The sequence below is a fragment of the Brachyhypopomus gauderio genome, chromosome 8 (genome assembly GCF_052324685.1).
Source record: "Brachyhypopomus gauderio isolate BG-103 chromosome 8, BGAUD_0.2, whole genome shotgun sequence".
Lineage (NCBI taxonomy): Eukaryota > Metazoa > Chordata > Actinopteri > Gymnotiformes > Hypopomidae > Brachyhypopomus > Brachyhypopomus gauderio.
In genome coordinates, this window is record NC_135218.1 from 8,735,948 (window position 1) to 8,880,126 (window position 144,179).

The 144,179-nt window shown below is 41.3% G+C and overlaps 4 protein-coding genes and 1 long non-coding RNA gene across 23 annotated transcripts; 2 read left to right on the forward strand and 3 right to left on the reverse strand.

Annotated features, from left to right (window-relative positions):
- Nucleotides 1-9,775: 9,775 nt before the first annotated feature.
- Nucleotides 9,776-65,855, forward strand: rap1gapb (RAP1 GTPase activating protein b). 10 transcript variants are annotated; one of them, XM_077014227.1, is made up of 25 exons: nucleotides 9,776-10,048; nucleotides 30,999-31,077; nucleotides 38,904-38,939; nucleotides 50,863-50,959; nucleotides 54,964-55,011; nucleotides 55,472-55,510; nucleotides 55,611-55,799; nucleotides 56,446-56,549; nucleotides 57,501-57,579; nucleotides 57,670-57,723; nucleotides 57,815-57,898; nucleotides 57,984-58,084; nucleotides 58,371-58,500; nucleotides 59,746-59,901; nucleotides 60,150-60,221; nucleotides 60,507-60,593; nucleotides 60,783-60,929; nucleotides 61,093-61,224; nucleotides 61,977-62,086; nucleotides 62,167-62,286; nucleotides 62,506-62,647; nucleotides 62,908-63,013; nucleotides 63,198-63,259; nucleotides 63,395-63,442; nucleotides 63,790-65,855. In XM_077014227.1, exons 5-24 carry the CDS (start codon nucleotides 54,973-54,975, stop codon nucleotides 63,401-63,403), a joined length of 1,962 nt encoding a protein of 653 aa, XP_076870342.1. In that variant the 5' UTR covers nucleotides 9,776-10,048; nucleotides 30,999-31,077; nucleotides 38,904-38,939; nucleotides 50,863-50,959; nucleotides 54,964-54,972; the 3' UTR covers nucleotides 63,404-63,442; nucleotides 63,790-65,855. The 10 variants fall into 10 exon arrangements, with proteins under 10 accessions (XP_076870342.1, XP_076870340.1, XP_076870335.1 ...); XM_077014225.1 differs by lacking the exon at nucleotides 30,999-31,077; XM_077014220.1 differs by lacking the exons at nucleotides 9,776-10,048; nucleotides 30,999-31,077 and adding an exon at nucleotides 35,326-35,567.
- Nucleotides 65,856-65,857: 2 nt separating this feature from the next.
- LOC143521405 (protein-arginine deiminase type-2-like) lies at nucleotides 65,858-74,703 on the reverse strand. 2 transcript variants are annotated; one of them, XM_077014232.1, is made up of 16 exons: nucleotides 73,912-74,126; nucleotides 71,592-71,778; nucleotides 71,236-71,305; nucleotides 70,905-70,966; nucleotides 70,200-70,317; nucleotides 69,760-69,909; nucleotides 69,362-69,552; nucleotides 69,097-69,200; nucleotides 68,549-68,660; nucleotides 68,264-68,371; nucleotides 67,998-68,149; nucleotides 67,662-67,809; nucleotides 67,368-67,461; nucleotides 67,210-67,283; nucleotides 66,814-66,948; nucleotides 65,858-66,444 (listed from the first exon to the last, which is right to left on the reverse strand). In XM_077014232.1, the coding sequence occupies exons 1-16, from the start codon at nucleotides 74,001-74,003 to the stop codon at nucleotides 66,211-66,213; spliced, it is 2,031 nt and encodes a 676-aa protein (XP_076870347.1). In that variant the 5' UTR covers nucleotides 74,004-74,126; the 3' UTR covers nucleotides 65,858-66,210. The 2 variants fall into 2 exon arrangements, with proteins under 2 accessions (XP_076870347.1, XP_076870346.1); XM_077014231.1 differs by lacking the exon at nucleotides 73,912-74,126 and adding an exon at nucleotides 74,494-74,703 and having other exon boundaries at nucleotides 65,859-66,444.
- Nucleotides 74,704-80,977: 6,274 nt separating this feature from the next.
- On the reverse strand, nucleotides 80,978-89,359 carry LOC143521406 (uncharacterized). The gene is made up of 5 exons (XM_077014233.1): nucleotides 87,555-89,359; nucleotides 84,385-84,476; nucleotides 82,404-83,762; nucleotides 82,109-82,294; nucleotides 80,978-82,007 (listed from the first exon to the last, which is right to left on the reverse strand). The coding sequence occupies exons 1-3, from the start codon at nucleotides 89,278-89,280 to the stop codon at nucleotides 83,760-83,762; spliced, it is 1,821 nt and encodes a 606-aa protein (XP_076870348.1). The 5' UTR covers nucleotides 89,281-89,359; the 3' UTR covers nucleotides 80,978-82,007; nucleotides 82,109-82,294; nucleotides 82,404-83,759.
- LOC143521407 (uncharacterized) lies at nucleotides 89,216-104,143 on the forward strand. Of its 5 annotated transcripts, XM_077014236.1 has the most exons (8): nucleotides 89,216-89,443; nucleotides 97,915-99,512; nucleotides 99,597-99,742; nucleotides 99,832-101,797; nucleotides 102,229-102,514; nucleotides 102,658-102,814; nucleotides 103,135-103,230; nucleotides 103,496-104,143. In XM_077014236.1, exons 2-4 carry the CDS (start codon nucleotides 99,185-99,187, stop codon nucleotides 100,570-100,572), a joined length of 1,215 nt encoding a protein of 404 aa, XP_076870351.1. In that variant the 5' UTR covers nucleotides 89,216-89,443; nucleotides 97,915-99,184; the 3' UTR covers nucleotides 100,573-101,797; nucleotides 102,229-102,514; nucleotides 102,658-102,814; nucleotides 103,135-103,230; nucleotides 103,496-104,143. The 5 variants fall into 5 exon arrangements, with proteins under 5 accessions (XP_076870351.1, XP_076870353.1, XP_076870349.1 ...); XM_077014238.1 differs by lacking the exon at nucleotides 89,216-89,443 and having other exon boundaries at nucleotides 90,789-99,512; nucleotides 102,207-102,514; XM_077014234.1 differs by lacking the exon at nucleotides 89,216-89,443 and having other exon boundaries at nucleotides 90,789-99,512; nucleotides 102,756-102,814.
- On the reverse strand, nucleotides 90,628-100,471 carry LOC143521408 (uncharacterized). Of its 5 annotated transcripts, none has more exons than XR_013132734.1 (8): nucleotides 100,337-100,471; nucleotides 100,053-100,215; nucleotides 99,576-99,957; nucleotides 99,259-99,356; nucleotides 96,412-96,513; nucleotides 94,985-95,010; nucleotides 92,537-92,591; nucleotides 90,628-90,816 (listed from the first exon to the last, which is right to left on the reverse strand). It is a non-coding gene; the product is annotated as an uncharacterized LOC143521408 (long non-coding RNA). The 5 variants fall into 5 exon arrangements; XR_013132732.1 differs by having other exon boundaries at nucleotides 99,259-99,483; XR_013132731.1 differs by having other exon boundaries at nucleotides 99,259-99,486.
- Nucleotides 104,144-144,179: the final 40,036 nt, after the last annotated feature.

Sequence of the window (144,179 nt, forward strand, 5' to 3'; positions counted from 1 at the left end):
AGGCAGAAGTGATATCTTGCTGTCCGATCACCACTGTGGCTGTCAAGTACGCAATAAAGCCATTGGACAGATCTATGGTTTATTCGTTGCAACAAAATGGGTTATTAGGCATCTTTCAACAGTGTTTTGTTGTCAACTTTCTTAGAAGAACAATATGGTTTTGGTCAAGTAAACAGTATTGTAACAAAAAACCCTGTATCATAGCACTGTGCACTGAAAAGCTAATTTGAACAAACACTGAGCTACAACCAAAGACACAAAGGTTTTCTCTTTTCACAGGACAGAGCGTCTCAAGGTCACACCCATTTCCATGGCCTTAATGAGATGCGTAACAGACACACACACACACACACACACACACACACACACACACACACACACACACACACACACACACAGCTCCACCCACAATCATACATATGGATGTTTTGGTACATGGGGAAGAAGTAGCCTTGGGAATAGTATGAGGTGGAGAGAAGCAAGCACACATACACACAAATAAACACAGCATTCATCTGTTTCTCACAAGGACTCTATGGGTCTATGGGGAACATTCTATGGGAATTGCATTATATCCTATATTATCCATTTGATGTACATTGAATCTTGAACAAAAAACTGAATACTGGGAGATGGAAAATTTCTAATAAATGACCGAATATCGCTAGCTATAAATTGTGTGTGTGTGTGTGTGTGTGTGTGTGTGTGTGTGTGTGTGAGTGAGAGAGAGAGAGAGAGAGATCTGGCTCCTTGGCCTTGAATATTTTTTTCTGTTGAATCATACTCAGAAACATTAGAGAGAATTCCAAGAAGTGGGGCAATACAAACAAAAATCATGTTATTTCTGTGGGTCAGTGACAGACAGCAAGGTTCCTCAGGCCTTGGGGGAGGGGGGGTTGTTGGGTTCTGAGTCATACTGATTCTACAAGAGTGATAAACTGGACTGTGGACTTCCTGCCCAGCTCATTATCAGCCATAGATTTCTTGGTATGCTTCCAATGCCAAGTGTTTGTCAAACTGGCTTGATCAGTTTTTAATGGGTGATTAGAATAGATGGATGAAAAGATCAAAATAACGAGAATATGTCTTCATAGTAGCAGACTGCATAACGTTATTTCTCTCATTGAGGGAGAGACAGATCAAGGCAGTGGGGGGTCGGTTATTATTCGGGAGTGGCTCCATACGACCTCAGTCTTGGTCCCTGTGGAGGACTGTGGTGGAGTGATGTGGTTCACAGCAGTAGAAAGCCTTTCATCCCTTTCTACAGTCAGTGTAAACAGAAAACAGATTTTGTAAAACTTAATTTATGGTTTGAATTGGCTGTGAATGGACCGCACCAACATTAACAGAATAATCTGTATACCTAATATATCCTAAAAATCCAAAATATGTAAGGTAGAATCTATTATTATAGCAAAAGCAGTATTTATTTGAGAAGAAACCCAACAAAATGGAGACTGGAACCTTGCTGCTAATCATCTGATATGGATATATTCAGCTAAGAGTCTGAATGTTCTGAAACTCATACAGGGAGAATTGCAATGTGTCAGCCCTCTCTGTGTGATCACACAGCGTCTAGGCATTGCCATGGTAACTTAGGTGTGATCACAATGTGTGTCCGGTCATCTGATTCAACTGTACGTCTGTTAATCCCAGTTTCATTGCATGCACGCACACACACACACACACACACACACACACACACACACACACACACACACACACACATGCACAATTACATTACAGAGTAAAATGAGTAGCTGATTAGAAATGACCATGTCATTCAATTCAAATGCGGAAAGTTTTATTTTAATTAAAATGAATGCTCAAAATTAAAAATGTTTTGTGTAAGTCATATAGGAATCACAGCACGTGTGAACTGATGTAGTACTCCTATTTCAGGGCAAAAGTAATTAACATAGAAATAAACATAATCTTAATTACTGTAAAGCTCATGCATGCTAGTTTTTGGTTGTCAGTGAATCATAGACCTTTTAACATGATAAGTATCTAGCCACATTGCTGGAACTCACAGGCCCACTCCTGAAGCCTTTTTGCATTTTTGCCTTTAGTTATATCACTGAAATTCATATAAACATATAGACATATAGGCATATATGAGTGAAGACATACATGAATGAAGACATACATGAGTAAAACATTTATGAGTAAAGACGTGTATAGACAACACAAAAGTTAAAACAACATAAATAAAGACAGCATGAGTAATGCCATGTTTTTGTATACCAGCCAATTTTCATCCTGTGTATATGCATGACTTCATGTTTACTTCTTGACTAACTGTGGCCATTTTTTTTTTGCATTTTTAGAAATGACAGTAAAGGAAGAGTGTGAGAGAACTGTCTTGGTCAGCTGAGTGTATTTGTATTTAAAATACACGTAGTGAAAAGACCTCTTCACTACTTCTTATAGGAGCAGACACTGTTCCTCACACAACTACTGTTTAGATTAGAATGGACTGAACCTAAAAGCCCACCGCATAGGAACATAACCTTGATTCCTCCTTAACTGACTTTGTACGTGTGTGTGTATCCGTGTAAGCACGTTTCATTGTGTACGGGTGCGCGTGCATGTGTGTTTCAGCACTCTAAAAATACGGCTATGAGCGTGTGCCCACGTGTGTCTTCTCCACAGTGGTGTGGTGGAATATCTCAGTGGAAAAGCAGCAGGACCCACTCGATCCACTGATGTCTCTTTCAAAAATAGCAGCAATTCAGAACACATGTACATGCTGTCCGAGTGCCCGTGCAATTTACACGCTTCTGGTGCCTTACCAATGGATCACTGTAATCCTGCACTGGCTGTACACTACTAGAAAGGATCAGAAGACCACAGAGTGGGCAGTGGGGTCAAATGATCAGATGTAGAGCACTTATCAGAAGTTTTTTTTTTTCTTTTGCTATATTTCATCTGTAGTCTGTGCAGACATTTCTTCTGTTTTCAAGCTACATTGCTTGGACTTGGATGTGGGGATGCATGTGTTTAAGGCTGCGCATGTTGTGCCACTTTCCTACAGTTCAGCAATGCATTTCTCACACATTTCTGAATTATCTGCATATTTGAAGGTTTAGATGCCTTGGTTTGGTTAACCTTGGAGGTTTTATGTATGGTCAGGGCCACATTTGTTTTGGCTTTTATTTAAAGGAGGCCTCAGAAACAATGTGGCATTGAATCTCGATCAAAGCCTGAGTGCAAGGGTGACTTCAAGCAAACAGCTTTCCAAACCAGTGTGCTTTTTCACCGGAGAATCGATAAACCATCAGTCTTCATCTGTAGGACATAATGTTCCATGAGTCTGCGAAAAGAGGACTTAACTCAGTAAACGTGTGTGACTCATGTAAGCATCATCGCTGTGTTGGTGTGCTCTCCTTCTGTCTCTGTCTGTCTCCCTCACACACCTGCTCTCTCTCTCTCTCTTTTTTTTTCTTTCCACAGGCAGGGTGTGTCGAGTGTTGATCGGCCCCCCACTCCAGAACCTTTGTTATAGCCGGAGGCCATTAACTTGTCTACAGGATTTTAACTGGTCTGTTTAGATCATTATAAAACCCGAGGAGCTCTTATGTCCCCACATTGCATCATGGGTCACCTCAAGAAGGTGCTCCGTGAGACACTTCATCCACGCGTGCCTTCCATCACCAGCTAACAATTTAGCAACTTTAAAGTAAAAGCAGGCAGGGGAGTGCATAAAACAGAGATGATTAGTAGAGCAAGACTGCCCCGCTCTGTCTCACCCCTGTTAAGATGTAAACAGCTACATGAGTTTAAAAATAGAAATTTTTTTTCAAGAAGCATTTTAGGCTGAAGCAAAAAAAAATTGGGTTAATTGTAAACACAGGATTGCATCTTCAGGAGGAAATGCAGAAACAGACCACTATTCTACGTAGTGGTTAGTTCACTCCATATATTATGTGGCAATGGTGTCAGTAGTACGTCTACATTTAACTAAAACAAATGTTTCCACTTCAACTGGCTTCCTGATCATTTTTTGGATTCATGATGTACTAGGAAGACCTGAACCAACACTGCATTGTACAATATATTCTTAAATGCATTACAAAGCAATTCTATTCAATATCTGCATGAGATACAAAGAGAAACATGAGATACAATGCACTGTGATGTGGTCCAGGAATTACAATTATAAGATTACAGGAAACACATGTGATTATTTAATTACACAATGTAATTTAAGGTCATTTGTTAGGACTGTTCTATGTCTATTCTATTCTATGTCTATACTATGTTTGGACATTTCTCTGTCCTGGCTCTGAAATCTTCCTCTAGCTGTTCAGACCGTATAATCTCTTGCCATCTTCAAATGTAGACTGAAGACTCACCTGTTTGTTGAGTATTTAAATGAGCACTAACACCACAGATAGCACTTGTCCTTGTTCTTTAAAATGTATGTTTATCTGTCTGTGGTTGTTTACGCTTACATTTACATTTACGGCATTTAGCAGACGCTCTTATCCAGAGCGACTTACAAAAGTGCTACGTAGTTGCTTGGAATCTCCACGCTTCTAGGTATACGTTATTTTTTTTTCCTTTTGTTTGAGCCTATGTTTATATAGAATACTAGGTAATTTATTTCACAGCATTTATTTCTGTAGTTTAGTAGTAGTCTGACTCAAAGGTATCTTGAATTCTGACCTATCGATGCTATTACCTAGATCGAATTCTGTGAACAGATGCAAAGCACATAAAGTCGCTCTGGATAAGAGCGTTTGCTAAATTCCCTAAATGTAAATGAAAAAGTATGGGAAAAACCTAATAATCTTAAAAATCTAGCCTCATATATTACAGTTTTTGACGACTGCTAACGTGCATTTCCCAATACTTGTGATACATTGTCAAAACTCTAAACACAGCAACACATTGACCTCACACAAATAGCCAAATAGTTAATATAGTGTTCAAAAGCGCATTTTCTTAACTAAATAACAACTCTGCATTTCACAATGCAAACAACTTTGTTAAAACACAGCAAACCTGGTTCAGTATCCAATCATTCTTTCAAACACTAGCACATATTCTCTTTTCGAGATGAACATAGTCAATCACTGCACAACCACTGTAAAAAAAAACTAACATTTGATGGCAATACAGAAACAGTATTACATGTAATATTTTACCCTCTCCCAGCAAACAACAGACATTTTACAGTAACATCTGTTGTTTTCTTAATCAGTTCATTTTTACTGTAATCCGCTCTATTTGGACTTTTTTTTCAAATGTGTGCATTTTTGCCAACATACTGTCTACACAATGAGTGATATTTACTGTTAGGTACTATATGGAATGTAGATTAGACAAAAAAGGAGTCAGTAACAGTTTTGCAGTAAAGGGTATATTTTACTGTATTAGGGACATTACTGTAAATTGTGGCCTAACCCAAAAAATAATTATCGTAATTGTAAACAGTCATGGGCAGTCACTGTTCCAACAGTTGTGGGCAGTCATGGCCTGGTGGTTAGGGAACTGGTCTTGTGACCGGAGGGTTGTGGGTTCGATTCCCAGACCTGAGGCTATGACTGAGGTGCCCTTGAGCAAGGCCCTTAACCCTCAATTGCTCACTTGTTTAAAAAATAGATAAAAAATGTAAGTCGCTCTGGATAAGGGCGTCAGCCAAATGCCATAAATGTAAATGTAAACATAATTAGTCATGGTCCCATATGTGTAAAAATACACATATATACAAAAAGCCACACAAGGGGGAAAAACAGAATACAAAACTGAACAGTCTTGTTAGGTCTAATCTAAACGGTCTTCAGCAGTTGGCCACATGTTTTCATCCACATCACATCTGATGTTGGCCCTTGCCATGCACCTGGGAAAGAAAAGCTTGGTATGCCTTATTCACCCCTGGCAGTCTTCAGCTGAAATGTCTCTGCAGCGGGGATCCATTGCATGCAGCAGGGACATTTGGTCATGGGGCAGATGATCATACACCTTCCACCTCCAGACTGAAAAAAGTTCCTTAGTGGGGTTGAGGAAAGGCGAGTAGGGCGGGAGGAAAAGGGACATCACTCTTGGATGGTCTATAAACCAGTTTGTGATGACATGAGAATGACAGAATGCTACACTGTCACATCACAAATGTCCTCGTGTTTCCTCCCACCTGTTCCCTTTCTGCTTCTGGAACCAGTTGTTGGTGGAGTTCATTCAAAAACAAAAGAAGAAGGTGACTGTTATAGGGACCAATCTGGCATTTGTGAAGGACAAAACCAGCACTTGAGATTGCAGGACAAATACTATACTTCATTTTATTTCATTGATCTATATGTGCAAAAAAATGTGTACAACAGTAATAACTTTTCAGCTGCCTTTGTTTTTGCAGAACTTGGCATTTTATACGATATTTAAGGTTTTGAACCTTAGGTTTTCATTTTTGGCATGTTGTGTACAAGCAATTGTAAATAAGACAAAAACGATTCAGAATTTTGTTATTGGATAACCTTGTGTGTATAGCAAATTTAAGCATGATAAAAACATGTAAAATGACTGCATTTTGTGCCATAACAACATAAATTGAACTAATAGTTTAGCCACTGAAAACTGATGTTGTGTTCACTGTGTTTGGAGTTTTGAAAATGTGACTACAGATTGGACAAATGCACGTTAGCAGTCGTCAAAAACTGTAAATACTGCCCTGATATCAAACTGATAATAATGTTCTATAATGCTTAACAAAAACATCTTTAATCATTATCATTTATTTCTAGACATTAAAAAAGTCCTTGCCCTTATTTAACCTTGCTTAAACTGTGTAGACTTGGCTAATACAGCAAGTATATTCAGTGCAACAATAAGCACATTCCTTTCAGTTCAAAACAACCACAAGCTACCATGTAACTACGTTCTGGCACAACAGAGGAAATTCAGTCAAGCCCCGTAGTTTTGGACTTGACATGGTTTATTAATGTGAGGTTTCAAAGCGAGGGAGCTATCGTACACCGGTCCGCTGAATCTAAGGCATCACCGTTGCTCCTCTGTACTGCATGCTGAGGCTGCAAGTATCATCACACAAACCTATAGATACCTGAACTCTGAACTCTAAAGCTCCAGAGTCTACGTTACATCATGTTCGCTGGGTCAGAAATGCAGTGGGGACGGTGATCTGCCAGTCATGTTAATATGCTGCGAGAGAACGACGTCTGGGAATCCCGCCGCCATGCTTCTCTGCTGCCGGTGGCACTCTCCTGTTTCCTACCCCCATCTCCTACTTACTGGAGCCAAAGCCATAGAGTCGTGTGACTGAGAGGCAGTCAGACTGGCGTCTTGAAGCTGACGTCTCCGTGACATCAGCTCTCATAGCTCAGCAGACATGTGCCAGCTCTTCTGTGGGGCTGCAAAGTCAGAATCACGTGATTAGTTGGGGACGTAAATCAGTCTGTCACATCTGGGGGAAGATTTCATATGATTTGGCAACTTAATTTGTGACGGTGTGGTACTGAGGCATCCTAAGCAGGAGTGGTTTGTTTCTGCCCTGCTCATGAAGGAAACTAAACCAACTCAGCAAACCTATTCAGTCCCCAATAAATAGGAATTGGAATATCAGGAAGGTAAGATTTCTGAATTAAATCCAGCTGTGTTAATCCGAAAGGAAAACACAAGCCTGATGTTTCTGGCTCTGGAGTGAAGGTGCAGGTGAATATTTAGTAGGAATTGATGACTTGGGGAAATACTTTATTGAATCTGAAACTGCTACTCAGAGAAATAATTAGAACTCTGGAAGATAAACTCGTGGTTTGGATTCCTAAAAGGCCTACCAGACTGCACAATTTTTAGTGCAACTCTAGACACAAGCCCCACTTAAACAGATCAATTGGTGTTTAGCTACAAAGTCAAAAATATTGGATTTCTGATACTGATCTTTCTTTCTTTCTTTCTTTCTTTCTTTTTCCCCTATCTGTCTGTCTGTCTCTGCTTAGCAGAAGCATTACTTTGTCTCTCCATAAAATGGTCTCCTATTCCGATTGAAGGTACATATTGATCTTTCTATGATAGGAGATCATAAAGCTGCCCACACACGGCTCCAGAAATGACTCACGTGTGGGAGGCAAGGGAGGCAGCGGACAAGCAGAGTGAACAAAGGTATTCCCAAACCCAACCCCCCCCAGGGAAGGACCGTACTACATGGCACGTCAGACCTGTCTCATAGCAAACGTCATGACATTCAAACAGAGGACATTTATTTGTTTTCGACAATTAAGTGGTCTATTACTAAAGGCTGAGATGTTCGTCTCAGTCTCTGGGTCTGTAAGACCAAGCAAACATTCACAGTTCTAAAGTCAGCAGGAGCTTCTCTAAATATTTTCTTTTGGGGAATCAATAGCTGGAAGAAACAGCCTGATTACCATTTTGAGAAAGAGAATACAATTGAAAGGCTTTAGACAGGGTTGTAGAAGTAGTTAACGTCTTTTTATGCAGAAAGATCCGTGTGCTGTTCATCAGTCTCCCCTTTAGAACAACACAAATAAGTCATTGTCATCTTCGCAATTAACTTCCATTAAGTTGCCTTGGAAACGAATCTATAAAGGCTCTGCTCAGTTTTCTGACTTGGCAATTCAGACCCTTCTTACTGCAGTACACTAGCGGAACACTAGATGACATTTGCTAAATCTTTATCTTTTGAGCACTGACGTAAAAGAAGAGCACTTTAAGTAATGAGCCCTTTATGAATATAGTTGCAAACCTCGCTCTGTAATGGATGCCCTAATATGAGCTAATGTCTTACCATTGGAAGTTCTTGTATGTTTTTTGTTGTATGTTTTTTTTAAATAGCCGAACAACCAACAGTGGCATGACACACATGGTGGGTTTCTATTTATTTACAAAACGTATATGCCCCAGGCGGTGTGTGTGTGTGTGTGTGTGTGTGTGTGTGTTGGGGGGGGGGGGGGGGGGGGGCACAGTTATTATATTAATGATGGGTTTCTGTGTGTAGTAGCTACAAACCTTAGTAGCCTAAGGCCAGAAAAAAACAAGTGAAAACATAATTGCAGGTCACCATGTGTTCTGAATCTCAGAAATACTGTGATACTGCAAATATTTCCAGTTTTCATTCGTTTGGAAGTCCATGAAAAGAACAAGAAAGAAAGAAGAAATAGATATATTATTGTGTTTGGGATGTACGTACTGATTCACCCCTTAGTTATCTGAAGTCTTGCTGCGTTTTTGTTCCTTCAAAGTATAGCTCGTCAGTTAATTGTAGACATCCGTGTGGCAATTGTTGAAAACCCAATGCATTCAGAAAGTTTAATACTAGACTTTGGTCCGTATTAAACACATTGCGAGTATTTTTTTTAGCTAATATGCTGCAATGCGATTGATTCTGGAATATAGTTTCCAGTCACTTTTAGAATAGATTTCTTGCAACACCAACGTGGCGAGCTGTGGTCCTGGGTTCAGATACTCACCACTGATGAACTAGATCGCTCTGCACGATGGGCTGCACCTACATGCATCTAACAAAAGAGACTACAACAAGCACGGCGTTTGTAAATGAAGGGCCAGTTGAGTCTCAAATATATTGAACCTCAGCGTCGTGTGAATAAGGAACAATAACAACAGAAACTTTACAGCTCGTAGTTTACGTATGTATATTTTTTCGTTTTTAGTTATAATTGTGGTACATGAATATGATCACTGTATAATTGGTAGCCGGTTGCAGTGCGCGGTCGAGCGCGTGGACGCGCTTCACGAGAGTACGCACGTGCCCGCGCAGCCTATTACGAAGCTACAATAGAAGGGAGCGCGGCGGTCTCCACAAGAACCTCCTGACCACCCGCCAGGAGATACACCTCAGCATCCTTAAACGAGCGCACTTCCCGTCAGAATAGCATTTTTAAGGTTCACAATTTAGTATTTTTGACTATATTATCTTAAATTTGCTTCACCGTGAGGTAAAGTATCCGTGACTCGGACAGCGCGGAGCAGCCTACACCTGTCCACTACCCCGTCTCCATCCTTCTGGCGGCGGCGAGCAGCGCTGCGTAGTCGCTCTGAGGGGTTTACACGATTAAAGGTAAGAATTAACTTTTTAAAAGACATTTCCGGGCAAGACAATACACGTCTGTTCGCAGCGTAGTTTTCATTGCGGTGTTAAAGCTTGTCATTTTGTATCCAGTGAAAGAATGTAAAGGGAACTTGCTTCACAACCGGACAATAAGTGGGAGTGAGTGAGATATCTCACGCCAGACTCCCGTTCTTCAGGGATCTTAGGACCACAGCTACTGCCGCAGGACTGCTGGACAAAGAGAAATCCGACGTGAAGTGGAACAAAATTATATCACCTGTCCAGTTTGTCACGAGTCCAATTCTGGAGTGGCTTTGCAGTGTGAATGTCTTATTTCTTCACAATACCAGTGACAGCCATTGCTTTCCTTGTTAATATCCACACACCTTCTGTTCCCCTTCCCCATCGATTCTCTGGTGGAAGCCCTCGTACTCTCTCTTCCTCTCTTAACAGACACAACTGCACAAACGCAGCCTGATTCACTCTTGGCTTAATTGCTTGTGTAATGTGTCTGTAGCCAGAAGTGTGTGAAGCTCTGCTGAGCACAGAGAGAGCCGCCCAGATTGTGTTTGCCCAGTGGACTGGTTTATTAAAGCAGGAAGTCTGCAGGAGCAATACGCGTGAGCCCATAAATGCACGACTTGGTGTATCCCCCCATTTCCTTGCCCTTTGCCATGCCGTTTCTCCATGCTTCTTTTCACTCACTGATGTCTTTCCTTCTCTCATTCCTTCTCATTCCCTCTCTTATTACCCCCTTCACCTTCTACCCGTGGCTAGTCGTGCTCCATGGGTTGATTATGAATAGAGAGGGGCAACTGTGGAGGTAACAGAGGGCTGTGGCTCCGACTGCTATTGGCTGATAGTTTGCTCTCTCTGTGACCTCACCTGTGTAATGGGACCTTATTGTCTTTTCTACTGCGAAGAGATGCAATTATGGCAGCCCAGTTCAGCAACCAGCCAAGGATAAAGGTTCACCATGCTCGCAGATATATAGGAGCTGCAGAATAACAGAGTGGATGAATAGATGGGTGAAGGATGGGTTGATGGGTGAATAGATGACTTGATGGATAATTAGATTTATCTGACTAGTTTTATCTGAACAGTTCTGCATGTAAAAATAAGAATGCGATCTTTAATTACATTAAGGTCACCCCAAACCTGAAGGAAAATGTTGCTTTTGGGTGGACGTCATTCACAGGATTCACAGTCATACACAGTCTTGTCTCATTGTCCACTCACACTGTGGACTACCCTGAGATCATTGTGTTTTCATTGACTGCATTGAGTGTGGTTGACAGCAGTATCGGTGTTAATTGCCGGAGATACACACAAATGCACACACATTTCATGTGTGAATGCACACCCAAACGTTCTGCGTGAGGACACGCTTGCACACACCCACACACAGGAATTCATCCCCTGGACTGTCTCCTCCTATGTGGGTTAGCTTAGGAGGCTTTAGATCTGTTAGTCAAAGGAAGCCTTAATGGTTACAGACAAGGGCACACTTCAGTGTGTTTGGGCCTTTAGGCGAGACGTATTTCCAGCAAAGGCAATCGAGGCCAAGGCTGCTGACTGCACTTGGGGGGGTTGTCCGCTCCTCCTTTGGAGAAGAAAAAGCAGCACTCCAGTCTGCACAGGAATCACGTTACGGTAAAAGCAAAGCATCTTCACGTCAACCTCATATTGCCTCTGCTTCATCATTAACAAACGCTAGGCCCCTGAAGACACGGGCCGAAAATCAATCTCCCCTCGAGCTTCACTAGTGGTGTTTTCCGGTTCCACACCAGGCCAGTAGAATCACTTAAGACATGCCATTTAGGTCCCCAGTCCTGGGCAAATCTAATGTTAAACACAAGAAGCATGTTCTTTGTGCCTGACGGAGCCATCTCCCTTCGTATAGAGATCGTTTTGTGATCGCTATTTCAGAGGTGGAAATGCCTCTTTGTTCCTATTCATTTATGTTGTAATGGCACTGAAAATATGTCACATGTAGGATTTAATGGCAGTACCACTAGAAGTTGTACAGTGCTAAGTGTTTTTAATCTTGTAGTCAGAGAGACTAGAATTGGTCCTAATATCTAGATTATGAACAATTCCAGTGATTTCTGCATTGGAACCTTTTAAGGCAAAATAGTGTTAGAATGTATTAGAATAAAGCAAGATTTTGTTAGTTATGCAGTCTTATGTTTCTTCTCTTTCTCTTTCATTGCATTGAAGGATCAATATGTCGTATTAATAAATCCTGAAGGATATAATCCTGAATGCCAGTACTACAGGCCCTATCACTGGGTTTTATAACAGGACTTGGGATCATGTTAAAAAACAGATCTCTGAGCCAGGCAACTCAGGGATGAAAACATGGGAATGATCTAAACGCTATATTGGGTTGCAGTGTTATGTTACATTGATTGTGTAAATCATGCAGCACCTGGTTTAATAGAATAGCTGCATTTTGAAAATGTGATTTTTAAAAACAGGTCTTTTAGAATTGGTGGAATTATAAAATTAATTTGATAAAAACAAAAATAGTTCTGCTAAATTCCTTTATCTTTAATTCCACTGGTAGGTTACACTTTAATTCCACCCGCCTGTTGTTTAGCCTATGTTTTTTTTGTTAATTGGTTATGGAAAAAAAGTGCTATGCAAATAAAATCAAATTGATCCAATTGAAGTAAATTAATTGGTGTATGTAGAATATAGATTTAATAAGCCTGAAGGAGGGTTTTAAAGGAGAATTGTAATTGATCTTCTCACCCCTGAAGGGAGGATGTGGGCTGATATGGCGACGTCATACTCCTTGTAAAAGCTTGGAAATGAAGGCTGAACCTTCCAGAGAAGGCAAGAGAAATGTATTAGAGTAACGTCTGTATGTTTTAGACTGTCTGTGTTGCTTTCTTCCAACGTGCACTCCGCTGTGTAAAGCAGACACATGGGCTATCGCTGCTCCTAATGTCTTTATCTTACTCCTCTACCTTTATTTCTCTTGATTAGTTTAAATGCATGTTGTATATTGTGGTGTAAAGTAGTTTTATCTAGCTGGTTGGCTTGAAGGCCTCCATAGCCTTATTCTGAGATGTGTGAGGCCTGTTTTCTCTTAAGGAGGCCATCTGTTAATATTTGTTTGTGGTTATGTTATTATTTTTTGGTTTTTGTAACTGCTATTATGGTCAGCTAATTGAGGTGGTGAGAGTATGGCAGTTAACAAGAATGAATGGTTAGTAAGTGAACGAAGCATTAGTAAGTGAATGAATTATTAGTAAGTGAATGAATAGTTAGTAAGTGAATTAATTGTTAAGGCAAATGGTTAAGGGAAGAAGGAGCTTTTAATCTGAATGGGGAAACAGTGACTTCAACAGTCCTAATCAAAACCATAAAACCAGAAACCAAATCAAAACCGCAAAATCTGTCAATGTGGAGCGCGAGTGCCTGTATTAAACTTAAACGTGTGATCACTGCAATTTTAGTTGGAGCACTGATGTCTCTCGATACAGAGTCTGTCCTCGCTGTCACTGTGATGATGGGAAAAATAAAACATACTTTTTTACCAACCCTTTGGTGGCACCCATGGAAAATTATATTCCACAAAAAACAAATGGAAAAAAACTTATTAAGATAATACCTGCCTGTTAGTGTGTGTGTGTGTGTGTGTGTGTGCTTGAGACTTTCAAATTGTACATAAATGTGCATCCCTTCATACCAAAACACACTGCCTCTCTGTCTCCCTCTCCCTCTCTCTCCTGATGGAGGGTGATCTTGCACAAAATGAAGTTGTCATTTTGGCCAGGTCGTTGGGGGACAGCTCTGGGGCTCTGTGAGTAATGACCCATCAGTCTAATGGCTCAAATTGCGTCACACATGTGGGAACCTACAGAAGTGTGAGAGGAGCACGAGGATGGACCAGAGCCGAGACTGCGGCCCTCTCTCTGGCTCCCACTGTCTCTCACTCGGCTCGATTCTCTCAGTGACCTTTCCTTGATCTCTGTCTTCGCAGCTCACCTCATCTCTCGTTCGACTGACCAAAGAGGTCAATCGGCCTTTTGCATGGATTGTTTCTTTCTTCACTTGAGATTAAAATGCTCTTTTTTTGCTCTTCTTGTTTCCCCTTATCTAAATCTCAATGTTTGATGACTCGCTTCTTTTTCTTGTCTTTTCGTGTCTCGTCTTTTCTCTCTTATCTCAACCTTCCTCTTGATTTTTTCTCTTTCGTCTCTCCATTTCTCTCTCTGCAGCAGTGCTGTTGTAACAGCGCTATCATGCTTCCTTACACGTTTTGTATCCAGCCCTGCGAGACTTGACTAAGGAATGTGTCCTGTTGTTACTCTCATTTCTACTGCCTTCCACACACATGTACTTTTTCACTGCAGTACAGACACCGCTCACCTGCAACTTGCATTCAGGTGGAAGGCTCTCCTGTAGAGATGCTCATTAAATGAAGACTGCGGTATTTAGCGTCATCATGCAGTATTGCATGTGTATAGGGCCAGGCATTCAGGGTTTTAGTCACTAGCCCTAAGCACCTGTGTGTTTACAGCTGTGGATGTAATGAGTAGTGTAACGCTTTTGGTGATATGATCATTCTTTTTGTTTGTAATATACTGTCCAAAGGGAATTGTTTGGCCTTCATTGAAATGTGCATATAAATGAGAGGCAGATGGGGGCAGGGGGGGGGGGGGGGTGCAACAAAGTGAAACCAAATTGTTTTATGGGGATTCTTGCTTGGCTACCTTGAGTTTCTAATCATGTGAAACCCTGGTTATTTTTGAATGGTGTCTGTGTGTGTGTGTGTGTGTGTGTGTGTGTGTGTGTGTGTGTGTGTGTGTGTGAGAGAGAGAGAGAGAGACAGAGGGAGAGAGAGAGAGACAGAGAAAGAAAGTGTGTGATTACTTCTTTGTCCAGTGGTCCACAGCCAAAACAAACTTTTACAAACATGTAGGATATTCACTGATTGTAACGCATAATTTGATCCCTGCCAAAGCTTTGGTTCAGACTGAAGTTTGACATTTCAGCAATATACTTTACATAAATGTTTGGTTTATCCATGTGTGTGGTATTCATTTCTTGATTAGATACTTGCAGGAGCCAAAGCTGAATTACAAATACAATGAATTTTGTCACCAGATTTTACATAGTAAAATTAGGCCTTAGTACTAAATGAAAGCACGGCTGATGCTGATTTTGGCAGGCGTAACCGGTTATCCACCACACAGTTATACTGGCTGGCAAATACAGAGTGTATTGAGCGATTGGCTTGCAGTGCTGTAGGTTGAATTCCACTGTTTCAGTACCAGATTTATTGATCCATTGCACTGGATAATAGCTTAGCTGCACATTCATTTTCACTGGCAGTTCGATTCTTGTTTGCCAAGTAGATAATAAGCTTCAGTAGGCAGTGCTACGCTGCCTGGGGAGGATGGCAGCCCACAGACTGAGCGCTGTGATGCCATCGCAGGGTAGCAGGCTTCTCAGTGCCAACATGTGCTATTATCTCAACTGTTTTCTTACCATGTCTTTGGCCATTTGAATGCCAACGTTATATAAATTAAGCAACAGTGTTTGTTTTGTCTTTGTGTGTGTGTGTGTGTGTGTGTGTGTGTGTATATATGTGTGTGTGTGTGTGTGTGTGTGTGTGTGTGTGTGTGTGTGTGTGTGTGTGCGCGTGTGTGTGTGATGCTTATGCTCAGTTTGCTGTAGGCATGCTGAAGGCATGAGCTGAAATGCACAACAATACACACACACACACACACACACACACACACACACACACACACACACACACACACACACACACACACACACACATACATACATACATACATACCTACCTTAGGGGTTATGAGTCATTGTCTTGAAAGACTAGTGTGCCCTTTCCACTTCTCTGCCATATGTCAGTCACTCCCTCTCACTCGTCTTTGACTGTGCTCTATTGTGCACATACTGTACAGGTTCAAACTACTGTTATTTACCATCACCCCCACTGCTACATTTACTGCTTTGATGTCCTTCACCAGCACATTGCTATATACACTCCCATTTCTGCTGTTTCAGACTCTCCTTTATACCATGGTGTAGTATAGAGAGAGAGTAAGGTCACAGGAACCAGACTGAATGAATTAGACGTCTGAGTCCAGTCATTATTTGAGCCCTCTAGTGGTATCAGCTCCTAATGACCTGGCAATGGGCCATGTTCTGTTAGGAACAGAATGAGTTCTGTGTATTAGTGTATTAATAATGATTGAGCTGCACTTAACCTCACCATTCTCCACACCTCTCCTCTCCTGACCTCTCCTCTCCACTCCTCTGTTCTCTTCTCTTCTCTCCTCTCCTCCCCTCTTCCCTTCTCTTCTCTTCTGTTCTCTTCTCTTCTCTCCTCCACTCTCCTCTCCTCTTCTCTTCTCTTCTTTTCTCTCCTCTCCTTTACTCTCCTCTTCTCTTCTCTCCTCTCCTCTTCTCTCCTCTCCTCTTCTCTTCTCTTCTTTTCTCTCCTCTCCTTTACTCTCCTCTTCTCTACTCTCCTCTCCTCTTCTCTTCTCTTCTCTTCTCTTCTCTTGTCCCTGTCTGTTTCATTTGTAGATTTTTTAAAGCTTTTAACACTAACAAATCTTCCTTTGCTGGCTCAAAAGCGCACACACTCCTTCCACGTTCACTATTTCACAAATAAGAGAAAGGGAGGAGACAAAAGGAGAGGCATGGAGGACTGGGAGGAAGGAGCTGGAGGCGTTTGGGCGAAGGGCTGGGTGATAGTCTGAGAAGGAGGGCGAGATAGAGAGAGAGAGCAAAGGAATGCTGTTACGGTTATCTTAGGACTGGCCGCTTACGTAAGGCACGGTCCCACGCCTGGCTGCACACAGCAGGCTGCCGAGGTAAATACAGCGAGGTGCTGTCAGTGGTTCAGGCAGAAATAAAGTCTGTTTAGAAGAGGAGGACTGAAGGGACTGAGTGGCTTACACATCTCAGAGATTATTTTCAGAGTAAAGTGTAGGCAGGCCGGGCACACACACACACACACACACACACACACACACACACACACACACACACACACACACACATAAACACAAGGGAAAGCAGACTGAGTGAAATGTCAAGAAGATTAGTAAGATTGTTTGGCTGTTCCCTGGAGTGAGGGGACGGACACAAAGCAATTACCTAAATGACCACATGTTTAACCCCTCCGAGCACCTCTTGTCTCTTCTTGGAGTCTTACTATAGCCCCCCCCCCCCCCCCCACCTCAACACACACACACACACACACACACACCTCCTCTCCTGCCCAACGTTAGTCCAACCTGCTGCTTACATGTCAACTTATAATAAACTCTCAAGATAATGTGACTTACTGTTTCCTCCCTCTGAACACCACCCATTACACCTGTCTTCAGGCCCTCCTGATTGGCTGGGCTGGTACTGTTGTTCCCCTGGTACCGTTTGTGCTCATTCGGGCCATGTACAGGCCTATGCAGCCTGAGCTATGGAGTGGAGAGGTAGCTGTGAAGGCCATGTGTGTGTGGAGCAGATGGCGAAGGATGAGTGTACAGCCTCAGACATTCACACATGACGAGCCGGACCTGGGTTTTCAGCCTCGGTGTTGGAAACAAGCCCTGAAGCCTCTCCCATGCATCTCTAAAAACGGGAACATTTAACATCAACTGCAAACACTGATCCTCCTCGATGTTTAAAATCTGAGAGTTTATGTTTTATCATTCATTGTCTTCTTGCACCTTTATGCAAATAAAAACACTGCATTATTCATTAATTACTGTTATTAGTTTCATGTTGCCACAAAGCTCTTTGAATTATTTATTTACAGCAAGGTCTCTGCTCTGTAATACTGGGTCGGCATAATTGCCTTTCCCTCATAGATACAGTATCTTGTTCTAGTCTGGTTTGGTTTGTAATCTATATAAACCTGTTAGACCATGATATGATTTAAGCTGATTTATGATGTGTTAAGCTCCCATGTATATGGTGTAATTTGCTCTTCGTGTTAGTGTAACAGATGAGAGAGGTTCCATGTGTAGGAAGTCCTTAGCGTGGTACTCCAACAGCAATGCACTCCCTTCCAGCAGTTCACACACACACACACACACACACACACACACACACACACACACACACACACACACACACACACACACACACACACACACACACACAATGGTTTTTTTCTAAACGAAACACTGCTGTGGCAACAGCCTGTTCTGTGAGAATATTTGTGAAAGGTATGATATGGCTTTGCTTGGCCTAAAAGCTGCAACACAAGTACAGTGATGTGGTTTTATTAAGCCACAAGAGAAGCTTCAGAGAGGTGCTTGTGAACAATGGTCCCTGAAGCCTCTCTCATCCCATAAATGTAATACACTGTCTATGGGGCTCATTGGCTGGGCTGTGAGGTCAGTTTTAACATGACGTATGAGTACACTGAGAGTATTGTGGAACGTCATGGAGGAAGATGCACACACACACACACACACACACACACACACACACACACACACACACACACACACACACACACACACACACACACACACACACACAGTCTGACAGCCTGCTGGGTTCTGTTTTATAAACCAGCCCGGACAGAACATGCAATTTATTGTATGTGCCATCTCTCAGCTGAGTCACATTGTAAACTTGTTGTCATTTTACAGGATTAGAACATGCATATGTACACACACACACACACACACACACACACACACACACAGCAGCCTTTACTGTTTGTTGTATTCTATATTTCTTAACATTAAAATATCTATAGCATTTTGGTAAAGGGCATGTAACTTACTCTATATACCATCTGTCTGCTGATACACCATGTGAACTTGTTGACATTTTAATGAATTGGAACACATGGACACACACAGAGAGACACACACACATACACACACACAGACGCACACAGAAGCCTTCAGCCCAGTAACATACTGCTGTGTACTGTTTATTGACACTCAGAGTCTAATCAAAACAGTCTGTTAGTATAGAGCTGACTATATGTGCCATCTGTCTTCTGCCAACTAATATACATTTTGAACTTGTTAACATTCTAATGGATTAAAAATGTAAAAATTCTCTCTCTTATTTACACCTTTAACCTTAAGTCAAGCCAAATCAACCCACTGACCTTTGAAACAGCACACAGCTCATTTTTTAGACACTGATTAGAGATGTGAAGACACACACAGGTGAAACAAAAGACACACACACACACAAACACACCACACACACACACACAAACACACACACAGAGGTGTTTCAGCCACACCCATCGCTAACAGGTGTATAAAGGCGTACAATCTCCATAGACAAGCATTGCAGCTCAATAACTTAACAAGTGGGTCTGTCACAAGACCGACCTTTGCCTTAAGATAGTTTGTGACATTTCTGCCCCGAGAAATCTATTCCAATCAACTGTAAGTGATTGTTGTGAGATGGAAGTGTGTGGGATCAACAACAGCTCAACTGCGAAGTGGTAGACCATGTAAACCCACAGAGCTGCACTGCCAACCGCTGAAGCCTGTCTATGGTATCACTCATTGCAGCTTTCCAAACTGCTTCTGGAAGCAGGGACAGCAGAGGACCTGTTCATCAGGAGCTTCGTGAAATGGGTTTCTATGGTCGAGCAGCTGCACACAAGCCTAAGATCACTGTGTGCAATACCAAGTGTCAGTCAGAGTGGTGTAAAGCACACCACCACTGGACTCTGAAGCAGTGGAAATATGTTCTCTGGAGAAATGAATCATGTTTCAGTATATGGCAGTCCGACTGATGAATTTTGGTTTGGTGGACAGCAGGAGAATGCTACCTACCAGAATGCACAGTTCAAAGAGTAAAGTTTGATATAGGATGGTTAATGGTCTGGGTGGTTTTTCAGGGTGGGGGCCTGGCCCCTTATAGAGAAGTTCAAGTAAGACAATTATATGCTTCCAACTTTGAGGCAACAGTTTTGGGAAGGCCCTTTGCTGTTTTCACATGATTGTGCTCCAAAGTGAAGCCCATAAAGACATGGGTTGACACATTTGGTGGAGGAACACAGGACCCTGACAGAGAGAGCGGGGACAAGAGAAAACCATGCGGCCTTGGTACAGCGGTAAACTGAGCTGTGTCACTCACCAGACTGGTATGCAGTTGCGTTCTTATGGTGGTTGGAGACAGTCCAGTGAACACATGCAGGTGGAGTCATTAGGAGCCACCAGACACGCTCTATTTCCAGGCCCTGCCCACAACCATGTGGCTCCTGCTGTCTAAAACTGGGGTCCTGATGCTTGTTAATCCTCTGGCCAGCACCTTGGACAGCTGCCCGCTGCCCTGGAGAATCGTGCATTTGGCAATGAGGGATCAGCCCACCATCACAATATGGAGGTAAAGAAAACCTATGATAGACATGGAAAGGATCAGTGCAAACAATAAAATAAAATTATAGAAAGCTGTAGAAGGTGAATACTGCTGAAAAAGTATCCAAAGCCATTTTAATTAACATATTATAAAACACGGATTATTTAGAATAGATTCATATTACGACAGGAGACAAAGGTCAAAAAGGCCTGAATTTCACTCTTGCTTCATGCAGAATGTGCCTAATTATGCAGTGCATTTAATATATTGAATCTTTCTTCTTTTGGAATGCCCTAATGACTGCTAAGGTCCTTATTTCCCCCTTTTAACAAGCAGCTATGCAAATATATTTGTAATGGGGTTGCTGTAAAGTAATTATCAAACTATCTGTCAATCTCTGACACATATTAACCTGTTTTAATAAAGGACGTGTTTTTCTACAGCGCAGGTTTAGTTCTGTTCTTGCTTGCATTAACTGGCATTAACATGTTCCTGCTATTGTTGCCATTTGTAGGTAGGGCAGTCATTTTTCCACAGCTCCACTTAATGCATAATTGACATTCACGATACCTGTTTGTGCTGCCTACTGCTCCAGTGCCAGGAGACATTATTCCCTCCTGCCAAGACTAGAAGATTGCTTGGAGACTTTCCTAAGTCTTGACACCTCTTTTTTTGCCACCACTACCCCACCTATTTGGAGGACCAGTAAAACTTTGTTGATGATGATATTTTTAGCTCCTGAATCAATGGGCTCCTGAATCACCCCTTGGAGGGAGGATGATCACTAAATGAGACACGTGTGGTTACCAACAATGATAAAGAAGAAAGGGGAAAACTACAAATAACAACAATAACTATATGTATATATTCATATATACTGTTATTTCATGGAGAGGCCCACAGATGTGACACTGAGAACCTGATATATGGTCTGTAAGTCCGTTTTTTCTGTTGATTGATAGTAATGTTTTTCTGTTGATTTCCATCAACAGCGCACTACAGTATTTCTAACAGAGTGATGGTGGAGCAGAGTGGGTTAATTCAGTAGTGGAATTAACTGACTCTCATCATGTTGCCAGAAGTGTCTGATGGGTATAAAATATTATATTGTGTGTGGTGAGCAGTGCTCATCCCATTTTAGATTTAATTACATTTTAGGCTATAGATCATTTTCAGGCTACTTTGTGTACCAATGTAATCTGTGAACATTATAATATATAAACAACTGCTTAATAACGCAAACTGCTCATTCGACACAAATGTCGAATCAGCCAATCACATGGCAGCAACTCGACATGCGTCATGAGCATCAGAATGGGGAAGAAAGGTGATTTAAGTGACTTTGAACATGGCATGGTTGTTGGTGCCAGACGGGCTGTTCCGAGTATTTCAGAAACTGCTGATCTACTGGGATTTTCACACACAACCATCTCTAGGGTTTACAGAGAATGGTCCAAATAAAAGAAAATACCCAGTGAGAGGCAGTTCTGTGGGCGCCAATGCCTTGTTGATGCCAGAGGTCAGAGGAGAATAACCAGACTGGTTTGAGCTGATAGAATGGCAACAGTAACTCAAAAAAACAGTCGTTACAACTGAGGCATGCAGAAGAGCATCTCTGAATGAATATCTCTGATATTTGATATTTGAATGCACAACACGTCAAACCTTGAGGCAGATGGGCTACAGCAGCAGAAGACCACACCGGGTGCCACTCCTGTCAGCTAAGAACAGGAAACTGAGGCTACAATTTGCACAGGCTCACCAAAATTGGACAATAGAAGATTGGAAAAATGTTGCCTGGTCTGATGAGTCTCGATCCATCCAGCCTTGTATTAACGGTTCAGGTTGGTGGTGGTGGTGTAATGGAGTGGGGGATATTTTCCTGGCACACTTTGAGCCCATTAGTACCAATTGGGCATCATGTCAACACCACAGCCTACCTGAGTATTGTTGTTGACCATGTCCATCCCTGTATGACCACAGTGTACCCGTCTTCCAGCAGGATAATGCGCCATGTCATATAATCTCAGACTGGTTTCTTGAACACGACAATGAGTTCACTGCACTCGATTGGCCTCCAGAGTCACCAGATCTCAATCCAATAGAGCACCTTTGGGATGTGGTGGAACGGGAGATTCACATCATGGAGGTGCAGCCGTAAATCTACAGCAAATGTGTGATGCTGTCATGTCAATATGGACCAGACTCTCTAAGGAATGTTTCCAGTACCTTGTTGAATCTATTCCACAAAGGATTAAGGCAGTTCTGAAGGCAAAAGGGGGTCCAACCCGGCACTAGCAAGGTGTAATAAAGTGGCTGGTGAGTGTATAAGGTCAAGGTTGGTGTTATTAGTCCTTATAAATGTGTTTAAGAATGTGCATCAAAATGACAGCAGTGGGAGTAACTGAGAGATCTGTTTTCTTGGCACAGAAATTGTTGGGTCCATTAAAGCTGTTCATCTCGAAACTTTGGATGAAAGCTTGTTTGAGGAGGGAATGTTGAGAATGTCTGAGATCGATGTGGTGGAGATGTTACACACTGCTGTGTGTGGATGGTGCCATGTGTCTGAGTTAGATGTGAGAAGGATGCGAAGACGGCATATTGAAAACTGTTGTTGAAATACGAAGCATCTTTTTTCTGCGTATTTGTGTGGATTTGATATCTTGTTGCTTGTTGGGGGATCAGCATTGTGCCGTATGGTGGTTGAAAGAATAGAGTTAGCGAGTGTTCGGGATGTTTTCCCCAGGCTGTCAGAGTTGGTGCAATCACTGTGGTTTTCACATAGGGGTTGTATTTGATGATTGGACTCATCAGTGGAAAGTCTCGGATATTGAATCCACTTGAATTCATGCTACTCCCCATCATGGTTCCTGTATTTGTGTAATGGGAGTCGGAGTGATGGCACAGGAACGCAAGTGCAGGGGTGATTTTTATTATAGGAGGTACAAAAAACAAGCAACCAACAAAACAGAACAAGTAAATAAAACAAATACATGAATGAAAACTGGACAGAGTGCAGAAAGTCACAAGAACATAGGACATGGTTACACACACCAACAATGACCACCAACTAACAATAACTGGCAACTAGGAAACTAGGACACAGGGTATATACACTGCTCAAATAAATAAATAAAGGGAACACTTAAACAACACAATGTGACTCCATGTCAACCACACTTCTGTGAAACCAACCTGTTCAGTTAGGAAGCAGCCCAACACCGTGCAGGGCAATTGGCGTTTGCCAGAGAACACCAAGATTAGCAGATTTGCCATCGGCGCCCTGTGCTCTTCACGGATGAGAGCAGGTGCACACTGAGCTCATGACAGAGTCTGGAGACGCTGTGAAGAAGGTTCTGCTGCCTGCAACATCCTCCAGCATGACCGGTTTGGCAGTAGGTCAGTAATGGTGTGGGGAGGCGTTTCTTTGGAGGGCCGCACAGACCTCCATGTGCTAGCCAGAGGTACCCTGACTGCCATTAGGTTCTGGGATGAGATCCTCAGACCCATTGTGAGACCATATGCTGGTGCAGTGGGCCCTGGGTTCCTTCTGATGCATGACAATGCTAGGCCTCATGTGACTGAAGTGTGTCAGCAGTTCCTGCATGATGAAGGCATTGATGCTATGGACTGGCCTGCCCGTTCCCCAGACCTGAATCCAATCGAGCACATCTGGGACATCATCCATCAACATCACGTTGCACCACAGACTGTCCAGGAGTTGACTGACGCTTTAATCCAGGTCTGGGAGGAGATTCCTCAGGAGAACATCCACTGCCTCATCAGGAGCATGCCCAGGTGTTGTAGGGAGGTCATACAGGCACGTGAAGGCCACACACACTACTGAGCCTCATTTTAACTTGTCTTGAGGAATTTCCACTGAAGCTCAATCAGCCTGTCATTTTATTTTCCACTTTGATTTTGAGTATGATTCCAAATCCAGACCTTCATAGAATAATAATATTGATTTACATTGATATTTTTTATGTTATTTTGTTCTTACCGCATTCCACTGTATAATAAATAAAGATTTTCAACTGGAACATTTTATTAATTGGGATCTAGGATGTGTAATTTTAGTGTTCCCTTTTTTTTGAGCAGTATATAAACAAGGACGAGGAACTAAACTAGAGTCAGGTGAAAGCAATGACAAGGGGCAGAGAAAGTAAATGAGGGGTGTGGAAACTGAAACGAAATAAAGCAAACACACGAATCAGGAAACCAGGAAGTGAAAACAAAATGGGTATCCACGGAAACAGCTAGGGAGGGGTAATCGTGACAATATGATTATGCTTTATCCATCTGAGTATTTATTATTACACAGAATGGTGAAAGTTAGAAAGGCAATGACACCTGCCAGAGATTTAAGTGTTTATAATGTGATTAGTTTGTTTGTCTAGTACAATTTGGAGTCTAAAAGCTTAAGACACATGGAAGGAGGTTAATTAGAAATTGCTGAACATAAGCAGTTTACTTTTGCTAATACTATAATTTAATCAGTAGATATTCTATTCAGTGAGGGACTGTGGAAGAGCTATACAGTGACAAAGGTTATCATTTATAGTTGTAATGGGTTGCAGCTCTGACATGTGGGTGATTTTGATGTAAATATGTGATATACTAAGGGGTTAGGGGAATGACTGAAGAGTGGTGTCTGATAAGTTCATGTTGAGTGGGAGTGTGGTTGATTAGTTAATAGAATAATTGGAGATTTTAGTAGACAATAGATTTGACAAGAGAGGATTTTGGAGGAACAGTAATACATCGACTGCACGTAAGCTGATTTTGTGGATCTGAATACATTTGATTTGTGTTTTGTCATAAAGATGTTGCTAATGGTTCTATAAATACTGAGGAAAGAAAGAGAGAAGGGAGCATCTTTGTCTGACACCTCTGTGTAGTGTGAAATCTGAAGATATGAGTCCGTTAGTTTTGAATGTGGCTTTGGGTGTTAAGAGTTTAAATCCATTATAAATGATTTGCCAAGCCCTAATTTATGTAATGTGGCAAACCAACATTTCCAGTGAAAGGGTAATTTCTGCATCTAGTGTATGTACTGTTTCTCATTTGTGTTCTCATAGTTCGCAGTCATTAGTAATTGAGTTGATGAAGTCTTGATTTAAGGTGATTGTTGGGTTCAAGGTTTTCACTTCAGTGGGTAATCACTTGTTTTGTTTTATTTTATCCATCCGTCTTTTGGAGTGGTCAAGTATTGTCCAAAAGTGCTTGTAGAACTCAGTGAGGAAGCTGCCAGGCCGCGTTGTCTTTAGGCGTCTGGTGGAGGGCAGTGTGAAGTTCTCTAGATGTTATTAGTTTCCCTTGTGTGCCTTTTTGTTCTTCAGTTCATTTTTGAAGATTGATATTACCAAGATACATATTGAGTCTGGAAGAATAAAGCCTAATGAATACAGATTTTTGTAAATTTCAGAAGAATGCTTGATTTATCACCTATGGTGCCTGCTTGATCTTTTGTCTGATTGAAGAGATCTTTTTTTTTCTTTGTTTTTCACTAGATTAATTAAGATTTTTTCCAGATTTGTTACTATAGTCTATATTTTATTCTGAGTTGATGTAATTAATAATAATTATAGTATATAATCTTTTATAATGTAATTGTATTTGTATTTTGTATATTGTTTTTTTATATTTGTTAAATTCATTTTGAGTTTTCTCTGTGCAGTTTTTCATATTCTGTAATTTCTTGATTGTCTGTTCTAGACTAGATACATGTTCTGATCTTTTCTTTTCCTTAAATGAAGAAAATGTTATTATTTTGTTTTTACCTATAGCTTTTCTGGCTTCCCAAAACAAAAAAATCATTTATTTCTAGGAAGGATGCTCACTATCTTCTGACTATGAAATTCCCAGTAGGAATGTATTAAGGTGCCATGTGAAGGTTGATGTGTGATGGGTGTTTTATATTCAATGTGAGAGAAACGAGCATTGACACTGATTGTAATGGGGTGATATTGCATGTTTGAGATGCTAGATATAATGGAGTAAACTGATTAGAAAGTTGTCAGTGCAACAGTGAATTACATTCTAACTCCGCTCCTTGGAGTTTGGGTGTTTGAGGCACCAACCTTTGTCGAGCCAAAGATGGTATATAAAATTGTTTTATAATTTCTATAGGTTACCAATCATGACACATATTAAATAACGCTACTGGGTGAGAGATGGCAAAGCTTTATGATTTCATACAGATGCCACTGTACGTTACATCAATACAGATTACATTAATACACACATCATGCTCAACAGTCTGGAATGACACTACACTGATCCTGCCCCCCTCTTTGTCCTCTGCTTTTTGGTTTGTGCACCTTTAATCCTTTCAGCACTATCACAATCTTTCTTGCCTTGTAAGCCCAATGACTTCCTGCTGTGCACTCAAATTTAAACAAAACAGCCTATTAGTGTAGAACAGGCAACTCAGTATAATATATATGTGTTACGCCAGTGCCGAAACTTTAGAGTTCAGAGCTGCAGATGTCTGTGGGATTCTCACTCAAATCTGTCTGCTTGTGCTGTATGTGCTGTAAGGTCTGTCACAACTACACATCATTTTCACATTTCTCTTCACTATAATTGAAGGTTGCCATCTAGCAGTGAGTTTACTCTCACAATAGTGACTATAGTATATTCAGGAGTATCTGTGGAGCAATCAGTGACAGACAGTAAAGTGGTTGGTACATACATCATGCATAGAATATGCCAAGGTTTGAAACATATTTCAACGTGATGATGGTACGTTCTGTGAATTTGGTCATTTCAGTTTTCACATTTTTAAGCTTAGAAAGGTTTGGTCCTATCAGGTTTTCATAAATAATGAAAGTCCATTTAATGTTGTATATGGTGTAATAGACATTGGAGTCTGTTCAGTGTGTTCAGTGTGATTCTAAAACAAGTGTAATTTTTCAGATGGTTTGATTCTTACATCAGCTGTAATGGCACAATCTTTCTTTCATTTATGCGTAATGGCAACTCGGTTTCCTAAGTATCACAGAACCGTGCTAGAATGATGACCTTCGCTCCATTTCGCAATGGTAGCAGAATGTTAATAACTGGAGTAAAGTCAAAGTCACTCTGCTATCTGTCTTTGTGCTGTGATACTTTTGGGAGAACAAGCTGAACCGTGTGTCTAGGGCTGTCAGTTCTGCTTCACTTGAAGCTCATTTCTATGAGTGCAGAATGACCCGTGTATTTTGAGGTAATCCAGCAATGATGAGTGTAGCTTTTGTGGGTATAACAAAGTAAGTGTTTTCATTTTTGCTTGAGCACATGTGAGTAGTGTGACCAACCTGCAGCCCACAGGCTAGTGGTCACCTGGCCCTGCAGGGCCACCGTACGGATTCTCCCTGCTGCCGAGGGTCCTCCTCGATTTGAAAGAAACTGACTGTGTGCGTGTGTGTGTGTGTGTGTGTGTGTGTGTTTGTCATAGAGAAACATAAGAGATGCATCAATTTGTAGTGGTTTTAAACCCAGCTATTGTGGAAAATTACAGTTTACACAAACACAACTCGTACACACACATTTTTCTCTCTGCATGTCTTCCTCTCTATCATAAACACACACACACACACACACACACACACACACACACACACACACACACACACAGCATGCCCTTGCTGTCAAAAAGAAAACAGTCTTCTTCTCCACAAGTGTATACCCAATCACCCATAATAATTTCAAACACTTGTGTCTGCACTCCCTGCACTTGTCATTTCAGATGCCATTCACTTCCTCTCTAGCATTTTTTTTTTGTAACTTCTGCAACTGTTAAGTTGCTTTTGTTCCCATGACAACCATGTTATGCTAATGGAGATGTCGATCAGATTTTAACATGCACGACACGTTAAACATTCCGACGAAATGGGTGGGACTCGAAAGCTTTTCGCCTCCCTCTAGAAAACACTTAAACAACGTGCTAAACCGACGCAGGGTGCTAAGGTCGTGATTCCTGCCTCTCTTCTCCACGTGAAAGCAAGCCTGTATTTTAATACCACTTCTTGATCATTGGTGACAAACAGTGTCACTTGTCTTTGAGCTGCAACAGCCCGACAAGAGCGTGAGCAGCATTGGGCGGTTCTGCTAACACACGTCCCTGTCGCACGTGAGAGGAACTTTAGACTTTTCATCTTCTGGAAGGTCAGGGAACATCGCACTGGACTCCACAGCCATGCTGTTTGGAGTCGGCGGTAAACCGAATTGTTAAATTGTTAATCCAACTGCAGCTGACGAAGACATTTTATGTAAAATACATGTGCAATATTCTTTATACATACCTTATGCAATTTAATATTATTTTAATTTCCCTCAGATATTTTACTATTTTAAATCCTTTGTTTCATTTTATTTCTTTAAATTGTTGTTGTTAATTTCTATTTCCATTCTAATAAATGTAACATCTTTACTATATTTTCTTCAAAGACCTTCCCGAGGTAATAGATCTTGTAATTGTAACGTTGAAAGTGAGGAAGAAGGAGCCAAGAGCAGGCTAGCGTCAGCTTTTATTCTCACTGCTATATATATATATTTTAATGTATATAGACATATACGAAGAAGCGGATCGACGTCAAACAACTCATGAGGAACAAGGACAAGACACACACTTAAATACACATACAAGAACAAGCAACGTGTGTAGCACATAACATTAACAAGACAAGGAACAAGTGATACGAATAACACACACACACACATACATAATGAAACATACGCGGAAGTACAGTACATACAGAGACCCAGACGAACGGATCCACACACACGGACCCGTCTGAAGGGAGAAGTCGGGGGCTGTACCGTAACAGCACGTGGAATTTCCATTGTATATGAAAGGGGCTATATAAATAAACTTGCTTTGCCTTGCCTAGCGCCTGCAACCAGAGCTTCCACTGTGCTTGATGTGCCAGTGAAACTGTGTGCAGATGGTGTCTGGATGAGCAAAGCAGCAGTTATTGTCCATGTGCATTGCAGAGTAAATTCAGCACTAAAGTGGTGCTGTTGCCTTGCTACTTAAATGGAAGAATGCCACCCAGCCAACAGGAGACAGATGCCCCGCCATCTGGACCAAGTTCCCCAACCCAAAGCTTCAGTGTTGTCCTAGTTGGAGAGTATTTCTCGTTGACATATAGGGAAACATACATACGTCTTAGTCTTGGATCAGATTACACCATGTGGAATGCAATGCAATGTTCAGACGTATGTACTGGTGCTACGGCGATGTCAGAAAGGCATTTTATTAGACTGTCAATCTCTCTTTACCTACTATCACACAAGAGGAGAGAGACAGAGAGAGTGACAGAGAAAGACATACAGAGAAAGACAGAGAGAGAAAGAAACTAAGAGAGTGCTAGTCTCAGGCTCTCCCACGTCAGCGTGGCAACAATGGCATCACCGTGGCGGTTTTGTGAGAACTGCCTGGGCAATGCCAGGAGCAAAGCAGCCAGTCACACGGTGCCAGGATACGGTCTCCCCGCGCTGGCCGCCTGATCTCCACGGGCGCTCCACTTCCCGCTTTTGTCCTGCCCTCGTTTGCTTCCTCGTGAAGTCGCTCTCAACGTGAGGCACTCGTGTTCTGTGTGGACGGATCCATTTAGCTGTGTAAAATATCCTAGCTGTTGGTGTCCCGGTTTTGTCTTCCAATGGCATTTAGTCTCCATTTAGCTGAGGGGTGAAAATCGCAAATCACATTGGCTTTTCATTATTGAATTTGTGGCTTTAGACTATACACTCAGAAGCACTGCTAAATTTCTTGCAGATAAATGAAAACGGTTCAAATCAAATCGAGGCAGATTGAAAATATCGCATTAATTAAGGTTGTTATCTTTTCTTCAAGAAAAATTAACGTGGATATATTGGTGTTTTTAAAAATTTAAATCCAATTTTACGATCATTCTATATGAAGCTTAGCTGTCATAGCACTTATATTTGCTATATAGTCATTTTCATAACTCATAAATTCTCATTTCATTTAATAAATTCTAGCTGGCTTTTATGCAGCTGCATATACTGGCTTCCGTTTTTCTCTTCTTTCTCTTGTCCACACTGGTTAGATTACAACAGATTAGATACAAATACACTCACTGTCTTACTCCCTTATGTCTCCTCACCTCTGTCTGGGACAGCTGTGCACGCAATCACATCCACATGTACACACATGAACGCTCACATGCACACACACTGCTTTGATGTGATGTCTAGTGTCTGTGTACCACCAACAGAGTTCTTTCACATCTTCAAGTCTAACCCACAGTGGGGGGGGGAGAGATCGGTCAAACTGAACGCTATGCGAGGGGGGGGGGGGGGTCATGAAAGCAGCCATGAGCTTTAAAGGTGACAGCGCAGAGCAGTAACAGAGCACGTGAAGGGCAGAGGGGCCACAGGCACAAACAGATACGTAGTCAACACTTCTTCAAGGCTCTTGCGGTATATTCTCATTTGACCTTTGGTGAAATTGTACAACTCTGGTGATTACCATGTGACAAAGGGGCACTTGAGGAGATCAGCTTTGTATTAATATGATGCAGCACCTCCACGTCCCTATCCTGGATCCAGAAAGGCCACAATCTTTTTCACTCGGTAACTTGTATTTCTTTATTTTCTTCTTGCCTTCCAGCACCATGGACAGCAGCAGTAAATTGAGGCAAAATACTACAGAAGCCCCATGCTGTTAGGATTCAGTGCAGGAGAAAAAGGTGTGTGTGTGTGTGTGTGTGTGTGTGTGTGTCAGTGTGTGTGATCTCACCATTCTGTAACTGGCCGGGATACTGAAAACCAATGTGACTCCAGAGGGTACTGTCTGTTTGTGTGTGTATTGCCAGTGGAGATCAGGGCCGGTGTCTCACCGAGGGCCGGTGTGTTGCTGGGTAACTACACCTGCCTTTCTGATGAAGGCTCTTTATAGAAAGGCTCTCTCTAATACGGTGGACCTTCTCTTTGTTTCACATCATCCTGTTTGCTCTCTCTTCATTTGAAAAGCAGTTCAATGATCACTGTTTAGCTTCTTCTGCTGAACTCCCATGGAATTTTATTATGGTGCAAAGATATTTTAATGCTTGTGGTCTAATGGTCTAATTACCATTATCGTTGTCTGTAAATAACTGGACAAATACACAGTATTGTTTTTACCTTTCAAATGTGATTAATTGGAAATGAAAAGGGTTCAAAGGCAGAATGTCAGCTTTAATTACAGTGACTACGTCTGAATTGTGTGACCTATATAGGAATCACACAGCATTTTAACATAGAACCACTACCACTACTTCAGTCCAGTAAATGACTGGACATCTGGCCTGTCCGTGGATTCCTGGCTAGTTGTTTATCGCTGTGTCATTGTATCATGGTCTCCTGGGCAACCCCTCTGGTTTTGATTTTATTATTCCTTGGTTTTCCTCTTTGTGTACTTTTATTTTGAAATACCTTTTTGTGTCTGCCTTCACGACCTTGTATCTTGCGTCCCCACCTTGTGTATTGCTTTCACATGTGTCTTGTTAAATCCTCGTTTTGCATGTTTATTTAAACCCTGTGTTTCACCATTCATGTTTTGCCACTCTTACCTCTGTTTCATTGTGTCTCGTAGTTACAGCCAGAATTACAGTATTGTATTGCTTCTGTCTTCTTGTGTATGCTCCCAGTCAGAGGTTCTTTTCTGTTTTGTCTCTTTCCCTGGTTTGTTCTTGCTTGTTGTTTGTCCTGTTGCCTGTTTGTAAGTATGCATGTTTGTGTCTTGTATGTTGCTGTGTATTTAAGATGTCCATGTCTTTGTTCATTATGGTGTTTACTTGGTAGTTACTATCACGTGATTGTCGGTAGTCTTGTTTGGTTTGTCTGTTTTCTTAATAGTTGCCATTCTCGTGTGTTTGTTAATAAATCTGTGTAAACACAAGATCTCCTGCACTTGCGTTCAGCCTGCATCACCGTCATTACACATTGTACAGACACACAAGCACTAACGGATCAAGCGTGGGATTCAGCTGGAGTGGCTTTGCACCAGGAACTTGCCTCAGTTACCTTTTCACCTGAGGATCAGACAACAGCCGATGCCTGTAAACCTGCTCATGAACCAGAAAAACAAAAGAAATCAGCAAACATGGTGAGATCCTGAAGTGTGTCCACCTCAACCTTTCCTTACGTTCCTCGGGGCTTCTGTGGACTTTGCAGTAAAAGCAGCAGAGGATGAACTACGGCGGTGGATGACTGATGAAGACCGTATTAAATCTGTTAGATGCAGGAGCTTGGCCAGGTTACAGCTATTTAAAAATAGATTACAAAGCGAAGTGCAGTGTCTTATGGGTAGATTAAATGAATATTAACTGTGCCTGAGTGATTGAAGAAGAGTGTGGAGGAAAAGTACCTCTCCCCAGCCAGACACACCATCTGTGAACCCCAGTGGTCTGCATCACTACTGATGAGACTGCGGTTCTGACGCCTACTGTAGCATTTTAACATCTCAAAGCAGACTGACTTTAAACTAACTTAAAACATATATACTCATCCACGAAGGATTGTTTAGGGACATAGTGTAAAAATATACCTGACTAAGTCATTTGGCCAACCTGAAGCAGTGCATTTTACTTACTCAGGATAAATAAATAAAAACAAAAAGCTCCTGATGACCACATTACAAACACAGCACCACCAGGGAATTCAAATAGAGTTTTAATTGGAGGGAATACGATGTTTTGTGTTCAGGGGTCTTTTTAGTAACCTACTCCTGCCTGGCTTCTTCTGTCTCTGATTGCTAGAAACATGCTGCTTGGTCTCTGTGAGCATCCCTCATTATGGAGATCTCCTGTGGTTGATGGTGTAGCGTCCTACTGGAGAACACGAAAGGGTTGTCTTTGTGTGTGAGTGTGTGCACTCATGAGTGACACTCTTAAAGAGATTAACTAATTACCCCCACCCCCAATATGTGCATCTTGGGATTCACGTCTCCAAACCAAACTTACACAGAGTAAACAGACTTTCATGTCCCAGCTGCTGCAGGACATGTTGGGGGAGTGGGGGAGTGAAAGAGACAGAGAGAAACCCCAAAGGGCTCTTAACACCTGAAAATGGAAAGACATATCTGTTTAAAAGGCATGTCCATTTATGGATATTTAGTTGCCAATTTGTAATATATTGTTTACAGTTCTGAAGGTACCATTTAAACCTGTTATAGTTCTTCGGAATACGTAATAGTCTTTAGCTGGTGTCAGTGTTATGAAGTTAGCGGTGCTCTGATACTGCATGACTAATGGAATGACCCTGGTACTGCTGTGGCATTTGAACAGCATTACAGAACACCACCCAGTCTAGACACCGTCTGTCTGGGAGAGTGGGAGGTCGAATACCAATGGTTAAAATAAAAGTCCCCCATTAATTCACCTGATGAAACTGACTTTATGTCCTTGAGTGTCTCTCCACTGGACTGCAGTTATATTTTAACCCTGACCATGTCGGAGAATGAGACATTGCTGGGTTAAGGCTCTCCTGCTCACTGTCTGCATTCTAAAAAATGTTCAGAGCTGAGTTGGATAGCTGATCTTGACGTATTTTTACCTTACCAGAAGTTCTCCATGGATAACTAAGGCATCATCATATTAATACAAAGTATTGATCACCTATGGACTTGGAGAACTAGAAATAAGGCTGGGCTGTTTACTCCTATAACAAATGTACTTTACTAGCGTTAGAAATGCACGTTTTTATTTAATTTCATTTTGGTTATACTACCACAGACGTACACATCTACATAGTGCATTATATAGATGACTATTGTACAAAGCCTAACATTCACATGTATTGTAGACTAATACGCAGTGCAAATGAACATTTAGTGTTGGTATCAGATCTCCAATCCTGGAAAGTATTGGAGATTTAGTCAACAATGAAAAATGGTTATATAGTTAAACATACCTGGATGATGTGTTTAAGAAATTAGATTTTGTATACTTATGATAAATCTTAATATAGATATAACTTTCAGAAGGGATCCGGGCGCTGAGGGTGTTTTGAGGAGAAGGACAGAGAAAATGTCTCCTCGAGGCTTGGGAGGACTCAAAGAACTGGTTTATGAGAGGAGACCTCACGTCCCGTCCACCCTGGGACAGTGTCCAATCAGTGAAAGCTGATGGACACGACGTCACGTCCAGGGCAGAGTAAGCACAGAGATAGAACCTCACTGAGGACACAAGTGTACAGACCCCCTGAAACCCCCAACACAACGACTCTCTCCTTTGTGATTGGTGAAATCTGCTTTGCCACAGTATATTTTCTCTAAACTAATTAGTTCATTATATCATACAACCTAATCCAATTGTTATCATTAGTGAGGGGTGCACCTGTGGTGAATGAACTTATGAAAGGATTCAGGTTGTGCCACCCTGGTGCGCCTGATAATTGCATCTGAGAGAGAATTAGTTTAGACACACACACACACACACACACACACACACACACACACACACCGACACACACAGTGACATGCTGGTCAACATCTTACTATAATGTTTTAGAAATGGTACACACAGATTCTCATCTCTGTCAGCTGATTAGATGGGAGATAAGGTGTTATGCAAAGGCCAGCAGTGTTCAGTAAACACAGTGTCATCGCGGGTTACCTGTATGTGCATTCGTGTGTCGGTATCTGTGCCTTCCAGCATGTTTTGAGCGTGAGTGAACATCTCTGGCATCTGTTCCAATCTCTGATAGACTTTTGCCCTTTCATACATTTTAAGTCTCACATCAGGTGTGTGGTTTCCTCCCTTCAATGTTGCTACAGGGTTGGGTTACCATTACAAGTTATGCTGTGAATCCCTGAGAGAAACCAGTATACCGGGGAGAGTCCCTCGGTCCCTAAAAGGCAGTGACTTACAAACCAAACACCTGCCGATAGCCACACATACCAGTGTGACCGGACACACCTCTGCAGCTCAGGTGGAAAGTGAGGGAGGGGTGGAGAGAGAGAGATAGCAGCCAAGGAGAAACACAAGAGTAAGAGCGTTAGGGCATTCAGGGAGAGACGCAGGGAGAGATAGATAGATAGATAGATAGCTCGACAGAGAGAGAGAGAGAGAGAAAGAGAGACGGGAGAAAGAGAGAGTAGTTCACTGGTATACTTGTAGCTGTGCTGGATTGAATAATCTCATCTGTTACACACCATGCCTTACAGGAAGAGAAGCTTTACTTTTGGAGCCTATGGAGGGTAAGAGAGAACTTTATAAGTGTGCGTGTGTGTGTGTGTGTGTGTGTGTGTGTGTGTGTGTCCAGGTTTGTTTTTGCATGCTCTCTTAAAACAGTACTACACCGGGCACACTGAATAAGACCTCTACGTATTATAAGAAGCGGTGTCTTTTTAACATCATTCAGACACATTAGCATTAGTACAGTCACGCATTAGTACAGTCACGGTCAAAACAAACAAGCCCGTGCGTCCTGGTGGTGGTGGAGTATGTACTGTATGTTTAGGCTGTATGGTAAAGAGACGGCATGAAGGAGACAGAAAATGTGTCTGCCACTTTCACTTGCACAGGAAATTGTGCTTTAGCTGGTGTCATGGTGTTACAGACTGCTGAATGTTGGTCAGGGGTCAGGGCTCTGTGTGTCCAGGGGTGGTACTGGGGTTCTGCCTCTGGGAATTAGAAGTCCGCCCTTAACAATCCCCCAATCCTGAACCACACCATCTGTAACGCCACTGAATGAAAGCCCTCCTTCTTTTCAGTTATCAGTTTTCTTTGAAATACTATCAGCCCAAGGCTTCGCTCTGTTTCAAAAATGTCCCCAGACTGCAAATGTACTGGCCTGTGTTATTATGAGTGACAAAAGCAGTGTGTTGTTGTTGTGAGGAGGGCCATTACATGCCTACTGTGACCGAGAATGCAGACCTAGAGTCAGGTTTCCATTACGCACCAAGCCTTATGGCCTAATCATAATCATATTACCAATATAACCCTCACTTCAACTGTCCCCTGTTTCTACGATAAACACGGGCTCTTCGCCACAAACATGACTGTGTTTCTGAAATGTGTAGAACAAAGCGAACATCGCTTGCTGTCAAACAATTCGTCTAATGCAGCTTTTTAAGAGGCATTTCCAAACTTGAACGTCTTCGGCCTGTCTCTTCTCAATAAGGTCTGAGCGATGGATCCGGTTGGCTGTCCCCGCCCTCCCCCGCGCAGGAATGCCATTTTAAAAGCGTAAGAAATTGCCATTAGCAGATAATGACAGTTTTGTGCTCAGCCATTTTGTTTGCGTGAGACTGTACGCGGCATCAGACATCCATTGAATATGTGTAAATGGCTCTGTGCCTTAATGGCACAACCTGTTGCTCTCCAGGGTGTTTCATTCACCTGCACTAACTGTTCTCATACTAACTGCTTCTGTCTGAGCCATTATTTTCCCTTGGTCTTCATTTACCCAGTAATGAGAAAATTGTTGATGTGAAGGCCCTGATATAAAGTTCCTGCTAGGTGTGGTGTATATGTATCTGTCTGCCTGTCTGAGAGTGAAAGACAGGCATACTGGGAGAGTATTTTGCAGAATACTCCATTGATCATATACAGGTGCTCATTCAAGCCCAACTGCTTATATGTGTTGTGTTTCATTTTTAAGTCCGAGTGAACATGTTTTGATATTACACTGAAGTGATGTGTTCAGGGATCTGCTGGAGATATTGGGGTTCAATTGCCACGTGTTCCATACATTCAAGCTTAGATATTTTGAGTCACAAACACAAACCCTTATAGTGACATCTTCGCCCGTATGCGCTCTGTTCTGGAGGTTCACTGCAGACACTGTTTACATGCATGACTCACACAAATGAAACTTTGAAATGAATATTCTGTCACCGTCTAAGCAAATACGTACCAGGAAATGGAAGCTCCCTCGCCACATGTTAGTTATGGTCCGCCGCTCGTCTGTTTATCTGAGCTGTTGACAAAACATCCACTCTTTCCCCATTCGTCAGCGAGATCCATGTGGACAGACCAGTGCTTGATTGATGACCGCCTTCTCCTCAGGGGCTGTGACATTTCAGACGCAGGGCGCCGAGCACCGCAGGGCAGGGCAGACGTGGGCCCACCCTGCTGGGCTCTGGGCTTTCCCACGCAGGGCTCTCCTTGGAGGGAAGGACTCACCTGGGTAGAACGCTACTCGGTCAGCGCTTAGCAGAAGCTTCTACCCCCGGCCTCCAGGGCAGCTCGGTCAGCACACTGTTCCAACGCTTGTTCAAGGGACCGAGTGTAAAAGGGCCCTGTGATTTCTGAGACGCGAACAACATGGACGGAACTGCGGAATTGAGGATAAAAATGCATTTCAGATTTAAAGGCAGACGTGGAGAATTTGAAAATATCTATTTTTTTAATGTGTCCCTTGTGCTATCCACAAACGGTGAATTTGATGTTGTAGCACCTTGCTCCAAATCCCAACATCTTTCTGTCTATGCTTGTACGTCACGCTGTTAGTAAGTTATGTGGGAATAATGCAAGGTATGCGTTTGGGGAGGACTTTGCCGCTATCTGTGTGGAGTCAGACATACCACTTGAAAAAACAAACATCTGTCCCGTCATGATCAAGTGCTGTAGCCACAATGCCAGAAAATAAGAGTGACCTATTTCAAACTCACATGCATTGTATCGTCAAACAGCACACAGTATACCACAACAACATTAAGCTGGGATTTGTCAAGCCAACTCAAAGTTTGTTCACAAATATGACGTTCTTGTTATAGCTGATAATGCATATCTTCTTAAAGGAACTTTTATTAAAAATCTAAAAATTTGAATGGAAAAAAAATTAAAAATGAGAGGAAAAAAAAAGAAAACCTTTGACAGCACAGAGCCACCTGGTGGTACATTCAAAGCACTACCAGATTTGGAAAAACTCCCTACATAGCTGTTCTATGGACCATCTTTATGTGTACTGGACAGAATTCTACCTATAAACACTGGTACCGAGTGAATTTAAAGCTGCACACCACAAGCATGCCAGGCATGTAGTAAATGGAATTGCCATCAAGAATGCATGTTAAGATCCACCTCTCTTGAGTTTCTGCTCCTGCAGATAAAGACTTTGTGTGAGGATTTAAATAACGCTACGACCTCTTCCTTCCTCTAACATCGTTGCTGCCTGTAGCCTCCTCATGATGGCTGGCACTCTCCTCTTGCTTATTAGCATTCTGCTGCAGAGCTCCGGATACTGCTCAATATTTCAGGCCTGTTTTAAGTTCAATGCCGAAACCTGGCAAAATGTATTATTCCATGGTGAATACACGTTAACATTTGGAAGCATAGAAACTCTCAGTAATTGCACATTAAACTGATAATGAAGCTAATATTCAACTTAAATACTTTAGGAAGGACAGTGTGCCGGTGTGGTTACTGATTAGCATGTTGGGGTGTGTAATCTCAGGACGTTACATGCTAGTAGAGGTTTAATTGGTGGGCACTGGGGGACCCTAAAGTGTTGGGACTGGGCGTTCTTGTTTCTGTTCTCTGAGATGTATTTTGTTTTGGATGGTGAAATTTCTTTCTTTGTCTTGCAGGGTGGATAAGACCTTTTCCAGAGCTAGAGGTCCATGGTGAGTTGCCTATTCTCTCCTGTTGTTTCTCTCCTGCCATCTCACTCTGCTGTCAGTGGCGTAAACAGTGGTGGACTCGGGAGAAAAAACGAAACGAGCGCCACCTACAGGACGTACGCCTCCACTGCACAAAAAACTAGGAGACATGACGCATAATGAAGCAGCATTTGCCCTTGATTAAAGTGACGACTCTGTAACTGGACGTTTTGTGTTTTGAATGGATGCGGGCTTTCAGAGATAAATTCAAAATCTTTATCGAAGTATTTGCTGGCACCCCTAGACTGTTGTCATGGCAGCAACTTTGGCAAAAAGCCAGCCTTAGAAAACATGTTGCAGGGGAGATTGTAGGGATTGTAGGGCACTGTGTCTCATTTGCTTCTCTGGGATATTTTCCTTTCCATTTCAAGGGCACTTCATTGTGTTTTCTCACTTGGAAGGGTATCTGAGAGGGCACTTTATGGGTTGTTTTTCATCAGAAAAAGGCACCTGTAGGGAATGTCAGGGTTATCAAATTTTGAGGACATCTGTGCCACATTTTCGTCATTGGTGGGGCGTCCATTATGAAGCGTCCCCTCATTCTCATACATGTATGCCACATTTACAGTTTGGCATCACATTTTGTCCACTGTAAAAGCACCTAACTGGGCTCTCATCATGCAGCTCACCTGTAGGTGTACCCCATACAGCTCTAAATCCCATTTTTTCCTCTGAGAAGTGGACACTTCAGGACACTGGGATGTAGAGGTGGTATAGAACACCCTTCATAACTACACTTTTCTGTTGGGAGAACACACATAGGGAGTCAGGTTTGGATCATTGTTTTATAAGACACCATCAAGTTCTCTCCACTAGAAGGGCATAAACACACATCAACTGGATTTTCTTGCTCTAGACCACAATAGTTTATTGCATGAAGTGGCACCCTAGAGAACACTCTATCATTTTCCCATGTCAAGGGCAGCAGTAGGACTCTTTTTCTGAGTTTCACCGCTCTAAAGATCTAGAGTTTTTTTTTACCTAAACCTATGGTGCACAGCATAAAGCTTGGGGTACTAGAACAGCTGAACTCCATTAGGCCTGGGGTACAGGAAAGTCTCTAATGAACTCCATTAGGCCTGGGATACAGGAACAGCTCTAAAGAACTCCATTAGACCTGGGATACAGGAACAGCTCTAATGAACTCCATTAGACCTGGGGTCCAGGAACAGCTCTAATGAACTCCATCAGGCCTGGGGTCCAGGAACAGCTCTAATGAACTCCATTAGACCTGGGGTCCAGGAACAGCTCTAATGAACTCCATTAGACCTGGGGTCCAGGAACAGCTCTAATGAACTCCATCAGGCCTGGGGTCCAGGAACAGCTCTAATGAACTCCATCAGGCCTGGGATCCAGGAACAGCTCTAATGAACTCCATCAGGCCTGGGGTCCAGGAACAGCTCTAATGAACTCCATCAGGCCTGGGGTCCAGGAACAGCTCTAATGAACTCCATCAGGCCTGGGGTCCAGGAACAGCTCTAATGAACTCCATCAGGCCTGGGGTCCATCACCTCTGGAAGTAGAGTGGATTTCTGCAACACACTCATCAATATCTGCAGTAACATTAGGCTATTTTTCTCTGGTCATGGAGCTAGTTCCTCTGTACCTTTATAACACGTGACAGTTATCAGATAGTAGCTATGCACTCAGCCTTTGTCACCAAACACATGAGTGCTATTTGATCATAGATGTATGAGTGTTTACTTAGCCGTGCTGCACATGGACCTCTCTAGAGTAAATTGAGTGCCCAAGTTGTCTCTGACGTTTTGGAGTATGCAGGAACTGTGTATGTTATAATGGCATGAGAAAAGGAGGATGAGCGTATAGAAGGGCAAGGTGGGTTGTATTATGGCGTTCCTTAGTTTAACCCTACTTCATATTTGAATGTTATATTGCTTTTTGGAGCTCAGATACAAGGGGTAGTGGTTGAAATCCCTTACTAAATGGAACAACCATTCAAGTAACTGGTACATCATTATCAGTCTTGGATGGCTTTTATGCGAACAGACATTTGTAATATGCGTGTCCTCGACTGTGGTCACCTCTCTTGCGTGAGCTATATGGATCCTTTTACAGCTGTCCCTATAAAATATGGAGGGACAAGGCTAGGTAGTGGAGCAAGAGATGAAACTGGATTGGACCTGTGTGTGTGTGTGTGTGTGTGTGTGTGTGTGTGTGTGTGTGTGTGTGTGTGTGTGTGTGTGTGTGTGTGTGTGAGGGAGAGAGAGAGAGAGAGAGAGAGAGAGAGAGAGAGAGAGAGAGAGAGAGAGAGAGAAAGAGAGCGAGTGAGAGAGAGAAAATGTATTATGATAGGAAATATGTTTCTATGTCTAGAGCCCCACATTGTCCTGGTAGCACAGGTAGGTGTGTACAGAAACCTAGACAAAACTTAAATTTTCTTTACATTTATGTCTGTACTACACAATTAAACAGAGAGAGAGAGAGAGAGAGAGAGAGAGAGAGAGAGAGTTGTTGTTACAATGTGTGCTGCTTTAGCATATATTTCAAGCATGATAATATATTTCAAGCATAATAGTTTTCAGTCTGTCCTCTGTTTGGGTAAATAAATACCCAAGAGTCATTAAAAATTACATTAGACTATTTTTGGCAAGTACTGAGTGTGTGAACTATGCTCTGTCTGTCATGCTTCTGGGTGAGTATGTTGTTTGTGCGTATGAGTATGTGTTTATGTCAGTTTTGAACTAACATTTCAAGTCTTCACTTCATGGTTATTTAATTATATTGTGTATAAAGACCTTTCGTTTGGACATGGCGCTGGTTAGAAAAAAGCTCACCATTGTTTTCATCTGTCTTTTTCAAAGGGTTGAATTTGTTAAAGACTAAGAGGGTTGGCTGTCAGCGTCTATTCTTACTTCATTGTTCAAGACAAGTCTAGTATTTCAGGTGTTGATTTCACAGAACGCACAAGTGATCAAACAAACCAGATTTCTCCAGATAATTCAAAATTCATCTCCAGCAACCACTGCTTGTCTTTGGGATTGTAGCACCGTTTCACACCCACAGTGTGTCATAGTGTAGAAGCATGAATGAGCTGCCTTATTAACTTCCCTGGCCTGTCTCAATTGGACATGTATGAAAACTCACTGTCACTTTAAGATGAAACATTTTCCCCTTCATTAAACAGAAGCCAACGCCTGCACTGCTGTCCTAAGCAGCATTGATGGAAGACACGGTGCTTCCTATGATTAGTGCCATTCGCCTCTCTTACTCATCGGCTTGCTGTTCTTCTAAGGCATAATTTGTCCCCACTGTCATTGGAATCAATCACAGGCCTCAATCTGCCCTCAGCTGTCTCAGTCATCAGCAAGTTGAATGCGACTTTGTCCGCTGGCAGGTCTGGGATGAATCACTGGGGCTATTTGTTGAAATCCCTTCAGTCCTGTCCTGTCTCACCCACTGCCAGCTGCCTTAAATGTCAGCTGGGTTTCTTAAGGTGAATGACACTTCTTAACACTTTTTTTGCCCTCATGGCAGCGAAAGCATATCAGTCAACAGCAGTGCAGTTGTATGTCAATCGTATTTTTTGTTCTCTAAAAAACAAGGTTAGGGCTTTTTGTTTGTTTTTTCATCTGTTATTAATGCTTTCAGATGATTCGTTAATAATGGAACAGAATACGAATGGATGTCTTCTACCAAGTGTGCACTTCGGTCTGAATTACGCAAAGCATCAATGTGGAAGCACAAATTGTTTTAAAATCAGCACAAAATGGCCACAGCGCAAACAGGTTAAGCTGTTTTAACGAGCCTGTGTCATACTGAACTTTATGTTTCGCATTGTGCTTGTTTTATAGAGTCGATGTCTTTGGTTTTGTTCGTCCGCTGTGTAGGGTAACCAGAGGTGCACTTTCCCAAGGCCATGTGCTTGAGACCTGTTGTTTCAGAGAACAACGGTGTGGTGTCACTCTGGACTACGGTTTGCTCCCTGAGGGATAGGGATGAGTTTCTCTACAGCGAGCACCACCATGAAGGAGGGGCAGGAGCAGAGGTCTGCACTTCTGGGTATTGAAGCCACAATGCAGCCCTGAATGTCGAAATCACTGGTACTTAATGTATGCCATAATAACAAAACCACAGCCAAAGTCCAGATGCCAGAAAATACATGTTGAGTTTAAGACCACACAAACCTGAGTCTCAGGGTTTTTTATTGATGGGTTGTGCATGCATGTGAGAAACATGTTGAATAAACCTGCATCTCAATAACAAAAACCTAAGAATTAGGAACTGAGTTGAAGACATCTGTGCTAGACATGATCTAGTGAGAACACTGAACTAGTTCTCCAAGGCTTGCTTTTATTGTTGAGTTTTGCTAATATTGTGTAAACCAAGGAGTTAATATTACTGCATATGACACTGTTGATGTATGAAGATGCAGAATGGCGTTACCAACCAGCTACACCGTGGCTCAGATTTGATGCTTATGTCATGTGTTTTAAAGAAGTTGACCACTGGTGATGTCACTACAGTCTGAGCTCGGCATTATGAGTCTGTAAAACTCCTATTGGCCCCTTACACTGAGAATACTGTTGTATCCTTATAGCAGCTGTCTCTGTGTGTGGGGACACTTCACTACAGTGAATATGATGGATGATCCAGTACTCCTGATATCATTGCTGTATGAAATGTTTCACTCTGTACCTGAACGATGAAGATCATTATGACTGAGCTGGAGTCTCTGCGTCCTGCGCCTGGTACAGACAGCAACACGAAGGCTTGAATGAGTTGTGATGCCTGTTTAATGCTGGACGACAGTGGGGCTGGTATTTAGGTGTGATTGGGAATGAACAACTGGTTCCTTTTCTCATCCATAACCGGTTCTTTCAGATGGTTCTCCCCATGCGAATGCATTAGAGGGAGTGCTAGATGCACGGTAGCTGGTTACAGTGAGATGGTTGCTGGTGCTGGAAGCATACGGCCAAGTGACCCGAACGGTCAGCTGTATCAGAACATGCAGCTCATTAAAGAACTTCAGCAGTATGTTGAGAGATGTTATGTAATCAGTATTATTCTTCCACTGAGTTCATTTTACCTGGTGTGTGTGTTTGTGTGTGTGTGTGTGTGTGTGTGTGTATGTCTGTGTGTGTGTGTGTGTGTGTGTGTGTGTGTGTGTGTTTGTGTGTGTAGCAGGCAGAGAGAAATGATGCAGCAGGTGGTGAATACACCATGTCAGTATCTCATCAGAACACAAGAACCACAATACAGCGCAAATTGTCATTATCTTTAGATACAGTTGTGTCAGGTCAGCAATTTCATAGATGGTGAACATTCTTGTTTTTAAAATCTATTAAAGGAAATAATAACTTTGATTAAAATTCTGCTTGCATGGAGTTGCATGTCACTGTTTATGAGATGCTGGCCTTGTGTTTACTCTTAAGCTACTGTGTAATGAAGAGTAGTGGTTTTCATGTGGTTAATACTGTTAATAGATCTAAGCCTATCCAGACAGACCCTGTATTTTAATTATAGTAAAGTCTCACAGCTGAGACATTTTGTTCTGAGAGAAACCAGCCTAGTGTGTGCAGCAGAAGATCATTCATTTATGTTCTTATGGAATTGAATTTCAGACATAAATCCAAAGCTGGTGGGTATCTGAGATGTTCAAGAGGACATCAGTGACTCCGAGGAGAGAGAGCTTACTAGACACTTGTAATCACCTTTAGCTCACCTTAAGTCTTATCAAAACAAAACCCAAGTAGCAGCTTTTAACCCAAGAAAGGGTGTAAATAGATCCAAATTTACAAGAAGAAAAGCAGACTGGACCCATCTTCCATCAGCTGGAGTTCATACCTCATTACCTTGTTCAATTACTGCTAAAAGAGGGGGCTGGGTGAAAATACCCCAGGGGTGGGGGGTGGCTTGTGTGTGTGCCTGTGTCTCTGCCTGAGGCTGAGTGTATTTTTGTGGGAGAGAGAAAGTGAGAATTATTTTTAAAACTCTTTTTCATTTTGTCACCATCACCAATAATTATTTGTGTGTTAGAATAATTATTTGCATTACTACATGAAATTATTGCTTAGCGTGTTTGATGAAGTGGCATTCACACAATTGACCTGCCAAAAAGGTTAACAAGGTTGTTTCAAGGTTGTTTCAGCCTTCCAACTAGCATGATTTGGGCTTTATTAGACCCGATTTTAGAGCACTTATAATAAATGATCTGGCAGTGGAAAATGCCTTAGCTATTTGATTTATCCGAACTATACAGCCATAATTGAACTTGACATTTTTAAAAGAGCATTAGCATAATTTACTTTTAATAACTTTAAATGTTTTTCTTAGTCTGGGATTAATTCAGATTAGTTTCCATTGCCAATGGTTGTTAAGGGGAAGATTTCATTAACTTTTTTTGTCATGGGGCCTTCAGGGCAGGGTTGTGTTTGTCCACCTGAGACCAGTTCCTGACGCGCTCGCCCTAGGTGACGTTTACAGCCGTTAAGGGACAAAACCTGAAAACAGGTTTGGCCTCTCTGTCCCTCACTGCCAAGGGAAACCGGCAACAAACAAAGAGCCCAGCGATCAGCTGAGCCGGCGTGGCTGAGGTTCGGGGAGGAGAGAGCGAGAGGAACCGCATTGCCCCATCTGGCGAGGAGCACCTCGGCCCAGGGACACACCGGAGGAGATGCTGCGTCCCAGCAGGAAGACCAGCAGGAGACTGGGCCTGCCTGGACTTCTGCTGCTTCAAGCACATCACCTGTGGTGAGAGTGGAGGAGGTGCACACACAGGAGTCGGGTTACGGAGCTCGCAGAGGAAGCGTTGGCTTGGGCGTAAGCAAATCTCTCAGTGGAGCAGTGATGTGTTAGGTGTGGACGGCCACCTTTTAGCAGTGCTTGTAGCTTTGGTTAATGTTTTAGAATTGAAGGAGAGAAGATTGTTAATTGTACGTATTTCTGTTGCCTCTGAAATATCTTGATATATAGAACTTGAATGCTGTGATTTCTGTGGGAAAAACAAAGGCTGTTGGAAATGGCATGTTGTCCTGTGACTGTAGATCTCTTCAGATGCTATTTTAATGTGGCAGTTCAGAGCCCTGGGAACAAGATGGGCTCTACGGCCAGTAAGCCTAAAGTAGATTAGAGCACTGAGTAGTCCTTGGTTTGTAGTGCTTTTAAAAGTACTCATACTTGTTTGAATAGCAAGCGCGCACACACACACACACACACACACACACACACACACTCACCCCCCTACACATACAAAGACACACTAACAGAGACACAAGTACACACATGTACATGCTCACGTACACACAAATGCATGCATTCACACACACACACACACACACACACACACACACACACATGCACACACACACACACTACAAACTACAAAACAGACACACACTAGCACAGCACAAGGAAGACAGGCGTAAATAGTACTCACTTGACAGGGTTAATATTGCCAGATGCAACATGAAACAGGATAGTGAAATCCTTTAAGAAAGAAATATGAGCACTTACTAGATAATATTAATTCATAATGAGACTGTCTCAAAGGGAGACAGCAGACAAGGAAGAAGTAGGAGGAGACTGAGTGCCTGGGAGAGAGAGAGAGAGAGAGAGAGAGAGAGAGAGTAGGGGAGAAAAAGACCATTCTGCAGTCACCTGTTCTTTAGGTGCTCTGGCAGCAAGCAGCATAACAGATTGCTCAACACTGATTTGTGTGCTCTGCTCAGCTACGGAGTAAGTGATCCTCTCTCTCTCTCTCTCTTCCTACACCCTCCCTGTCTGTGATAAGATCAGCTGTTAGGACTCAGGACTGCAGTGTTTTATACTGTTAGAGGAGGCTCAGATCAATCAGACAGCAGAATTGCAGTAGTGAAGAGTAAGATGAGTAATGGTGCTGTGTGGTCTTTTGACAGGCATGCTTTATAAATGAAATGGAAGTTTGTTGTAATTTTTCTGGATATCTTAGTGGAAGTGTGTGTGTGCGCGTGTGTGTGTGTGTGTGTGTGTGTGTGTGTGTGTGTGTGTGTGTGTGTGTGTGTGTGTGTGTGTGCGTGCGTGCGTGTGTGTGTGTGTGTGCATGTTTGTATGAGAAACCTATACATACACCAATACATAAACCAAACAAGGAATTCATTCATGTGCACTTCTTAACTTTTCTAAGAGGTCCCAGTATAGTTTCATTTGGCCTCTGGTGCAGTGATTGTGTGCTTCTCTTTCTCTCTCTCTCTCACACACACACACACACACACACACACACACACACACACACACACAGCTCAATCTCTGAGCCTGCTCAGGTAGCTCATTGCTAATTCATTCAAACACAGGGCGATTCATTTGTATGAGCAGGTGCCTGTGCTTTGCATGCTGTGTGTAGTGTAAAAGGCTCTGTGAACCTTCTGTGCTCTTTTCTTCCTCTTTCTTTATGTCCATCATATGATTGTATCTGTAACATTAGAATAGAGGAATACATTGAGAAGTGCATTAGTGCATTAAAACACAAAGAAACATTATGTTGATTGATGTATGTTAATCTTATGGGTTAGAAAATATACATACACACACACACACACACACACACACACACACACACACACACACACACACACACACACACACACACATGCACACATATCGGTCTTTGTGTGTGTGTGTGTGTCTAGCCCCAGCTGTCTTCAAGAAGTTGTTCCACTCTCTTGTCTGTCTGCCTCTGCTGGCAGCATCTGGTGGCCAGGGGAGAGCAAGTACCCACAACTGAAGTGCATTTAGCTTTACATACATACAGAGAGAGAGAGAGAGAGAGAGAGAGAGAGAGAGATAGTGGTAAAATACATCTTACACTGAGAGAGAGCAGTAGAAGGCACCCAACATTGAATAAGAGAAAGCAGCTGAGTTTTAGAGATTTGTGATGATTTGACGTGACGGAAGAAAATTTGAACCTGAGCTTCCTAACTTATCTTCACTTATATTGTCACTATAGTGTGGCCTTTTTGTCCATATGATAGAATTTCCTGCCAATCCAGGCTTGACATATTCCAAACATACGTTCACTCTCTTTTGTCAAATCTGCTTGATTTTACATTCTCTGTAAACTGATTATTTGTGACACTTGAAATGTCTTCCCTTTGAACAGTGTCACAGTGTCACAGTGTCACAGTTCCTTCTTACAGTGTATACTCTACACTGATACAATATCTTGTAGTAATTATATTATGCCTTGGCAGGATTGTTGTTTTTGTAGACTGGCAAAGGTCTGTTGACCTCACTTGTATGGTGTAACTGATGTGTCAAACATCAAGGAAGTACTAGCTAAATCAGTCTGTTTTTTCCCCACGTTTGCACATCCTGAGGTGAAGAATGTTTGATTTGCAGCTGGAATGCAACTAAAAAGGGTTTTACTGAGTCATTTGGTTTCATTTGTTTCATGTTAATTGATCTGACCCATCATTTATTTACACTGAGCTTTTGATTTCTGCTTCGAATCATTTTGCCTGCGTGCTTAATAAACAGTGAGGTGGGGTTATGAAAACCGACCACATTTACTAGCCATGCTGAACCACACATTTTGTGGACTTGAATATAAGGGGAGATGTCATTGGTTCAGTATTGGCTGGTAACAGCACAGTGCACTGCACCAGTGCAGTGATGGGTGAAATAATGCGTCTGGAATGAACCCCTGAGTCCAGGCCCTGGCTAATAATAGAGCGGCCTGACAGCACAAGTCAGGCAAAAGAGATTCTGGGCTAATTCTGCCACCCAGCTGCTTGTTCTAAACCCCCCCCCCCCCCACCCATTGTAAGCCTGAAGTTTCTATTCACATGTATATTATACTGTACTATATGTTCAGAAGTATAGACTGGGTTGTAAACACCAACTTCTGTATCTTGCCTGAGTTTGTTTCAGCTGAAAATATGATGAGTTTGCAACATTTTTAGGGACAAGATAACCAGTGTAAAGCAGAACATAGAAATAAGCAGTATTGCACTGTGAACCCATATCAGTTAATCAACTTAACTGTAATATGTCTTGTTTTCAAAAAATTGACAGTACTTTTTGATGATGTTCTAATGAAATATTCTCAATAATTATCGACCTATATCTAACCTTCCTTATCTTGGCAAAATCCTTGAAAAGGTTGTGTCATCTGGGGTTGAATGACTGTTAAAGCAAACTGAATAAATTATACTTTTCTGTCTGGTTTCTGAGCACTCCACTGAAACACTGAAACAGCACTAATTTATGTCAGAATGATCTGAGATTTTATAAAGATGTGAGCAAACTCTCAGTCCTTTTTCTGCTGGATTTATGCGCTGCTTTTGTCACTCATGAAATTCTTCTTGATCGACTCCAGAACTGGGTAGGCCTTAGTCTTAGACTGGTTTAGTTCTTATGTAAATGCACGCAATTACTATGTGGCATTCATTACTCCACACATCAAAAAATAACTTGCGGGGTCCCCCAAGCATCAATTCTCAGACCTTTATTTTTCAACCTCTATATGCTTCCGTTAACTCATAACATGATATTGGTTATCATCAATATGCAGATGGCACTTATCTTTACAGTTCTTTAGAACCTGAAGCCCTAAAAATCAGTTACCTCACTGTTTGAATGCATAGGTGATATACAAACATGGATGTCCAACAATTTCTTGCAGCTAAATAAAGAGATGACATAGATTCTTGTTCTTGGAAGTGATTTACAAATAAAATGATGTTCAGATGTGTTTAAATCAAAGACATCTGAAGGACAAACAATATGTTAAGAACTTGGGTGTCATGTTTGATAATGAGCTTAGCTTTAAATCACACATGACTACATGCAGGACAGCTTACATTCGTCTTCGGGATATCGCTAAGGTCCGAGACATGCACTCTCCACTGATGCTGAGAATCTTGCCCATGCATTTATCACATCAAGGCTAGATTACTGTAACACTATCAGCTCTCCGAAAGAGGTAGATTTCATACCTGCAGTGCAGCAGGTTCAGAATGCTGTTGCAAGTGTCCTGACCCACAGGAAAAAGAGGGATCATATTATATCCACACTCCATTCACTGCACTGGTTACCTGTCAGTTTTAGAATAGAGTTTAAGGTTCTAGTGATGGTTTTTAAATGTATTCATGGTCTCTTTACCTTAGTGAAATGATTGTTAGGTATGTTCCAGTCAGGTCCTTGGGATATCTTCTTGTAATTCCTAAAACCTGGTTAAAGATGGAGCTCAGAGACATTTAATCCATGTGCAGCTTCAAGAAGAGGCTCAAAACCCTCCTGTTTAGATCTGCGTTTCTTTACAGAATTTCTATGACTTTAACATTTTATTAATGTTTCTCATTTTATTTTAATCATAATTACATACAATTGCATTTTTGTTTGTTTTCTTCTGTAACGCGTGGATGAGGATACAAGCACCACGACGGTTACGTTGTACATAGAACGTTTAATGGACAATTGACGTGTAAGCTCCGTGCGGAGAGTAAGCGCGAATAGACAGACACGAAACTTTAGACAAAGACGAGCACAAGACATTGCACGAATGCACATTAAGTAGGTGTTGAACACATACCCTCGTGATCTCGAGACAAGGCACTGGTGTGACTACGAACACGCTCACAGACAACCCACACCCATGGAACTACAAATATGGACATAACGGCACGCAGACGACATAACGACACGCTCACAGGGAAGGGTCCGGAGCTGTGACCATGACATCTTCTATTTATTTTAATACTTTAAAATACATGAACATCTTTAAATTAAAAAAAAATTATTTAAATTTGATCCTGATTTTTAAAAAATGTCTATAAATTGTATGTAAAGCACTTTGAGTTGCATGTATCTGTGAAAGGTGCTACATAAATAAAGATTATTATTATTATTATTATTGTTAAATTACACATGATGTTTGTTTGCTTGTCCCCAGGAATAAAGATGGCAGATTCCTCCGACTACCTGACACGTTAGAGCCTTCTCTGCTGGCCCCCTCGCTGCTCCTGTCCCCTGGTCCAGTGCTTCTGAAGGTAGAACATGGCCCCTCGGTCCTCTGTCCCCCTCGGTCCTCTGTCCCCCCCCCAGTCCTCTGTCCCCTCAGCCTCTGGGCCTCTTTCCTCCGCTCTATGCTGTGGCTTGGCTGCTTGTTTCGTGTGCATGTTCTTCAACTGGTCCATTTGTGCAGCAGCAGTGTCACCACTGATATGATGGAATAGTATTCTCCCCTGCCCCTCCCCCTTCCTCTGCCTATCCCCTCCCCCTGCCCCTTCCTCTGCCTATCCCCTCCCCCTGCCCCTCCCCCTTCCTCTGCCTATCCCCTCCCCCTGCCCCTTCCTCTGCCTACTCCCCTCCCCCTGCCCCTCCCCCTTCCTCTGCCTACCCCCCTCCCCCTGCCCCTCCCCCTTCCTCTGCCTATCCCCTCCCCCTACTACTACCCACATCTTCTTTTCCTTTTATGAATGGAAATATAGTCAGATCCCTTCCTTCTTGTTTTCTTTTTCTCTGAAAACTGTTCTGTCATTGTCACTATGTCCACTTCCTCTCTTCCTCTCTCTTTAATCTTTGACGTGTGCTTCTTGCTGACGGAGTTGTGTTGCCATCCAGGTCTGTGCTAGCCCCAAGCAAGTAACTGCCACCATAACATCACAGTGACGTCTAGAACCCAAAACGACAGGCAGTGCACACAGCAAATACAGTATATGTATCTGTTGCTGCGACTTTTTTTTTTAAACATACACTTTTCTCACAGAGAAAGTATGACTCCTCTATAGGTAGCTGTGGATATAAGGCTTGCAGTGTCCATCAGAGAGCTCTTTCTGCCCTTCAGATGGTCAATAATTGAACCTTCACAGACTGTTGGCCCACATGGTTATTTCCGTTTCCTCATTTGTCCCAGTGAAAAAAAGCCAGGTTGGTTTTCTAAGGCTCTCGACGGGGTGGTGTTGAGCACGCCATCTTTGTAAGCTGCAGGCAGATCTTTTGTTCCTGTGCTCTCCTCTGCGAGACCTCCTCTCCTCCATTAACTCCTGAGTGCTCCTTTATCCCACCATCAATGCCTCCCCCATCCACCAGCTCCATTAACATTCGCGCGGCTGGACACTCCAAGGACACGTTTAGGGCTGTGGCGTAACCATTACTTGGTCCTTGTGGACGTTTAAACAGCAGTGACTCTTGGTTTATTACCGATGGAGTTAATTATAAGGCAAAATCATAAAGATTTGTACAGTTGCAGTTACAATATGCTTTTCATTTCGTGTGATTGTTGTGGATCCTCTAAAGCAGTGCTAACCAAGCCGATAGCTCAGATTTCCAGTGAGTGGTTCTTATGTTCATAATTTAGATATGGTCAGTGAAATAAGATATTATGAAAAACGTGTCACATAATACACTATACTAGTCTGCTCATTGTAATTATGGAATATGATTTGCTCTGAACAGCAGGTATTAGTCAGTGCCCATTGGTAAGCCTCCATGGGGTCTATATGTTTTTTTTTTCTTTTTGACTGTGCTATTACTTTAAAAGCTCCTTAAACTAATCCTAGAAGCAGTTGTACCTAGCTTGAAGCACATTGATTTCTAGCAATTGTAAATTACTGAGGGGGAGTTTCTATAACACACTTCAATATGCTTTGTTATAATGTATTAATGTGCTGATCTTAAAGCTGACATCAGTAATGTTATGGTATGGAACCTGAAATCATGGGTATTTGCTTTGCACCTCATATATGATCATATTTGCTCTGGTGCTAATGGTGCATGTATTCATGACCTGTGAAGGAACAGGATGTTGCATTGTCATTCTAAACTTGTGTAAGTTTCTATCCACTGGCACTACAGTGTTCCTGATATCACATATATAGTGCAATGATTAATGTTGGTTTTGGCTTTTTGGTAGAGGGGGAGTTTGTCTTCTCTAGAAGAGACAGTGCTTAAAAGCATACGTTTTTCCAACTCATTTGTCAAAAGCAACAACACTTCCTGGAGAGAAGTATTCACTTCCTTGAGAGAAATCTGTATTATAAAGTATATAAAATAAAGGATAAAATATATTAAATAAAGCAAGCAATTCAACCATCCGAGTTGCCCAAACACATGTAAAACAAGCACAAGGATGCAAGGGTTGCAGAATTACAGTAATTAATTGTGAAATATTACAATTGTAATATTGCAATATTTTGCAATTTGCAATGATGGTGTGAAGCATCGAAAAATGACATTTGGGGAAGTAGGAGCAGTTTGAGGAAGTAATAGTCGTCACCCTCGAGGTACGCACTGGAGACACTGTTCTCAAACGGCTCAGTGGACACACATGCCCGTGAGGTTCAGCCTGCCAGGTCCAGCCCGCCAGGTCCAGCCCGCCAGGTCCAGCCCGCCAGGTCCAGCCCGTCAGGTCCAGCCCGTCAGGTTCAGTGTTCGTTGGGCACTCTCCCTTAGTGTGGATGCCAGCCAGACTCCATCATGGCCAGGAGGTCTTTCATGTACCACAGTCCCACTCATGCTGCTGTATGTCAACACAGGCGGCACAGCGATGTGAGTAAAAATACATTTATTCACACTGGGAATATGTGTGACGAGCCAGTGTGTGTGTGTGTGTGTGTGTGTGTGTGTGTGTGTGTGTGTGTGTGTGTGTGTGTGTGTGAGTGTGTGTGTGAGTGACCATTTAACAAAAGCTTGGGGCAGTATTATTCAGTTGCCTAATGGCTTATATAATATTGGTCAAAGACTAGAGACTCTGAGTGATGCTGCTTTTGCAAGATGCTGAACAGGTTGGTGGACAAGCAGGTCACCTGCGAGTGTGAGTGTGTGTGTGAGTGTGTGTGTGAGTGTGTGTGTAACGTGTTGAGTCATAGCTTTCACTTCATGTTGAGGCTATTTCAGTCATTTATAATGGTCATTAAATTGTTTCACAAAATGTGATTTTGTGATTCTGCATAATAGCACACAACACCAGTGTGTGTGTGTGTGTGTGTGTGTGTGTGTGTGTGTGTGTGTGTGTGTGTGTGTGGTTGCAGCTGAATCAGCTCACATTAAGGAGAAGCAGAGCTTCACAGTTTCACAATTTGTCATACCATAAGCTAAGATCATTAGCATTTCGGGAATTTGCAAGAAGAGTGTTGGGGGATTTCCACCCGAACACATCATATCCAGTTCTGAGAGTTTCTCTCAGCTTGCCAGGAGTGGGCAGCGTGGGCAGCGTGGGCAGCTCTGGTCATCTCCTGACCTGCTTCTACTCTACATGTGTGGGCTGCAGCTGTAGTTTCACTGCCAGTCCTCTGCATGCCCAGCTGCTTAGTGGCACGTGAAACGGTGCTGTTTCACACCATTCATCTCCTATATGGACCAATAGAGGCGAAGTGAGACAGAATGTCTGGTTTGACTGAGAGACTCTGGGATGGTGCTTTGTTGATTAAAATGCAATGCAATATCCCCAGAGTTGCATGGAGAATTATTCGGAGCAGCCCACTGCTCCCGATAAGATATGGAAAATACAACTCCTACCTTATTTTTCTGTTCCTCTCTCTCTCACTCTCTCTCTCTCCCTCTCTCCATGTTTCTCTCTTAGACTTCAGATTTATTTGCGATGATCGAGCGGATGCAGGTGAGCTGATTGCAATCGCTCCTCCTCACACCCCCGGATGAAGGAGGTGGAAACACCCATTCGTTCCTTCACTGACTCTTACACTTGTACTAGCCTGGCTGGCGACCCCCTGCGTAGCTGCTCTGAGCGTGCTCTCCCCTTCCCCTCTCTCTCTTTCCGCATGTCTACATGTAGTGCTTCTCTCTAGGCGCTTGCCAATTGAGGCTGTGTGGTCTGTGCTAATGCCTACATAATGTCTCAGCAGTAGCCTTTGTTAATTCCTTTATCTTCCATGAAGATGAAATCTGCTAAGCGGATATTTCCACAGCCCTGTTTAGCGAATCATGTTGATTTCAGAAGAAAATGTTTTGATTGCCCTATTTCAAATTCCTTGGGGGGGGAGTTTGGTGTCGTGTGTGGTGTGAGGAGTGTGTGATGATGTTTTCATCTCTACAGAACAGCAGAATGGATGAACAAAGGTGCACGCTTCCTCCTCCTCTCAAAGTACGCGCACTCACACACACGTGCATGTGTCCACACACACACACACACACACACACACACACACACACACACACACACACACACACGCACACACACACACACACACACACACGCACACACCTGCAGATTATGCACACGTCACTTTTTTCCTGAACGTGTCTTCAGTGTCTTCAGACAGTGGCATCTAACCTCAGGCAGCAGCTGTGTAGCACATGGGTTTACAGCCATTATAGTCCGCCATCTGCTTGTGACTGCACCCCTTGTGCTGCTCTGTTCTGTGCTTTGAGGATCACACATCAAACACTTCAGTGCCCAAAGGGTATGATAGGGAGAACTCATCATGTTCACTGGACCCACTGTAATCAGAGTCTCGCGCTGGGTCATTGGCTTCTATTTTAAATTAAATTGTGCTTGTTTTAATCACGTTTTATTAACTCTAACTGTATTTTTCGGTCTGTAGACAGAAGAGGACTATATTCCTTATCCAAGTGTTCATGAGGTGAACAAGACACATTAATAATGTCACACAGTGGACAGCCTGAAAAGAGGTTTTTCTAAAAAACTCACCCAAAGCTCTTTCACCGCATTTCACCCGACAGGTGCTGGGGCGGACGGCCCCATTTCCGCTCATTCTGCTGCCCCAGTTTGGGGGTTACTGGATCGAGGGCACCAATCATGACCTTGGTACTGCCCCTGCTCCGGAAGAGCCACCCCCATGTCCCGCCTCCCAGATTAAATTGGAAAGTAACAGTACAGCTAAGATCTACAGGAAACACTTCCTGGGCAAGGTGAGATCAGGATCTCATGATCTTCTGATGCGTTGAGGTGTGCATGATTAAAGAACCTACATTAGTATTCATGAAATTTAGAGGCTTTAAAGCTTAATTTCCAGATGTCTGAATTAATTGTAAGAATTGTAACTAGACAAATTTTAGAATGACATCTCTGACTTATCACTTAAAAACCATATGTTATAGAATTTTGAACTTATATGCAAATCAAGAGATTGAAGGGATGTGGAGAATGTTGTAAAGTGCATGCATGTCTTTAGACAAGAAATGGAACCCAACGGTGGTTTCATTGGACTTATTTGGGAAGTGAGTATTTTCTGTAGCTGAAATGATGTAAGAGGTCAAGATATATTTCTCCAGACAATAAAAATAGGATCAAAAACAAAGATCTGATTTTGGGGGAAATTTCTTTTAACATTATAAAGTAAAAATACAGACGTGTTGCATTTGATGGGGCAGGAGCTACAATAAATCCTGTATATATCTGGAGGCAGCAGTCATGTGTGGAGGCTTCCCACCGAGGTAGAAAGAAAGAAAGAGCGCCAGAGTAATTTTCTGTAGGAGTGTACCGGTGTTAATCTGAGTGTGTGTGTGTGTGTGTGTGTGTGTGTGTGTGCACATGTGGCGCTATCTCTTCCTGCAGGAGCACTTTAATTATTACTCTATGGACAGCACACTGAGCCACCTTGTGTTCTCCATCAAGTATGATGTGATCGGGGACCAAGAGCACCTCCGTTTACTACTTAGGTAAGGTACACACACACACACACACACACACACACACACACACACACACACACACACACACACACACACACACAGACAGACAAACAATCACATCCCTGTTTCTTAACATCTCTTTTCTCCACTCATCCCTCTTTCATTCGCACTTTCTCTGATCTGTTCATCATTCCACTCCTCTCTGACTCATCCTCCTCTCTCTCACATTTCTGAACCCTTTGTCCTGGACTCTTTCATGTAAATAGTTCTCCCTCCTCACACCTTTTCCTCTTATTTCCCTTATTTCTTTTGTTATTCTGGATTTAGTCAGTTATGTAAAAATAGTTGAGGTAAAAACTGTATTGATAGCAAGTAAGATAAAGACTGGTACTTTCTAGAGATCTTTGTGGCAATATTGAACAAAGCTTCAGTTTTTACCTGGAGCATAAGGAGCTGCAATTCTAATTACAGTAGTGATAGAGGCAGGCTACCTACCTGAACCTGCTCAGAAATGCCTACACATTCCACTTGGTCCTTTAATGTCTCGCGAGAACAAGGTAGAGCTCATGTGGAAAATGCCTGCATAGTCTCTGCACAGTGCACAGTAGGTTAATTGACAATAGTACTTTCTCTCTGTCCAGTCATCACTCTGCCAGGTTCAAATCACCATAATTAACACATTGAAGCCATCTGCCTGTCTGTCTCTCCCAGCACCCCCCCACCCTCCATCTTCTTCATCTTGCTTTCTATTTCAGCCCCATTTTTTCACTTAACCCCCCTCAACACCATAATCTCTTTGCAGAAGCTCTTTATTCTGTGAATGTAAGGTTTAGTTTAACATGCTGGTTTCAAGATACCGGCACCTCTCAAAATATGTGTCTGTTTCTGCCATTCGTACCTTAAGAGTCCTATTTTATGCTGTAAACAAATAAGAACATGCTAATTCCTGTTAAATAGGAATGACTCTAACTCTTTTAGGTCAAAGTTCAAAACCCACCATGATGTGATACCCATTTCCTGTCTGACTGAGTTTCCCAACGTGGTGCAGATGGCAAAGGTAGGACTTCACCCCAAGAGCTCATTGTAAGACCTCTCGTGACTGCTGAAGTGGTCAATCATCCGATGTGACGGTGTTTATTTCTTTAAGCTGGTGTGTGAAGAGGTGAACGTGGACAGGTTTTACCCAGTGCTCTACCCAAAGGTAAACCAAATCCACACTGCTTATTTCTAACGTACCTCACCGCTGCTAAATCAGCTCCAACCTGATAATCATCATCAATGGGCTACCACAGGCATCCAGACTCATCGTAACCTTTGATGAACATGTCATAAGCAACAACTTCAAGTTTGGAGTCGTCTACCAGAAGTTTGGGCAGGTAAATGCTGACTAGTTCTTTCCTTGCAGTATGAGAAGCCAGAACTGGTTTGTTCAGACTGTGAATAAGTCCATCTCTCCTACAGACAACAGAAGAGGAGCTCTTTGGGAACAGTGAGGAGAGCCCAGCCTTCACTGAATTCCTCGACTTTTTGGGGCAGAAGATTGTACTGCATGATTTTAAAGGGTAAACACTTTTAAGGACAAAGTATCCATAGAGCTTGTGACTTTTTTTCAAAAAGTAAATTATTTCAATTTTAGAGTAATATAGCATTTTAATAGCATTGTGTTTTATAGCTTTCTAAATATGTAATCAATTTATTTTGCCACACTTTCAGACTACTAGTCTGTTATTGAATGTCTGTTTTATTAACACAGTCTGTGTTAATGAACAGCAAGGACAAAACAGCAAGCTCTCCTCTTGGTCAGCAGAGGTTAAAGTTCATATATGAAAGGTCCTTTCTCCCCCACAGATTCCGAGGTGGTCTAGACGTCACCCACGGCCAGACTGGGACTGAGTCGGTCTACCACAATTTCCACAACAAGGAGATCATGTTCCACGTGTCCACCAAGCTGCCCTACACAGAAGGGGACCTACAGCAGGTAAAGTCATATTGTACCTGTCATATTGTCTGTCAAGCATGTGTGTCTTTTCCCCACTGGGAAAATAGTTATCAGCAAGATTTAGGGCAGGTGCCACACACAACATATCTGATTTGTACAGCCAGACTTTGAATCAGTCACAGGTGACCACTCAAGAAACACTAAGAACAACATTAGTTTGAGCTATTGTCTAGAGGTATTGCTGTTGTTGTTATTATTGTTGATTTATCATCATCATCGTTATTATTTGTCTTGCAACAGTTTGCACCACATTCTTGGGATGAGAGTTCCCCAGTACCTGCGGGGTTAGAGAATCTTCGGCTTTGTGTCGTGGCAGAGAACCCTCCATATGCTTGGTTAATTAGCAAGCATACCACGTCCCACAGTGTCAAGCAACAGGGTGTTGCAGGCCATCTGTTTGGGCACCTTCTATCTGATTACTCAGAGCAAACATCGCCGGCCACTTTGTCACAGTGGCTATGCTAGCCTCCCAGCAAATGCACTGGTCACTGTAGATCTTCAGTTTTAAGTTAAGCAGAAGTATAGTCACCTCACCCGTTGCTATGGAGCACACAGCACTGCTAATCACATAACGCCCGGTGTTGCGTGGTAGATTGCGTGTGCAGTGCAGGAAGGATACTAGTGTCTGGGCTCCACGTGGTTCTTTGGACTGCTGTCATTTACTAGAGCACTGCTTACATAACCTAGTCTATGGGGCACTGGCATCATCCTCATAGACTTCATTTAGTTTGTTGATGAAGTGCTGGCTCAGGCAACAGTAACTCTGACTGCCGTTATTGCTGAAAGGATAAGGCTGTGGTTGTATTAGGGCTTGTCCCTAAGACATAAACACAGGCATTAAAGTGGAGAACACAGGGTTTAGGCTTCCCAACAGCCACACGTAACCTCAGTTTGAGTAGTTTGACCTCAGAGGTGCAAAAAAGGGTCAATATTGGCATTATGTCTTGCAATCACATATAGAAAACTCAGGGCAGAGCAGGACAGAGCTAGCATTTAAACTTGTGTGGCTTTCAGAGTATGTAGTCAAGCCAGATATTTTCACTGTCTGCTGTTTCAGAAAGAAGTACCCAGGTTTACCGAATCATTAGTCAACACAAGCAATCTATCTTGGCTCCTGATATGATCATCTGATACTGAAACTGATCCTCAAAGTTGACTTCCACTTTTTAGCACTATGAAACACAGTACTGGAAATGTGAGAGTCCCACTGTGTTCTGGTTTCAGCTGCAGAAGAAGAGACACATAGGGAATGACATTGTGGCCATCGTGTTTCAAGAAGAAAACACGCCGTTTGTGCCAGATATGATCGCGTCCAATTTTCTGCACGCTTACGTGGTGGTGCAGGTGGAGAACGCTTGCAGTGACAACGTCCTTTACAAGGTGACGACCCATCTGTGTCTCACTTCACTGCGTATCTGGAGATGGTGTTTATATGCCGGGGGTTATTACTGCCCCGGAGTTGTATTCATTCATCAATTTTTATCCCATTTTCCGGTGTAACATGATATACTGCAGTCATATTGGTGAATTAATGGTGTAACGTGACATACTGCAGTCATATTGGTGAATTAATGGTGTAACGTGACATACTGCAGTCATATTGGTGAATTAATGGTGTTTTATTGCAGGTGTCAGTAACAGCGAGAGATGATGTGCCCTTCTTTGGACCCCCGCTACCAGATCCAGCCATATTCAGAAAGGTGAGAACCACATCAAACACACACACACACACACACACACACACACACACACACACACACACACACACACACACACACGCTCACACACACACGCTCACACACACACACACGCTCACACACACACACACGCTCACACGCACACACACGCTCACACACACACACACGCTTACACACACACACACACACACACACACACACACACACACACACACACACACACACACACACACTCCCACAGGGAGAAGCTGACTGAATGCTACACATTTCACTCTCTTCTTTGCCTAGAGTCCAGAGTTCCACGAGTTTCTTCTCACAAAGCTCATCAATGCTGAGTATTCCTGCTATAAGGCAGACAAATTTGCCAAGCTGGAGGTGAGGTCACAAGCCTGTGTGCTTGACAGAGAGTTTACTGTGTTTTGTGGTGCTATTTTCTTGTTTATAGACAACAATTTTATGTTTATGAGTGTGTATGAGGGAGTAAACTACTGCACTGTGTGTGTGTGTGTGTGTGTGTGTGTGTGTGTGTGTGTTTGTGTGTGTGTGTGTGTGTTTTGGATGCAGGAAAGAACACGCTCAGCACTGCTGGAGACTCTGTATGAAGAGCTGCATGTGAACAGCCAGTGCATGATGGGATTGGGTGGAGACGAGGATAAACTAGAGAACGGTGGGGGAGGGGGAGGGGGAGGCGGCTTCTTTGAGTCCTTCAAGGTAAGTTTAGCCTGTATGTGAGGAAGTGACAGGACGTTTCACTTGTTCCTCATCTCCTGCTCTTCACTTGCAGATTCATCTGCCCTGCACTTTCTGTTGTGGTAGAGTCTTGTGGTAATCTCACCGTGTGTGTGTGTGTGTGTGTGTGTTTCCCTCTGTGCAGAGGGTCATTCGGAGTAGAAGCCAGTCTATGGATGCTATGGGCCTGAGCAATAAGAAGCCACACACGGTCTCCACCAGCCACAGTGGCAGCTTCACTCACAATCCCCCAGACGTCCCCAAAACACCAGGCATCGTGAGTATTCCTTCTACAGTGATTTACATGCAGTTGGACAGTACAATGTGCCTAAAAACATGATCTGCATAACCCTGGGAGCAATCTGGAAAACAGACTACCTCTGCACGTCCTAACTGATTTTTTTCAGTTTACACACACCTTCAGTTCACTAACAAACCAGAACAAAATGCCAGGCTGGTTCTACTGACACAGCTCCACGTGGCTGGGTCATATTCTCACCCACAAGCTGTGCCCTCTCCCAATCTGACGCCCGCTCTGAAATAGCCAGAGTTCTGTGGGAATCTTCCCAAAAAGAACCACTTTGATGTCCAGCGAGCACACGGCGAGCCAGCCGGACCTCGTGCCCTCTGCGGTCTGCCGTGCGCGGTCCAGGTGGTGGGGTCCGCGCCCCTGACGCCCGGCCTGGCGCGCTGACCGTCACTGAGCCTGGACGCAAAGCAGCGCAGCACACAGCTGATCCGGAACCGGGTGGAGGCCAGCGTGGCAGATGGAGTTCCCCATGGAGCCTTTCCCTCTCCTAGCTCTCCTGCCCACTACAGGCCCCGGGGCAGCATGGCATCAAACGCCACGGCAAGGCTTAGGCAATCTGATTGAAGTCAGATCTGAGTTTCCATATCTTTAATATTAGGATTATGGATTAGCCGTTAGGATTATTGCACTAATATCACATATGAAAATGGATCTGTGCTCCGTGAGTTTTAATCTCCAGCACAAAAATATGTGAGTAATTGCTGATTTCTCAACCGCAGTCTTTGATCATTCCTGGAAAGAGTCCCACCAGGAAGAAATCTGGACCGTTCAGCTCCCGCCGGAGCAGTGCCATCGGCATTGAGAACATCCAGGAGGTGCAGGAGCGGAGGTAGGATCCCCCCCCCCCCCCCCGTGAAAAACCACTTACCCCAATAGACAGGACCTAACGCTGCAATCTTATTGGTCCAGCAGTCGGGAGGTGTCGCCCAGCACGCAGAGGACACCTGACAGTGGCCACGCCTCCCAGGAACCCAGGTCTGACAACTCATCCAGCCACAGCTCACCTGAGATGCCCACGACCAGGACAAGGTGAACAAGAGCATACACAAGAAAAGGGGGTATTGCTTGGTGACGTTTATATATCTGTTGTTTATCGCCATTAGATGTTTGCTTATTGTTGGTACGGTCTATTGTAATAATTCAGTATTGGCTGCATTTATTGCATGAAGCTTTTTAGTGGCCATTAATGTGTGTGTGTGTGTGTGTGTGTGTGTGTGTGTGTGTGTGTGTGCGTGTGTGCGTGTGCAGTTCGGCACTCTGCTGTAGAGCGGCCTCCATCCCGGAGTCTAACGACCTGTCCCGCTCCTCGTCCAACGCCAGCAGCTTCACCAGTGTGGTGGAGGAGAATGAGAATGAGCAGCAGGTCACAGAGGAGCACGACCCAGGCCCGGTATCCACCCCCACCCGCTCCATCACCCCCACACCACACCCGTGCAGCTGCAACCTCACCCTCGTTACACCGAGCAGATCAGCTCCGTTCATCACAGCCACCTGATAGATAGATAGATAGATAGATAGATAGATAGATAGATAGATAGATAGATAGATAGATAGATAGATGGATGGATGGATGGATGGATGGATGGATGGATGCTGTCTAATGTACCAGTGTAGCGTGGTGTGAAGAGTGACCCGTGTGCTTGGCTTCAGGAGAACCTGCCGTCTGCCAGAGCCTCTCACAAACGAGACTCCTTCACGTACAGCAGCAGCTGGATGGAGGAGAACGTGGGGAGTGCCAGACATGGACGTACGCCAGGTCTCTACAACACACACACACACACACACACACACACACACACACACACACACACACACACACACACACACACATACACACGCGCAGATTATGCCTGATGAAGTGATGTACTATGTTGATTGCACTTGCTGTGGAATACACAGGACTGTCGTCTGGTTGATCTGACCACTGTGTGATTTCACAGCCCCCTCTCGACAGCTGTCTGACCCCATTCGGCCAAAAACAGAGAGACAACATTCTGCTTCGGTGAGATTTTTTTCACAGTCACTTTGTGAGTTGATTGATAGCGAATTTGTTCTGGACAATTAACTGTAACTGTGTCCTACACGTACGCTACAGTAATTTAATTCAAAACATGATTCATTTTGTCTGTGTGTACAGAATTGCTAGATTCACTCCTCACATTACTTACTGGATGTCCATCAGCAGGTTTGACTGTTTTTTATACATATGTGTGTGTTTGTATGTGTGTGTGTGTGTGTGTGTGTGTGTGTGTGTGTTAGTACTAAATGTGTACTTATTGTTGCACTACATTCATTTTTTAATTATGTTTAACTATCATGTTTAACTATCGTTATAGACTTTGCATATTCTATATAGCATCTTAATATCACTGATTTATCTATCGGCGATATTTTGATGGCAATTTATACTTATAATCCATGTATATAAATGTAAATATATATTTATAAGCCATTTGCTGACCAGTGAAACCTAAATCAGTACATGTATTGCCAAACATAACTAATGTTTTTCTTTCCACACCGTGTTGGCAGCTCCCCCTAGTGGAGACTCAGTGTGTGCTCATCTTGGGTCATCCCGAGGCGAAGTGAAGAGGGAGAGCTGATCGTCATAGCACCCCACACCTGGGCACGTGTGACCTGGAGACCCCACACCATTTTAAAGACACGCCCACTTTCGTCTGCATCACGCGACTGAAAATGCAATCAAGCCTTATGGCGGCAGCAGGTCACAGAACCCACCCTTTGTGCAGGCGCCATGGTAACAACGTGAGGTTTATTATACAGCGTCTCTCTGTTATAGCATCTCACAGTTACGCCTGCTGGTTCTCCAGCAAAGGGTGGTGTGGCCTTGACCAGGGGGTTAAGATTTTGCACTCTTTCTTTTTTCCTTCAGTCTATCTCTGTCTCTCTCTCTCTCTCTCACACACACACACACACACTGCATTAGACATCCTTTTTTGGTAGCTCGGATTTTGTTTTTTGTTTGTGGGTTATTTATTTATTTATTGGTGAGAGTGAAAGGCAGATATAACCCTGTCCGTTAGAGCTCTCTGTAGTCTTACACACACAACGAAGCTCCACACGAGAACCCAGAACTTCTCACGTGTTCTTGGTGCCCCAGCTCACGTGAGCACACGTGAGCACACGCAGCACCGGAACACTTGACTTGGGTGTAGAGTTTTAATTTTTATCAGCTGTAAGTTTTGTGTTTGTCAGTTACGAGTAAACATGTTGGTAACTGAATATTGATGTTATGTGTTGTTACTGACTGTCGAACTATTCTGCTGCTGGTGTTGCTTGCTCGAGCAATTTCAGATCTTCTCAAATGAACCGACTTGTGGCAGAATTCATAAATCTGTCAGGTGAAGTCTAGGTGTAAAACATTATACACCATATGCTTTTATTTATTGTTTTCCAAGTATTGGTATGTGTTCATTTGAAGTGCACTTCAGTCTGCATAGCTCAACGTTTGTAGTAAATATTTTTGTGTTGAAGTGTTCAGGCTTTGAGATTTTTGATGGATTTGATGGATGGTTCAAGAGAGCACAACTAGCTGCTCTAATTTCATTGCATTTTGTCGTTTTTTTTTTTTTAGCATTTTTGCATCCCACTCAAGGTTGGACTTATTCACTGTGCTGTCTACTCTGAGCACTGACGCTGCCTATTTCAGCTTTACCTGTGCAATGTCTGAACAAGACTGCCTCCTGTCAGAGGAACCAGAGAACCAGGAAGCTGTTTGAATGTAAATAATGGAGGAGTCTGGTTACCTGTTAAATATCCCATAATAGAAACATAAAACAGAAGGGTTTAAAAATACTTAACTAGACAAAAAACTGTTATTTATATGAAATTATTTAATCTAAACTGCTGTTTTGATTCCACTTTTGTTATTTGCCTGACTTTTTTTTGCAATTTTTCATGACTTTTTCGACTATTGAGCAGTTGTATTTATCTTCAGTAACATTTCTCTTTCTTTCATATTATATAATTTATAATTTTAATCTATGAAATAAAACATAAATGCCCCTTTTTATTAATGGTACTTGGTGAATGGTTACAGAACATTTTTCCCAGAAAGTGTTTGGTTCCAATTCATTTGGAAGTAATATTTACTACTTGTACATTTTGCTAAAATGTACTACAGAATTTGTTTTTTAAATGTGAGTGCAGTTTGAGAGAAAAGGAATGTGTGTCATAGGATTTTACACATTACAAGACTTGCATGTCTGTTTTGCCAACTCCATTTAAGTGGTAAAATAAGAGAAAGGTGTGACCTCCGGTGGTAGGGACTTGTTACTACATGTTATATTCATCCTTGGTCAAACGTATTGTATGGCTGAACATACAACAATAACATTTGAGAACAAATGCATTCTAAGCAGAGAAATATTAATTTTTCAGCACATGTCAACACTCAAGTGCTTAGAGTGGTTACTGTATATATGGCATTTCTGCTTTTGTAAGGAAAAAGTCATGCATCATAAAGGTGAAAGATTTGTGCAATGTTCTTATTAATTTATTGAGTTCTTCAGTGTAAACTGAAGGATCTGTGTGTTATACTGTATGTTTTGGTTAATTAAAACAACAACAAACAAGCATTTGATTATTGATTATTTATAAGACAATAAGGCAGTATTGGAGTTACAAATACATTTTTTTGTCTTTAGTGTAAGAAAAAATTTAAAAAATATCTCACCATGACTAGGTAGAAATGAAAAATGTATGTAAAATGATAATCTGGTGCCAAGCTGTCAGTGTTTTATAGACCACACCTCTTATTTAACCTGACCTTTGGGGCCCTTAGATACAATGCATCAAATTTAAAGTGAAGTGTAAAGCATTTCAGTATTTTAAGATTATAAATCAAGGGTAAATGTTAGTTGCCTATTTTCTTTATCAGCAGGTAGGATTTGGAGATCAGTGGAGATCACTGGTGTCCAGGCTGCTATGACCTCACAGCTCCAGGTTCCACCACCGGAGCTCAAAATGTTTTCGCCGCACATTTGACCCACAGTGCACTTCACCCATGAGCTTGTGATAAGAGGCAAAGTCATCGATGAAGGTGCATTTAAGCCCGAGTGGCTCCATCAGCGAGCGCATCTCTGTCTCCAGTGCACAGGTGCCGTTCACCTGCGGCCCAAATGGTTTGGGGATGCCCAGGTTCTGACCCAGAACCAGCATGTTGACCTGCAGACACACAAGCAACGTTCACCTTCCCACAGTACAGTACAACACAGATCAACTAGGTCAAATCATCACTGCAAGGCAAAGCACTTTGTTAATGGAGCAGCTCATTTAGATCTAAATGTGTGACCTTAAACTCTCAGCTGAATTAACTGAAAGACATCACTACTCTGGGGAGATGCAATAAAGAAATCTTTAAAAGTAAACATTAGAAATGCAATGTTCACAGTGGTTTTTCCTGAGAGAAATAAGTGAACTACAAAAATTCTATTTAGAAAATCTATATGTAAACACAGCTTTGCAAAACAGACAAATAAGACTGTATAATAACCGTATACAGCATTAACTGTTCACTGAAGGACCAAGCTGTACCATGTCAGGGTAATAGGCTGCAGCCCTGTTGCCCTCTTCAGGATCCACTTTAAACAGGATTGGAAGGTCAATGATATCTTCATCATCCAAGCCAAGTTCTTTCTTCAATACATCCCTGTTCCAATCAATACAGTTCTGAAAGAGTGAGTAAAAAAAAAATATTCTGTCAAAAAAGTGATTTCTATCAAAGAGACCTCCAGTACTTTGAACATTTTCATGATTAGATTATTCAGTGTGGACTAAACGAGGATCATTCATACAATGGTTCCCATTTAGTTATATCCAGATATAGAGAGTCAGAGAAGCTACTGTTCTGTAAGGCATCTTCTGAGACCAGAGAAGCTACTGTATGTCTTGTTCTTTCACATGAGTGCTGGTCCAAACCACATCCCTCACCTGCACATAGACGTTCTCCGCTCGTAACCCCTCGTCACTCATGAGTTGGTCAACACTGATCTCCTCTTCTTTACCTGGTAAAATACACATAGTGTTTACCAATGGCAGCTCAAGAGAAACAGCCTGAACATTCACATTGGCAACCTGCCAATATTCACCTTCAAAGAGTTTGGCATTCCCATGTCCTTTGTCCTGCAAGCTTTTGAATAGTTTATATCCTGAATCGGGGCTGGCCAGCAGCAGTCTGAATCCCTGGGTAATAAAACAGAACCAGTCAGACTAAAAGGTTACTAACACTATCCTGGTGAGAGGAATATATCTGTAGAGGCTGCTTTCTAAATGAGCTATTAGTGATGTCGACATAATACAGTAAACTCTCAGCCCTCAAAGAGATCTTTAAATAAGAGATGTTGACAAGACTTGAAGTAATATTAGAGGGCTTTGCTATTTACCTTTCTGTCAGGAGCTGGGACAAAGGTCATGAACTCATCCACATGACCCACAATGAGCCAATCAGAGTAAAGGGCGATGGGCTCTTGAACCTTCTGAGCCCAAAGGAAGTTCTGGACCACTTTAGCCATATTTCGGCCTTTTGTTGTGCTGGTGATGAAACATTTCAGTACTTTACTGCTATAAATCAAGGTTAAGTGATAGTTGCCTAGTTTCTTTATCAGCTACAGGTAGAACTTTGGAGAACATAAATGACCTCACAGCTCCAACATCAGTCACTCCTCTAGCAGCACACTATATAAACCCAAACATCACAGACTGCGGCTTGGAAGACTCACGTAGGGAAGGCCACGCCAATGAGGATGCGGCCCAGTGGGTATGTCTTCCCATTCACAGTGACTGGTGGACTGACCTCCAGATTACCAAAGGAGTCCAGGCTGTTTACCCGCTCATCCACAGGGTAACGGGTCACATAGCCAAAGTCTGGACCCTGAAACAATGTCCAAGTATGAGAGATCTCATACACTGCATTAGCATCCATGTGCAAGGGTACGTTACTGGGATATTAGTACAACATGGCCAAAAATGAGTTTTGTACTCATACCAGCAAGGAATTATATGGGAAATCATCAAGGTCTCCATTTCTTGGAGAGTCCAGCACGACAGGGAAATTATGGTGTGGTGAGTCAATGTAGCCAAACTCAATCTCATCCTATGGATACACAGTAATAGAAAAATCACTATCAGAACTTCTATTGTAGCAGTACTCCAAATGCATCAAGACCAAGAATTGGCCAAAGACGTAGAGTCAGACTAATACACTTTAGTAAGTTGTGCACACTAGTTGATTAACAATGTACTCATGGTGGTGAGTGTTAGCCAGTCAGACCTGCATCCAGCGATCTCCTCGGTTCATGTACTCATGGCATATCGTCAGCTTGTACCCACTGCTCTTCACCAGACTTTTTATGGCCTTCAGAAACTCCTTATTGTCTTGTGTGCTGCCAGTATGTGGGAGAAAACAGGTTTGTCCAGTTGTTAATGATGGTCATCACACCTTTCCTTGCTTTGCCGAGCTTTAGTGTTCATTTCAGCTGTGGGTTTCAAACTGACAAAACTGTTAATTAATTAATATTTGACTCGCATGGAATAAGCTGGCAATATTCTACCAAACAATGGAGATGTGTTTGAGTTGTTCTCAGGCAGGGAAAGTCATTTGTGTTTGTTCACATCACTTTATTTATTGGTAAATAAATGTTCTTTCCCACCCCCAGAAAGCTAAATTGAAATTCAGTGATGGATGTGTGCCAGCTGGCTAGCAGAGAATCAACAGAAACTCAACAGAAGTGATGTTAGGTACAGATTACATATTTATAAATGGTCCACCTCACCTGTGGTTATGGTAGGAATGATGGTAGTTAAAGACTCAGCACTTACCTGCACACAAAGACTTCCTCAGGTTTGAGGGTGTTGGGAGTCATAATCCAAGGGGCAACACGAAACAGGACCTTGTCGGTGTATATAGGAGTTTCTGGGAAACCCTGTAAAACCACAGTGAAAAATGTTCTGAGAGACTAATCAATAAGGCTTAGCCTTCTCTTTACATATTAGCCTATCAGAGTATGTGACAGAGGAATATTTACTCTGGTAGAGAAAATATAATAAATGAAACAGCTCAGAGTTTTGAAGAGTTTGAACTAACCTGGCCATTAGGCTCTAAAAGGCTGAGGTTTATGTTGACGAGCCCATCAAAGTCCTTATCAGGGAAACGAATGCCCTCCACGAAGAGCTCCTGCTGGGAGTCTCCACCCAGATAGGGAACCTCGCCTGCCAGATGCTCCTTATTCAGCACTAGAGGATAGTCTTTCATGAAGAGCTTGAGGAGCAGATATTCTGAAAAAGACAAGCTTATTTCACTTTAACTGTAGGGTTTTTGGTCAATCAGCTTATGAAGACCATGCTGTTGTCCCTGGACATCCAGCTATATTCTGCTGTAAGGTCATGTTTGATCACTCGTTCATTTGCATTTGTAAAACAAAATGAGACATTATCCTTAAGGATTTCTAAGAAACCTACAAAGGTGTGTTGGTTTAAACGTACTCAGAGTGGAGCTCTGTGGATTCCCACTGGTCCTGAAGACCCTCACACTCTCAGCGTGACTCTTGGAGATGTGGAGGCTTAGCTTATAGCCCTCTGGGAGTGCAGCTGGACCTCTGGTGCGTAAGATCATCTTGGACATATCCTTTAAATCTGCCATTACAACACCATCTCAGTACCTCTGTGTCTTACTGTACAAACTGTTTTTCACCTGCATGTAAAACTACAATTTAGAAAATATTTTCTTTGTGGACTTGTATGAACACTTAATGACTATACTTTTAGGTTTTTACCAAACCATTCATTTTTGAAGCACTGTGAGTTCAAGAATGCCAATGTTTACACAAGGGTCTCCACCCATATTCTGTACATCTGCCCTTAAGTTCCTTGCTGCACAGGAATACCCAAGTTCCTCCTCTGAGACTTATGAAAGGCTTGAATACCTGAGACTCTAGTGACTTCCTCATTCTCACAGTCCACTTCTTTTCCTACAATGGACTCAGAATCACAGTTGACCAGCAGAATGGCACCATGGCCTTTTGGACCCCACTTCCAAGAAGCCTTAGAGAGGGAGAGATGAAGCTTCTTCAGGGAGAATCCACACGTAAAACAGTTCATATCAGACATTCCCCTCTATCCCAAAAAGGAGAACAGTTCCATCCATCACTGTGATGATTATTCCAATTCACAAGTATTCAAAAAGCATGAAGTCTGTCTGCATTCTCCAAGGCAATAGTAGACAAATATGATATGGATATAGCAATCACTTCCTGGAAACAGAAAATGGCGGTAAATTTCTACCTCGGACTACATGAAGAGATTATAAGTGATATGCAGAAATTTAGATAATTTATAAGTGATATGCAGAAATGTCTTTAAGCATGACAGTGTTAGCAAGTTGGCAGTAGACACACACAAACACACACACACACCATGCCTTACCCCTTTCACCTCAATATTTCTAAGTTATAAATAGTATTATAATTAGATTTTATTATATTCATTTTGTAGGAGATAGCATAGGTTTGTGGGAAAGTCAAATAGGCAGTTAATTAACACCGTATAGTCCTGAAGAAACTGAGCTAAAATGCCTGAGGCACAAGCCTGTAGGAACCTGCTGAACCTTGTACAGGTATATCATTACACACCTTGTTTGGGTTGTTCTTCTCAACGATGCCATCTCGATCTGCATCTACATCCAGAGAGATTTCTGCAAGAGAACATTAGCAGGTTGAAGAGAATATGGTCTTTACCAGTATTCATCAAGTAAAAGACCAGTAACTGATTTGAAGGTTATTAGGAGATTATTATGAAAGAATGGCATGTTGAAGAACAGCTATCTTGTGACATTTTGAGTGACAGTCAAACCTACACAGAGCACTAGGCCTAAGGTGAAAACTGATGGCATGTTCACACAGGCTGCCCTTGTAGAACCATGTATGCTTCATTTACATTCATGTTCAGTTCAAGGACACATACCAACAGCTGTAAGATGTAGCACTGCATTCCCAATGAGTTCTGACTTGTCTCCATAGAACTTCACAGATAACTGTAATACATAAGCAACATAGTAGACCTTACAGTGGGATTGCATTGACTGCAAAAACACATTGCAAAAAAACATGTATTAGTTAAAATATCTGATGCAGCTGATAGCATGGGCTCTAAGACAATTCACAAAATGAACATGATTATGCCTTTTATTGATGATATACTTTTATATATGATTATTTATGTTCCATGGGGTCAGTGTGAGCGGGGTAGAGCGGGTTCAGGTCAACCCAAGAGAGGCTGCATGAACTGAGGTGGAGGGTGTGGGTGCAGGACCAGGTTACCTTGCTCTCATTCACCAGATCACTTGCAGCTTTCATGGAGATGAACAGCACAGTGTTTTTAGTGAGGACTTGTGGAGAGAGAAAGGAACCCCCATCCGGGTCATTAACCGGGACACCTGCTTCCACTCTGAACTGCACGGTGGGGGTGCATTTTATTGAGAAGAACTTGCTTTGTGAAGGGGCACATCTGCACACACACACACACACACACACACACACACACACACACACACACACACACACACACACACACACACATGCACACATACACACATACACACATGCATCACTTTCTTTATAAAGACACAACAGGTGGCAATGTAACCTCTGGCATTATATAATCTCAGTGCGTTTTTGACCAGGAACATATAATTTTGCAAAACTGTATACAACATGAACATTATATAGACCATTAAAACACAATATAGATCATTAAGTTACAACACAATATAGATCATGAAGTTACAACGCAATATAGATCATTAAGTAAACTGCTATCATGTGCGTGACAGTACGGTGATAGTGTCTGGAGAGCAGAAAAATAAACTAAATAGAATGAACATTCTGGAGTGAACACACACATCTGCATCACTTTGTACATAAAAAGCAACCGGTTGAACTGCAGCCTCTAGCTTTATACAGTCTTAGGACTGACAGCAAGCATTTCAAAAGAAGGCTAGGAATTTGCAAGATAATATACAACATAACTATACACCACAGACCACTACAACACATTACTGTAAGGGAACTGCAATCATGTGCGTGACACCATGGTGACTGTCTGAAGACGAGAAAAGGGAACTAAATGTATTTATCATTCTACAAAGTTGGCATTTTTCAGCATTTCTGTGCCACCACACCACAGTTTCGTGCGGACGTTGAAAACCCTCTAGCCACAGCTGTACAGCCAAAGTCCCTGGACGCTGCTCACCTCCACACAGACCAGCTGCTCACCACCACACACACCAGTCCCCTGTCCTCAGCAGACGTCCCCCTGACTACACAGTTTTCTACCCTGTGTGTAGACCATCTCACAGCCCCAGTCTGGTTCTTGTCCTGGTCACCTGTCACACTTTCTATCCCTGTCTCGGGCTCTGGGTTTCACCCAGTGTGTGTTATTGTCTCATTTTCTGTCCCCACTGATGTCTCCAGCCCACTGTTCAACCTCACCAGTGGCTCTGAGCACTATTTGGGTTTGATTTGCAAGACCCTCCCAGGTTTTCCATTGTCATTATGTTCATTATGTGTTTTTGCGTGCTGTCCTTCAGTCTTGGTTACCCTCCTAGTTTGATAGTATGTTACTTTGTTCTCATTTCCTCCTTGTGGTCTGTTTGTATTTATGTTATCCAGTTTTGTTTCTAAGTGCAATGCAAGTTACTGCAGTTAAACTGCTGTAGGTTGAATAGGCAGAGATGTTTACATTAGTTTTCTTCTCGTGAAGAAAAAAGAGTAAATGTATTTTCAAGTGGGTCATCTTTGTATCTTAGATACCATATATGGACGTGAAGAGTGAATGTTATGTTTTGAAACTCAACTTTTCCATATTACTTTATAATCTTTATTTCAGCAAAGCAGGGGATATTATGGTTTCCTTAAGCATTTAAAAAGTTTGAAGTTAAATGCGAATCTGGCAGTTTAAACATTGCATTTACAAACAAAACACAAAATGAAAAAGACTAATTTACACATTTACTAATAATGTGAGCTGATGAAAAAAATTATATGAGGAAAGAAAGATTTATCTTGAAAATAACGATCATAAACCTCTTTCTGGGCAATTATATGTTTAGGTAGCCTACATGAACATGTTGTCCTGCATTTGTTTATGCAATATAATTCATCTAGACCGAAATTTATTAGAATGTGCCCTGCAGTATGCAAGAGATGCCGACCCAGTGTTTAGCCAACAGAATCCTTTTGTGTATAGGCGAAGACATCAATGACACTCTGTTAGTGTTTGCATTATAAACGAGGCTACAGAGTCTGGCCCACATCAGACCGGAATGCTGTCAGAATACAAAAAGACCTTTCAGTCCTCACCAGAAACAACAGGAAATGCGTTTCTACTGATCTAAATGCAAGTAAGTATGTTAAGATGCAAACAGATAATACCGAAGTTAATTCACAAGCGTTCACAACATGATAACAGTTCATTCTCACGCTCATTTTGCTGTTCAACCATAAGCTCCAAGACTTTAGCTGAACATCAGAAACTATAAGAGAGATATCATACACTAGAAATAGTTGCGGTAACTGACAGAAAATGTAAACGTTGCCAGTTTAATGAACCCGGTGGAAGCGAACTCTACATAAATACTACCTGTATACATTCACTCTCAGTTCCGTTCCGACCACATATATCGTCCTTGTAGTCAGTCCACTCTCAAGTCGAAGTGTGCGAGACGGATTCATGGTGCTGCGAGTTGTCTGCCAATACAGCTGAACACAGCCACTGCCAAACCAACTTATTTATTTCTTTATTTTACTGTAGATCACGTTGGTACAGTAAGAGGTCCGATTGGTGAGGAAACTGTCATATGTGGACCTCACAATATCCGCTAGACGGTGCTAGATATGGAAAATGTTACTGCTTCCTAAAATAAAAATGAGAAATAAGATATCGTTCTCTTATTATTGTAATATTCCGGTTTGATTCTTTGCGCGAATATCGCAATGACTAAGCTAAACAAATTAGACTTTTTATCCCTATCAATTAGGCAAATACTAGTAAAATCAGTAATAATGTTCCTCAGAGACTGTTAAATCATTTTCGCCTGCGCTTTATGTATTTTTATCTCCTGTACCCGTCCAAACTTTCCCAAACTTGCGTTTGTATTTTGCAGGTTGTTGTGGTTTGGAAGACGCGTTAGAGAAGTGAGGATGTGGGTGACACTAGACCTACCTGTGCAGGTGAACCTTCAGCTCCGTACCGACAACATAAACAATGCTCAACACCTTGTTGACTTCAAGACGGTATGTTCGCTGATACATATTTGTCGGAAATGTCCTGTGCTGTGAGCCAGACGTTTTCTGTTGCTCCATAGTGAACTTTTGAGATCTCAGATATCCTGCTCGGTAATTTGAGTCTGGTTGAGCTGCAAAGCGCAGACGTGTCAGTACTTGTTCTGTACAAACAGATAAGCCCACTAAGGCTTGAGAGTTTGCCTTTATATTAAGGCTATATTGCCTTTATCTACGGGCTTGGTTATTATTAGGGTTCACACACATAGTGTGGGAAACCTATTGTAATTGCTATTATTAGGGGTCCAAGCACTGAAGGTGCTGGAACCCTATTGTAATTGTTCCGATTATTAGGGGTCCAAGCACCAGCGGTGCTGGAACCCTATTGGTTTTGTTCCGATTATTATTATTATTATTATTCTTCTTTTTCTGCCTTAAAACGCGTCGTGCAGCCTAAACCGTAAGTCCTACAGACTTCTCCTTTGGCCAACTTGTAGTACTCCTCTCCGCTACTCAGGCGCAACACGCCAGCCCGATCCGACCATAGGTGGCGCTATAGCGCACAAAATCGCATGAAAAAGTTTACACAGGTGTTTCTCCTACACCGTATGTCCTAGAGATAAAATTCAAACTGCATCTGATCAGGCATGAGCTCATCTAAAAAAAGTTCCATTGAAGCTATATGCTCCGCCCCTTACATGTCGAGCTAATTTGCATAATATGCAAATACGCACACATTTTTGAGCGCGTACTAGTCCCTGGATTTTTCACATACATGCACATATGTGGTATCCATGCGTTCAGAAGAGTCTGAACTTTAATTGTTATGGAGCCAAAGTGCACATTTCTGCACATGGGCGTGGCCACATGCATCAGAAGTCAAGCGTAGAAAATTCCTTCGCCAAAAATCCACATATTCTGCTGTATCTCAGGCATACTTTCATGTATTCACTCCAAATTTCACACACATGTACCTATTGGGTGTCTAGACCGGTACATACATTTTGGCAGACATGCACACCTAGGTGGCGCTATAACGGCCAAAAAACTCTCCTGCCCACACCGATTGGCCAAATAACTCCAAACTTGGTACGCATCATCTATATGCACCTATGACACAGGTCCTTGACCTGCACCATCATATGTCCAATATGGCCGCCGCTATCGACCAATCAGCTTTCAGTACACCTTTCACAAGCTTATCATATGCCAATCAACATGAAACTCACATATTATGTTCATCTACACACCCTCTAAGACATACTCAAGTATGACAGGAATTGCACCACTAGGTGGCGCTATACTAGAATTTCCTGAATTACCCCTACATCTTTCTTACACATGCACATACATGCAATGGCCTACCTATAGGTTTCATATAAACATTGCTTCACCCATACCTACCCAGTGATTACACACACATGCTTACGCATCTCAGGCGTGCCAGATGGTGCCCATACCCTGTGCTTGGACCCCGTAATTGCCGCTTGCGGCTATATTTATTATTATTCTTCTTTTTCTGCCCTAAAACGCGTTGTGCAGACCAAACCGTAACACCTACAGACTTCTCCTTTGGCCAACTTGTAGTACTCCTCTCCGCTACTCAGGCGCAACACGCCAGCCCGATCCGACCATAGGTGGCGCTATAGAGCGCAAAAAATTGTCACGCCTACACCGTATGTCATAAACAAAAAATTCCAATTGCATCTGATCAGTCATCTTCCATTCTACAAAAAATACATTTGAACCCATAAGCTCCGCCCCTTACATGTCGAGCTAATTTGCATAATATGCAAATTTGCACACATTTTTGAGCGCGTACTAGTCCCTGGATTTTTCACATACATGCACATATGTGGTATCAAAACGTTCAGAAGAGTCTGAACTTTAAAAGTTATGGAGCCAAAGTGCACATTTCTGCACATGGGCGTGGCCACATGCATCACAAGTCAAGCGTCGAAAATTCCTTCGCCAAAAATCCACATATTCTGCTGTATCTCAGGCATACTTTCATGTATTCACTCCAAATTTCACACACATGTACCTATTGGGTGTCTAGACCTGCACATGCATTTTGGCAGACATGCACACCTAGGTGGCGCTATAACGGCCAAAAAACTCTCCTGCCCACACCGATTGGCCAAATAACTCCAAACTTGGTACGCATCATCTATATGCACCTATGACACAGGTCCTTGATCTGCACTATCATATGTCCAATATGGCCGCCGCTATCGACCAATCAGCTTTCAGTACACCTTTCACAAGCTTTTCATATGCCAATTTTTTTTCTGCCTTAAAACGCGTTGTGCAGCCTAAACCGTAAGACCTACAGACTTCTCCTTTGGCCAACTTGTAGTACTCCTCTCCGCTACTCAGGCGCAACACGCCAGCCCGATCTGACCATAGGTGGCGCTATAGCGCACAAAAACGCATGAAAAAGTTTAAACTGGTGTTTCTCCTAAACCGTATGTCCTAGAGACAAAATGTAAACTTCACCTGATCAGGCATGTGCTCATCTAAAAAAAGTTCCATTGAAGCCATATGCTCCGCCCCTTACATGTCGAGCTAATTTGCATAATATGCAAATTTGCACAAATTTTTGAGCGCGTACTAGTCCCTGGATTTTTCACATACATGCACATATGTGGTATCCAGGCGCTCACAAGAGTCTGAACTTTAATTGTTATGGAGCCAAAGTGCACATTTCTGCACATGGGTGTGGCCACATGCATCACAAGTCAAGCGTAGAAAATTCCTTCGCCAACAATCCACATATTCTGCTGTATCTCAGGCATACTTTCATGTATTCACTCCAAATTTCACACACATGTACCTATTGGGTGTCTAGACCGGCACATACATTTTGGCAGACATGCACACCTAGGTGGCGCTATAACGGCCAAAAAACTCTCCTGCCCACACCGATTGGCCAAATAACTCCAAACTTGGTACGCATCATCTATATGCACCTATGACACAGGTCCTTGACCTGCACCATCATATGTCCAAAATGGCCGCCGCTATCGACCAATCAGCTTTCAGTTCACATTTCACAAGCTTATCATAAGCCAATCAACATGAAACTCACATATTATGTTCATCTACACACCCTCTAAGACATACTCAAGTATGACGGGAATTGCACCACTAGGTGGCGCTATACTAGAATTTCCTGAATTACCCCTACATCTTTCTTACACATGCACACACATGCAATGGCCTACCTATAGGTTTCATATACACATTGCTTCACCCATACCTACCCAGTGATTACACACACATGCTTACGCATCTCAGGCGTGCCAGATGGTGCCCATACCCTGTGCTTGGACCCCGTAATTGCCGCTTGCGGCTATATTTCTTATTATTATTATTTTTCTCCGCATAAAACGCATACTGCAGCCTAGACCGTAAGGCCCAGGGACACCAAACTTGGCAGTATGGTGTAGTCTGTTTGCAGGACCGTGGTTAAGTACAGACACCCATATTGGCCTGATGGTGGCGCTATAGCGCAGCATTTTGCGTTTTTGTCCATATCTCCCACACCCTAGGGCCTAGAAACAAAATTCCACTTCTGATGGATTCCTTGGGTCAAGGCAAATAAAAAATAAATTTGAACCATTAAGCTCCGCCCACTTAGATTTTTTGCTAATTTGCATAATAAGCAAAACCTACTTTTTTATACTAGTCCCTGGTTTTTCATAGGATCACCACAATCTTGGTGTCAGTCTTTTCAGGAGAATCTCTTTATCAAAGTTGCTTTAAAACATTTTGAGATTTGCATACAGTCTGGTTGTCACATGTCAATCAATAGCTCCAAGGCGTGGCCAAATTTACTTAAACAGCCATATCTCAGCAACGCTTAGACCGATCTTCATAAAATTTTAACAGTTGTTAGGGCACATGACTCCGAGGGCATAGGTCAAAGCTGGCCACGATTGTCCAATAGGGGGCGCTATAACATGGGAAAAACTGTTTCTCAGAAACCATTAGTCACATCAAGCCAAAACTTTACATGCATCATCAGGGGCCCAAATGGTATCAATACACACAATGATGACATCATCACTCAAAAAACATGGCTGCCATGAGCCAATTAATTTTATTTTGAATGAATTGGCCATTTGGCAGACTTAACATTGGCCAATCAACATGAAACCTCACCACTGTGCATTTCTCAGGACTATGTGTCATGCTGTGCAGTTTTGAAACATTTGGCCACTAGGTGGCGCTATTTGTGAAAATCATGCATAACTCCTCCAAATTTTCACTTAGGAACATGCAACTTGATTCTTTTTATTCATTGCAGTAGACCTGACAACTTTGCCATTACAAGTCCTATTCAAAAATGCATAGTTTTGTCACATTCATCAATTGTTTGAAAATAGCTCTTTACAAACAAGTCCTAGGAATTTGATCCAATTATGGCAATATTGGTATGAGCATAAGCTGTAGTCCCTGGAGGTAAAAAGTAATTAAAAAAATTTTGGATTTTCAAATTTTCAGGTGGGACCAATTTTCCATTATATCCTTCTGGCCATGCCATAAATTACCTTTATTGCTATAACTCATAAACCATGTAAGCGATCAACTCCCAATTTGAAAGGCTTTTACAGCCTGAGGGCCTTGTGAGGTCTGCCAAGTTTGGTTCAAATTGGCCTGTCGGGGGTGCAACAGTACCCAAAAACCTAAGAAATCATAAGAATTCATGCTGCAGTCTTGTTATGCAGAATACAGACAAGTAATTGGTCTTGTATGATTCAGATCAATGAGTTCTATAACATTGTAATTACATCTCATAACAAAAAGTGCACTGCCTGACCAGAAATGAACCTTTTAATTCACCAAAATGTCCTATTTCATTTCTGAGATTAATGAGATATCAGTATGGTAGTGCTTGGGCTCCATCTAGTGGCCAAACACCGGAACTGACTGAAAACTATTGCTCACATGAAATACCACAGAAAGACACACAAAGCTGATCTCAGCATGTGATTTAGTTCTGTGATCTAAATCATTTTGTCAATACAATTTATTTTGAACCTTTTGGGCCTTTAGTGCCTCAAATTGGCCTGTCGAGGGTGCTACATTACCCAAAAAGCTAAGAAATCATAAAAACTCGTGATGCAATCCTGTTTTGCAGAATGCAGACAATTAATGGGTCTTGTATAATTCAGAACAGTGAAATAATTAACTTTGAAATGACAACTCATAACAAAAGTGCACTGCCTGACCATAAATAAACCTTTTAATTCACTAAAATGTCTTATTTGTCACTATAATATCAGTATGGTAGTACTAAATTCCGGAACTGACTGAAAACTATTGCTCACATGAAACACCACACAAACACAGTCATACACACACAAAGCTATGCGATTTAGTTCTATGATCTGAATAATTTTTTTCCAATAAAATGAAAATTTTTGTCTTTAGTGCCTAAATGGCCTGTTATTTGTTGATTGGGTCCATCTGTACATGCAGTAGTGTCCATGTCTACTGCCTGTTGGATGATCTGCTGATCTGTGGATTAGTCCTGAACTTTTATGATGTCCTAATTCTTCTGTGGAGAGAATAACATGAGTACTTGTGTTGGTTTTGCCTGTATTGTAAATGAATGCTTTTCTGATCATATAAAATAAAATGCACCACTGGCCAAAAGGTCAAAATGTACAAATCTGTCCTAACAGCTTTGTTAAAGATTTCTATTCATCATTGATGACATGTGACACTAACTACACTGCACTGTATATATTTACCAAAGGCATACAAACCTCTTTCATGCAATAAGTGTCAAAAGTTGCAAATTATTTGGCCAGTAGATGGAGCTGTGAGACAAAATTTGAAATGCGCATATAGTTTTTAGACTTCTCCCTTCCAAAATACATTGCATTGTTTAAAGGTCAAAAGATCAATGTTTTTAAACTCTTTCATAAAGTTTTCTCATGATCTGTGGAGATCTCTTTATACTGGCTATGTGCACTAAGAATAAGCATTCAAGAGGCCTATTTCCAGAGGTGGGCATTGCAGGTTCAGGAAGTAAAAGTCACCACCAGTATTTTGCTCAGGCTTCCTGGATTGTGTTGATTCCACATTTTACCTGGATTGCACTAATTAGAAAATCTAGCAAGCTTCAGTAAAATCCTGGTGAAGACTTTTACTTTCTGAACCTGTAATGTCCACCTCTGATTATTTCACCTCACATGCTCAAAGTTATTAAGGCCTTTGGTCTATGGCCTTTGTATCTAACCCTAATCCCAATTTCCTAAAAACAACAAGTGTGTGTATGTGATTTTCATTTGCATAAAATTGTCAGAACATTATATATTGACAAACATTTTCATATTTGGGCTCTATTTGAGACCAGTGCAAATTGTCAATATAATAACACAAGAAAACCTCTTTATAAACATAATGTATTTTATTTATAACTGACAATCAACACAATGCAAATCTTTTCATGTTCAGTGTAACAACTAGGAGAGAAGGCTGAACGCAATTGCAGACTGACCAATGAATTAATACCAAAACGAATACACAGTACATACACCAAGAAATCAAACACCTAACATGAACCAAACACTAACAGAAATAACTGGGTGGGCAAGGCTAAACAAAAGGAAAGACAACAAGCAAAATCACACAAAGTACATCTAACAGAGAATGCAAAATACAAGGAGTACACACAGACTAGTATTATAGACACAAAAGACCAAGATACCAAATAACATACAAGCAAGTGGTACTTACAATAACAGACCACATAACAGACTAAACGCAAGACTTAAATACACTGAAAAAAACAAGAGATTTAACAAGACACACCAGAAAGCAATAACGAGGGGCAGAAAACAAGGCAGGGGAGTGAAGTCAGACAACTAGGAATTTCAAAATAAAAGACACAAACACAGAAGACATGACTGACAGGAGGGAGGCAGGACTGTGACATTCAGTCTGTTTATTTGAGACCATGTCTTTAAAAATATTGATCTAGATAAATATAATAAAAAAAAATTAATAATAATGTATAGTATAACTATTGTAATAATCCCTCACTAAGGAGCTGAGGTGCCCTGTACTGGTTCACAGCAAATAAAAGAAACATCAGATAATAATACAGTCCACAGTAAATTAAAATTTTGTCATTATTGAGTTCAAAGCAGACCTGTAGTTAGTAATCACAATATGTATAGACATCTATATATCTCTATGTGCAGTATGCAAGCAGCTTTACAAGCGCATGGGTCCATATCCCTAATGAGCAAGCCAGGGGCGACAGTGGCAAGGAAAAACTCCCTTGGCAGGATTAGGAAGAAACCTTGGGAGGACCAAGACTCAAAAGGGAACCCATCCTCCATTGGGCGGCCCAGCTAGTAGTCACAGTCCCTCCAATATGGAAGTTGAGCCTCAGGTAGGAAGGACTTGTGTGACTGAATTCTCCTGAAGAATCATCTGAACACATCAAATAGAGAGATAGTTAAGGTGCAGCTGTGACAGTTAGAGTGAAGGTGTTTGTCTGACCTGTAAAGGAATATGAAATATGTTTAGCATACCTGCAGCAACACTTGTATCACAGACCTGTCCACCTTTTAATTCTGTGAGAGAGTGTATGCCAATCCACATGTGCTAGATGTGACATCATTGGTAGATGACTGTAACATGGTCCTACAGTGCACACTGATGAACCATTGATGCCATCAAGACCACATGCCTTGTGTAAGGGAACCCTCCATAAAGATCTGAGCACATCAGACACAGACATGGTTAATGTGCACCTGTCACAGTACAATGGTAGTTTAACTTTACATAAAGATATGTTTGTCTCCAAATTACAATAGAACATCTTACCTGGTGAACGCAGCAGATACCAAATCTGTCCATCTCTGTAATCTGTGATAGCATGCAAGTCATTCCATATGTGCTTGATGTCACATCCTTGATAGTTGACTGCAACTTGTCCCTGGCCTTTAGAAGGACATTACTGGCTTTCCTGTATGACACCAGGTTCCCAGGGATGTAGGCAGCACTGATCACTCTTTGACCAATAGCTCCAGCCTTTAATCAGGAATTTTGGTTTGTGCAGGATTAGATGTGAAGTTAAATGTCCATGTTTATTGCTTGTTGGAAACTGTATTACCTGTGGATTCAGTCCTGAAGTATGATATTTGTCAACAGTCCTTTAACAGATGATTTAAGAACTGTTTTGCTTTGTTAAACATTTGGCCTGTATTTTATATGAATACCTTTATATTTCATAATAAAATAAAAAATAAAATAAATAATACATACAATAAAATAAAATGCTGTGAACCAGTTAATAGGGCACTCTCAGCTCCTTAGTCTGTTCCCACAAGAGGCCGTCCAGATAGTTTACCCCCTGTATCCCCCACCCCCCACATCGTGGACGCTTCAAGTTGTGCCTGACTTAATCAAAAGTTTTAGTTCAAAGTGTCATCAAATTGTCAGTAAAGTGTCAGCAAACCGTCAGCAAACGTTAAGTACCTGAAATTGAAGATTAATGAAAACAGTTCAGTACAACACATTCATGAAAACTGAAATATGTTGGCATAACAGAAACACTGACATCTTCTGTAGAAATATCTTTGATATATACATGATCAATCAAAGTGCCATATTCAGTTGTTGCTTCTCTTATAACCTGAGTAAAGCCATGGAGTTGCATAGTATTACTGACTGTACTTGTTACAAAAAGATTTTCATTGAAATCTCCCATGATCACTTTTCTTCCTGGGAATCTGTCAATATGAGAAATCAAGTGTATCAGGTTATTTTGAAACATTACTAGATTGTAGGTAGGAGGTCTGTACAGAACTGCCACTGTTGTATTCAGCTGAGGTAGGATGAACTGCAGGCATTCAATGTTAATGCATGGTAAATCAACAATACTACAACCAGTATGTCGTTTATAATACACACCAACACCACCATGTTGTCGATCCTTCAAGTCAGCAAACATCACCTGACTAGTGTCATATGAAAAACATCTGGGTTTACTATAGAATGTAAATTCAGATAATTCAATATCAATGTTGCAATCATTTGGTTGTAACCAAGTTTCTGTCACACAAATAATGTCAGCTTCCATGTACCTCGTATCATATCTCAGGTCTTCCACATGGCATGTTAGTCCTTCAACATTGTGCAGAAGAATCTTGTATGACCCAGAGGGAGATGGCAGCTCTGTCACTGGTTCAATAAATAAAGGCATGTTATGTAATGACTGTTCAATGTCTTCTTTTGCATAAATAGCACTCTCTTTGAAATCTTTTATCTTAAGCCCTTCCAAAGATGTTACACGACTCAAGGCAACATATGCTTGTCCTGCTGCAAATATCTTTTTTAGTGACACAACAGCTTTTTCCACAGTAAGACCTTGTACTTTGTGAACAGTGCAAGCCCAGGCTAATTTCAGGGGAAACTGACGTCGCATCCCACCACTTTTTGTCACTCTTTCTTCTTCAGGGAAAATAGGAGTGGCTTTTTCAAATCCTGGTTTTAAACAAGGATGTTTTGCTCTTAATTTATGTCCTATTCTTTCATTTTCAAATGTGACATATATTTTGGCTGGAAAGTCATCTTCAGAATCAAAACACACTTCAGAAACTGTACCAAATGCACCGTTTACAAGTCCGTCTGCCACATCAATGTTTTTAAGAAGCATAACATGAGCATTTACAGCGATGTGAAGAGATTCTGGTAAAGACGTGTGGGTAGTATGAACATGATGTCCATGCATTTTTTCCAGCCGACCTGTTTTTGCAACCTTTTCAAAGTCCTGTGCATGAATGATAGTAATGTCTGCACATACCTTCTTCAACATGTTTGCATTGTGATCATCCACTTCAGCATTTGTTGCATAAATATACAGAGCAGTACTGTCCAGTTCATCACCTTCACCACCTGTTTCACATAATTTCAACATATTCACATCATGTTCTGACAAATTATCTTGTCTTTTGTGTTTTCTTAAACGACTCAGTAACTGAGCAAACTCCATGTTTTTTTGTCTCATGATTCGCGAGAGCTCAACCAATGTAAAGTGGTTCTGCCATAGATTTACACCTTTAGGCTCAGTGTATAGAGACTTTCCTTTCACAGGAGAAAGTTGATAAAAATCACCAACTGCAATTATAGACACATTTCCAAAAGCAGAATAATCTCCTTGTTGTTTAATTTGTCTCAATCTGCCATGAATATACGATAAGAGTTTGTGATCAACCATTGAGATTTCATCAATAATGACAATTTGTAGATTTCCCAATTTAGCTCTCAGTGAATTTATCTTTTCATCTCCGAGCGGTTGATAAGGCAGCGTTACCTCTGGTGATATAGAGAAACAGTTGTGTATTGTTGCAGCGTCGATGTTAAATGCACTTACACCAGTTGGAGCTGTTATTAACACATGCGTCTCATCTGGATTATCTGACAATCGGGACAGTATGCGACATGATTCGTAGTATATTGCTTTGATTAACATGGATTTTCCAACACCACCTGGACCAGATATAAACACATGAAATGGCTGCGGGTTTTTAGCAAGTGTCTTTTCTAAACACCAATGTCGAATTTTGTAAAATATTTCAGACTGTTGTTCATTTAGTGAACGAAGCACATACATTGCTTCCTCTTTTCGCATATCTTTCTCTTTTCCTATAGCACAGCGTGGTTCAGTTGGTAATAAATCAGGTATGTCAGCAGCAGAAATATTTTGCTCTGTTTCATCAGTAGGATTTTCTTTTCTGTGAAGACATTCTAAACGTTCACGTTCATTCTCTGGACAGATTTCCGCCCAAGCATCTTCCACTGCACCGTTTCTTTTTAACTGTTCCTCGGCTTCATCTATTGTGTCAGCGTCTTTCTCGAAATATGACATATTTAAGTCTACTATTGTTTTGACTGATTGGACTTCTTCATCAGAATATTTGATAAACCCAGTCTTATAAAAATCCTCATAAGTGTTGAAAGTTGGTGGCTTGAGTTGACAATCCAAATAATGAGGCAAAAACAATTGCAAAATGCTTTGATAATGCTTCTCTGGATGTTTTGTGGGTGAAAAGCGAGCGTATCGCACAACAGCAGAATCTGTTCGTGTCCGTTTCCTTATGAATCCTAAGCTTTTCTCCAACTTTATGGCATCACGAGCTGAACTTTCAGATTTTGACAATATTCTGTACTCCGATGCAAAACTGGCTAAACACATCTGGGAAAATTCGTCCGTTTTTGGTCTATATCTGTATCTGTCTGTGATGCTGTTCATCCATATGTTTTGATTATCATCATTGTCATATTCAGCTCGTGTTTGTATTACGTGAAGTGGAAGACTCATTCTCACTACGTTATCACCAGTAGGAATAAATTGCACTTTGCGAGAGGCTTCTTTCAGTTTCATGTTAGTAAGTCGGTACACACTTTCCTGAGCTGAAACTTCACGATTGTGTAAAAATACACTTCCGAGTTTCCGTAAAGCATGTTTAGCGTCAAGGTTACCTTGTTCTGTGGCTTCTTTTTGAGTACGTGACAAAAGCAATCCCATCTCTCTCTCAGCTTTGGAAATGTAAGAGATTATATACACAATGCAGGAATATGCATCAACTACAAACTGAATGTCCATATTTGCATTCCAACAACGTATAAGATCTCTGTTGTATTGGTTTACCCATATGTCACCTGGTTTTCTCTTTAGGACAAAAGTAGTTTTTCGAGACACTCTGATGTAAGCAGCTTCAAATATCTCTTGACTTATACCAAGCGAAGCAAATAACTCCTCAGTAGAATCAAAGATAACATCTGTATTCAATAACGCATCTTTTACTTTTTTCATGATAGCCTCTGCTACATCTTTTTCCATTGAAGGCATGTTATTACCTTTGGCTGATTCCACATAATTCTCATCTTTCTCTTTAGCATCTTTTTCAGGATTGTCAGTTTTACGCCTTGTTATAAATGTTCTGCTACTCGGTGGGCGTGGAAAATTAAAACGACAAGTTGTTTTATTTTTTCTGCATGATTTTGAATGTCTTTTGCTGTGTTGTTGTACACTGGAAACAATGTCATGCATTTCTTTGTCATCCTCCGATGGCATTTCACATGTCACATAGTGATCTACAAATGACACAACTTCATCATCATCATTTTTGTCCACTTGAGGTGCATCTTTGACCCAAAACAAGCAGTGAGTGTGAGGTGAGCCACGCTGTTGAAATTCAACTCTGTAAAAGTAATCAACAATTTCGCCAATCGGTTGGGCTTCAGACATAATCACATCTTTAAGGAAACAGTGGAATCGATGTTCAAACATCCTGGCTGCTGTGACAGGGTTAGTTTTTAATAGAGCACATCTTTCTGACCAGTCTAGATCATCAGTAGAAGTTTCTCTCCCCTCTTGTTTGAGAATGGTTTGTAATAATTCTGGCCAACGCAGATCAGCAGATGAAAATGAGCAAAACCATGTGGGAATACCCAGTTGTCGTACCATTGCAAACAGGTCTTTTTGAACACTTTGCCAGAAAGGGGGTGTACCACGAATAGGTCTTAAGAATTTATACCCTTCATCAAAATTGAAAATGTTCTGCAAGGCTTCTCTGTTAGTCAACATTTCTGATGTAATCACAGGTTTGTTGCGTGTATCATGTCCTTTTCTCAATGCAATAGACACATTTGACACAATCTGATTTAACTCTGACAAATATTGACCATAAAAAATGTAATCCAAGTTCTTTGCAAAACGTCTGTCTGCGTTGAGTATTCTGGTGTTCAAGTATCTGCTCAGTGTAAGTTTCTCTTTTCTGTGGTCATGAAAAGTACCCGTACCATTTGGAAATAGAACTGGAAAACACTTTGCCTCATTTGAATGATCGTTCAAGAGCCTTACAGGATTATTACCTTCTGCAGGTGCCACAGACATTATGCCATCAAAGTGCTGATCCAAAACCTCTTGTGCAATATCAACAGGTTGTAAACAGGTGTCCATGAACATACCGTGCTGTTGTCTGTCGTGCAAGGTTTCATCTATATCCACATCTTCAGATTCATTATTCTCATCATTGTTCTCCTCATCAACATGCTGTGTACATGTGTCATCAGGCTCTTGTGTTTCATGTTCAGTTTTATTTAGTGGATTGACCCAGTCATTATTAAATGTCACATCTCTGTAAAAGTTATTATGTTGTTTGAGGTACAATAATGCATCCTTTATTTTTTCTGTATTAACAAATTTGTACTCATAGTGTCCCTTGTAAGTCAATTTCCTCTTTAGTTTTATGCGAATCATCAAATCAACATTTTCTGTTCTTGGTAGCACTTCAGTTACATCTGTAATGTTAGATGGAACACACACAACAGGTCCATGAACACCATTCTGTCCACCTTTTGGTAAAGACACAAGCCTCATGAATGGAATATTCATCCCAATCAGATGTTGTTCAAGTGAGTTTAGATTGTGCAGTTCAGGTGGAATTGGTTCTAGTGCAAGATTGTTCATAACACTTTCTTCTGGCATTTTCCCATTAAGAATCTTTCTTTGACATGTGTAGCAAATCCACAGTGATCCAGCAGGGCCAGTTTTAATATTGCACTCATGATCACAGACATGACTGCATTGATGTAAGTATGTGTCAGTAATACATCTCTCTGCTATGGACACAACCACTTGTGCTCGTTTAAGATATGTATCTTTTCTGCATTTCAATACTTGATGTTTAAACAGTGTCCGGTGGCATACTGAACACACATACTCAGGACCTGTGTTTATTTTCTTTCTGAACTCATCAGTCACATAGTTAATATCTTTGTGTTTACTCTTTTCTGTATTCTTTGTGTGATAAGCTTCAAAACTCCTCTGCTTCTTAGCTGCTTTATGTTGAGGATCAGTATGATAAGCTTCAAAACTCTGTCTTTTTATAGTCTCTCTGTGATGTTCATTTGTAGAATATTTATTAATACTTAATTGTTTCACATTTTCCCTGTGTTCCATGTCAGTGGAATATTTGTTAATACTTGCTTGTTTAACTTTTCCTCTGTGTTCCATATCCGTCGCATATTTGTTTATGCTTAACTGTTTATTCCGTTCTTTATGTTGCAAATTCGTTGCATATTCAACATTGCTACGTGTTTTGACACTATCTCTGTATATTTCATTTTCACGGTATCGTTTCAGTGTTCTCTGAATCTTTTCCTCCTTTTTCTCTTGACTTGTTCCATATTTGATTCTCCGTTTATCAAGTTCAGAGCGACTGGACTTTGTTTCTGATTTTCTGCTGTCACATCTCTGTAAACATAATGCGGCACAGGTCTGTCCATCAGGCACTTTAACACACGTCACTACTTCATAATGAGACTCGCTACAATGTTTGAGGTATATTCCCACATCTTGGTCGCAACTGTTGCATGATGAATATTTTAGCCACGTATTTCTAGTGAATGTAAAAATATTGGTAATAAAAAGATCGGCTGCAGCTTGTATTTCAACTTCAGTAGCCCAGGTTCCCACGTATTTCATTCGGGAAGTGGCAAGATAATTTGCAACAGATGAAAACCCTTGTCGAAGACAGTTAATGTATTTAGATTCGTTTCTCTCCATTTGTGTAGTTACAGCACGTCGTATTTTTCTGTGTTCTTTCTCACTTCCGCTAATCGCAAATGCCAGTGATCTGAATAAACAGTTACCGTCACCAATGATAGTTTTCGTTTCACAAGGAACACCCATCGGTACTGGTACGATCAGGTCGCTACGAGCATGTTCGATGTACACAACGTTTTGCCTTAAACATAATGTCTTCTGCTGTTTCACCGTCAATGGACGAAACTGAAAGCATTCACGGTGTGTGTCGCCAATCAGCACGTCACTGTCATTTCTCACAGATACATCGGTAAGGTTGTTTGCATGCTTTATTCGTTTACCAACATGCAATTCGGGTACTGTTTTCACCTGGGACTCATTTTCAGCTGCTTTGCGTTTACCTTGCACGTTTCCTTTGCTACAGGGTTGTGAACGGTCAAATGCGTCACCTTTCTTAGTTTCATTTTCATTTGTGTTACGATTTCGTTTTAGTACACTGCTGTAGAGCTCTCGGTGTGTAGTGACAGACAAACCACCTTGTGTTTTCTCTTCCGCTGTGCTTCTGCCAGTTATGTTCACAACAACGCCAGTAACTTCAAATTGTGCTCCTTCAGCTTTCAGTGACCGACCAAGTATCATAACGTGGTTAAGTAATGATTCCATGTCAGCATAAAAAGCAGCCAAACTCTTGCCCGAATCAATACGTGCACCATTTTCGCTTCGTGAATGAGAGTCAATCAGCACATACCAGGAGTCTTGTTTAATGATAGCACATGTATTCTCTTTAACAGTAAACAAACATGCTTCACATTGCTTAAACACTCTTCGGATTGCCTCATCATGTGACATGAGAACGTTTTGTAACGGTCCATATTCAGTGACGCCAAACTTCCCAGTCAACATTTCATCATGAAAATTTATTGAAAAGTCATATCCACACACAGTGTATTCTGTAGGTACATCTGTAACATATAAATAGCCCAACGGATCATGAATTTTGCCGGCATCTCTTATATTGCTGTAGAATCTGTCACCATTCAGCAGAACATCATCAAGGTCTCCGATTGTCCAAGAAAGCACATTTTTCACTTTGTTAGTCATGATGGCAGTAATACTATTTGCAACACATTGTTTGTTACCGTTTATGCCAAACTTTGGATGAGCTTGATGAAAAGAACCTCTGAGCATATCCACATGTACACGTTCAACAGAATCAGTTTTGCAGCTTGTATCTGGTAAGGTATTTGGCAAGTATTTGGCAATTGTATTTGGTAAGGTATTTGGCAAGGTATTTGGCAAGGTATTTGGCAAGATATTTGGCAAGATATTTGGCAAGATATTTGGCAAGATATTTGGCAAGGTATTTGGCAAGGTATTTGGCAAGGTATTTGGCAAGGTATTTGGCAAGTATTTGGCAGCTTGAGTTTGTAAATGGCTTTGAGGAGTGCTCTTCAGGAGCACCCCCGTGTCAGTCAGACCTTTTTTGTCAAGGGATGAAGGCATAACCCCGTCAGTCAGAGACGAGATCTGGTCTGCAGGACAGCTGTGGCTCACAGGAACAGTCTCAGTCAGGACCTTTTTGTCAGGGGAAAAAGCCAGAACCCCGTCAGTCTGAGCCACAAGCCGCTCCGTAATCCTCCTCCTGGCTGCAGCCGACCTCAGCGAAGCTTTCGTGCGAGGCATCTGAAAATACAAACACACAACCAGTCAAAACCTATGATGTCTATCCCAACATGACATACTAATCTATCAATATTACTATACACACAATCAATATTACTTAATACAAACAGCACACATCATAAAAAAAAGGGGTAAAACAAAATCAGAACAGACATTGTATTCGTGACAGGTGTATTCATGACTAATTTCTTGCTTGCATACATTGTTACAGTATTGCATATAGAAATTACTGTGAAGTAAATGCCTTCCTAACACCATGTTATACAAACTAAGCATTACTTTATAATCAAGGGACTTGACCCATTTCCACTAATGTACATTTTTCAGAATACAATGAGCAAAACCACGCTTTACTGCTCATTTAAATGCTGTATAGCTTTAAAACAAATAACCACATCAGAATACTTGATCAGACAAGCTTAAGTTGCAAATATGTACATCACCAAAGACTTTCAGCTCAACAGTTTAAAAATGTATTGTGTGTGTGATGAGTTCAGCAGGCTTTGCTTCAACAGGACATTCTTGCTTCTTCCTTGGAACACCAACATTCATTCATCATCTGATTCAGGAGCTTGATGTCAGCAGCACCTGTGTAACAGCTGTTTCATATACTCTATTTGTGCTAAGCACTGATCACTTAGTGTATATATAAATAAACAATTTAACACATTAAATGTCTTTGTTCCAATAGCGTAGTTAGTCTAACAGACAAGTTAAACAAAAACATTCCATTTGGTTCCACTTTAGCAATTAAAACATATTACCACATAAATGCATTGTGAAACAGAATTTGTATTATGAAAATGTTGCTGGGTGTTCAGAATGTTATCGTGCCCATGCTAACTTCTAAGCATTAATTTCAATAGTAGTTAAATTAATAATACATTGTTCAGCTCATCATTTGTGCACTTACTCAACTGGACACTAAACTCAACCATGTTTACTCACTATATAATAATTTTGTATATCACCACTCAACACTAAATCAACTTCACAGCTAAAATGCATGTGTGTGTGTCATCTTCATACAGCAGGCATTGCTCCAAGATTAATCTTGTGTGTGTGGCACATCATCTAGCAGGCGTTGAGTGGCATCCTCAACCAGCAGGCGTTGAGTGGCATCCTCAACCAGCAGGCGTTGAGTGGCATCCTCAACCAGCAGGCGTTGAGTGGCATCCTCAACCAGCAGGCGTTGAGTGGCATCCTCAACCAGCAGGCGTTGAGTGGCATCCTCAACCAGCAGGCGTTGTGTGTGTGTGTGTGATTATTCTTGTGTCTTAATTGTCACACCAACAGCACATTTCACATCTTTCAAAGTTGATCAGTATCATGTAATCAGCAGCACATGTGATACCTGTTGCACATACTCACAACTGTATTACCATTTGATGGGCTATTTTATAGCATGCATTAAATATATCTAGCACAAAAACTACACATTCACTGCATTAATGTGATCAAAAGTTTCAAACCTCAAAGCACAATTAAGACAGGGTACACATTGAACAGGACTTTGAGAAGTTGGAGCTGCGGTTTCTGAGTTCTCTTCTATACATTTTACATTATTGCTTCCAAGTGTTTACATATCACTACAGATACTCATCATAAATGAACAATTATTCTGCAGCACATCAACTACTCTCACCATTCATTGTGTGCACTGTTTTATAAAAGTATACCAGTTCAACCACTGTTCATACACGATACACTTCAAACGTACCTTTAAAGTGTTCCAGCACAATTCTCCTTCACCACAATTCTCCTTCACCAACAAGCTATTCATACAAAATAGACAAAACACATTTGTAACAGTTAGTAAACATTAAGGGGTTAAAAAATTCATATGTATAATTTTAAAAAGCTGCTATAACGACATGAATCATCAATTGGACAAACACTTAGAATTTTTCTATTCTACTTAAGGCTACAGTTATACAGCATTACTAAAGCCCCATACTTATCAAGTTATTTGGCTAGTGTATATAAGTTTATTTATGTTAATTTTAAAATGAAAATGTGAAAATAATTAAAATATTAGTCCATTCTAACTTCTAAGCATCAATTTCAACACAGGTTGTTAAATTAATAATACTATATAATAATTTTGTATACACCACTCAACACAAAATCAACTCCACAGCTAAAATGCATGTGTGTGTGTGTGGCATCTTCATCCAGCAGGCGTTGTGTGTGGCATCTTCATCCAGCAGGCGTTGCTCCAAGATTATTGTGTGTGTGTGGCATCTTCAACCAGCAGGCGTTGTGTGTGTGTGTGTGTTATTATTCTTGTGCCTTAATTGTCACACCAACAGCACATTTCACATCTTTCAAAGTTGATCAGTATCATGTAATCAGCAGCACATGTGATACCTGTTGCACATACTCACAAGTGTATTACCATTTGATGGGCTATTTTATAGCATGCATTAAATATTTCTAGCACAAATACTACACATTCACTGCATTAATGTGATTACTGCTGCATAATCTTTAAACTATTGGACAGAATATTCATGAGCCAATTAAACTGTGAGAATGCATCAAATTGTCCTCAACACAGAATTAGGGTTGCAGCGGTAACCGGTTTCACGGTATACCACGGTATTAAAATGCACGGTTATCATACCGTGTGCGTTTGCTTATTACCGGTAAAAAGCAAGCCAGCGGAGAAACTGACCCGCGCATGCGCAACTCCGCTCCGGTTCAGCTACTCAGCACACAGCAGTGAGAATGGCAGAAAGTGTATCAGACTTAACACATTTTTTAACAAAAAAAAAAGCTAAACTAAAATCAGTGGCGAAAATGACGTAATCGCGGTGGCTCCGCCCGTGCGCGAGGGTCTCGCGCGCTGTCGATTCGCGAGGTCGTGCACCTCTCGAATTTTGTAACTTTGCGCGCGCTGCGCCTCAGCGCAATGAACAAAGTCATGTTTGCAGGATTCATACACGTTTAAAAGGTGGAATTAAAACACTTGTACGTCACTTTAAAGGTCCGTTTCAATATTTCCCAGCACCTTAAACTTAATTAAGTTAAATATTTATACATATACTCGAAATAATTCGCTTTTTCATCACATTATTTAATGGTTGTTTATTTCCAAAACGCCCAATCTTAACGTCTTCACGTTCTCTCATGTTTCGTCCTGGAATTAAAAGAGGCTCGTATTTGTTAACGTAAGACAAAAGAACTGTGCGGAGTCGCGTGCTACGGTCACTAGTGAAAGTATAAACCTAGCTTTTTATGGTCCTTGCTTTCACTGGATGTGAAAGACGCTATTAATTTACATGCGTTCAAATTCTAACGTACCTGTTTTTGATATGTTAAAACCAGACTCGGTGTGAAAGCCTTAAAATAGAAATCTCTATTGTGAGGGTCATGTCAGAAATAAATCCTCTCTTTCTGCAGTATCTGGTTATATTCTAACTTGGCAGTACAACGGACGTTTACAACAGTTGTTGATCAGACACTGACCCAGGCTGAGTTTATCAGATATTAAATAATTTAAACTTAAATAATTGTACTGAAATCCATGATTTAGGTTTCTCTAATTTTGCAGTATTTATATAAACATGTGTACAGCTTATTTTTTTAAAGGACACATTTTGTATACAATAGTTCCAGGTTTCTACAATAAATAGTTAATTGAACAAAAATAACTTGTTGTAATTTCTTTAAGGGTCAGTGTATCTTTTAATAATATACAAACTAACTGTGATACCGTGATAACCGTGATACCGCGGTATTTTCTGAGACGGTTATCATACCGTGAAAATCTCATACCGTTGCAACCCTACACAGAATACAATGAAGACTACTTCAAGACATCCGTTACACTGCAGTTTACTCTGTTCCAAATAGGAGTATAAATTTAGTCTAGGCAATATGCAGGTTAACTTACTGTACCTAATCAAGTTTCAAACCTCAAAGCACAATTAAGACAGGGTACACATTGAACAGGACTTTGAGAAGTTGGAGCTGCGGTTTCTGAGTTCTCTTCTATACATTTTACATTATTGCTTCCAAGTGTTTACATATCACTACAGATACTCATCATAAATGAAGAATTATTCTGCAGCACATCAACTACTTTCATCATTCATTGTGTGCACTGTTTTATAAAAGTATACCAGTTCAACCACTGCTCATACACGATACACTTCAAACATACCTTTAATGTGTTCCAGCAGAATTCTCCTTCACCAACAAGCAATTCATAGAAAATAGACAGAACACATTTGTAACAGTTAGTAAACATTAATGGGTTAAAAGAATTCATATGTATAATTTTAAAAAGCTGCTATAACGACATGAATCATTAATTGGACACTTAGAATCTTTCTATTCTACTTAAGGCTACAGTTATACAGCGTCACTAAAGCACCATACTTATCAAGTTTTTGGGCTAGTGTATACAAGTATGGTGTCAATATTAAAATGTGTCAATATTAAAATGAAAATGTAGCCTAACACGCATGTTCCACACATTTTTCCACAAAATTCAAATGCAATAACTCCATTTACATTTGCAATGTGATAGACGTCTATTCATATTTCACATACATTTTGGTGCTGACAAACCACCGACACAAAAAAACATTCACATTCAGACTAGTATAAAAAAGCACAAATTGCCTCTGCAAGCGCGTACATTTTTATACACAACGTAAAAAATTATATACATAACATACTCATAGTCCATTATTTTGACTAAAAAATTAAAACCTGTGCGTGACTTCAAGTTTTCCAACGAACACAAAACATGCATAGCAACACTCGACCCAGCAGACGCTTCATTTACCCAAATACACCATTATCTGGGCTACATTAAACCATATACCCGCATAAGAATAAACGTTTAAACGAATCGCCCGATTGTACAGTTATAAATCAGTACACGCGAGTGCTACTACTTCACTACATCTACAACCACGCCTACTCAGCCAGCGCCCTCGTGGTCAGCAGCACTGGACGCCGCCATTACAGGCACAAGACCCACACGCCATCTTAGAGCAACTACAAAACCGCTCTTACTCATACATGTACAAATCATGTATACTTGCTCATACATGTACACTGCAAATATATGTAACATCAAATAACTCGTTTTCATGAAAGAACTAGGCAATATACATGAAAACTGATGGCACTCTGGACAACTACAACAGCACAAAAACGCCACGCTATCATACGCACGGAACATGCTAGCGTTGTACTAGCGAACGCGCTAACAACGTTATAACATACTTTAATCCTTTATTTAGCTCATTTGCCATCTCATACACTAAAACGTCCATCTAAACACAATTAACCAAACAATCTAGAGCAAAAATCCGACGTCAAAACAACACATTTCTGACATTTGTCTAATCGGACTAGCATGCTAACCGCAAAGAGCATGATAGCATTGAACTAGCACACGCGCTAATTACATTATAACATACTTTTATTCTTAATTTATCTCATTATCTCCCTCACTAAACTTTACGTACACACAGGTAACTTTATCACAAACAAGAACATTAACCCAGCATATTAAAAAACAGCACATTTTAGACAATTGTCTTACACTACTTAAGAGAGCAAAGCACATCTTACCTCAACAAGAGCAGAATGAACGAAAGAACCTGATCGCACGTGCTAGGGAACATTCTGGGGCGGGGCCATCGACCAGAACAGGATACACGGGCAGCAGACACCCTTCAACAACCACAACGACTTTAAGTCCACATTAGTCAGTCTTTTAACGCAATCACATTTGTTGTGATCCTAATATTTATGATTCTAAAAATCAAATATTTAGAAGTAAATGTCTTGTGTGGTTTTCATGTCCCATGGCCTCAAAAACGCACACACACAGCCCTGTAACTTAAGTAAACATGCACTCACTTTCTTTATTATACTTGGCTACCACAAGAACACCATGACAAACCAAAATAAGTATTTCTCAGCATGTTGATCAATTCTGTTTTTTTATTTTTTATTTAGCCATTTCTTTTGGTCTCATTGGCCTATTGTCAATCAAAACATATCACATATAGCATCAACACACATAAATCTGCATACAGTATTCACATACTACACATGGTCCTTTCTCCCTCTTACCTCTCTCTGTATCACACACACACACACACACACATGGCTACCAATACATTTCAGATGCTTACTGCCTTAGCCATGTCTACCCATAACTCGGTGACTAACACACACACACACACACACACACACACACACACACACAAATTGATATTTAGCTTATTTTTCCATGCACACTAACACAGAACTACCTCTATGGTTTATATCTATAACCATTTCCAACACTGATATTTAACTTCTTTTCTACAGCCATACACACAAACCTAATCTCAGCATGTGATTTAGTTATATGATCTGAATCATTTTGCCAGTAGAATTTATTTGGATCATTTCAACCTTTAGTGTCTCAAATACCTGTTGTTTGTTGACAGAGTTAATCTATGCAGCATTGGCTGCCACTTCTCACTGGTGTGTGTGTGATTGGTTGTCTGCGACTTGTACCTGTGTTAACAATTGTAAAGCGCCTTGGGTATCCTAAAAGGTGCTATATAAATTGAACAGTAATTCATTAATTCATTCAATGTCCAAGCCTGCTACCTGTTGGTTAATCTGATCTGTGGATTTGTCCTGAACTGAGATCATATCATTCTGTTGACAGATTAACCAGAGTACTTGTTTGTGTTGTTACAGAATTTGCCTATATTGTATATGAATGCTGCTAGATGGTCCTGTGAGTTATTTCAGACAACAAACAAGCAATCTTTTACTTTATCTTTATTTACAATATAAACCACCACCACAACAGTTTTTACAACAAACAATATTTCCTGAACAAGTGGCTCAAACACACCCTACATCACCATGATCTTCAGTCTGTGTAAGACAAAAGCATTAATGCAAACAGCAAAAAAGAGCACAGCAGTCAGCTTAAAAAATATTAAAATGTTTCACATACTGCAGTGAAACAGTGAACATAAGCATTTGATCAAATTGAACCAATGCATTCATAAAACTATATAGACATATAAACACAATCTTCTTCATCTTTCGGCAATTCCTGTTTAGGGGTCACCACAGCGGATCAAAATCCTCCATCTGGCCCTGTCCTGAGTGTCCTCCACTGACACACCAGCCACTCTCAAATCCTCTACCACTGCATCCATAAACCTCCTCTTAGGTCTACCTCTCCTCCTCTTGCCTGGAAGTTCCATCCTCAAGACCCTCCTACCAATATACCTCTCCTCCCTCCTCTGTACATGTCCAAACCATCTCAATCTTGCTTCTCTAACTTTATCTCCAAAACATGCTACATGTGCTGATCCTCTAATAAACTCATTTCTGATGCTTTCCTTCCTCTTTCCTTCTTTTCCAACATCTTCATCTCAGACACCTCCATCTCCCTCACCTGTCTCTTTGTCAGTGCCACTGTCTCCAGTCCATACAACATAGCAGGTCTCACTACTGTCCATTTGTCATTCCTACCACACATCTCACTGCTGTCACACTGTTCTCATACATATTCTGCACTACCCTCACATACTTTTCTGCTACTCCTGACTTCCTCATACAATACCACAGCTCCTGTCTCGGTGCTCTATCATAAGCTTTCTCTAAGTCAACAAACACACAATGTAACTCCTTCTGTCCTTCCCTATACTTCTCCATTAACACTCTCAAAGCAAACATAGCATCTGTGGTGCACTTAGCTGGCATGAAACCATACTGCTGCTCACAGATCTCTACCTCTCCTCTAAGCCTAGCTTCCACTACTCTTTCCCAGATTTTCAAGCTGTGACTGATCAACTTTATTCTCCTGTAATTACTACAGCTTTGAACATCACCCTTATTCTTGAAAATCGGCACCATTATGCTTCGTCTCCACTCCTTAAATATATAAACACAATAATAGCAATAAAACTTTATAACAACTAAACACTATTTTAATGTCCTTAAATAGTTAATAAAAAGCAAACTAGCATAATTTGAACAAAAACATTTTGTTGCTCAGAAGTGGTACAACCAAATCACCATACTGATATTTTCCCTAATTGCTGAACAACTATCCACCTACAATATATTTGTCATCAAAAGAAACAGTCCCAGACACATCAAGCTGAACTCCCCAGACAATTTGCTGCCCCCATGTGGGTTGACCGAAGGTCAAATTCCTTTGGCACTGCATCTCACATTGAACATGACACAATGTTGCTAACGTGTCCCCTCAACAATCAATTAACCTACAGGTGTACAGCTGTTCTGTAAAACGCACAGGTGTTCACCTCGTCGGCTAATGTAACAACTTTGCTTCAGACCCAGACAGTATTAATTAGCTCAAATGAAACAATGTTGCACTTCACTGCTAGAAAACATATATACGCAAGACCGTAAGATCAGATGCCCTGCACGTACCTTACTCTTTACCACGATGGCATCTCCGTCAAAACGGGTACCGGAAGATACCGAGACTCTCTCGGGATATATACATTCTGTATCGCCCGTCCGATTGTCTGCGAACAACAGCGAGCTCTTCAATGCAGTGCTACAAACGGGACGTGAAGACTTCCACGACACTGTGGTTTTCAGCGCTCGGAAGAGGAATGACTTCCTCCAAGCAGCCGAAAACGGCACTGCGATCTGCTTAAAAAACGTCAAAAAAGCTTTAAGTAAGTTTTCTTTACAGGAACTCTTATAATACGAAAATCTAGTCACCATTTGCTTATGTTTACCTGTTCGCCTTTGTTTTTCAGGTTTCCGGAGCACTTCGGAATTTGACGTTATCGTCAGTCATCGCACCGAGCTGACGGTCACCGCTGTCTCTTTCGCCAGGAGGACACCCCCGCCTCCGCCTAAGACAACACTGCGAGACGTGCTCAGCATGGCAGCAGGCAAAAAAGTACGTAATTTATACAACCCCCTTGCAACATTTACTTTATCTCACCTACACAATTTGAACTAAAACGTTCCCTACTTACACTTTTGCAGGTCAGCCTTATAGAAGCAAAAGTCCTGGCCTGTGACAGAATGACCGACAGGGTGAACATCCGCGGCACGGAGCGCGAGCTGAGGACGTGCACCATCTCTGACGGCACTGCGAACATCACCCTCCAGCTATGGGAGAAACACATCGACGCTGTACGCGCTCAATCGTCATACGGATTTACTTATCTTTCAACGCGCTTTTACGAGGGGAAATGTCAACTTACCACAACACTCAACACCGCTGTGGACAAAATACCGGACTTGAATGTGTCAGACACACAAAGCGCCTCCGCTGAACCAGCTCTGACAACCCTAGTCGCCGCAATTTTGGCACTGGACATTAAAGCATCGACGTTGTGCTTAATCTGCAACACCAACCAGCAAACCCTGGATGAACGTAAAAAATTTCACCGTTGTGAAAAATGCAACTTCTTGCAGACAACGTCACGTTATTCCAAATGGATGCGCGGCACCGTCAAAATTAAAGCGGATAACGAAGAATACTCACTAACGGTGACCAATTCACCTCTCGCCGCTTACATAGCTCAGTATAATCTACAATCATTCACACTTGTCGAGGAGCTGGAGGAACATTTCCTTGACCACAAAATCCTGTCGTTCACCTTTGACAAGCAGCTCCGCATATGTGAACTCAGTCAAATTTCACCGCCTAAACCGCCACAAGAACTGTTTACCGCTGCGTGCTCCGTTGATAGCTCCCCTTCCACAAACGCTACGGTTTAGGTTCCGGGTAGCCGTAAGCCCTAAGCTCAGTTTGGTAAGTTCTTGTTATTTAAATGCTTTTTGTAAGTTTTATCGTTACGTATTGTTCCTACATTAACATTGTTCAGTTTTGCATTTTCAAAAATATTGTATGGATGTTGGTGTTTTTTCAATAAAAGCTTTGCCTTATAACTAGACATCATCTTCAGTTGTGTCTTTCGAAACGCGGCAATTTTACACACAACAAAACGACGTTTGGGTTTTACTAAAAACTCTGGTTTTAAACAACCTTTATTGGTACAACTTATTTTCGTGCATATCCTTGTCTAATCAAACGGTCAACTGTTTATTTACGATCCCAAACTACTTGCAAGTCTAATTCAGCACTGCACCAAATCTTGAACCGCATGTTTACCACTCAAATACTTTTAACATGTTATCTTATCTTAACCTTTTAGTTTGAACGTCAAAAATCCGAAGATATTTTACAAATTACTTCTCTTATGGTTGTAGCGACACTGAACGAGTTATCCTGCTGTTCGCCTATTGAATTAAAATACTTCAATGTAGTCGCTATAAACAAATGATTGCTTTTCCTGTAGCATACCTACCATCACGTTAAACTATCCCCTACTGTTGACCACTTTTCGATTTATTGCTTTCTCAAGTACATTACCTGCCTTTACAAAAACCTTGTTATTTACAATATTCACATTCGTCAACGCTTCACATTTTAAATGAATACTACACCACGTTATCTCTTTGCAGTCTATCTAATTCAAATTTAAGGTAAACTAGATTATCGGTAGCAAGCCGTTTTAAATTCCATATCAGTGCTGCTCTTTGTGGTCTCATGTGGTTTAAGTAATCCTGAGGCACGAAGACCCGACTCCACTCATAAATGTGTTATCATAAAGGCAGGGTTTAAATACAACCATGAGCTTATTTGCTCACCTGACTTTTCTGGCTCGTTTGCCCAAACTTTCCCTGCAAGTAAAGCTTCTGTGAATGCCATTTGAATTTCACAAAATTGATCGTTAAAAGCATCAACTTGAAGGTTTTTGTGAATGAATTTTTTTTTCATAATCCCAAGTAAGTTCTGATTACATTTTGGCAATGCATAATGTTTTAGCAGCAACATATATTGTACATTGATAAAATAGCTATGCTCTACTGAAGAGATTGCATTGTGTCCCGGATGTACATTTCGAAATGGTGAAGATGGTGGCATGTCTAGAAAATGCGGGTAAGTTTACTGGTTATTATATAAACATTGAGAACGCACACATTATTTTTTAATCTATCCCAATGTATATGATGTGACTATCAGTTTGTGCCAGTGTACTAAAAGTAATTAGATTTAAGGTAGTTAAACTTGGCTAGCGCTATTTGCGTTACTCGAATAGTTCACCAGTCAGTCGTCAGTAGGTTTGCTTCACAAGAACGAAAAAAGTTTAAAATGGCAACTTTTAATTAGAAAGTAGTGGTTTTCTTTTTCTATCGGTAATAGTTCGGTGTACAACTGGACAGTTGGTAAGCTAATTAGTTAGATAGCTAGCTAATTATCTGCTGAAAACCACGGTACTGCTATCTAGTTAGGTTAGAAACCGATGCACATCCTGTGTTTGTCCTTGTTTATTCACTTTAACATTTAGAGATGTCTGTCAATGTGGGCAGGAGGAGCAAAAACAATACTGAGAGCGATCACCCCCATTCCAATATTAAACGAGCTCGACGTTCTGAAGTTAACTTCCTTCCCAACCTTCCCAAAGGAGAGATCCAGCATACTATGGAAGAGATTAGACTTCAAATCATACAAGAAGTTCAAAAAGCAGAGGAAAACCAGTTAGTGATTGGAAAACTCATGCAGACAATCTTTGGCCTTCATCGGCAAGATATCGTTAAGGGGATCTACTGGTGAGGGACATTTTGAAGAACTGGCCAGCTCTATGAATAGAGTAAGGTAATGACTATACCTCAATCACTTGGTACAAAATTTAGCTAAAACTCACGTCATCTTTGCAGCACACAAGAATGCCATTATAGCTAATAGTCAGCCAGCCTGAAACAAGCATTATGTAGACATATATGTTTATGTCTATGCAGGTGTTTACAGAGTTCCATCACATAACTAATGTGAACTTGTGCAATCAGTTCTACTCTGAGTTGGACTAATACACACTACGACTGATCACCTTGTTCAGGCAGAAGGCATTGCAGACAGGCAAGACAGCAGTGACACTTAGAGACATATGATTGGCAGGTATGTTTGGGATGTACCTTACTATCAGCAATTCAACCTTATTTCTGTTTAAAGGACACACATAGCACCATTATACTAAGTGTGTCCTTTAAACAGAAATAAGGTTGAAGTGCTTATTTTCTGAATTGTCGATTAATGTTGGCTTTGAAATGCTTTGGATCATTTCAAAATGTAAATAATGTAATCTTAAAACATGTAAAGTTAATAATGAACATCTATGCTATCATATTGAATTAGTGGGATAAATTATTTGATGTATAGATATGATGTTGGTAAAAAGAGTTTTTATATTAACTATTTCTTTTGATTTGTCAATCTAGGAGGAAAATCATATAAACAGCAGACGCACTTTGTTTCTTCATGCACTTCCTCTCTACCTTGGCAAGGATGCCTCCAAGTTCTTCAAGACCTACAATGTAAGCAATCTCACACACAAATATCAATTAAGATGGTTCATTATGTGAGATCCTTGAAGACGTGTTGCACACAAGTGAGTCTTTATTTTTACACATTTGTTCTTTTTCTTCTATTGTTTTATGGGTGACAAACGAACTGTACCATGGTTCAATTGATCAACCTCTTTTGTTAGGACCAAATTTTGGTCCTTTGCTCCAGAATGTTTTATGACTCTGTAACCTTACTTCTGCAGCTCTCCATATAAGACTGTATATTTTTTTGCAGCATGAAGAAGCATAGACATCACTGACACTCCTGTTGCCCTTTTCACTACTAGTGGAGACTTCTTTAGCTGCATCAGCATCTTCCTTGTAGTCTTCACACCTTGGCTGGTGCATTCCTTTTGTTGTTTGGCTTGATCTATGCTTTCCATTTGCAATATCCAAAGAAACTCATCCACACATTCTCATTTGTCCAGAAAGAACTTGTGTGTCTAGATGATGGTAAACCACTAAAACCATGTTTGCTCAGACTGAAAAATTATTTGTTGAAAGAACCAAACAACTAAATGCACACATGCACCTTCTTCAATTCAACACACCACCACCATGTTGGAGTCTCTGTGGTGGGTGTGGTGTGGGTGGGGTTTCTCATGTTAAAATAGTTATACAAGTTGCTTTATGTGAGGTTATTTGATTGCACACATCTTTACAATAGACCAAATAATATTCTATTTGCAAATTCACATTGCAGATCATTGCAGATTGTTTACACACTGTCTTTAAAATGGCTGTTTTTTATTGCCATTATAATGGCTGCATATTTTTTGCCATTACAATGGCAGCCTGTTAATGTTGGTATGTCTGTAATGACAACTTGTTATTGCTATTGCCTTAGAAATTGCAGTGTTTTATGGATTAATAAATATTTTTTATTGTTAAAAAACAAACCACTGGCCTGTTTATTGTAAAAACAGTCATATGCAAATTTCCTGGATGCAGGACACCAAGTGTGGAGTGTTTCTATATTTCACAACTGACAAAAACTGCTTTATAGCCTTTCATACACACTAAAGTGCTACAATAAACATTTAATTGAAACCACCTGATGAAATAGGCTTTCACTTTATGTGGTTCATAAGCTGTTTAAAATGTTATCAATTGCAGATTTGTTTTACAGTGTTCAAGCATTTAGGATTTACACTATGAATTATATTGCAAAATGTATATAATGTTTTACATATAAGCCTAACCATATGAGCTTCATGTGCTCTATGCCAAGTTTAGTGCAAATTGAAAACTATTGCTCACATGAAACACCACACACAAAGCTGATCTCAGCATGTGATTTAGTTCTGTGATCTGAATCATTTTGCCAATACACATTATTTTGATCCTTTTGGCCCTTAAGTGCCTCAACTGAATCTTTTTTTTTACATAAAGTACACTGCCTGACCAGAAATGAACCTTTTAAGTCACCAAAATGTCCTATTTCATTACTGAGATTAATGAGATATCAGTATGGTAGTACTTGGCCTCCATCTAGTGGCCATATTCTGACTGAAAACTATTGCTCACATGAAACACCACACAAACACACACAAAGCTGATCTCAGCATGTGATTTAGTTCTGTGATCTGACTCAATTTCCCAATACACATTATTTTGATCCTTTTGGGCCTTTAGTGCTCCAATTGAACCTTTTTTTGCACATTGATTTATTTGTGCATTTTTTCCACTCAAACAGCTTCTTTTCACATTTAGGGTCTAAAGGACCTTTTGGGCCTCTGCCTATTGAGGCCAAGAGGCCTATTCGTGTGTGAACCCGCCAATTGCCGCTTGCGGCTATATTTAGGGTTCACACACACATAGTGTGGGAACCCTATTGTAATTGTTAGCGTTTTTCTTATTATTATTATTATTCTTTTGCCCATTTTGCTGTCTATAAATGATACTGCAGCCTAAACCGTAAGGCCTAGACACACCAAACTTGCCAAACTTGTTCTCTAGGTCAAAAGGACCACACTCACTTATAGGGACCCACATCGGCCTGATGGTGGCGCTATAGCACACTATGTGACATTTTGGCCCATATCTGCCATACCATAAGTCATAGAAACAAAATTCCACTTCCTATGCATTCCTTGGCTCAATTCAATAGGACATTTCATATACAACTATGAAGCTCCGCCTACTTAGATTTTTTGCTAATTTGCATAATATGCAAAACCTACTTTTGCCTACTACTCCTTGGTTTTTCATCTGATCACCACAATCTTGGTATCAAACTACTCAGAAGAATCTCATTATCAAAACCTATCGCCAACATTGTGACATTTCCATACAGCCTGGCTGTCACATGTCAATCAATAGCTCTGAGGTGTGGCCAAATTTACTTCAGCAGCTATATCTCAACAATGCTTTGACCAATCTTCATGAAAATTTATCAGTTGTTAGGACACATGACTCGGAGGTCACAGGTCAAAGCAGGCCACGATTGTCCAATAGGGGGCGCTATAACATGGGAAAAACTGTTTCTCAGAAACCATTAGTCACATCAAGCCAAAACTTTACAGGCATCATCATGGGGTCAAGTGGTATCAAGACACACAATGATGACCTCATCACTCAAAAAACATGGCCGCCATAAGCCAATTAATTTTAATTTTAATTAATTGGCCATTTGACCTACTTACCATAGGTACATACACATGAAACTGACATGGTATGTTCATGTACACACCCTCTAAGACATACCCATGTTGGAAGGGAATTGCACCACTAGGTGGCGCTATACTAGAAAATCCAGAATTTCTCCTACATATTTTCACTTATCAAGTAATGCTTGCACTCATATGATTGTATGCAGAATTCCTAGCAACTTTGTAATTACATGTGCTTTGCAAAAATGTACCACTTTTTCACTATTATCAAATATATATAACTTGCCATTTTCATACTAGTCCTAGCATTTTAACTCCATCACCTTAAATCACACCTTGTAATACTCAGCAGACTCTGAAATGCTAAGATTAGCGAAAAAATCCTAAGTTTTTGACAAATTAATATTTTTCATATGCATCACAATGCTACCATCATAACACATCAAATTCCCAGTTCAATAACTACGCCATAGTATGTCTGATTGTTATGGAAATTGAAATCCACATTCACATGACCATTGTGGTGCGATGTGCCAATTTTGAGCCAAATCCGTCCACAAACAGCTCTACAGTGAATATTTTCATTTTCCATACAAAGCAGTGGAGGGAGGCATACACAGCTGCTAAGCCACACACGCACGTGCCTTTCTCACACACTCTGCCCCCCCCTCCTCCACTCCCCTCACACTCCCCCATGCTTCCAACACTTTACAACCCATGGGCTCTACCTCCCCCCCTCTCTTTCACATGCACTTACAAAAACACAGGCCTCTGTAGCTTTCACACTGCCCTTGCCATACCTACCCATTTCTCTATGAGTAACCCAGATACAAACACACAAACTGACGTTTAGCTTCTGTTTTTGAAAACACACTCTCTCTCTCTCTCTCACACACACACACACACACACACACACACACACACACACACACACACACACCTACTTATAGGTTTAACATACACACTGCCCTAGCCATGTATACCCATTACTCTTTGACTAAAACACACACACACACACACACACACACACACACACACACACACACACACACACACACACACACACACACACACACACACTTCTACCTAAATGTATGTATAGTTTGTATGCATATTTATAGTATATGTATAGTATATGTCAGTCATGCCAGCAATGTCAGTCGTATCAGTCATATCAGGCATGCCATGCCAGTCATTTCAGTCCAGTCATATCAGTCATGTCAGTCATATAAGTCAAATAATCAAATCATTACAGTCATGCCAGTTATGTCAGTCAAATCAGTCATGTTAGTCCACATTCATACTTCGAATACACGGACAGTCATGTTAGGCATGCAAGGTGTGCAAGGAGTGAATTAACAAAGCATAGTCTCTGGCTCCCTCAATCTCTCTCTGTCGGTAATATACAGGCCCAATTATGTATAGACACATGCAGGCCTTCCTATACTGTTCACATAGATGCAGCCCTAGCCAGATGTGCTATTTCTGTGTCTCATTTTCTGACACAAGCAGATGTCAGTCATGTCAGTCCAGTCATGTCAGACATAAGTCGTGTCAGTCATATCAGTCATGTCATGCCAGTCATGTCACTCATATCAGTCATGCTAGTCATGTCACTCATTCCAGTCATGCCAGTTGTCAGTCATATCAGTCATGTTATTTTTGTTCATCATGCCAGTGAAGTCATTCCAGTCATATCAGTTATGTCAGTCATGCCAGTCATGTCAGTCATGTTATGGCAGGCTTTGCAGACTACGTTCATACTTTGAATACACGGACAGTCATGTTAGGCGTGCAAGGAGTGAATTAACAAAGCATAGTCTCTGGCTCCCTGAATCTCTGTCGGTAATATACAGGCCCAATCATGTATAGACACCTGCAGGCCTTCCTATATTGTTCACATAGATGCAGCCCTAGCCAGATGTGCTATTTCTGTGTCTCCCTTTCTGACACACGCAGATGTCATCACAAACTATCTGTAGAGTACACACTGGCCAAACCCAAACAGCTTCTTTTCACTTTTATTTTCCAATATCTTTCACACTGTAGGGCCTAGAAACAAAATTCTACTTCTATTGTATTCCTTGGCTCAAGCCAAGATGTACTGCTTACATCAAAAAACATACAAACACACATACACACAATGCTAATCACAGCATGTGATTTACTTCTGATCTGAATCATTTTGCCAATTTTTTGGGCTTTTTTGAATTTTCGTGTGTGAACCCGCAATTGCCGCTTGTTATTAGGGTTCACACACATAGTGTGGGAACCCTATTGTAATTGTTAGAATTTTTCTTATTATTATTATTAGGGTTCACACACACATAGTGTGGGAACCCTATTGTAATTGTTAGCGTTTTTTAGGGTTCACACACACATAGTGTGGGAACCCTATTGTAATTGTTAGCGTTTTTCTTATTATTATTATTAGGGGTCCAAGCACCACCGGTGCTGGAACCCTATTGTAATTGTTCCGATTTTTATTATTATTATTATTATTAGGGTTCACACACATAGTGTGGGAAACCTATTGTTATTGTTAGGATTTTTCTTCTTTCTTATTATTATTATTATTATTATTTTTCTCCGGATAAAACGCATACTGCAGCCTAAACCGTAAGGCCCAGGGAGACCAAACTTGGCAGACTGGTGTAGTCTGTTTGCGGGACCGTGCTTAAGTACAGACACCCAAATTGGCCTGATGGTGGCGCTATAGCGCAGCATTTTGCGTTTGGGTTCATATCTCCCACCCCGTAGGTCGTAGAAACAAAATTCCACTTCAGGTGCATTCCTTGGCTCCAGACAAACAAAAAAGCCTCAAGAACCATTAAGCTCCGCCTACTTAGATGTTTGCTAATTTGCATAATATGCAAAACCTACTTTTTCATACTAGTCCCTGGTTTTTCATCTGATCACCACAATCTTGGTGTCAAAATATTCACAAGAATCTCATTATCAAGGAACATCAACAAAACTGTGACATTGGTATACAGTCTGGTTGTCACATGTCAATCAATAGCTCTGAGGCGTGGCCAAATTGACTTCAGCAGCTATATCTCAGCAATGCTTTGACCTATCTTTATGAAAATTTATCAGTTGTTAGGGCACATGACTCAGAGGTCACAGGTCAAAGCTGGCCACGATTGTCCAATAGGGGGCGCTATAACATGGGGAAATTTGTTTCTCAGAAACCATTAGTCACATCAAGCCCAAACTTTACAGGCATCATCAGGGGCCCAAGTGGTATCAAGGCACACAATGATGACCTCATCACTCAAAAAACATGGCCGCCATGAGCCAATTAATTTTTATTTGAATTAATTGGCCATTTGACAGACTTACCATTGGCCAATCAACATGAAACCTCATCACTGTGCATATCCCAGGACTATGTGTCATACTGTGCAGTGTTGAAACATTTGGCCACTAGGTGGCGCTATTTGTGAAAATCATGCATAACTCCTCCAAATTTTCACTTAGGAACATGCAACTTGTTTCTTTTTATACCTTGCAGTAGACCTGACAACTTTGCTATTACAAGTCCTATTAAAAAATGCATACTTTTGTCACATTCATCAATTGTTTGAAAATAGCTCTTTAAGAACTAGTCCTAGGAATTTGATCCAATGATGGCAAAAATGGCATAGGCATAATCTGTAGACACTGTAGTTAACTAAATATGGAAAAAATGTTGCATTTTTATTTGTCTGATTGGTCAATTTTTCCATTATATCCTTCTGGCCATGCCATAAATGACCTTTATTGCTATAACTCATAAACCATGTAAGTGATCAACTCCCAATTTGAAAGGCTTTTATACACTGAGGTCCTTGTGAGCTAGGCCAAGTTTGGTTCAAATTGGCCTGTCGGAGGCGCTACAGTACCCAAAAACCTGAGAAATCATAAAAACTCACGCAGCAATCTTGTTATGCAGAATGCAGACAAGTAATGGGGCTTGTATGATTCAGATCAATGAGGTCTATAACATTGCAATTACATCTCATAACAAAAAGTGCACTGCCTGACCAGAAATGAACCTTTTAATTCACCAAAATGCCATTGCATTACTGAGATTAATGAGATATCAGTATGATAGTACTTGGGCTCCATCTAGTGGCCAAACACCGAAACTGACTGAAAACAATTGCTCACATGAAACACCACACAAACGCACACAAAGCTGATCTCAGCATGTGATTTAGTTCTGTGATCTGAATCATTTTGCCAATACACATTATTTTGATCCTTTTGGGCCTTTAGTGCCTCAGTTGAATTGAATGTTTTGTTACATTGATTTACTTATGCATTTTTCCACTCAAACAGCTTCTATTCACTTTTGGGTCTAAAGGACCTATTGGGCTTCTTTTTGCCTATTGAGGCCAAGAGGCCAATTTGTTGGTCTAAAAGACCCTTTGGGCTTTTTTGCCTTTTTTTGTGTGAACCCGCCAATCGCCGCTTGCGGCTATATTTATTATTATTATTAGGGGTCCAAGCACTGAAGGTGCTGGAACCCTATTGTAATTGTTCCGATTATTATTATTATTCTTCTTTTTCTGCCCTAAAACGCGTTGTGCAGACCAAACCGTAACACCTACAGACTTCTCCTTTGGCCAACTTGTAGTACTCCTCTCCGCTACTCAGGCGCAACACGCCAGCCCGATCCGACCATAGGTGGCGCTATAGAGCGCAAAAAATTGTCACGCCTACACCGTATGTCATAAACAAAAAATTCCAATTGCATCTGATCAGTCATCTTCCATTCTACAAAAAATACATTTGAACCCATAAGCTCCGCCCCTTACATGTCGAGCTAATTTGCATAATATGCAAATTTGCACACATTTTTGAGCGCGTACTAGTCCCTGGATTTTTCACATACATGCACATATGTGGTATCAAAACGTTCAGAAGAGTCTGAACTTTAAAAGTTATGGAGCCAAAGTGCACATTTCTGCACATGGGCGTGGCCACATGCATCACAAGTCAAGCGTCGAAAATTCCTTCGCCAAAAATCCACATATTCTGCTGTATCTCAGGCATACTTTCATGTATTCACTCCAAATTTCACACACATGTACCTATTGGGTGTCTAGACCTGCACATGCATTTTGGCAGACATGCACACCTAGGTGGCGCTATAACGGCCAAAAAACTCTCCTGCCCACACCGATTGGCCAAATAACTCCAAACTTGGTACGCATCATCTATATGCACCTATGACACAGGTCCTTGATCTGCACCATCATATGTCCAATATGGCCGCCGCTATCGACCAATCAGCTTTCAGTACACCTTTCACAAGCTTTTCATATGCCAATTTTTTTTCTGCCTTAAAACGCGTTGTGCAGCCTAAACCGTAAGACCTACAGACTTCTCCTTTGGCCAACTTGTAGTACTCCTCTCCGCTACTCAGGCGCAACACGCCAGCCCGATCCGACCATAGGTGGCGCTATAGCGCACAAAAACGCATGAAAAAGTTTAAACTGGTGTTTCTCCTAAACCGTATGTCCTAGAGACAAAATGTAAACTTCACCTGATCAGGCATGTGCTCATCTAAAAAAAGTTCCATTGAAGCCATATGCTCCGCCCCTTACATGTCGAGCTAATTTGCATAATATGCAAATTTGCACAAATTTTTGAGCGCGTACTAGTCCCTGGATTTTTCACATACATGCACATATGTGGTATCCAGGCGCTCACAAGAGTCTGAACTTTAATTTTTATGGAGCCAAAGTGCACATTTCTGCACATGGGTGTGGCCACATGCATCACAAGTCAAGCGTAGAAAATTCCTTCGCCAAAAATCCACATATTCTGCTGTATCTCAGGCATACTTTCATGTATTCACTCCAAATTTCACACACATGTACCTATTGGGTGTCTAGACCGGTACATACATTTTGGCAGACATGCACACCTAGGTGGCGCTATAACGGCCAAAAAACTCTCCTGCCCACACCGATTGGCCAAATAACTCCAAACTTGGTACGCATCATCTATATGCACCTATGACACAGGTCCTTGACCTGCACCATCATATGTCCAATATGGCCGCCGCTATCAACCAATCAGCTTTCAGTTCACATTTCACAAGCTTATCATAAGCCAATCAACATGAAACTCACATATTATGTTCATCTACACACCCTCTAAGACATACTCAAGTATGACGGGAATTGCACCACTAGGTGGCGCTATACTAGAATTTCCTGAATTACCCCTACATCTTTCTTACACATGCACACACATGCAATGGCCTACCTATAGGTTTCATATACACATTGCTTCACCCATACCTACCCAGTGATTACACACACATGCTTACGCATCTCAGGCGTGCCAGATGGTGCCCATACCCTGTGCTTGGACCCCGTAATTGCCGCTTGCGGCTATATTTATTATTATTATTATTTTTTTTCTGCCTTAAAACGCATCGTGCAGCCTAAACCGTAAGCCCTACAGACTTCTCCTTTGGCCAACTTGTAGTACTCCTCTCCGCTACTCAGGCGCAACACGCCAGCCCGATCCGACCCTAGGTGGCGCTATAGCGCACACAAACGCATGAAAAAGTTTACACAGGTGTTTCTCCTACACCGTATGTCCTAGAGACAAAATGTAAACTGCATATGATCAGGCATGAGCTCATCTAAATAAAGTTCCATTGAAGCCATATGCTCCGCCCCTTACATGTCGAGCTAATTTGCATAATATGCAAATTTGCACAAATTTTTGAGCGCGTACTAGTCCCTGGATTTTTCACATACATGCACATATGTGGTATCCAGGCGCTCACAAGAGTCTGAACTTTAATAGTTATGGAGCCAAAGTGCACATTTCTGCACATGGGCGTGGCCACATGCATCACAAGTCAAGCGTAGAAAATTCCTTCGCCAAAAATCCACATATTCTGCTGTATCTCAGGCATACTTTCATGTATTCACTCCAAATTTCACACACATGTACCTATTGGGTGTCTAGACCGGCACATACATTTTGGAAGACATGCACACCTAGGTGGCGCTATAACGGCCAAAAAACTCTCCTGCCCACACCGATTGGCCAAATAACTCCAAACTTGGTACGCATCATCTATATGCACCTATGACACAGGTCCTTGACCTGCACCATCATATGTCCAATATGGCCGCCGCTATCGACCAATCAGCTTTCAGTACACCTTTCACAAGCTTTTCATATGCCAATTTTTTTTCTGCCTTAAAACGCGTTGTGCAGCCCAAACCGTAAGACCTACAGACTTCTCCTTTGGCCAACTTGTAGTACTCCTCTCCGCTACTCAGGTGCAACACGTCAGCACGATCCGCCCATAGGTGGCGCTACAGCGCACACAAACGCATGAAAAAGTTTACACAGGTGTTTCTCCTACACCGTATGTCCTAGAGATAAAATTCAAACTGCATCTGATCAGGCATGAGCTCATCTAAAAAAAGTTCCATTGAAGCCATATGCTCCGCCCCTTACATGTCGAGCTAATTTGCATAATATGCAAATTTGCACACATTTTTGAGCGCGTACTAGTCCCTGGATTTTTCACATATATGCACATATGTGGTATCCAGGCGCTCACAAGAGTCTGAACTTTAATTGTTATGGAGCCAAAGTGCACATTTCTGCACATGGGCGTGGCCACATGCATCACAAGTCAAGCGTAGAAAATTCCTTCGCCAAAAATCCACATCTTCTGCTGTATCTCAGGGATACTTTCATGTATTCACTCCAAATTTCACATACATGTACCTATTGGGTGTCTAGACCGGTACATACATTTTGGCAGACATGCACACCTAGGTGGCGCTATAACGGCCAAAAAACTCTCCTGCCCACACTGATTGGCCAAATAACTCCAAACTTGGTACGCATCATCTATATGCACCTATGACACAGGTCCTTGACCTGCACCATCATATGTCCAATATGGCCGCCGCTATCGACCAATCAGCTTTCAGTTCACATTTCACAAGCTTATCATATGCCAATCAACATGAAACTCACATATTATGTTCATCTACACACCCTCTAAGACATACTCAAGTATGACGGGAATTGCACCACTAGGTGGCGCTATACTAGAATTTCCTGAATTACCCCTACATCTTTCTTATACATGCACACACATGCAATGGCCTACCTATAGGTTTCATATACAATTGCTTCACCCATACCTACCCAGTGATTACACACACATGCTTACGCATCTCACGCGTGCCAGATGGTGCCCATACCCTGCGCTTGGACCCCGTAATTGCCGCTTGCGGCTATATTTAGGGGTCCAAGCACTGAAGGTGCTGGAACCCTATTGTAATTGTTCCGATTATTATTATTATTCTTCTTTTTCTGCCCTAAAACGCGTTGTGCAGACCAAACCGTAACACCTACAGACTTCTCCTTTGGCCAACTTGTAGTACTCCTCTCCGCTACTCAGGCGCAACACGCCAGCCTGATCCGACCATAGGTGGCGCTATAGAGCGCAAAAAATTGTCACGCCTACACCGTATGTCATAAACAAAAAATTCCAATTGCATCTGATCAGTCATCTTCCATTCTACAAAAAATACATTTGAACCCATAAGCTCCGCCCCTTACATGTCGAGCTAATTTGCATAATATGCAAATTTGCACACATTTTTGAGCGCGTACTAGTCCCTGGATTTTTCACATACATGCACATATGTGGTATCAAAACGTTCAGAAGAGTCTGAACTTTAAAAGTTATGGAGCCAAAGTGCACATTTCTGCACATGGGCGTGGCCACATGCATCACAAGTCAAGCGTCGAAAATTCCTTCGCCAAAAATCCACATATTCTGCTGTATCTCAGGCATACTTTCATGTATTCACTCCAAATTTCACACACATGTACCTATTGGGTGTCTAGACCTGCACATGCATTTTGGCAGACATGCACACCTAGGTGGCGCTATAACGGCCAAAAAACTCTCCTGCCCACACCGATTGGCCAAATAACTCCAAACTTGGTACGCATCATCTATATGCACCTATGACACAGGTCCTTGATCTGCACCATCATATGTCCAATATGGCCGCCGCTATCGACCAATCAGCTTTCAGTACACCTTTCACAAGCTTTTCATATGCCAATTTTTTTTCTGCCTTAAAACGCGTTGTGCAGCCTAAACCGTAAGACCTACAGACTTCTCCTTTGGCCAACTTGTAGTACTCCTCTCCGCTACTCAGGCGCAACGCGCCAGCCCGATCCGACCATAGGTGGCGCTATAGCGCACAAAAACGCATGAAAAAGTTTAAACTGGTGTTTCTCCTAAACCGTATGTCCTAGAGACAAAATGTAAACTTCACCTGATCAGGCATGTGCTCATCTAAAAAAAGTTCCATTGAAGCCATATGCTCCGCCCCTTACATGTCGATCTAATTTGCATAATATGCAAATTTGCACAAATTTTTGAGCACGTACTAGTCCCTGGATTTTTCACATACATGCACATATGTGGTATCCAGGCGCTCACAAGAGTCTGAACTTTAATTGTTATGGAGCCAAAGTGCACATTTCTGCACATGGGCGTGGCCACATGCATCACAAGTCAAGCGTAGAAAATTCCTTCGCCAAAAATCCACATATTCTGCTGTATCTCAGGCATACTTTCATGTATTCACTCCAAATTTCACACACATGTACCTATTGGGTGTCTAGACCGGTACATACATTTTGGCAGACATGCACACCTAGGTGGCGCTATAACGGCCAAAAAACTCTCCTGCCCACACCGATTGGCCAAATAACTCCAAACTTGGTACGCATCATCTATATGCACCTATGACACAGGTCCTTGACCTGCACCATCATATGTCCAATATGGCCGCCGCTATCGACCAATCAGCTTTCAGTTCACATTTCACAAGCTTATCATAAGCCAATCAACATGAAACTCACATATTATGTTCATCTACACACCCTCTAAGACATACTCAAGTATGACGGGAATTGCACCACTAGGTGGCGCTATACTAGAATTTCCTGAATTACCCCTACATCTTTCTTACACATGCACACACATGCAATGGCCTACCTATAGGTTTCATATACACATTGCTTCACCCATACCTACCCAGTGATTACACACACATGCTTACGCATCTCAGGCGTGCCAGATGGTGCCCATACCCTGTGCTTGGACCCCGTAATTGCCGCTTGCGGCTATATTTATTATTATTTTTTTTTTTTTTCTGCCTTAAAACGCATCGTGCAGCCTAAACCGTAAGACCTACAGACTTCTCCTTTGGCCAACTTGTAGTACTCCTCTCCGCTACTCAGGCGCAACACGCCAGCCCGATACGACCCTAGGTGGCGCTATAGCGCACAAAAACGCATGAAAAAGTTTAAACTGGTGTTTCTCCTAAACCGTATGTCCTAGAGACAAAATGTAAACTTCATCTGATCAGGCATGTGCTCATCTAAAAAAAGTTCCATTGAAGCCATATGCTCCGCCCCTTACATGTCGAGCTAATTTGCATAATATGCAAATTTGCACACATTTTTGAGCGCGTACTAGTCCCTGGATTTTTCACATACATGCACATATGTGATATCCAGGCGCTCAGAAGAGTCTGAACTTTAATTGTTATGGAGCCAAAGTGCACATTTCTGCACATGGGCGTGGCCACATGCATCACAAGTCAAGCGTAGAAAATTCCTTCGCCAAAAATCCACATATTCTGCTATATCTCAGGCATTCTTTCACGTATTCATACCAAATTTCACACACATGTACCTACTGGGTGTCTAGACCTGCACATGCATTTTGGCAGACATGCACATCTAGGTGGCGCTATAACGGCCAAAAAACTCTCCTGCCCACACCGATTGGCCAAATAACTCCAAACTTGGTACGCATCATCTATATGCACCTATGACACAGGTCCTTGACCTGCACCATCATATGTCCAATATGGCCGCCGCTATCGACCAATAAGCTTTCAGTACACCTTTCACAAGCTTTTCATATGCCAATTTTTTTTCTGCCTTAAAACTCGTTGTGCAGCCTAAACCGTAAGACCTACAGACTTCTCCTTTGGCCAACTTGTAGTACTCCTCTCCGCTACTCAGGCGCAACACGCCAGCCCGATACGACCATAGGTGGCGCTATAGCGCACACAAACGCATGAAAAAGTTTACACAGGTGTTTCTCCTACACCGTATGTCCTAGAGATAAAATTCAAACTGCATCTGATCAGGCATGAGCTCATCTAAAAAAAGTTCCATTGAAGCCATATGCTCCGCCCCTTACATGTCGAGCTAATTTGCATAATATGCAAATTTGCACACATTTTTGAGCGCGTACTAGTCCCTGGATTTTTCACATACATGGACATATGTGGTATCCAGGCGCTCACAAGAGTCTGAACTTTAATTGTTATGGAGCCAAAGTGCACATTTCTGCACATGGGCGTGGCCACATGCATCACAAGTCAAGCGTAGAAAACTCCTTCGCCAAAAATGCACATATTCTGCTATATCTCAGGCATTCTTTCATGTATTCACTCCAAATTTCACACACATGTACCTATTGGGTGTCTAGACCGGTACATACATTTTGGCAGACATGCACACCTAGGTGGCGCTATAACGGCCAAAAAACTCTCCTGCCCACACCGATTGGCCAAATAACTCCAAACTTGGTACGCATCATCTATATGCACCTATGACACAGGTCCTTGACCTGCACCATCATATGTCCAATATGGCCGCCGCTATCGACCAATCAGCTTTCAGTTCACATTTCACAAGCTTATCATAAGCCAATCAACATGAAACTCACATATTATGTTCATCTACACACCCTCTAAGACATACTCAAGTATGATGGGAATTGCACCACTAGGTGGCGCTATACTAGAATTTCCTGAATTACCCCTACATCCTTCTTACACATGCACACACATGCAATGGCCTACCTATAGGTTTCATATACACATTGCTTCACCCATACCTACCCAGTGATTACAAACACATGCTTACGCATCTCAGGCGTGCCAGATGGTGCCCATACCCTGTGCTTGGACCCCGTAATTGCCGCTTGCGGCTATATTTTTATTATTATTATTATTCTTTTTCCCATTTTGCTGTCTATAAATCATTCTGCAGCCTAAACCGTAAGGCCTAGACACACCAAACTTGCCAAACTTGTTCTCTAGGTCAAAAGGACCACACTCACTTATAGGGACCCACATCGGCCTGATGGTGGCGCTATAGCACACTATGTGACTTTTTGGCCCATATCTCCCATACCATAAGTCATAGAAGCAAAATTCCACTTCCTATGCATTCCTTGGCTCAATTCAATAGGACATTTCATATACAACTATGAAGCTCCGCCTACTTAGATTTTTTGCTAATTTGCATAATATGCAAAACCTACTTTTGCCTACTACTCCTTGGTTTTTCGTCTGATCACCACAGTCTTGGTATCAAACTACTCAGAAGAATCTCATTATCAAAACCCATCGCCAACATTGTGACATTGCCATACAGCCTGGCTGTCACATGTCAATCAATAGCTCTGAGGCGTGGCCAAATTTACTTCAGCAGCTATATCTCAACAATGCTTTGACCAATCTTCATGAAAATTTATCAGTTGTTAGGACACATGACACAGAGGTCACAGGTCAAAGCTGGCCACGATTGTCCAATAGGGGGCGCTATAACATGGGAAAAACTGTTTCTCAGAAACGATTAGTCACATCAAGCCAAAACTTTACAGGCATCATCATGGGGTCAAGTGGTATCAAGACACACAATGATGACCTCATCACTCAAAAAACATGGCCGCCATAAGCCAATTAATTTTAATTTTAATTAATTGGCCATTTGACAGACTTACCATAGGTATATACACATGAAACTGACATGGTATGTTCATGTACACACCCTCTAAGACATACTCATGTTAGAAGGGAATTGCACCACTAGGTGGCGCTATACTAGAAAATCCAGAATTTCTCCTACATATTTTCACTTATCAAGTAATGCTTGCACTCATATGATTGTATGCAGAATTCCTAGCAACTTTGTAATTACATGTGCTTTGCAAAAATGTACCACTTTTTCACTATTATCAAATATATATAACTTGCCATTTTCATACTAGTCCTAGCATTTTAACTCCATCACCTTAAATCACACCTTGTAATACTCAGCAGACTCTGAAATGCTAAGATTAGCGAAAAAATCCTAAGTTTTTGACAAATTAATATTTTTCATATGCATCACAATGCTACCATCATAACACATCAAATTCCCAGTTCAATAACTACGCCATAGTATGTCTGATTGTTATGGAAATTGAAATCCACATTCACATGACCATTGTGGTGCGATGTGCCAATTTTGAGCCAAATCCGTCCACAAACAGCTCTACAGTGAATATTTTCATTTTCCATACAAAGCAGTGGAGGGAGGCATACACAGCTGCTAAGCCACACACGCACGTGCCTTTCTCACACACTCTGCCCCCCCCTCCTCCACTCCCCTCACACTCCCCCTTGCTTCCAACACTTTACAACCCATGGGCTCTACCTCCCCCCCCTCTCTTTCACATGCACTTACAAAAACACAGGCCTCTGTAGCTTTCACACTGCCCTTGCCATACCTACCCATTTCGCTATGAGTAACCCAGATACAAACACACAAACTGACGTTTAGCTTCTGTTTTTGAAAACACTCTCTCTCTCTCACACACACACACACACACACACACACACACCTACTTATAGGTTTAACATACACACTGCCCTAGCCATGTATACCCATTACTCTTTGACTAAAACACACACACACACACACACACACACACACACACACACACACACTTCTACCTAAATGTATGTATAGTTTGTATGCATATTTATAGTATATGTATAGTATATGTCAGTCATGCCAGCAATGTCAGTCGTATCAGTCATATCAGGCATGCCATGCCAGTCATTTCAGTCCAGTCATATCAGTCATATCAGTCATGTCAGTCATATAAGTCAAATAATCAAATCATTACAGTCATGCCAGTTATGTCAGTCATATCAGTCATGTTAGTCCACATTCATACTTTGAATACACGGACAGTCATGTTAGGCATGCAAGGTGTGCAAGGAGTGAATTAACAAAGCATAGTCTCTGGCTCCCTCAATCTCTCTCTGTCGGTAATATACAGGCCCAATCATGTATAGACACATGCAGGCCTTCCTATATTGTTCACATAGATGCAGCCCTAGCCAGATGTGCTATTTCTGTGTCTCCTTTTCTGACACAAGCAGATGTGTCAGACATGTCAGACATAAGTCGTGTCAGTCATATCAGTCATGTCATGCCAGTCATGTCACTCATATCAGTCATGTCATTACAGTCATGCTAGTCATGTCACTCATTCCAGTCATGCCAGTTGTCAGTCATATCAGTCATGTTATTTTTGTTCATCATGCCAGTGAAGTCATTCCAGTCATATCAGTTATGTCAGTCATGCCAGTCATGTCAGTCATGTTATGGCAGGCTTTGCAGACTACGTTCATACTTTGAATACACGGACAGTCATGTTAGGCGTGCAAGGTGTGCAAGGAGTGAATTAACAAAGCATAGTCTCTGGCTCCCTGAATCTCTCTCTGTCGGTAATATACAGGCCCAATCATGTATAGACACATGCAGGCCTTCCTATATTTAGGGTTCACACACGTAGTGTGGGAAACCTATTGTAATTGCTCGAATTTTTCTTCTTTTTTTTTTTTTTTCTTCTTATTATTAGGGCTCCGAGCACCAAAGGTGCTGGAGGCCTATTGTAATTGTTAGGATTTTTCTCCTTATTATTATTATTATTATTATTCTTTTTCTGCCTTAAAACGGATCGCACAGCCCAAACCGTAAGGCCTACAGACTTGAAACTTGGTCAATAGGTAGTAGTCCCTCCCGCTACTCAGGCGCAAGACGCCAGCCAAATCCGCCCATAGGTGGCGCTACAGCGCACGCAAACGCATTCAAGTAAATTGCCAGTACCACGTATGTCCTAAATTTAAAATTCTTTCATATACATGTTCCTTGTCTCCAAACCTACCAAAAAGCCTCAAGAACCCATAAGCTCCGCCTACTTCGTTTTCGAGCTAATTTGCATAATATGCAAAATCGCACACATTTTTGAGAGCTAACTAGTCCCTGGATTTTTCACATACATGCACATATGTGGTATCAAAACGTTCAGAAGAGTCTGAACTTTAATAATCTTTAACAAAAAATGCACATTTCTGCACATGGGCGTGGCCACATGCCACACAAGTCAAGGGGCAAAAATTTCACAGCCAAAAATGCACATTTTCTGCTGTATCTCATGCATACTTTTACATATTCACACCAAATTTCATATACATGTACCTGTTGGGCGTCTACACCTGCCCATACATTTTGGCACACATTCACACCTAGGGGGCGCTATAACTGCCAAAAAACTCTCCTGCACACACCGATTGGCCAAATAACACGAAACTTGGTATGCATCATCTACATGCACCTCTGAGACAGGTCCTAGATCTGCACCATCATATGTCCAATATGGCCGCCACCATCGACCAATTAGCTGTCAGTATACAATTTCACAAGCTTTACAAGCTTTACATATGTCAATTGACCTGAAACTCACATGGCATGTTCAGGTGCACACCCTCTAAGACATACTGGGGTATGATGGCAATTGCACCACTAGGTGGCGCTATACTAGAAACTCCTGAATTACGCCCACATAGTATGACATAAAACAACAAACTTGGACTCATATGATTCTACGTAGAATCCTTAACAACTTTGTAATTGCAAGTGCTTTACAAAAATGTACGGATTTTGACATATTATCAAATATGTATAATTTCCATTTTCCACACTACTCCTAGGATTTTCACTCCATCACCTCAAATCACACCTTGATATACTCAGCAGACTATGCAATGCAAATGTTGTGCAAAAAATCCTAAGATTTCCACAAATTTATATTTTTCATATGCATCACAATGGTACCATCATAACACATCAAATTCATATTTTAATAACTCCGCCATAGTATGTCCGATCTTTATGAAAATTGACATGCACATTCACATGACCATTGTGGTGATACGTGCCAAGTTTGAGCTAAATCCGTGCACAAATGACTCTACAGTGAATATTTTCATTTTCCATACTCAGCAGTGCAAGGAGCGGTAGAGAGCCTTTGAAGGCACGCACGCTCTCATTCTCGCAGACGCAGAGTGCCCCTCTCATCCACTCCCCACCCCCCACTCCCCCAACCTTCTAACACTTAACAACCCATGTCTCTGTCTCCCCCTCCCTCTCTCTATTTCACATGCACTCACTTCTCACACACACAGAGTGCCCCTCTCATCCACTCCCCCCACACTCCCCCAACCTTCTAACACTTAACAACCCATGGTCTCTGTCTCCCCCTCCCTCTCTCTATTTTACATGCACTCACAAAAAAACAGGCCTCCCTATAAGCTTCACATACACACTGCCTTAGCCATGCCTACCCATACATTAGAGAGTAACACATAAAAACACCTAATTCACACACACACACATACACCTACTTATGTGTATGCATCACAGATTGAGCACATACATATCTGACATGACAGTGTGAGTTCACTGTGACAACTAAGACTGCCCATTATATGCAATCACTCACACACATACACAGCTCTAACTGATGAAAACAAACATTATCACACCAAACCTCTCTCTCTCTATTACACATGCACACACATGCACTGGCCTACCAATAGGTTTCACATACACACTGGCCTAGCCATATCTACTATGCCTTCGCCCCAGGCATGCAAGTCGGTACCTATGCCACTTGCGAGGAGCCCGCTCATTGCCGCTTGCGGCTATATTTATTATTATTTTTCTCCGGATAAAACGCATACTGCAGCCTAAACCGTAAGGCCCAGGGAGACCAAACTTGGCAGACTGGTGTAGTCTGTTTGCGGGACCGTGCTTAAGTACAGACACCCAAATTGGCCTGATGGTGGCGCTATAGCGCAGCATTTTGCGTTTGGGTTCATATCTCCCACACCGTAGGTCGTAGAAACAAAATTCCACTTCAGGTGCATTCCTTGGCTCCAGACAAACAAGAAAGCCTCAAGAACCATTAAGCTCCGCCTACTTAGATTTTTTGCTAATTTGCATAATATGCAAAACCTATTTTTTCATACTAGTCCCTGGTTTTTCATCTGATCACCACAATCTTGGTGTCAAAATATTCACAAGAATCTCATTATCAAGGAACATCAACAAAACTGTGACATTGGTACACAGTCTGGTTGTCACATGTCAATCAATAGCTCTGAGGCGTGGCCAAATTGACTTCAGCAGCTATATCTCAGCAATGCTTTGACCTATCTTTATGAAAATTTATCAGTTGTTAGGGCACATGACTCAGAGGTCACAGGTCAAAGCTGGCCACGATTGTCCAATAGGGGGCGCTATAACATGGGAAAATTTGTTTCTCAGAAACCATTAGTCACATCAAGCCCAAACTTTACAGGCATCATCAGGGGCCCAAGTGGTATCAAGGCACACAATGATGACCTCATCACTCAAAAAACATGGCCGCCATGAGCCAATTAATTTTTATTTGAATTAATTGGCCATTTGACAGACTTACCATTGGCCAATCAACATGAAACCTCATCACTGTGCATATCCCAGGACTATGTGTCATACTGTGCAGTGTTGAAACATTTGGCCACTAGGTGGCGCTATTTGTGAAAATCATGCATAACTCCTCCAAATTTTCACTTAGGAACATGCAACTTGTTTCTTTTTATACCTTGCAGTAGACCTGACAACTTTGCAATTACAAGTCCTATTAAAAAATGCATACTTTTGTCACATTCATCAATTGTTTGAAAATAGCTCTTTAAGAACTAGTCCTAGGAATTTGATCCAATGATGGCAAAAATGGCATAGGCATAATCTGTAGACACTGTAGTTAACTAAATATGGAAAAATGTTGCATTTTTATTTGTCTGATTGGTCAATTTTTCCATTATATCCTTCTGGCCATGCCATAAATGACCTTTATTGCTATAACTCATAAACCATGTAAGTGATCAACTCCCAATTTGAAAGGCTTTTATAGACTGAGGTCCTTGTGAGGTAGGCCAAGTTTGGTTCAAATTGGCCTGTCGGGGGCGCTACAGTACCCAAAAACCTAAGAAATCATAAAAACTCATGCAGCAATGCTGTTATGCAGAATACAGACAAGTAATGGGGCTTGTATGATTCAGATCAATGAGGTCTATAACTTTGCAATTACATCTCATAACAAAAAGTGCACTGCCTGACCAGAAATGAACCTTTTATTTCACCAAAATGTCCTATTTCATTTCTGAGATTAATGAGATATCAGTATGGTAGTACTTGGGCTCCATCTAGTGGCCAAACACCAGAACTGACTGAAAACTATTGCTCACATGAAACACCACACAAACACACACAAAGCTGATCTCAGCATGTGATTTAGTTCTGTGATCTGAATCATTTTGCCAATACACATTATTTTGATCCTTTTGGGCCTTTAGTGCCTCAGTTGAATTGAATGTTTTGTCACATTGATTTACTTATGCATTTTTTCCACTCAAACAGCTTCTATTCACTTTTGGGTCTAAAGAACCTATTGGGCTTCTTTTTGCCTATTGAGGCCAAGAGGCCAATTTGTTGGTCTAAAAGACCCTTTGGGCTTTTTTGCCTTTTTTGTGTGAACCCGCCAATCGCCGCTTGCGGCTATATTTATTATTATTTTTCTCCGCATAAAACGCATACTGCAGCCTAGACCGTAAGGCCCAGGAAGACCAATCTTGGCAGAAAGGTGTAGTCTGTTTGCGGGACCGTGCTAAAGTACAGACACCCACATTGGCCTGATGGTGGCGCTATAGCGCAGCATTTTGCGTTTGGGTTCATATCTCCCACCCCGTAGGGCCTAGAAACAAAATTCCACTTCAGGTGCATTCCTTGGCTCCAGACAAACAAAAAAGCCTCAAGAACCATTAAGCTCCGCCTACTTCGATTTTTTGCTAATTTGCATAATATGCAAAACCTACTTTTTTATACTAGTCCCTGGTTTTTCATCTGATCACCACAATCTTGGTGTCAAAATATTCACAAGAATCTCATTATCAAGGAACATCAACAAAACTGTGACATTGGTATACAGTCTGGTTGTCACATGTCAATCAATAGCTCTGAGGCGTGGCCAAATTGACTTCAGCAGCTATATCTCAGCAATGCTTTGACCTATCTTTATGAAAATTTATCAGTTGTTAGGGCACATGACTCAGAGGTCACAGGTCAAAGCTGGCCACGATTGTCCAATAGGGGGCGCTATAACATGGGGAAATTTGTTTCTCAGAAACCATTAGTCACATCAAGCCCAAACTTTACAGGCATCATCAGGGGCCCAAGTGGTATCAAGGCACACAATGATGACCTCATCACTCAAAAAACATGGCCGCCATGAGCCAATTAATTTTTATTTGAATTAATTGGCTATTTGACAGACTTACCATAGGTACATACACATGAAACTGACATGGTATGTTCATGTACACACCCTCTAAGACATACTCATGTTAGAAGGGAATTGCACCACTAGGTGGCGCTATACTAGAAAATCCAGAATTTCTCCTACATATTTTCACTTATCAAGAAATGCTTGCACTCATATGATTGTATGCAGAATTCCTAGCAACTTTCTAATTACATGTGCTTTGCAAAAATGTACCACTTTTTCACTATTATCAAATATATATAACTTGTCATTTTCATACTAGTCCTAGCATTTTAACTCCATCACCTTTAAATCACACCTTGTAATACTCAGCAGACTCTGAAATGCTAAGATTAGGGAGAAAATCCTAAGGTTTTCACAAATTAATATTTTTCATATGCATCACAATGCTACCATCGTAACATCAAATTCACAGTTCAATAACTACGCCATAGTATGTCTGATTGTTATGAAAATTGACATCCACATTCACATGACCATTGTGGTGTGATGTGCCAATTTTGAGCTAAATCCGTCCACAAACAGCTCTACAGTAAATATTTTCATTTTCCATACTGAGCTGTGCAGGGAGAAGACGAGAGCTGCTCAGCCCACACGCACGTGCCATTCTCGCACACGCTGCCCCCCTCCTCCACTCCCCCACCCTTTTAACATTTTACAACCCATGGGCTCTCCCTCCTCCCTCTCTCTCTTTCACATGCACTCACAAAAACAAAGGCCTCTCTGACCTATAGGTTTTACATACACACTAATTCTAGCCATTACTACCAATTACCCAGTGACTAATATACAGATATTTAGCTTCTTTTTTCCACACACCCTCACATAGGACTTCCTATATGCTTCATATATACATTTCTCTAGCCATTTCCAACACACTAACTGATATTTAGCTTCATTTTTCCATCCACACTTTCAACACATGCCCTCTATACATCCTGAAATGACATAAGAGAGGACAGAGACATGTAATTTACATTTCACACACAACCTCTAAATAACTGCATGCTTTACTTATCATCAAAGTCTTGTTAGATACACATTCCTAGTGGCCTCCCTACTATGGGCACAACAGTGAGAACATGTCAGAGTAGGGATGAGAACATCATGAACAGGCAAAGATAAGAATATTTGTGTTATTTTATTGTATAGTAAGCCATCACTCTTTGGTTTGTTTGAGATTCACATGTGACAGATTTTGTCAGCTAAATGAAAAGGGTTAAAGAGTGGGGTTTACATGTGGGGCATTAACAAGAGCTCTCCTGCTGCTATGTTCACAACTTCTGACAAATTCAGCCAAAGGTATATTTATTTGACTAGGCCCCTGGGTCAGTGTGTCAGTGCTTTTAACCTAATCTCAGCATTTGATTTAGTTGTATGGTCTAAATCATTTTGCTAATATCTTCCACACTGTATGGCCTAGAAACAAAATTCTACTTCAGCTGTATTCCTTTGCTCAAGCTAACCAAAAAAGCCTCAAGAAGCCCTTACTGCATACATGAAAAAACACACAAACACACACATACAAAGCTAATCACAGCATTTGATTAACTTCTATGATCTGAATCATTTTGCCAATACATTTTATTTTGATCTTTTGGGCCTTTATTGCCTCAGTTGAATAAGACACGCACGTTTGCCATTCTCACACACGCTGCCCCCCTCCTCCACTCCCCCACGCTTCTAACACTTTACAACCCTTGGGCTCTCCCTCCTCCCTCTCTCTCTTTCACATGCACTCACAAAAACAAAGGCCTCTCTGGCCTATAGGTTTCACATACACACTAATTCTAGCCATTACTACCAATTACCCAGTGACTAATATACAGATATTTAACTTCTTTTTTCCACACACCCTCACACAGGACTTCCTATATGCTACATATATACATTTCTCTAGCCATTTCCAACACACTATCTGATATTTAGCTTCATTTTTCCATCCACACTCTCAACACATGCCCTCTATACATCCTGAAATGACATAAGAGAGGACAGAGATATGTAATTCACATTTCACACACAACCTCTAAATAACTGCATGCTTTACTTATCATCAAAGTCTTGTTAGATACACATTCCTAGTGGCCTCCCTACTATGGGCACAACAGTGAGAACATGTCAGAGTAGGGATGAGAACATCATGAACAGGCAAAGATAAGAATATTTGTGTTATTTTATTGTATACTAAGCCACCACTCTTTGGTTTGTTTGAGATTCACATGTGACAGATTTTGTCAGCTAAATGAAAAGGGTTAAAGAATGGGGTTTACATGTGGGGCATTAACAAGAGCTCCCCTGCTGCTATGATCACAACTTCAGTCAAATTCAGCCAAAGGTATATTTATTTGACTAGGCCCCTGGGTCAGTGCTTTTAACCTAATCTCAGCATTTGATTTAGTTGTATGGTCTGAATGATTTTGCATATATCTTCCACACTGTATGGCCTAGAAACAAAATTCTACTTCAGCTGTATTTATTGGCTCAAGCCAACCAACAAAGCCCTTAATGCATACATGAAAAAACACACAAACACACACATACAAAGCTAATCACAGCATTTGATTAACTTCTATGATCTGAATCATTTTGCCAATACATTTTGTTTTGATCTTTTGGGCCTTTCTTGCCCCAGTTGAATAATTTTTTGCAAATTACATTATCTGTCCATTTTTTGGACTGAAGTAGCTTCATATCACTTGTTGGTCTAAAAGACCCTTTGGGCTTTTTTGCCTTTTTTTGTGTGAACCCGCCAATCGCCGCTTGCGGCTATATTTAGGGTTCACACACACATAGTGTGGGAACCCTATTGTAATTGTTAGCGTTTTTCTTATTATTATTATTCTTTTGCCCATTTTGCTGTCTATAAATGATACTGCAGCCTAAACCGTAAGGCCTAGACACACCAAACTTGCCAAACTTGTTCTCTAGGTCAAAAGGACCACACTCACTTATAGGGACCCACATCGGCCTGATGGTGGCGCTATAGCACACTATGTGACATTTTGGCCCATATCTCCCATACCATAAGTCATAGAAACAAAATTCCACTTCCTATGCATTCCTTGGCTCAATTCAATAGGACATTTCATATACAACTATGAAGCTCCGCCTACTTAGATTTTTTGCTAATTTGCATAATATGCAAAACCTACTTTTGCCTACTACTCCTTGGTTTTTCATCTGATCACCACAATCTTGGTATCAAACTACTCAGAAGAATCTCATTATCAAAACCTATCGCCAACATTGTGACATTTCCATACAGCCTGGCTGTCACATGTCAATCAATAGCTCTGAGGCGTGGCCAAATTTACTTCAGCAGCTATATCTCAACAATGCTTTGACCAATCTTCATGAAAATTTATCAGTTGTTAGGACACATGACTCGGAGGTCACAGGTCAAAGCAGGCCACGATTGTCCAATAGGGGGCGCTATAACATGGGAAAAACTGTTTCTCAGAAACCATTAGTCACATCAAGCCAAAACTTTACAGGCATCATCATGGGGTCAAGTGGTATCAAGACACACAATGATGACCTCATCACTCAAAAAACATGGCCGCCATAAGCCAATTAATTTTAATTTTAATTAATTGGCCATTTGACCTACTTACCATAGGTACATACACATGAAACTGACATGGTATGTTCATGTACACACCCTCTAAGACATACCCATGTTGGAAGGGAATTGCACCACTAGGTGGCGCTATACTAGAAAATCCAGAATTTCTCCTACATATTTTCACTTATCAAGTAATGCTTGCACTTATATGATTGTATGCAGAATTCCTAGCAACTTTGTAATTACATGTGCTTTGCAAAAATGTACCACTTTTTCACTATTATCAAATATATATAACTTGCCATTTTCATACTAGTCCTAGCATTTTAACTCCATCACCTTAAATCACACCTTGTAATACTCAGCAGACTCTGAAATGCTAAGATTAGCGAAAAAATCCTAAGTTTTTGACAAATTAATATTTTTCATATGCATCACAATGCTACCATCATAACACATCAAATTCCCAGTTCAATAACTACGCCATAGTATGTCTGATTGTTATGGAAATTGAAATCCACATTCACATGACCATTGTGGTGCGATGTGCCAATTTTGAGCCAAATCCGTCCACAAACAGCTCTACAGTGAATATTTTCATTTTCCATACAAAGCAGTGGAGGGAGGCATACACAGCTGCTAAGCCACACACGCAGGTGCCTTTCTCACACACTCTGCCCCCCCCTCCTCCACTCCCCTCACACTCCCCCATGCTTCCAACACTTTACAACCCATGGGCTCTACCTCCCCCCCTCTCTTTCACATGCACTTACAAAAACACAGGCCTCTGTAGCTTTCACACTGCCCTTGCCATACCTACCCATTTCTCTATGAGTAACCCAGATACAAACACACAAACTGACGTTTAGCTTCTGTTTTTGAAAACACACTCTCTCTCTCTCTCTCTCTCACACACACACACACACACACACACACACACACACACCTACTTATAGGTTTAACATACACACTGCCCTAGCCATGTATACCCATTACTCTTTGACTAAAACACACACACACACACACACACACACACACACACTTCTACCTAAATGTATGTATAGTTTGTATGCATATTTATAGTATATGTATAGTATATGTCAGTCATGCCAGCAATGTCAGTCGTATCAGTCATATCAGGCATGCCATGCCAGTCATTTCAGTCCAGTCATATCAGTCATGTCAGTCATATAAGTCAAATAATCAAATCATTACAGTCATGCCAGTTATGTCAGTCAAATCAGTCATGTTAGTCCACATTCATACTTTGAATACACGGACAGTCATGTTAGGCATGCAAGGTGTGCAAGGAGTGAATTAACAAAGCATAGTCTCTGGCTCCCTCAATCTCTCTCTGTCAGTAATATACAGGCCCAATTATGTATAGACACATGCAGGCCTTCCTATACTGTTCACATAGATGCAGCCCTAGCCAGATGTGCTATTTCTGTGTCTCATTTTCTGACACAAGCAGATGTCAGTCATGTCAGTCCAGTCATGTCAGACATAAGTCGTGTCAGTCATATCAGTCATGTCATGCCAGTCATGTCACTCATATCAGTCATGCTAGTCATGTCACTCATTCCAGTCATGCCAGTTGTCAGTCATATCAGTCATGTTATTTTTGTTCATCATGCCAGTGAAGTCATTCCAGTCATATCAGTTATGTCAGTCATGCCAGTCATGTCAGTCATGTTATGGCAGGCTTTGCAGACTACGTTCATACTTTGAATACACGGACAGTCATGTTAGGCGTGCAAGGAGTGAATTAACAAAGCATAGTCTCTGGCTCCCTGAATCTCTGTCGGTAATATACAGGCCCAAACATGTATAGACACCTGCAGGCCTTCCTATATTGTTCACATAGATGCAGCCCTAGCCAGATGTGCTATTTCTGTGTCTCCCTTTCTGACACACGCAGATGTCATCACAAACTATCTGTAGAGTACACACTGGCCAAACCCAAACAGCTTCTTTTCACTTTTATTTTCCAATATCTTTCACACTGTAGGGCCTAGAAACAAAATTCTACTTCTATTGTATTCCTTGGCTCAAGCCAAGATGTACTGCTTACATCAAAAAACATACAAACACACATACACACAATGCTAATCACAGCATGTGATTTACTTCTGATCTGAATCATTTTGCCAATTTTTTGGGCTTTTTTGAATTTTCGTGTGTGAACCCGCAATTGCCGCTTGCGGCTATATTCTTATTATTATTATTCTTTTGCCCATTTTGCTGTCTATAAATGATACTGCAGCCTAAACCGTAAGGCCTAGACACACCAAACTTGCCAAACTTGTTCTCTAGGTCAAAAGGACCACACACACTTATAGGGACCCACATTGGCCTGATGGTGGCGCTATAGCACACTATGTGACTTTTTGGCCCATATCTCCCATACCATAAGTCATAGAAACAAAATTCCACTTCCTATGCATTCCTTGGCTCAATTCAATAGGACATTTCATATACAACTATGAAGCTCCGCCTACTTAGATTTTTTGCTAATTTGCATAATATGCAAAACCTACTTTTGCCTACTACTCCTTGGTTTTTCATCTGATCACCACAATCTTGGTATCAAACTACTCAGAAGAATCTCATTATCAAAACTTATCGCCAACATTGTGACATTTCCATACAGCCTGGCTGTCACATGTCAATCAATAGCTCTGAGGCGTGGCCAATTTTACTTCAGCAGCTATATCTCAACAATGCTTTGACCAATCTTCATGCAAATTTATCAGTTGTTAGGGCACATGACTCGGAGGTCACAGGTCAAAGCTGGCCACGATTGTCCAATAGGGGGCGCTATAACATGGGAAAAACTGTTTCTCAGAAACCATTAGTCACATCAAGCCAAAACTTTACAGGCATCATCATGGGGTCAAGTGGTATCAAGACACACAATGATGACCTCATCACTCAAAAAACATGGCCGCCATAAGCCAATTAATTTTAATTTGAATTTATTGGCCATTTGACAGACTTACCATAGGTACATACACATGAAACTGACATGGTATGTTCATGTACACACCCTCTAAGACATACTCATGTTAGAAGGGAATTGCACCACTAGGTGGCGCTATACTAGAAAATCCAGAATTTCTCCTACATATTTTCACTTATCAAGAAATGCTTGGACTCATATGATTGTATGCAGAATTCCTAGCAACTTTGTAATTACATGTGCTTTGCAAAAATGTACCACTTTTTCACTATCATCAAATATATATAACTTGTCATTTTCATACTAGTCCTAGCATTTTAACTCCATCACCTTAAATCACACCTTGTAATACTCAGCAGACTTTGAAATGCTAAGATTAGCGAGAAAATCCTAAGTTTTTGACAAATTAATATTTTTCATATGCATCACAATGCTACCATCATAACAAATCAAATTCCCAGTTCAATAACTACGCCATAGTATGTCTGATTGTTATGGAAATTGAAATCCACATTCACATGACCATTGTGGTGCGATGTGCCAATTTTGAGCCAAATCCGTCCACAAACAGCTCTACAGTGAATATTTTCATTTTCCATACAAAGCAGTGGAGGGAGGCATACACAGCTGCTAAGCCACACACGCACGTGCCTTTCTCACACACTCTGCCCCCCCCTCCTCCACTCCCCTCACACTCCCCCTTGCTTCCAACACTTTACAACCCATGGGCTCTACCTCCCCCCCTCTCTCTCTTTCACATGCACTTACAAAAACACAGGCCTCTGTAGCTTTCACACTGCCCTTGCCATACCTACCCATTTCGCTATGAGTAACCCAGATACAAACACACAAACTGACGTTTAGCTTCTGTTTTTGAAAACACACTCTCTCTCTCTCTCTCTCACACACACACACACACACACACACACACACACACACACACACACCTACTTATAGGTTTAACATACACACTGCCCTAGCCATGTATACCCATTACTCTTTGACTAAAACACACACACACACACACACACACACACACACTTCTACCTAAATGTATGTATAGTTTGTATGCATATTATTATAGTATATGTATAGTATATGTCATTCATGCCAGCAATGTCAGTCGTATCAGTCATATCAGGCATGCCATGCCAGTCATTTCAGTCCAGTCATATCAGTCATATCAGTCATGTCAGTCATATAAGTCAAATAATCAAATCATTACAGTCATGCCAGTTATGTCAGTCATATCAGTCATGTTAGTCCACATTCATACTTTGAATACACGGACAGTCATGTTAGGCATGCAAGGTGTGCAAGGAGTGAATTTACAAAGCATAGTCTCTGGCTCCCTCAATCTCTCTCTGTCGGTAATATACAGGCCCAATTATGTATAGACACATGCAGGCCTTCCTATATTGTTCACATAGATGCAGCCCTAGCCAGATGTGCTATTTCTATGTCTCCTTTTCTGACACAAGCAGATGTCAGTCATGTCAGTCCAGTCATGTCAGACATAAGTCGTGTCAGTCATATCAGTCATGTCATGCCAGTCATGTCACTCATATCAGTCATGTCATTACAGTCATGCTAGTCATGTCACTCATTCCAGTCATGCCAGTTGTCAGTCATATCAGTCATGTTATTTTTGTTCATCATGCCAGTGAAGTCATTCCAGTCATATCAGTTATGTCAGTCATGCCAGTCATGTCAGTCATGTTATGGCAGGCTTTGCAGACTACGTTCATACTTTGAATACACGGACAGTCATGTTAGGCGTGCAAGGTGTGCAAGGAGTGAATTAACAAAGCATAGTCTCTGGCTCCCTGAATCTCTCTCTGTCGGTAATATACAGGCCCAATCATGTATAGACACATGCAGGCCTTCCTATATTGTTCACATAAATGCAGCCCTAGCCAGATGTGCTATTTCTGTGTCTCCCTTTCTGACACACGCAGATGTCATCACAAACTATCTGTAGAGTACACACTGGCCAAACCCAAACAGCTTCTTTTCACTTTTATTTTCCAATATCTTTCACACTGTAGGGCCTAGAAACAAAATACTACTTCTATTGTATTCCTTGGCTCAAGCCAAGATGTACTGCTTAAATCAAAAAACATACAAACACACATACACACAAAGCTACTCACAGCATGTGATTTACTTCTGATCTGAATCATTTTGCCAATTTTTTGGGCTTTTTTGCCTTTTTCGTGTGTGAACCCGCAATTGCCGCTTGCGGCTATATTTAGGGTTCACACACATAGTGTGGGAACCCTATTGTAATTGCTCGAGTTTTTCTTCTTATTATTATTATTTTTCAGGCTGTAAAACGCATACTGCAGCCTAGACCGTAAGGCCCAGAAACACCAAACTTGTCAGACAGGTGCACCAGAGGTGCAATGAGGGAAACCCAGACAATGACCCACATTGGCCTGATGGTGGCGCTATAGCGCAGCATTTTGCGTTTTGGTCCATATCTCCTACACCGTAGGTCATAGAAACGAAATTCCACTTCTGATGGATTCCTTGGCTCAAACCAAACAAAAAAGCCTCAAGGACCCTTTAGCTCCGCCCACTTAGATTTCGAGTTAATTTGCATAATGTGCAAAATCACACACATCTTTGAGCGCGAACTAGTCCCTGGATTTTTCACATACATGCACATATGTGGTATCAAAACGTTCAGAAGAGTCTGAACTTTAAAATGTATCCAACAAAAATGCTAATTTCTTCACTACCTAGTCAGTATAAGCCAATCAAATGAGGGGGCGTAAATTCAATAGTAAATTTTGCACATATGAAGCTCTAACTTAAGAAAACTTGCATGTAATGAGATGGCACTTCACAGACAGCTTCCCTGTGAGGGTCTGGGGCAGCTCGCAGAGGTTGCCATACCTCACCTGCTAGGGGGCGCTATAACATGCAAAAATTTGCCCCATGCACTCAGATTGGCTGATCCACATGAAACTTGGCAGACATCATCTATGGGCCTCTGGGAACCAGGTCCTAAAGCAGACATGCCATACTTCCAAAATGGCTGACGTAATCGGCCAATCAGTGATCGGCACGCGTTTGACAGGCTTACCATTGGTCGATTTGCACGAAACATCTTGGGTGTGGACAAGTGCACACCCCCTATGACATAATCCAGCCGGGTGTCGATTGGCCACTGGGGGGCGCTATTGCAAAAAAAGCAAGTATATCCCCTACATAATTCCACTTGGGAACATGCAATTGGACTCTTTTGATTCCTTGCAGTAATGCGAACAACTTTCCCATTACATGTCCTATTAAAAAATGCACAGTTTATTTACAGTTAATAATAGTTTGAAATCATCACTTTTCATACTGCTCCTAGGATTTTCATACTATCATGTCAAGCAAAGTCTTATAATACTCTACAGAGTGTGAAATCAAAAAACAATCCAAAGATTTTGGATTTGAGGACACTTACACCTGCTAAATATTTTTTTAATGGACAGCATCGATACATACAATATTCATATTCTTAAAGCTCTTTCATATCTTATCCAATTCTGACCAAAATGCACAAGCCCATTCAGAATCCCATCCTGAACAAATTTGTCAAGTTTCATCTAAATCGGTTATCGTATGGCTCTACAGTGCAGTATTATATACAATGCATAAAAATGCATGTAAAGTCCCTCTGTCACCTTCTCCTTCTCACACGCACGCAAGCTGAAACTCACACACTCAGTCTCTCTCACACTCTCACCCACATTCCCCCTCCCATCTCTGTGCCCTAAGTAAACATTGCTCTGGCTACCTAGATCTCTCTGTGTCTATTAACCAGGCACACACACATACAAGCGCAAGCAGGCCTTCCTATAGCATTCACAATGACACTTCCCTAGCCATACCCACCCATATCCCAGTGACTAACACATGCTCATACAAACTGATGTTTGGCTTCTTTTTTGTCTCTCTCTCACACAAACACACAGACACACACACCTTTATACCTATATGTATGTATAGTTTCTATGTATACTTATGTATGTATGTATTAGTATATGTTGTCATAGTTTGAGTACATACACTACCACACACACACACACACTTCTACCTAAATGTATGTAAAGTTTGTATGCATATCTATAGTATATGTATAGTATATGTCAGTCATGCCAGTGATGTCAGTTACATTAGTCATGTCAGTCATGCCAGTCATGTAAGTCATGTCATGCCAATCATTTCAGTCCAGTCATATCAGTCCAGTCATATCAGTCATGTCAGTCAAATCATCAAATCATTACAGTCATGCCAGTTATGTCAGTCATGCCAGTCATGTCAGTCATGTAATGCCAGGCTTTGCAGACTACATTCATACTTTGAATACACGGGCAGTCATGTTAGGCGTGCTAGGTGTACGAGGAGTGAAATAACAAAACATAGTCTCTGGCTCCCTCAATCTCTCTCTGTCAGTAATATACAGGCCCAATCATGTATAGACAAGTGCAGGCCTTCCCATACTGTTCACATAGATGCAGCCCTAGCCAGATGTGCTATTTCTGTGTCTCCCTTTCTGACACACGCAGATGTCATCACACTCTATCTGTAGAGCACACACTGGCCAAACCCAAACAGCTTCTTTTCACTTTTAGGTCTAAAGGACCTTTTGGGCTTCCTTTTGCCTATTGAGGCCAAAATGCCTATTGGTGTGTGAACCCGCCAATCGCCGCTTGCGGCTATATTTTTAGGGTTCACACACGTAGTGTGGGAAACCTATTGTTATTGTTAGGTTTTTTCTTCTTTCTTATTAGGGTTCACACACATAGTGTGGGAACCCTATTGTAATTGTTAGGATTTTTCTTTCTTCTTATTATTATTATTCTTTTGCCCATTTTTTGACCTAAAACGCATTGTGCAGCCTAGACCGTAAGGCCTAGAAACACTAAACTTGGCAAATTGATAATGTATGGTCCAAGGACCAGACTCAAGTACAGAGACCCACATTGGCCTGATGGTGGCGCTATAGCACACCCTTTTGTCGTTTGGTCCATATCTCCCAATCCGTAAGTCATAGAAACAAAATTCCACTTTTTATGGATTCCTTGGCAAAATTCAATAGGACTATTCATATACAACCATTAAGCTCCGCCTACTTAGATTTTTTGCTAATTTGCATAATATGCAAAACCTATTTTTTTATACTAGTCCCTGGTTTTTTATCTGATCACCACAATCTTGGTGTCAAAATATTCACAAGAATCTCATTGTCAATGAATATCAACAAAACTGTGACATTGGTATACAGTCTGACTGTCACATGTCAATCAATAGCTCTGAGGCGTGGCTAAATTTACTTCAGCAGCTATATCTCAGCAATGCTTTGACCAATCTTCATGAAAATTTATCAGTTGTTAGGGCACATGACTCAGAGGTCACAGGTCAAAGCTGGCCACGATTGTCCAATAGGGGGCGCTATAACATGGGGAAATTTGTTTCTCAGAAACCATTAGTCACATCAAGCCCAAACTTTACAGACGTCATCAGGGGCCCAAGTGGTATCAAGGCACACAATGATGACCTCATCACTCAAAAAACATGGCCGCCATAAGCCAATTAATTTTAATTTTAATTAATTGGCCATTTGGCAGACTTACCATAGGTACATACACATGAAACTGACATGGTATGTTCGTGTACACACCCTCTAAGACATACCCATGTTAGAAGGGAATTGCACCACTAGGTGGCGCTATACTAGAAAATCCAGAATTTCTCCTACATATTTTCACTTATCAAGAAATGCTTGCACTCATATGATTGTATGCAGAATTCCTAGCAACTTTCTAATTACATGTGCTTTGCAAAAATGTACCACTTTTTCACTATTATCAAATATATATAACTTGTCATTTTCATACTAGTCCTAGCATTTTAACTCCATCCCCTTTAAATCACACCTTGTAATACTCAGCAGACTCTGAAATGCTAAGATTAGGGAGAAAATCCTAAGGTTTTCACAAATTAATATTTTTCATATGCATCACAATGCTACCATCGTAACACATCAAATTCACAGTTCAATAACTACACCATAGTATGTCTGATTGTTATGAAAATTGACATCCACATTCACATGACCATTGTGGTGCTGTGTGCCAAGTTTGAGCCAAATCCGTCCACAAACAGCTCTACAGTGAATATTTTCATTTTCCATACTGAGCTGTGCAGGGAGAAGACGAGAGCTGCTCAGCCCACACGCACGTGCCATTCTCGCACACGCTGCCCCCCTCCTCCACTCCCCTATGCTTCTAACATTTTACAACCCTTGGGCTCTCCCTCCTCCCTCTCTCTCTTTCACATGCACTCACAAAAACAAAGGCCTCTCTGGCCTATAGGTTTTACATACACACTAATTCTAGCCATTACTACCAATTACCCAGTGACTAATATACAGATATTTAGCTTCTTTTTTCCACACACCCTCACACATGACTTCCTATATGCTTCATATATACATTTCTCTAGCCATTTCCAACACACTAACTGATATTTATCTTCATTTTTCCATCCACACTCTCAACTCATGCCCTCTATACATCCTGAAATGACATGAGAGGACAGAGATATGTAATTCACATTTCACACACAACCTCTATATAACTGCATGCTTTACTTATCATCAAAGTCTTGTTAGATACACATTCCTAGTGGCCTCCCTACTATGGGCACAACAGTGATAACATGTTAGAGTAGGGATGAGAACATCATGAACAGGCAAAGATAAGAATATTTGTGTTATTTTATTGTATAGTAAGCCATCACTCTTTGGTTTGTTTGAGATTCACATGTGACAGATTTTGTCAGCTAAATTAAAAGGGTTAAAGAGTGGGGTTTACATGTGGGGCATTAACAAGAGCTCTCCTGCTGCTATGTTCACAACTTCTGACAAATTCAGCCAAAGGTATATTTATTTGACTAGGCCCCTGGGTCAGTGTGTCAGTGCTTTTAACCTAATCTCAGCATTTGATTTAGTTGTATGGTCTGAATCATTTTGCTAATATCTTCCACACTGTATGGCCTAGAAACAAAATTCTACTTCAGCTGTATTCCTTTGCTCAAGCCAACCAAAAAAGCCTCAAGAAGCCCTTACTGCATACATGAAAAAACACACAAACACACACATACAAAGCTAACCACAGCATTTGAATAACTTCTATGATCTGAATCATTTTGCCATTACATTTTATTTTGATCTTTTGGGCCTTTATTGCCCCAGTTGAATAATTTTTTGCAAATTACTTTATCTGTCCATTTTTTGGACTGAAGTAGCTTCATATCACTTGTTGGTCTAAAAGACCCTTTGGGCTTTTGTGCCTTTTTTTGTGTGAACCCGCCAATCGCCGCTTGCGGCTATATTTATTATTATTATTTTTCTCCGCATAAAACGCATACTGCAGCCTAAACCGTAAGGCCCAGGGAGACCAAACTTGGCAGACTGGTGTAGTCTGTTTGCGGGACCGTGCTTAAGCACAGAGACCCACATTGGCCTGATGGTGGCGCTATAGCGCACCATTTTGCGTTTTGGTCCATATCTCCCAAACCGTAGGGCCTAGAAACAAAATTCCACTTCTGATGGATTCCTTGGCTCAAGCCAAACAAAAAAGCCTCAAGAACCATTAAGCTCCGCCTACTTAGATTTTTTGCTAATTTGCATAATATGCAAAACCTACTTTTTTATACTAGTCCCTGGTTTTTCATCTGATCACCACAATCTTGGTGTCAAAATATTCACAAGAATCTCATTATCAAGGAACATCAACAAAACTGTGACATTGGTATACAGTCTGGTTGTCACATGTCAATCAATAGCTCTGAGGCGTGGCCAAATTGACTTCAGCAGCTATATCTCAGCAATGCTTTGACCTATCTTTATGAAAATTTATCAGTTGTTAGGGCACATGACTCAGAGGTCACAGGTCAAAGCTGGCCACGATTGTCCAATAGGGGGCGCTATAACATGGGGAAATTTGTTTCTCAGAAACCATTAGTCACATCAAGCCCAAACTTTACAGGCATCATCAGGGGCCCAAGTGATATCAAGGCACACAATGATGACCTCATCACTCAAAAAACATGGCCGCCATGAGCCAATTAATTTTTATTTGAATTAATTGGCCATTTGACAGACTTACCATTGGCCAATCAACATGAAACCTCATCACTGTACATATCCCAGGACTATGTGTCATACTGTGCAGTGTTGAAACATTTGGCCACTAGGTGGCGCTATTTGTGAAAATCATACATAACTCCTCCAAATTTTCACTTAGGAACATGCAACTTGTTTCATTTTATACCTTGCAGTAGACCTGACAACTTTGCAATTACAAGTCCTATTAAAAAATGCATACTTTTGTCACATTCATCAATTGTTTGAAAATAGCTCTTTAAGAACTAGTCCTAGGAATTTGATCCAATGATGGCAAAAATGGCATAGGCATAATCTGTAGACACTGTAGTTAACTAAATAAGGAAAAAATGTTGCATTTTTATTTGTCTGATTGGTCAATTTTTCCATTATATCCTTCTGGCCATGCCATAAATGACCTTTATTGCTATAACTCATAAACCATGTAAGTGATCAACTCCCAATTTGAAAGGCTTTTATAGACTGAGGTCCTTGTGAGGTAGGCCAAGTTTGGTTCAAATTGGCCTGTCGGAGGCGCTACAGTACCCAAAAACCTGAGAAATCATAAAAACTCACGCAGCAATCTTGTTATGCAGAATACAGACAAGTAATGGGGCTTGTATGATTCAGATCAATTAGGTCTATAACATTGCATTTACATCTCATAACAAAAAGTGCACTGCCTGACCAGAAATGAACCTTTTAATTCACCAAAATGTCATTGCATTACTGAGATTAATGAGATATCAGTATGATAGTACTTGGGCTCCATCTAGTGGCCAAACACCGAAACTGACTGAAAACAATTGCTCACATGAAACACCACACAAACGCACACAAAGCTGATCTCAGCATGTGATTTAGTTCTGTGATCTGAATCATTTTGCCAATACACATTATTTTGATCCTTTTGGGCCTTTAGTGCCTCAGTTGAATTGAATGTTTTGTCACATTGATTTACTTATGCATTTTTTCCACTCAAACAGCTTCTATTCACTTTTGGGTCTAAAGGACCTACTGGGCTTCTTTTTGCCTATTGAGGCCAAGAGGCCAATTTGTTTGTCTAAAAGACCCTTTGGGCTTTTTTGCCTTTTTTTGTGTGAACCCGCCAATCGCCGCTTGCGGCTATATTTAGGGTTCACACACGTAGTGTGGGAAACCTATTGTAATTGCTCGAATTTTTCTTCTTTTTTTTTTTTCTTCTTATTATTATTATTATTTTTCTCCGCATAAAACGCATACTGCAGCCTAAACCGTAAGGCCCAGGGAGACCAAACTTGGCAGACTGGTGTAGTCTGTTTGCGGGACCGTGCTAAAGTACAGAGACCCACATTGGCCTGATGGTGGCGCTATAGCGCAGCATTTTGCGTTTTGGTCCATATCTCCCACCCCGTAGGTCGTAGAAACAAAATTCCACTTCAGGTGCATTCCTTGGCTCCAGACAAACAAAAAAGCCTCAAGAACCATTAAGCTCCGCCTACTTAGATTTTTTGCTAATTTGCATAATATGCAAAACCTACTTTTTTATACTAGTCCCTGGTTTTTCATCTGATCACCACAATCTTGGTGTCAAAATATTCACAAGAATCTCATTATCAAGGAATATCAACAAAACTGTGACATTGGTATACAGTCTGGTTGTCACATGTCAATCAATAGCTCTGAGGCGTGGCCAAATTGACTTCAGCAGCTATATCTCAGCAATGCTTTGACCTATCTTTATGAAAATTTATCAGTTGTTAGGGCACATGACTCAGAGGCCACAGGTCAAAGCTGGCCACGATTGTCCAATAGGGGGCGCTATAACATGGGGAAATTTGTTTCTCAGAAACCATTAGTCACATCAAGCCCAAACTTTACAGGCATCATCAGGGGCCCAAGTGGTATCAAGGCACACAATGATGACCTCATCACTCAAAAAACATGGCCGCCATGAGCCAATTAATTTTTATTTGAATTAATTGGCCATTTGACAGACTTACCATTGGCCAATCAACATGAAACCTCATCACTGTGCATATCCCAGGACTATGTGTCATACTGTGCAGTGTTGAAACATTTGGCCACTAGGTGGCGCTATTTGTGAAAATCATGCATAACTCCTCCAAATTTTCACTTAGGAACATGCAACTTGTTTCTTTTTATACCTTGCAGTAGACCTGACAACTTTGCAATTACAAGTCCTATTAAAAAACGCATACTTTTGTCACATTCATCAATTGTTTGAAAATAGCTCTTTAAGAACTAGTCCTAGGAATTTGATCCAATGATGGCAAAAATGGCATAGGCATAATCTGTAGACACTGTAGTTAACTAAATATGGAAAAAATGTTGCATTTTTATTTGTCTGATTGGTCAATTTTTCCATTATATCCTTCTGGCCATGCCATAAATGACCTTTATTGCTATAACTCATAAACCATGTAAGTGATCAACTCCCAATTTGAAAGGCTTTTATAGACTGAGGTCCTTGTGAGGTAGGCCAAGTTTGCTTCAAATTGGCCTGTCGGGGGCGCTACAGCACCCAAAAACCTAAGAAATCATAAAAACTCATGCAGCAATGCTGTTATGGAGAATACAGACAAGTAATGGGGCTTGTATGATTCAGATCAATGAGGTCTATAACATTGCAATTGCATCTCATAACAAAAAGTGCACTGCCTGACCAGAAATGAACCTTTTATTTCACCAAAATATCCTATTTCATTTCTGAGATTAATGAGATATCAGTATGGTAGTACTTGGGCTCCATCTAGTTAGGGTTCACACACGTAGTGTGGGAAACCTATTGTAATTGCTGAGATTTTTAGGGGTCCAAGCACCAGCGGTGCTGGAACCCTATTGGTTTTGTTCCGATTATTATTATTATTATTATTCTTCTTTTTCTGCCTTAAAACGCGTCGTGCAGCCTAAACCGTAAGTCCTACAGACTTCTCCTTTGGCCAACTTGTAGTACTCCTCTCCGCTACTCAGGCGCAACACGCCAGCCCGATCCGACCATAGGTGGCGCTATAGCGCACAAAATCGCATGAAAAAGTTTACACAGGTGTTTCTCCTACACCGTATGTCCTAGAGATAAAATTCAAACTGCATCTGATCAGGCATGAGCTCATCTAAAAAAAGTTCCATTGAAGCTATATGCTCCGCCCCTTACATGTCGAGCTAATTTGCATAATATGCAAATTTGCACACATTTTTGAGCGCGTACTAGTCCCTGGATTTTTCACATACATGCACATATGTGGTATCCAGGTGTTCAGAAGAGTCTGAACTTTAATAGTTATGGAGCCAAAGTGCACATTTCTGCACATGGGCGTGGCCACATGCATCACAAGTCAAGCGTAGAAAATTCCTTCGCCAAAAATCCACATATTCTGCTGTATCTCAGGCATACTTTCATGTATTCACTCCAAATTTCACACACATGTACCTATTGGGTGTCTAGACCGGTACATACATTTTGGCAGACATGCACACCTAGGTGGCGCTATAACGGCCAAAAAACTCTCCTGCCCACACCGATTGGCCAAGTAACTCCAAACTTGGTATGCATCATCTATATGCACCTATGACACAGGTCCTTGACCTGCACCATCATATGTCCAATATGGCCGCCGCTATCGACCAATCAGCTTTCAGTTCACATTTCACAAGCTTATCATATGCCAATCAACATGAAACTCACATATTATGTTCATCTACACACCCTCTAAGACATACTCAAGTATGACGGGAATTGCACCACTAGGTGGCGCTATACTAGAATTTCCTGAATTACCCCTACATATTTCTTACACATGCACACACATGCAATGGCCTACCTATAGGTTTCATATACACATTGCTTCACCCATACCTACCCAGTGATTACACACACATGCTTACGCATCTCAGGCGTCCCAGATGGTGCCCATACCCTGTGCTTGGACCCCGTAATTGCCGCTTGCGGCTATATTTCTTATTATTATTATTTTTCCCCCTGTAAAACGCATACTGCAGCCTAAACCGTAAGGCCC

Coding starts and splice junctions, on each gene's coding strand:
- rap1gapb (XM_077014220.1), top strand. CDS start 35,524: ATGCCTTACAGGAAGAGAAGCTTTACTTTTGGAGCCTATGGAGG. Junction 57,724..57,814: donor ACCCAGTGCTCTACCCAAAG/GTAAACCAAATC, acceptor GGGCTACCACAG/GCATCCAGACTCATCGTAAC. Junction 60,222..60,506: donor ATCCAGCCATATTCAGAAAG/GTGAGAACCACA, acceptor TTCTTTGCCTAG/AGTCCAGAGTTCCACGAGTT.
- LOC143521405 (XM_077014231.1), bottom strand. CDS start 74,633: ATGGAGCAACAGAAAACGTCTGGCTCACAGCACAGGACATTTCCGACA. Junction 66,949..67,209: donor CGGAGAACGTCTATGTGCAG/GTGAGGGATGTG, acceptor TCACTCTTTCAG/AACTGTATTGATTGGAACAG. Junction 66,445..66,813: donor CAGCCTATTACCCTGACATG/GTACAGCTTGGT, acceptor GTGTGTCTGCAG/GTCAACATGCTGGTTCTGGG.
- LOC143521406 (XM_077014233.1), bottom strand. CDS start 89,280: ATGGGTGTTCCTTGTGAAACGAAAACTATCATTGGTGACGGTAACTGT. Junction 84,477..87,554: donor GCACGACAGACAACAGCACG/GTATGTTCATGG, acceptor TATGTGAAACAG/GTGGTGAAGGTGATGAACTG.
- LOC143521407 (XM_077014236.1), top strand. CDS start 99,185: ATGAAACAATGTTGCACTTCACTGCTAGAAAACATATATACGCAAGAC. Junction 99,513..99,596: donor AAACGTCAAAAAAGCTTTAA/GTAAGTTTTCTT, acceptor TTTGTTTTTCAG/GTTTCCGGAGCACTTCGGAA. Junction 99,743..99,831: donor GCATGGCAGCAGGCAAAAAA/GTACGTAATTTA, acceptor ACACTTTTGCAG/GTCAGCCTTATAGAAGCAAA.